General features: G+C 38.8%; 2 long non-coding RNA genes across 2 annotated transcripts; both read left to right on the top strand.

Moving 5' to 3' along the window:
- The first annotated feature begins 45,235 nt into the window (after positions 1 to 45,235).
- LOC123947313 lies at positions 45,236 to 96,147 on the top strand. Its single transcript, XR_006819739.1, has 3 exons — positions 45,236 to 45,350; positions 94,678 to 94,749; positions 96,088 to 96,147. It is a non-coding gene; the product is annotated as an uncharacterized LOC123947313 (long non-coding RNA).
- Positions 96,148 to 126,944: 30,797 nt separating this feature from the next.
- LOC123947319 lies at positions 126,945 to 143,772 on the top strand. Its single transcript, XR_006819740.1, has 3 exons — positions 126,945 to 126,988; positions 138,218 to 138,362; positions 143,668 to 143,772. It is a non-coding gene; the product is annotated as an uncharacterized LOC123947319 (long non-coding RNA).
- The last annotated feature ends 407 nt before the right edge of the window (positions 143,773 to 144,179 follow it).

Raw genomic sequence — 144,179 nt, 5'->3', positions numbered from 1 at the left:
AAGAAATGAAATCATGCCATTTGCGACGACATGGATAGAACTAGAGCGTATCATGCTTAGTGAAATAAGTCAATCGGAGAAAGACAACTATCATATGATCTCCCTGATATGAGGACATGGAGAAGCAACATGGGGGGGTAGGTGGATAGGAGAAGAATAAATGAAACAAGATGGGATTGGGAGGGAGACAAACCATAAATGACTCTTAATCTCACAAAACAAACTGGGGGTTGCTGGGGGGAGGTGGGATTGGGAGAGGGGGAGGGGGCTATGGACATTGGGGAGGGTAAGTGCTATCGTGAGTGCTGTGAAGTGTGTAAACCTGGCGATTCACAGACCTGTACCCCTGGGGATAAAAATACATTATATGTTTATTAAAAAAAAAAAATTGGAAGGGGAGGCAAACCATTAGAGACTATGGACTCTGAAAAACAACCTGAAGGTTTTGAAGGGTCAGGGGTGGGAGGTTAGGGGAACAGGTGGTGGGTAATGGGGAGGGCACGTTTTGCATGGAGCACTGGGTGTTGTGCAAAAAGAATGAATACTGTTACGCTGAAAAAATAAATGAAATGGAGAAAAAAAAACTAATGATGGGGGGGCGCCTGGGTGGCTCAGTGGATTAAGCCACTGCCTTCGGCTCAGGTCATGATCTCAGGGTCCTGGGATTGAGCCCCACATTTGTCTCTCTGCTCTGCAGGGAGCCTGCTTCCTCCTCTCTCTCTGCCTGCCTCTCTGCCTACTTGTGATCTCTCTCCTGTCAAATAAATAAATAAAATCTTTAAAAACAACAACAACAACAACAACAAAAAACTAATGATGGGGTGCCTGGGTGGCTCAGTGGGTTCAACCTCTGCCTTCGGCTCAGGTCATGATCCCAGGGTCCTGGGTTGGAGCCCCACATCAGGCTCTCTGCTTGGCGGGGAGCCTGCTTCCTCCTCTCTCTCTGCCTGCCTTGTGATCTCTGTCTCTTAAATAAATAAAATCTTTAAAAACAAAAAAACTAATTATGTACTGTATGGTAATTAACATAACATAATAATAAAAAAAGGAAAGTTACATTGTCTTGAAAACAAAATCTGGATGAATGTTGAAACCTTCAACTACCAACCCTTTCTCCCTTGTCCCCTAAAATCTCTCATATATATTGAACTATCCTTGAGAAGTGAGGTAATATTGTCCTGGAATTGGTAGTAAAGATTAATTAGATACTTCCTTGGTTGCTGAGACATGTGTATTAAGACACAAAAAAAATAGAACTACTCATCGTTTATTGTGTAAAGAAATGTCTTGCATTATTTTTAAGTAACAGTGTTGAAACATTGCAGTTTTTGGTGTCTCTCAGATGTGAAGTAAAAGATCTGAGACATTCATTAGTTTTAAAAGTGTCATTTACAGGAGAAGAACATAGAGACTCTGTACTTAAGAGAGTGATAATTCACACATGTATTTTTGGATTGTAATTTGAGGGAATGGGAATAATGTTTTTATTTAGGGCATGTATTTCTAAGAATAAGTACAATATGTTAACAAGGCAAGAGAGACCCAGAACACTACTTTCTCTTCCCTTTCTCCAGAATAGGCTAATGACATCATTTAGGGCTTACTCCTTTGCATTATCCCCTCTTTGATAATCAGAGCCCCTCTTTGGTAGAGTAGTATAGATGTTACTTGAGTGCACCCACTCCTGAGATACTGGCTCACATTCCCTATATAGTGTTCAGACAGTGCTGTTGACCCCTGAGCTCTGATGTGTGCCAGGCTTCTGTCCTCAGGTGTGCCCTGTGTCCCCAGGTGGAGGGCACAGAGATCTCATTTAGCTTGAGACTTTTGAGCTTCTTCAAGAGTAGGACTGTTGATGAGGTCATTGAACAGTCTTGGAAGGGTCCTTGGCTGAAAATTTTGTGGTATGCTTTCTTTCTGTATGTTCTCTAGACCAAGGAACAATGCTTTGACATGGACTTCCCTCTCAAATATTTCTAACAGAGTGCCTGGCATGTAATAAAGCTCTTTTTCCTGCATGAAACTTATTAAAAGAAAAAAAAAAAGAACTACAGGGAATTTTTAGGAAAGGGAGAGTCCATGTCTACCTGAGGTGAGGATGAGAAATGTTTTGTGGATGAGGCTGATTTGAACCAAGAACTGAAGAACAGGTTCACTTATTCATTTGACAGATGTGAGAGCCTACTTAGTACATTTCAGGTACTGCCGCAAATGAGAATATGATGGTAACCAAAAACAAACACAAAAGGTCATAGTCTGAGGAGGCAAATAAACATTCATCAAATCAGCACATAGATAAACATAAATTTTTATGGCAAGTGACCTAAATGTCCAAACTAATGCTGCAACTTAAATGTCAATGTAAATGGTGAAATAAGTTATGTTCAACTTCATCTATGAAACTGCGGAAAATGCTTTAAATGATGTAAAATGATTACAATACAATGGATATTTAAAAATAGGTCACAAGGGGGCACCATGGTGACTCAGTCAGTTAAGCATCTGCCTTTGGCTCAGGTCATGATCCTGGTGTCCTTGGATCAAGTCCCAAGTTGGGCTCCCTGCTCATCAGGAAGCCTGCTTCACTCTCCCTGCTCTTGCGTCTTGCTCTCTCTCTCTCAAATAAAATCTTTAAAAATTAAAAGTGGGACATAAAAGTATAGGATATAATCCCTATTTTATAAAACAAATGCATGTTTGCCCATGCATAGGAAAGTTGATTATATACCACATTGAGATTTTGAAGCATAGAGGATGTTCTCATTGAAGAGTAATGTTTTGGAGTCCTTGGGTGGCTCAGTCAGTTAAGCAGCTACCTTTGGCTCAGGTCATGATCTCAGGGTCCTGGGATTGAGCTCCACATCAGACTCTCTGCTGAGCAGGAGCCTGCTTTTCCCTCTGTTTGCTGCTGCCCCTGCTTGTACTTTCTCTCTCTGTGTGTCAAATGAATAAATTAAATCTTTAAAAACAAGTAAAGAGAGAGGGATGTTTTTGCCAGGAGACAAGTAGACTTGTTTTACCATTGTTTGAATTTGCATTTAGAGCCTTTGCATGCTTCAATGAGGAACTAAAGTTTTAACATATATTCTTTCTCTTTTCATTGCTTCTTTTTGGTTTTGATGGGGTAAGGAGTAAGGTGAAGATCCTTGAGAGAACAAACATTAAAGTTGTGAATACAAATTCAAAGGGGTACATGCACCCCAATGTTTATAGCATTATCAACAATAGCCAAGTTATGGAAAGAAACCAAATGTCAATCTACTGATAAGTGGATAAAGGAGATGCAGTATGGAATATGACTCAGCCATCAAAAAGAATGAAATCTTGCCATTTGCAATGATGTGGATGGAGCTAGAGTGTATTACACTAAGTGAAATCAGTCAGTCAGAAAAAGACAAATACCACATGATCTCACTCACTTGTGGAATTTAAGAAAGAAAACAGATAAATACATGGGAAGGGGGAGAAGAAAAAATGGAGAGGGGCACCTGGGTGGCTCAGTCATTTAAGCGTCTGCTTTGGCTCAGGTCATGGTCCCAGGGTCCTGGGATTGAGCTCCGCATCAGGCTCCCTGCTTGGTGGGAGTCTGCTTCTCCCTCTTCTCCCCACTCATGCACTCTCTCACTATCTCTGTCTGTCTCTCTCTCTCAAGTAAATAAATAAAATCTTTTTTTAAAAAAGAAAGAAAAATGGAGAGAGGAAAACAAGCCATAAATGACTCATAAGGACAGAAAACAAACAGGGTTGCTGGAGGGATATGGGTAGGAGATGGGATAAATGGGTGATGAGTATTAAGGAGGGCACTTGTTGTGATGAACACTGGGTGTTCTATATGAGTGATGAATCACTGAATTCTCCTCCAGAAACCAATATTGCACTGCATGTTTACTAACAAAATTTATATTAAAATAAATAAATAAAAAGAATTAATGAACAGGGGCACCTGAGTGGCTCAGTGGGTTGGAGCATCTGCCTTCGGCCCGGGTCATGGTCCCAGGGTCCTGGGATCGAGCCCTGCATCAGGCTCTCTGCTCAGCAGGGAGCCTGCTTCCCCTCCTCTATCTCTCTGGCTGCCTCTCTGCCTACCTGTGATCTCTGTCTGTCAAATAAATAAATAAAATCTTAAAAAAAAAAGAATTAATGAACAAATTTAATAAACTTACAGGATACAAAATCAACATTCAGACAAAAATTAAAAAAATTTTTTTAAATGAATTGTAAATAAAACATTCTTTCAGTGGTCTTATTTGTGTAATAATGAATTAATACATTATTACCTGGAATTTTGTCTGAGAAAACAAAGGAATGTCAGATTTTACCTTTGGAAGAAATCCAGCTTCAAGAAAATTATGTTTTGGTGAATTTTTCCTTTGAAACTTGAATGGATATGACAGATACTACAATGTTCTGTTTCCATTCTTCTTCTGGAGCACACTCAGGGGAACTGTTCTTTCCTGACTGCTTATAGTTAGGTGTGTCCCTGGACCTAGTTCTGCCCAATGCTGAGGATCCTTTCTGATTTGGATTGTACAAAATGCCAGTAAGAGACCCACCTGCTCTGCTCATCCTTGTGAGGCAAATGTAGAAATACGTGTTAACATAAGACTCCTTCAACTCAGGTCCCTGAGTGACTACTGAGCAGAGACTCTTCAACCCTTCCTACCGCCCCCACCTAATACCACCCCAGGCCCATGTTGGACTTGTTAACATAAGTGAAAGATACACATTTGTTGTTTAAGCCACTGAGATTTGGAGCATTCAGTGTTTCCACAGTTAGCCTATCCTGAATGACAGGGACAGCAACTTGAGCTCCTTACTGACACTGGCTCGTCCAAAGATCAAAAGAGCCTTCTAAATATCCAAGTTTTCTATTATGACAGATTTCCATGATGTGGCCATTTTCAGTGGACAGTGGAACTTTCTTTTAGAACAGTACACAACATTGTAGTAGGGAAGATTACATGAAAATGCCTGGAGAATTATTTCCTTCTGTGATTTCTAAAGACCATGTGTATTTAGTGCCAAATGAAAAATTGCCAGATGACAAATGAAAAACTCAATCAAACATCTATGTGTTTTCAAATAGTATCTGGATCCTTCATATCAGACAAAACATCTGGTTGACTGCTGAACTGGAATGTTTTGCAGTGGATATTTAGCATTGTCCATAAATAGGACTAAAGTCAATAATGCAGTCCAAGTTTGGGCATAGAAATCCTCTGTTTGGTGAAGTGAACAAGAAATAGACATAAGCAGAAGCAGAAGCATTAGATGTTTTGTTAAATGCTTTGTAGCTCTAGAAGTTGGGAGATTTGTTCTCCTGATAAAAGATATCTCTTAAAAGTCCACTGTCAATAATAGACTAGTTCCTTTTTTAAAAATAGAAATTTTCTCTCTCTTAAAATGCAAATATGACAGAGGTAGTCACAACAATTTGTCAAATACATGAGCAAATAGGGGCACCTGGGTGACCCAATCATTTGAGCCCCTGCATTTGGCCTCAGGTCATGATCCCAGGGTCTGGGATCAAACCCCACACTGGGCTCTCAGCTCAGCAGGGAGCCTGCTTCTCCCTCTCCCTCTAGCTGCTGCTTCCCCTGCTTGTGCTCTCTCTCCTCCATTCTCTGTGTCAAATAAATCAATAAAATCTTTAAAATACATACATGCAAATCATGGAAGGAAAGTTGTCTGGGTGTTTAGGCTAGAGTAAGCTATAAACTAGGAAATGGGTAATTAGAGAAAAATATGAAGAGGGAAAAGCAATTTCAGGAAGTAAGCAAGACCTCTTCAAATTAAGTAACACAGAGATTTCTCAAAGTTCTATTCTTCCTACACAGACAAACACTTTATCTTTTTTCTCCTAAAATGAGATTTTCATATAAAACGTGCAAATGGATTCTGGAATTCCTGAGAGAGGCACACACACACATAGATGCACAAAGACAGAGACAGAGACAAAGAGAGGTGAACTTTTTTCATAATCAAAGACACAGCAAGTATGCTATGAACAAGAAAACTGATAAACGGTACTTTTGAGGGGGGAAAAAAGCATTGATGTTCACATGTTTATTTGGGCCACTTTCCCACAGTTAACTGTGTTTTAGTGCTAGCCAATGATTTCTACTTTTTAATGTACTGTTTTCCATAAATTGATACAGTTTAGAGAGGCAAGGAGTCCTGGTCTGCTTCATAACTGTGAGCCTTGTGTCTGCCTGATGTCAGCTACATTTGTTCTGGGAAATTTGCTGCTTCATTGCTGTTGGCCTCACAACAGGATCACAAAATACTTCAAGGTCATGTACAGTGTCCTCTGGAATGAAGTAGAGGAAACCCGATTTCCTGCTAGAATCAGTTGAGCTTCTTGTACAAAACGTCACTATTGGCTACAACCTCTCGTGTGGCTCTGGAACTCTCTGAGGGAACTGGTCCAACGAGACATGGGTATGGAGCAGGAATTGGCCTGTTGTTAATTTACTTGGCCTCATGCTGATGAATAATAATGAATTATATGTCATAGATTCTTATCTGATGGGAGCATAAAAGGTTTTAAATCCCCATACTCCCATCAACTCCTTTGCAACTAACTGAAACTTAAAAAACCGGCATTTTTCCCCCCTATTGTTGCTTAGGATGGCTATTTAATAGAAAATATGTAGAAATGTCTGGATGGAGATAATACTTCAACTGACTTGATAATAATCAGATTCCTGCATCCCTTCCTTCAAATCACTGAGGACAATTGTTCAGATTGATAGTTTTACATTGTATGTCTCAGTGTAGTTAACCCAATCTCATCATCGTTATTAAGTATTAAAACTCCTGAAGACCCATTTCTCCACCTCCTCCTCTTCTCGCTTTGTTTTTCCTTGTGAGAAACCCACTGCTCCTATAGACTTAAGCTGGTAATAAATATGTTATTATAGCCAGCAATCATTTTTTTTCCTTTTTTGTTTTTTTTAATAGCCAGTGTCAGTATCAATTCCCCACCTTAGGTCACCTATTACTTCTGATCTCCAAACTTCAGTGTGCTATCACCTATATTGATCATTTGGCTTTCTGCCCATGGGAGATAGTCTTATTTGAGCTACTCGAGTTTCTACACGTCTTGCTGGGTGAGCCAAGACTGCAAGTCCCTATTACCCAGGCCCTTTCTGATGTTTGTTTATGCATCTGGGAGCCTTCGAGATGAGTAATATTTGGGCATAGAGCAGAATAGCTTGTTTCTTGCTAAAAAATAAATGGATTCCTCAAGCTCCACTGATGTTTGCCGTGTTGTGAATAATAAAGCCCTTTGTTTCTGACCCAAGATCTTGTGTCTTCTGCTAAGCACCTGGGAAACCGTTATAAGCTAACTTTATAGCCTCTAAGTGGAATAAAACCAAATCCATATCCACAGTCTATACCACCTGGATTGCGTTTATGTATGTGCTTTTGCCCCCAAATAGTAAGCCCTTCAAGATCAAGAGTCCTCTTTGCACTGCCTTTCATAAACTTCAATAAACACTCAGAAAGTGTTCAGTGGCTATGGTGATATCAACTTATATCAGGAGGGGATGGAATTTTGATATCAACACAACAAGGATATCATTGTGGCAACTTGTAATGCCATAAGAGGATGCCACTTCTTTCTTTCCCCTTACTCATCCTAACTCATGAAGTAGATGATGCCATGTTGTGGAGAGATTTTTCTGTAGGAAACAGATGTGAGGAACTAGACTGTAATGGAAAGATGCTGGGAATATCACAGACATGGTTACTCCACACTTCTGTCCCCGCCCTAGTAACAAAAAGCTTCAGCAGAACAGCCATTTGCCATGAAGAAGAAAAGCTCATGTCAGGAAAAAACAAGGCACAAAAAGAAAACAAAAAAGAAGAAGGAGGAGGAGGACAGGGAATGGAGCTGCTTCTTCTCTATATTAGTACAATAGCAAATCTTTGTCTCTCTCTTTACCGTTTACTGAGGAGGAACTGACAGCTTTCTTTGAACTGAAAACCATCATATGGCTTCCAAAGGAGTCCAGTAGGTGCAAAGATTCTCTGAGTAATAAGTTCCTTTATTTTTTTGAGGTAGGAAAGTCATTTCCCTGTCAAGTAAATATATGAACTAATTTCCTTCTCATTTAACCAGACATATTTGTTTATTTTTTAAAGATTGTATTTACTTCTTTGACAAAGAGAAACAAGAAGAGAGGGAATATAAGCAGGGGCAGTGGGAGAGGGAGAAGCAGGCTTCCCATTGAGCAGGGAGCCCCATGCAAGGCTTCATCTCAGAACCCTGGGATCACAGCCTGAGCCAAAGGCAGACATGTAATGACTGAGCCACTCAGGTGCCCCTGAACTGACATATTTGTAAGGCTAAATGATGCACCAGTAAATGTGTTGTACTGATTCTATGCCTGGGAAGGTGTTCCCAGGAGAGCAGACTCATTGGTGTGACCACCATAAGAATTCATGTTTCATATCTCCCATGGCAGGAAGCATCACTGACCTAAAGCCCAGCCACCTTCCTTTGACATCCATTTCTCCGTTTGGACAAAGCTCATGCTTCTCAGGCCTTGTTCTTGGACACTGAGTGTGGCAGGAATATTATAGCAGGTCCATTCCTTGGATGTGTGCTACTGTTCTGATGGGTGACTTTGGTTCAAGATGTCCCAGCAGCGTGTGGAACTCCCCTTACAAGTGAACTTCTACATGACTGTCTTTCCTTGTTTCTGTTCTTCTCTTGAGGTCAGACTTGCACCACAGTCTAATAGCTCTCCTACCTTCCCCCAACTCCCTCCCTATTTTCTCCTTAGGGACATTAGCCCTAATAAATTTCTAGCATGTTCAACCCTGTCTTAGTATTGGCCTCTTGAAAGATGGACTAACTAATGTGCCTTAGAAATTAACAATGCTATTTGTTGAAAGCATGGAGATTCTTAGAGCGGTTTGAGATGAACATAGTGTAATCTGAAATTATGAATATTCAGCTCATTTATAACAATAAAACTGAGAGTTCTAGGAATTTTGGAGGAAATTATAATAAAATGGCATTTATGCTGTGTACTTAGTATTTCAGCAGCTTTAAATTGTTTATTCTAACGCTGGTTATTTTTGTCAGGATAATGGTCTCCCAAATGCATCCTCGGTTTCTCAGACCATTCTTTTGGTTACAGAGGTGGTGTGCCCCTAATCCACTTGCTTTGTCTTCCTACAGTCTTCAATCCTTATTGTCTTATTCATCCTTTAAGATTGGTTCCCATTGTCTGTGAAGCCTTTGCAGCAGCCTCTTCCCAAGCAGAGTATTTCTCTGTGTTTTCCTTGCTTACAAAGGACTTTTATTTAATGTTACTGATTTTACTCACTTCCTGTCATATTTGTTATATTACCATGAGATTCTTGTGCTATCTCTTGTGGTGGAAGTGTCTTTTGGGTGGGTTGCATTTTATGAATATGTGGGTCCCTCTCCTTTCAAGGAGAAAGATCAGTGCCCACCTCACAGGACACATTCTGTGCACACTTACAGATCTGAGTGTAACTACTTTCTCAGTCATGGCTATTTAATAGGGAAGCACTTGAAAGTTTTGCAAGTTAGATCCCACCACTGGGGACTATTTTCGCCTTTTTTGCCTGACTCTTGACTGCTGAAAAATAATGTTAATTATAAAGTTACATGATGTTCTGTACTGATACTTTTTAAAAAGACAATAATGATTTAAGACCAGTCAATCGAATCTCTGAATGTGAAATTATAACTTCTTTCTAAGAGCCGGACAAATCTCACCTTTGACTTTTCGCTCTAATTGCTTCCAATGTGAATGCTCAACTCCATATTCTGTTATCCTCTTCAATATGTTACAGCATTTTTTTTGGGTCACTTGAGTGACTCAGTAAAGTGTCATGATCTCAGGGTCCTGAAATCAAGCTCTGAGTCCGACTCCCCAGCTCAGTGGGGAGTTTGCTTCAGGACTCTGTTTCTCTGTTCCTCTGCCTCTTTCTCTATATCAAATAAATAAATACATCTTTTTAAAAAATGGTACAGCATTTTCCATATTATCTCAATATACTGCCCCTCATACTGGAGTTGTTAGGAGCCATCAGAATGATTTGTGTTTCTGTGGAGAAAATCACCTTTCTTCCCCTGGGATTCTCATCAGTTTTCATGAGCCTTCTGCTAAAGGCCCGAGACTGTTAAAGATTTAATATCTGGACCCCTTTAAAGTCAGAACGAGATCAGGTCCCGTCCTTTCATCTGGGCACCTATAAAGCTGGGATGTGAAGAGAGAGACTTCTGACTTTTGCCAAATTTTTGTTATTCTCCAGTCTCTTCCCTCTTGCCTACATCTGCCTGTCAAATTGCACTGGAGATAGAGAAGATTAGAGAATTTATTTGCATATAACAGTCTCAAATGACCATTTTGTTTTATGGCTTTGTAAAAACATCACATGAAAATATTGGTGTTCTTTTAAAATATCATGATCTAACCCCCAGTGAGTGCATTCAACTGTATTTGGTTGGCAACCATTGTAGAAAAGTTCAAATTGGGCTAATCTTCCAAATTAGAGAATGGTGAAATTTGGTAAGAAATTTTCAGCCATAAAAGTTTGCTTTGAAGCAAAGCAAAAAGAAACTTCACCTGTGTCTTCTCTATTCCCCCAAAATGCAATAGCTCCCTATTGAATGTATAAAATTTTATTAGACATAATTGAATATGTTTTGAACTTGATTTTAAATTCATTCATTGTAATAGAAACTCTGTATTTTTAGGGTGATTTACAATGTTTCATGTAAGTAGTTCAACAGTAATCTAGGCACTGTGTAAGGGAGGCTCAGCGAATATTTCTGAAGTTCTTCTCTGGCCCATATGCCTGTATATATATGATACCCTATATAGTCACCTACTCTACTATTTTTCAGGGTGAGAATGCATGAAAATTTCAGTGGGTTCTGTAGTTACCATGAGTAGAGAGGTAGCAAGCATAATACTCGTCCCTCTGATTTCAGACCCCCAAAATATGGAATTCTATCTCACTCTTGCTGGAAATTAGCCTGGAGGTGAGCATAGATTTCCTTTTTCTGAGACCCTCCCTGATCTAAAATCTCATTAATCTCCCTACTCTATTGAACTAGAAGCATTTTATCAAGTATGGGGAAATGGTGTGTTATAGATGACAGGGAATGTAATCTTTACCCAACTGAAACTTGCAATATTTTTTTTCTTCTTTTTCATCTGAAATTAGTCTTCTGCACTAAATAGCCAGAATTATTGCTTTCTTCCCTGTTTCCTTTATTGCTCTTCCCAATTTAGAGTAATTATTGGTAGCTCACTGAGAAAAGATGACTTTGTGTGTCTTGGGGGAGTTCCTATAATAATCCACATGTCACCTTGCTTATGTCAAGATATAATCTTCAAAAATAAACAGGTAACTCATACCATATTCAATTAATTCAAAATGAATCAACTACATAAATATAAGGGCTAAAACCATAAAAGTCTTAGAAGAAAAGACAGTGTTAAATCTTCATGACCTTAGATTTTGGCAATGGATTCTGAGATCTGACACCAAAAGCAATAAGAGAACAGTAAGAGGAAAAAATAGATAAACTGGATTTCGGTGAAATTTTAAAAATTGTGCATGAAAAGATATTATCAAAAAAAGTGAAAAGATAACCTACAGAATGGGAGAAAATATTTATAAATCATTTATGTGGTAAGAGTTTAATATAGAGTGTATATAAAGAACTCCCAAAACTCCAGAGAAAAGACAAAAACCAATTTAAAAATGGGCAAAGACTTGAATAGACATTTTTCCAAAGAATATTTACAAATGGGTCATAAACACATGAACAGATACTCAACATCACTAATCATTAGGGAAATACAAATCTTAATGAGATACTTACTAAGATATACTACCATAACTTCAAGAAAATGGAAAAATAACAAGTGTTGGGGAAATTGAAACTCTCCTCCATTGCTGATGACAATGTAAAATGGTGCAGCTTTCCGTGAAAGAGTCTGATAGCTCCTCCAAAAGCTAGATGCAGAATTATAAGACCCAGGAGTTATGCTCCTATGTATATACCTCACATCATTAAAACAGGGATTCAAACAGATATTTGTATGCCAATGTCCGTTGGAACATTATTCATGATAACTGAGTGGTGGAAACTACCCAAGTGTCTATTAACAGATGAAAGGATAAACAAAATACAGTACATACCTCTGATGAAATACTATTAAGCCATAAAAAGGAATGAAGTTCTGATACATGCTACAGCCTGGATGAACCTTAAAAATATTATGCTTAGTGACAGAAAGCAGATGGAGAAGGACAACTATTGTATGACTCCACTTAACATGAAATATCGAGAATAAGCAAATTCATATACAGAAAGTGGTCTAGGGTTTACCAGGATGTAGAAGGACAGGACAATGGGGAGTTATAACCTGATTATATAATCTCTATTTGGGGTGATGAAAAGGTTTTGGAAATAGATGGTGGTGATAGTTGCATAATATTGTAGATGAACTAACACTGCTACATCATACACTTAAAAATGACTAAAATGGCAGTAAATAAATAAATACGTGGCTTTGTTCCCCTATACCAAATAGACAAACCAAATTTGGAAGATGGGTTTAAACATTAGTTTAAGCCTACTGAAAATTGATATTTATTCCCAGAAAAATAATTTAGAGTAGAAACATCAGTGTTTCATAAGAACCATGAGAAAAAATAAGTATTTAACCCTTTGTTCAGTAGGTTTCCTGTTTGTAGAAGAGAATTCTCTGAAAGAGGGACAGAAGTTTCCTTAAGCCTTGTTGTCATTGACATCTGATTAAGACAACCCACATTATTTGGGTTGGTGGAGTTTTCCATTAACTTCGTGTGAGTTTTTCTACAGGAATTTTAAATAAAAATTTTCCTTTAAAATTCTTATATATGCTTGTCTTAGTTACTAAATCTTGTAGTCTGTCACTATCAACAAAACATAAGAGCTCTCACTAAGGCAAGTCTCTAGTCAACTTTTCTTTCTTCTTATTTTTTTCCTGTATGAAATTAGTAATAGGATCTACTAATACTTTTAAATAATTACTTTATTTCTGCTTGGATGACCACCTGGATTAGGACTAAACCTTTCTAACTGCATAACACCTTTCTTCAGGGAAATCTTAAATCCTTGGACTTATTTCCATTCTAATTTGTTTTGTAATCTTAACCTTTTTGGAGGGTAAGGAAGATGACAAGAAGTGAAGAGAAATAGTAAGAAGCAGCCAATACCTAACTTTTTATCTTCTTACATGGCAACTGACAACACATTTAAAAAATTTCCAAAATTGTGCTTCTTGATGCCAACATACCCTTAGTTTGGATTTGCAATAAAATCTTTGCTGGAAGTAAAAAATTATTTGTAAGCTCAAGTTTGTGTAATCATATAAAAGTTTCATAATATAAAGTGGTATCTAGAGATAAAAATACACACAGAGAAACAAATATAGGCACATCACAATCCCAGATTTTCTGGGACATGATAAGGGCCTGAGGGAGAGAGGGGGGTGTATTTTTTTTCCCCTTTTTATTTATTTATTTATTTTTTTCAGCGTAACAGTATTCATTCTTTTTGCACAACACCCAGTGCTCCATGCAAAACGTGCCCTCCCCATCACCCACCACCTGTTCCCCCAACCTCCCACCCCTGACCCTTCAAAACCCTCAGGTTGTTTTTCAGAGTCCATAGTCTCTTATGGTTCGCCTCCCCTCCCCAATGTCCATAGCCCGCTCCCCATCTCCTAATCCCACCTCCCCCCAGCAACCCCCAGTTTGTTTTGTGAGATTAAGAGTCATTTATGGTTTGTCTCCCTCCCAATCCCATCTTGTTTCATTTATTCTTCTCCTATCCCCCTACCCCCCCCATGTTGCTTCTCCATGTCCTCATATCAGGGAGATCATATGATAGTTGTCTTTCTCCGATTGACTTATTTCACTAAGCATGATACGCTCTAGTTCCATCCACGTCGTCGCAAATGGCAAGATTTCATTTCTTTTGACGGCTGCATAGTATTCCATTGTGTATATATACCACATCTTCTTGATCCATTCATCTGTTGATGGACATCTAGGTTCTTTCCATAGTCTGGCTATTGTAGACATTGCTGCTATAAACATTTGGGTACACGTGCCCCTTCGGATCACTATGTTTGTATCTTTAGGGTAAATACCCAGTAGTGCAATTGTTGGGTCATAGGGTAGTTCTATTTTCAACATTTTGAGGAACCTCCATGCTGTTTTCCAGAGTGGTTGGACCAGCTTGCATTCCCACCAACAGTGGAGGAGGGTTCGAGGGGGGTGTATTTTTAAACATAAAGTATACTTAAGTAACTTAAGGATAAAGTATTTATGATGTCAGAACCTGGGTAGGATAAGTAGAATTCAGTGACATGATAAGGGGATAAGATAAGGGTCTGAGAGGAAGTCGGGGAGAGATATATGTTAAACATAAAGGATACTTAAGTAACTTAAGGATAAAGTATTTATGATGTCAGAAATTGGGTAGGATAAACAGAGTTCAGTGACTTTGATTAGTCCTAGAAAGAAAACAGCTATAGTGAGCAGAAAAGAAGGATGGATAAAGAAAGATGAGTCCAAAAAAATGGGATTCTTGGAAGAACTACATAAAATAAGTGGGAGTGGGGACACTGGTGACTTACTCATTCACTTTCAAGTGGCCAGGATGTTGCAGTGTTAGATTACCCGGGTCTTTTGCTTTTCAAGACTGTTTCTTCACTTTCTTACCCCCACATATTCAGGGGGTATAGGTGTTCATGTTCGTGTCCCTCTAGTTTCTGCTATAAAGTTGTTGAAAGCCAGAATGAGGACTCCATCGTATTCTAAGTGAAAAACTCCTCAGATACCTAGCCTCTGTAGCAACTTAAGCATTTCAGAAGAGATTTTAACTGTTACAATCAAAACAACTTCTCCTTCAGAAGCAAATGACCAATTTGACCATTGCTTTATATGATCTTCTAATAAGACTGTTATGGGAATAGTGTTTTGTCATTGACTCATTCCTTGATTGATGCTACCATGCTGCTATACCTCACCTTATGAGTTCTTAACTAGTGACTTTTTTTTAAAGTAGGCTCCACATTGAGTATGGAGTCCAATATGGGGCCCAAAGTCACAACCCTAAGATCAAAACCCAAGCTGAGATCAAGAGGCAGATGCTTGACTTACTGAGCCACCCAAGTGCAACTACTTAGTGGTTTTTTGACATAACATATCTGGGGAAATTATACTACTTTTCAAACAATGACCTTTTCTCCCCAGAATAGCACAATTTTCACCATGAAGCACACTGGATAATCATGCTCTTAAGAAATGGTATTTTGGGGCACCTGGGTGGCTCAGTGGGTAAAGCCTCTGCCTTCGGCTCAGGTCACAATCCCAGAGTCCTGGGATTGAGCCCCGCATTGGATTCTTTGCTGGATGGGGAGCCTGCTTTCCCCTCTCTCTCTGCCTGCCTCTCTGCCTACTTGTGATCTCTGTCTGTCAAATAAATAAAATCTTTAAAAAAAGTGGTATTTTAACATTATGATTTCAGACAAAGACATGCTTATCAATTCATTCAAAACAAGTTTTTAGACAGAGTACAACATGTGGAACAAATTTAAATTGCATACTGTGAAGGATGCACCCAAAATATTTTCCTCTGTGTATGCAGGACAAGCGAAAGAGATGAGAACACAGCATCTTCAGCTAGTTATTCACATGGGTTATTTTGAAGTGTTCTGAAGTATTCTCATGGTTATTTAGTCTTTATTTCACCCTAAAAATATATTTCTGGGCTATAACTTTGAGTGTAGATTTGTGTACTAGACAATGATGTACCTAAGAATGGTTGAAAAATTGTCAAAGAGAAAGATGGAGAACAAACCCTCCAAAGAATATATTTCCTACACCCCTCCTCTAAAACCCACCATCCACTATAGTCTTTTATTACATTTTAAGTATAAACTATATTTACTTTAAACTAGTTATTAATTACAAGAAATTATTTTCTTACAATTCAATTCATGTATTTTTCTAAGAAGATTATTTGGGTATCTTTCCTTTGGTATTGATATAAAACATCATAAATTTCCTTGTTAAATTTAATAGATTTTTAATTGAATTGTCAAGTTGCTTCACTTCTCTGAGACTTCCTTTCTTCATCAAAAAGAGGGTTAATAAAACTGGTGCTGAAAGTGCTGTGGGGTTTTTAAATAATTAATTAATTAATTAAAAAAATAAATGTCATGAGTAAATAGTTTCAAGCACTTTCACAGCATTTATTTATTTACTGATAAATGTTTTGTTACTAATGAATCGCTCCTGGGCATCTGGGTGGCTCAGTCAGTTAAGCATCTGACTCTTGGTTTCAGCTCAGGTCATGATCTCATGGGTCATGATCTCACGGGTCATGGGATCAAGCCCCACATGGGGCTCTGTGACCAGTGGGGAGTCTGCTTGAGGATACTCTCCCTCTTCCCCTCCCCCCTAAAATAAATACATAAATCTTAAGTAACAGTAATAATAAAATCACACTTATGAGATATTCAAACTGCATTCTTTGAAAATTAAAAAAGATAAATTTAATGGTTTTCTTTTTCCTTTAATGACTCTTCACATGGTGGCAGAATTTCACAAATGAAGTAAAATCAGTAAGCAAAGGAAGACATTGATGGAATAAAAGAGCTGAGTAAGTTATAGCCTCAGCCTTGAAGGAAATTGTACATAAGAATGTGCAGAATGTAAAAGTTTATGTACATTATAAAGAAATAGGACCACACTTTAAAAAACAAATAAGCATATCTGAGTTTATACACCAAAACTACAGTTATCTCCTTTAAAAATTTCCCCTGGAAAGTATACACTGTCATTCCTCAAAAACTTATTTGATTGAAAGATAAGTTATGATGATAAAGTAATGGGAATGGTATCACAGAGAAGCACTAGGATATAAAATGCCCAGAACATAGATAAGCGATTTTTCTAAAGGGGTGACTATTCTTAAGGATCTTTCCATGATCTATTCTCCTTTCAACATTTTCTTTATCTATCTATCATCTATCTATCATCTATCTATCTATCTATCTATCTATCATCTCTATACATATATATATATATATATATATATATTTCTTACTTTTAATTCTAAGTAGACTCCATGCCCAACATGGGGCTTGAACTCATGACCCTGAGATCAAGAGTCACATGCTCTGCAGACTAAGCCAGCCAGGTGCCCCTCAACATTTTCTACATAAGACTATAACAAGGTTCAGAAATGCTGATCCAAAGGAGCATTCAATTGTTAAAGTCCCATTCAGGAAAGTAGGTCAAGCTTGGATCCAACAGTGTGGACATTTTTGCAATGGGAAACAACCAACCACAAAAAGAACTGACTTTGAATACCAAGTGAATAGACTCATTCTAGAAGATACTCTTTTTCTTGCTTAAAACTGTTGTCAGGAGGCAATGGTGGGAGTAAGGCGTAGTCTCATACCTTCCTATACAGCAGAAACAAGAATTTTCAGAGGATATTCGTGGACATACAAGAATATTCAAAAGGAGTTTATATGGCAAGAGAAATAAGGCTAGGGGGATGTGGCAGGCTCAGTCAGTTAAGTCGCTGTCTTAGCTCAGATCATGATCTCAGGGTCCTGAGATCAAGCCCTACGTCAGGCTCCCTCCTCAGTGGGAAGTCTGCTTCTCTCTCTCCCTCTGCTGCTCCCCCTGCTTATGTTCTCTCACTCTCATGCTCTCTCTCTCTCAAATAAATAAATAAAATCTTAAGGAAAAAAAAGAAGTAAGGTTAATGAACTTTGTGTGTCTGGAGGGGTCTACAATCAACCATAAGCATGGTACATGTAAATGGTCACCATATGAAACAGGTCAAGATCCTAATTCAGTGAGAGCAAGAATAACAGTGAATCAGGACACAAAGGAGTTCCTGAAAGTCATTCTAAAAGCTTCTGACCAGGTTCTTCAGTGTGCCCTATGATAATGTTTTGGTAATAGCGTCATTGCCATCAAACCCACTCATATATGACTTGGTATGTTTATTCCATAATGTGGGTTCATTTGTGTTCAACCAATTCTTTTTTGTCCCAAGTTAAAAAAAAAAAAAACCCAAAAGGTTTTATTAAGGGGGATTCTGAAACTGAAAGGACATTGTGTTTCTGATCCAAATGGACACTGTATACTCTTAACACCCTGATTTGTTCACAGGTAGATAGAGTATCAGTCCCATTATAGAGTAAGCAGGGCCATTTGGTAAACATCCTTACATTAACCAAGGATTGTACGTGGTTAGTGCTTAAATTTGATTCCTTCAAAATAGACATACAGAGGTTTCTTTAGTACTATACTGACATATACCTCTATGTCAACATTATCATCATTCCTAAATGGGTCACAGTGGGGGAACTCAGACTTTTTAAGGTCCCCACTGAGGCTGGTTATTCTGTGTGTGGGCCTCTTGTGACATAGTTTTTGCTCTTCCCCATCCTGCTTCATGCCCCAAGAAGCAAACCTGGAAGTCTGCGTTATCCAAATTCGTCTGCCCTCTGTCATTTGGTTGGGTTTGACAAATGCAATGCAAGAGATTAGAGAGTGAGAGGAGGAAGAGGTCAGGGATTTATTCTTGCTGCTCTCTGCCTGGTTCAGGAGCACCCATGTTCCTTTACAGATGGCCTCAGCACTTGGTCAGGTGGCTTCTCTCCAAGGGATACAGCCCTTACCATGCTCCAGTAGAGCTCTCCTTTGGGACTTCCTGCTGTCTCCTCAACATCCTCTGTTGGTTCCTTATCCTTGACAATCAGTCCCTACATCAAATCCTCTTTGATTTCCCCATTGGAATGGCTTCCTGCCTGAAACATATATCTTCCATGTATTATTTTCTTATATATTATTTTTTTCTCATTAACACAAATATTTATTAACACTATTTATACACCAAAATAAGTTGAGTGTGAAGTTTGGATAACTTGAAGTCACCATTTGCTTCTGCACAAAGGGATTTTCTTATTTATTAATGAACATTTTTCTTTGTCATCCTTTAGTTTTTGTCCAGATATTGGCCACTGTCAAATATTTAAAATTTAGCTTAGTTTCTATTAAACAAAACTAAAAGTGATTCTGTGACAGTGACTGTATGGTAACCAAATACATCTGATGTCAAATGTCATTTAGAATGTTTCTTGGGACGCCTGGAGGGCTCAGTCTGTTAAGCATCTGCCTTTGGCTCAGGTCATGATCCCAGGGTCTTGGGATCCAGTCTTGCATCAGGCTCCCTGGAGCCTGCTTTTCCCTCTGCCTGCCACTCCCCCTGCTTGTGCTTTCTCTTTCTGAAAGATAAATAAATAAAATCTAAAAAACAAAAAACAAAACAAAGCAAAAAACCAACTTAAAAAAACCCCACCAAAATTTAGTAAACAAAAAACAAACAAACAAAAACCAAAAACACCCCTGATTCTTGATCATCTCTGTCAGTTTGTGCTACTTATGACAGAGAGGGCTGGGATTTTATAAATTCCAAGCCTTATCTGAACAGTGTGCATATAAAAGTGGTCTTTTAGTTTATTAAAGGGGTATCCATGAAGCTGTGGACCTCTGCATTCTTGTCTCTACTCATCAATAACAGCCATCCTTCCAACTATCCTCTTTCAGGCAACCACAGGTTTTAGGAGCTGGAAAGGATCCACAAATAGGTTGTGCAAGTTTACTGTGAGGCACTGGTATACCCCCAGAAGAAGGGGAAGTGGGTCTCAGCAAGCCACTTCTCACAGTGGTTGTTCCTGCAGATCTGGTCGAAGGAGGGCTGTTGATATTGTTGGGAAGATTTGCTGGGACTGTGTACTCTGAGCCATGGGAGGGCCTGGCTGGGGAGGGGGTTGGTATGAGCTATTGTTTCTTTGGTACCTGGAGAACTAGAGCCATGGTTTCTTTTGGTTCCTGGAGAACTAGAGCCATGGTCACTAAATGCTTTTACTGGTTGCTGGCAAGCCAGAGGAGAAGATACTGTAGGGAAGCAGAATTTGCCTGGAGAGATATGGCTGAAGCCTGAGGTTGTGTATGAGGTATTTCTCCATTTGACACTTGAAAATTTAAGTCACTTCTGCTGCTTTTCACTGAGTCAACTTGCATATTCGATGTTTGGGACTCTCATTCATTATTTAATATAATTCCCACAATGCGCTTGTTAGAAGTATCACTCTAAAGATCACCAAAACAGAATCATACTTACCACAAAGTTGTAACTTAGAAATAAATCTATATTTGACCATCTCTGAGCCTTTCTCCCCCATTTCATAAAGTTTCCTTCTAGAAGGTTTGTTAATACTTACTTAGCAAATCATCCATAAATATGCTATTATTATTCCCATTTTGCAAATGGAAACTAAAAATCAAAACCATCTACTCACTCCACCTCACATACTTGACTATTCACATTATCGTGATTTTACTCTGCCACTGTCTTTATCACAATGTCTTAACTAATGCAGGAAATTTTTGTCCAGAGAGCTAAAAGTTAAAAATAACTTCAATGTTCCTTTCAGGAACTTCCTGAAAAAGTCCATTTTTAATGAACATAAGATTGTTTGGCTTTTCAATAGATAGCATCCAATAATTCTTTGCTTTCCGATTTTTCCATGCCTTTACCTCAAAGCCCTTATTTTTCTGTACCCACAAATCCTAAAGCATTCTGCTTTGATCTTTATCCCTTCCTAATTAAAAGTCACCCCTTGCCTTGAAAGACTTGCCTTAAACCAAATACCGAAACTTCATATCACAACTTTGCTCTCTTCCTTCCAAGATGCTACTAATTTCATGGTCAAAGCAGTGTTCTCCCTTACTGAGGTAAGCAATAAATTCAGATTTACCTTTTCAACAGGTTATTTTGGTGGAATTTTTGAGGATCCAGCACTTGCCAACACTAACACTTAGGGACTTAAATAATCACCCAAGTTTAGCTAGATAGGAAGACGTGGAGCTGAGATTCAAACTGAGGCCTTCTGACCCTGGAGCCCTCCCATAAAGAGCACACATTTTTGCCTCTAATAAGCTATACTATTAAAAGAAAATGTGACAAATCACGTAGCATAAATGTTACTAATTGGTCACTAGAGTGTTTAACACAGTCCCTGATGGCTTTGTATAACAGTACTATCTTTTCAGGTATTCAGAAAAAAATTATTAAAAATTAGTCTTTTTCTTTTATCATTCCCCAAAGCTTAAATTTTTAAGACTTGTGTTACTTAGACTCACAAATATATCAAGGTAATTAGCAAAAGTAATAGTATTTCTTTATATATCAACTTGTCATATGAAAATATTGAGCTGTGTTTTATCACTACATATAAGTAAAAATGGGTCTTGCCTTTACATGGCATTATGCATCAAAGTACTGATATCCAATTTGTCTTCACTGTGCAGCACTGATTATTTTATCATCTGAATGAAATAGAGCAGAATTTTACTTGTTCTAAAAAAGTAGTTGTCATAATAAAAGTGGGCATTTCAATAAAACAGCATATGATTTTCCTCTTGAGATACCAAAGGCAATAACTCAGAGAGACTTGAGTAAGAATTATCATTTTTAAATTACATATTTGAAGGCAATTATGAAAATAGGAACTGATGAATAAACCAAAGGAGTCAAGAAAGTTACTAGAAAATTCTGGAAATAGATTCTCTTCCTCTTGTTTATTTTATTTTTCATGGTGACCTTTGGAAACTCTCAAATAAATCGGATGCAAACGGATGTTAATGTTTAATGTCTTTTAAGCCTGATAATATGGGAAGCAACTCACTAAGGCTTCCACTGAGGGGACTCTCAGGATTAACAGACTCTCTACCCTCTCTCTGTGAATCATACTGGCTGATTCCCACAGCAAAATGACCCTCAGCACTGCCATACTAGCCCCATTCTATCCTTGTACCTGTGCTCCCATCAGCTGAGTTGTATGCTTCCCTAGACGCAATTGTGTTTGATTTGAAACCTTGTCATTGTAATACTATAACAACTACATGTTAATACAACTTGACAACTACATATTACCCAAGATGACAGGTTGTAAAAGAAAAATCTTGCTGCTGTGAAAACTAAATTAAATACTTCAGAAAGCAAACTGCTTTTTAAAATGAGATCAAATCAAATAATTATAAAGAATTAGGGGGAAAACCCCTTTTAAGGCCTAGAAAAATTTTGCTGTTAGCTTTAAGATTTTTTTATCACTTGAAACACACTAGGAAATGTAGATGAATTAAGAGTATAGTTTTGTGAAAAAGACTATCTGGAACTCCAGTCACCAGATTCTTATTAAAAAAAAAAAAAAAAAAAAAGCTTTGGGTCTACTACAAAAGGAAGGTAAGCAAATATGTATTTATATGTTTGATGTAAAATTCAAAGTTCCAATTTAATATGTATCTCTTTTATGACTGTCTAATATGACTGATATTTCTTGATTAACCACTTGTGATGGTTAATTTTTTTAAATTTATTTATTTTCAGCATAACAGTACTCATTGTTTTTGCACCACACCCAGTGCTCCATGCAATATGTGCCCTCTCTATTACCTTCCACCTAGTTCCCCAACCTCCCATTCCCCGCCCCTTCAAAACTTTCAGGTTGTATTGCAGAGTCCATAGTCTCTCATGGTTCATCTCCCCTTCCAATTTCCCTCAACTCCCTTCCCCTCTCCATCTCCCCATGTCCTCCATGTTCTTTGTTATGCTCCACAAATAAGTGAAACCATATGATACTTGACTCTCTGTGCTTGACTTATTTTGCTCAGCATAATCTCTTCCAGTCCCATCCATGTTGCTACAAAAGTTGGTATTCATCCTTTCTGATGGAGGCATAATACTCCATCGTGTTATATGTACCACATCTTCCTTATCCATTCGTCCATTGAAGGGCATCTTGGTTCTTTCCATAGTTTGGCGACTGTGGTAATTGCTGCTATTAACATTGGGGTATAGATGACTCTTCTTTTCACTACATCTGTATCTTTGGGGTAAATACCCAGCAGTGCAATTGCAGGGTCATAGGGAAGCTCTATTTTTAATTTCTTGTGGAATCTCCACACTGTTCTCCAGAGTGGCTGCACCAACTTGCATTCCCACCAACAGTGTAAGAGGGTTCCCCTTTCTCCACAACCTCTCCAACACACGTTGTTTCCTGTCTTGCTAATTTGGGCCATTCTAACTGGGATAAGGTGATATCTCAATGTGGTTTTCATTTGAATCTCCCTGATGGCTAGTGATGATGGGCATTTTTTCATGTGTCTGATAGCCATTTGTATGTCTTCATCGGAGAAGTGTCTGTTCATATCTTCTGCCCATTTTTTGATATGATTATCTGTTTTGTGTGTGTTGAGTTTTATAGATCCTGGATATCAACCTTTTGTCTGTACTGTCATTTGCAAATATCTTCTCCCATTCCGTGGGTTGCCTTTCTGTTTTGTTGACTGTTTCCTTTGCTGTGCAGAAGCTTTTGATCTTGATGAAGTCCCAAAAGTTCATTTTCGCTTTTGTTTCCTTGCCCTTTGGAGACATATCTTGAAAGAAGTTGCCGTGGCTGATATCGAAGGGATTACTGCCTATGTTCTCCTCTAGGATTCTGATGGATTCCTGTCTCACGTTTTTTTTTTTTTAAGATTTTTATTTATTTATTTGACAGAGAGAGATCACAAGTAGGCAGAGAGGTAGGCAGAGAGAGAGAGAGGGAAGCAGGCTCCCTGCTGAGCAGAGAGCCCTATGTGGGGCTCAATCCCAGGACCCTGAGATCATGACCTGAGCCAAAAGCAGTGGCTTAACTCACTGAGCCACCCAGGCACCCCGCACGTTGAGGTTTTTTATCCATTTCGAGTTTATCTTTGTGTATGGTGTAAGAGAATGGTCGAGTTCCTTTCCTCTACATATAGCTGTCCAGTTTTCCCACCACCATTTATTGAAGAGACTGTCTTTTTTTCCATTGTATATTTTTTCCTGTTTTGTGGAAGATTATTTGACCATAGAGTTGAGGGTCCATATCTGGGCTCTCCACTCTGTTCCACTGGTCAATGTGTCTGTTTTTATGCCAGTACCACACTGTCTTGGTGATCACAGCTTTGTAGTAAAGCTTGAATGTGATGGTTAATTTTATATGTCAATCTGACTAGGCATTGACATGCTCAGATATCTGGTCAAACACTATTCTGACTTTGTGAGGGTGTTTTTGGATGAGATTAACATCTGATTAGGTAGAATGAGTAAAGAGACTGCCCTTCTTAATATGGGTGGACCTTATCAAATTAGTTGAAGGCCTAAACAGAACAAAAAGGCTGACTCTCCCATGAGTAAGAGGAAATTCCCCCTGCCTACTTGAGCTGGAATATCAGTCTTTTCCAACCTTCGCACTCAAACTAAACCATCAAACTTCATTTTGTCTCAGGACTATCACATTTCAGACTAGAAGTTACACCATCAGCTCTTCTGGACTCACACTGGAACTGTACCATAGATTCTTCTGGGTCTCCATCTTGTTGACTACTGATCTGGTGACTTGTACTTGAACATTTAAAGGTGATGGCAAAAAGAGGAAGAGCAAACAAGAAAGACTGAGGACCAGATGATGAAGTAAAAGAAAACCAGGAGAATGTGGGATCATTCAACCCCTAAAAGGAGAATTTCAATTAGCAACCAGTTGTATTAAATGCCAAAATATCAAGGAATATGAGGTCAAGGCAATCCCCAATGTATATAGCAATATAGTATAGTTTGTTGTGACCTTTATGGAAGTAATTTCACTGAAATGATAAGAATGAAGTCAGATTATAAGAACTGAAGAGAAAATTATATCTCTAGTTAATGAGGTCTATCAGACACAAGTGGTTACTTCTGTCCATTTTATAACACCATTGAAAAGATGGCAAAAGAAGTTTTTTCTAAAAAGTGATAAACCCAGAAAAATAATGATGAAATTCTAACAAGCTTTTGAAAGATGAGAAATGAATGAACTGTGGTTGTTGACTTAGCAATCTAGAAAAGGCAAACTGAAAGTGTGAGGGGCAAGCAGACAAAGAACAAGATGATTCATGTCTCAGAACCCTGGAAGAACTTGGTAACTTTAAGTCTTAGGGATCTCTGAAAAATCAGTTGGCAATTCGTTTATGAAACAGCTTTTCACATCTTCTCCAGTCTTAGGTAATCGGTACCCTGTCCTAATACTACAGAAGACTGGAAATTCCCTATCTAGGAATGTTGAAATCTTTCACCAAACAATATGAAAATTCTCCCAACTTCACATGTACATAATCAGGTGGGAGAATAGAGAATCACTGTCAGGGAAAAATCTGCCAGTGGTGAAAAAAAAAACTGGAGAAATACTGATATTTGTGTGCCCTTCAATGAAAAAGCCAGCTTATTGTTAAGTGATGTCCACCAGAGACTTATTCTGCTCATGCAAATTGAACTCTGAACACGAAATACAACAAGAAAATTTTTTAAAAAAAGCAAACAAACTATTTAAAAAAACAACAACAGAAAATGTAGGGGTACATGGGTGGCTCAGTTGATTCTCTCTTTGGCTCAGGTCATGATCCCAGGGTCCTGTGATCAAGAGCCCTCTGCTTCTTCCCATGCTTGTGCTCTCTCTCTGTCAAATAAATAAATAAAATCTTTAAAATAAAATAGAAAATTCCAGGAGGATCAAGAAACTTCAAAAGATATTTTAATAGGATCTTCACAGAGGTGCAAGATGATATTGCATCCACAAAACAAAAATGGAATGTTATTTAAAAAATTACCAAGCCTAAGAATGGGCTTTTGGACACCAAAAATACATGAGAAGTAGGAGGCGTGAAAGGTTAAGTCAGGAAAATCTTTCTGAAAATGGATAAAAAGGAAATGGACAATAGATGAAATTTAAATGGACAATAGATGAAAATTAAAACAAATTTAAAGATCTGTGTAGGAGGTCCAATATTTGAATGCTATGAGTTCCAGAAAGAAATACAGAGGAAAGTATGAAAATGCCTTAAAACAAAAAAATTCCTAGAACTGAGGAACACAGGTTTCCAGATTAAAATGACTCACTGGGGGTGCCTAGGTGACTCAGTCAGTTACACACCTGACTCCTGATTTCAGCACAAGTCATGATCTCAGGGTTGTGAGATTGAGCCCACATCAGGCTCTGCGCTGGCCATCGAGTCTGCTTGAGATTCTCTCTCTTCCTGTCCCTCTGGCCCTCCCTTTCTCTCCCCCCCCAAAAAAAAGAAGAGGAAAGGGAAAAAAAAAGACCCATTGAATGTGCAGCCATACGAATAAAGAAAGGCAAATAAGGACAAAAAAATCTTAAAAATTTGAGAAAGAAAAAAAAAATCAGGTACTATACAAAAGATAGATTCCACATGTCATTCATAGGAATTCTGAGCAGCACTGAGAAGCCCTGTGATTTAAGGAAGAGCACATCCAATATAGAATTTCTAGATGACAGGGAAATCCCTTCATGGAGGCCATATAGTAAGGAAAGAAAGGACGTGAAATGTGTCAGGAGTCTTGATTGCTGTGATACCTGAGGTAAGCAGTATTAAAAGGCATGATGAACTCATGACTGGCAATAGAATGGGCAATCAGCCTGGTCCTGATATAGCCCTTTGTATGGCGGGGCCTTGGCCAGCTGTTGTTTGTTCCTGTATCTCTGCTGAGGCAGACAAAGGTGGATTCTGTGCTAATGAAACTAAGCTCCAGCTATCCAGTGGAAATTACCCCCACTGGGATATAGTCCTCTCAAGTCTTATTTTTGACAGCTTTCTAATATGTGATCGCCAATGCCACCAAGAATTTCCTAAGGTGGAAACATTCCCTCATAGGAACTACCTATTCCACAACTGCCTTTAGTCTCCATAATTACAGGTTACATGGAATATTATACCTTATATGACATGGGATTTTCAAGCAATTGGTTGTTTTCCTTTGTGACAAAGGCACACATTCAAAGTCCTAATGGAATTTATGTATTGGGCTTATTTTCTTAACAACCGGCACCAGAGAGAGGAGTCAAGATGGTAGAGAAGTAGCAGACTGAGACTACATCAGGTAGCAGGAGATCAGCTCGATAACTTATCTAAACATTGCAAACACCTACAAATCCAACGGGAGATCGAAGAGAAGAAGAACAGCAATTCTAGAAACAGAAAATCAACCACTTTCTGAAAGGTAGGACTGGCGGAGAAGTGAATCCAAAACAACGGGAAGATAGACTGCGGGGGGAGAGGCCGGCTCCCGACAAGCGGTGGAGCAAGGGAGCACAAAATCAGGACTTTTAAAAGTCTGTTCCATGGAGGGACATTGCTCCAGAGGCTAAACCGGGGTGAAGCCTGCGCAGGGTCAGCATAGCCCCAGGTCCCGCAGGGTCACAGAAGGATCGGGGGTGTTGGAGTGTCGCAGAGCTTGCAGGCATTACAACAGGGAAGCCAGCTACAGAGACAGAGCTGAGGAGTGAGCTCTCAGTTCGGGGTTACCTTGAACAGGTCGCAGGCTGGGTGAGCTCAGAGCATGGCTGGAGGCCGGGGATATGGGAGTGATTGGGCGCTGTTCTCTGGGGGCGCACTCAGGAGTGGGGGCCTGGCTCTCGGCTCCTCCGGGCCAGAGACTGGGAGACCACCATTTTCATTCCTGTCCTCCAGAACTCTACAGAAAGTGTTCAGGGAACAAAAGTTCCCGAAAGCAAAGCCAAGTGGATTACTCAGCCGGCGCCTGGTGAGGGCGGTGCAATTCCGCCTCGGGCAAAGACACTTGAGAATCACTACAACAGGCCCCTCCCCCAGAAGATCAAGAGGAAATCCAGCCAGGACCAAGTTCACCTACCAAGGAGAGCAGGTTCAATACCAAGGACAGCAGCGGAATTCCAGAGGAAGAAAAAGCAAAGTACGGAGCTCATGGCTTTCTCCCCATGATTCTTTAGTCTTGCAGTTAATTTAAATTTTTTTTTCAATTTTTTTCTTCTTCTGCTAAATTTTTTTTAACTTTTACCCTTTTCTTTTTTAAAGTTTTTAACTAATTTTCTAATATATATATATATATATATATATATATATTCTTTTTTATATTTTTTCTTTTTTAAATTTTTCTTTTTTTTTATGAACCTCTTTTTATCCCCTTTCTCCCCCGCAGGATTTGGGGTCTCTTCTTATTTGGTTAAAGCGCATTTTTCTGGGGTCTTTGCCACCCTTTTAGTATTTTACTTGCTCCTTCATATACTCTTATCTGGACAAAATGACAAGGCGGAAAATTCACCACAAAAAAAAAAAAAAAAAAAGAATCAATGCACAGAAATCAGTTGCATTTCTCTACACCAACAACAAGACAGAAGAAAGATAAAATAAGGAGTCAATCCCATTTACAATTGCACACAAAACTATAAGATACCTCGGAATAAACCTAACCAAGGAGGCTAAAAATCTATATGCAGAAAAATATAAAGTACTCATGAAAGAAATTGAGGAAGACACAAAGAAATGGAAAAATGTTCCATGCTTCTGGATTGGAAGAATAAATATTGTGAAAACGTCTATGCTACCTAAAGCAATCTACACATTTAATGCAATCCCTATCAAAATCCCATCCGTTTTTTTCAAAGAAATGGAACAAATAATCCTGAAATTTATATGGAACCAGAAAAGACCTCGAATAACCAAAGGAATATAGAAAAAGAAAGCCAAAGTTGGTGGCATCACAATTCCGGACTTCAAGCTCTACATCAAGACAGCATGGTACTGGCACAAAAACAGACACATAGATCAATGGAACAGAATAGAGAGCCCAGAAATAGACCCTCAACTCTATGGTCAACTGATCTTTGACAGAGCAGGAAAGAATGTCCAGTGGAAAAAAGGTATCCTCTTCAATAAATGGTGCTGGGAAAATTGGACAGCCACATGCAGAAAAATGAAATTGGACCACTTCCTTATGCCACACATGAAAATAGACTCAAAGTGGATGAAGGACCTCAATGTGAGAAAGGAATCCATCAAAATCCTTGAGGAGAACACAGGCAGCAACCTCTTCGACCTCAGCTGCAGCAACATCTTCCTAGGAACAATGGCAAAGGCAAGGGAAGCAAGGGCAAAAATGAACTATTGCGATTTCATCAAGATCAAAAGCTTTTGCACAGCAAAGGAAACAGTTAACAAAACCAAAAGACAACTGACAGAATGGGAGAAGATATTTGCAAACGACATATCAGATAAAGGGTTAGTGTCCAAAATCTATAAGGAACTTAGCAAACTCAACACCCAAAGAACAAACAATCCAATCAAGAAATGGGTAGAGGACATGAACAGACATTTCTGCAAAGAAGACATCCAGATGGCCAACAGACACATGAAAAAGTGTTCCACATCACTCGGCATCAGGGAAATACAAATCAAAACCACAATGAGATATCACCTCACACCAGTCAGAATGGCTAAAATTAACAAGTCAGGAAATGACAGATGCTGGCGAGGATGCAGAGAAAGGGGAACCCTCCTCCACTGTTGGTGGGAATGCAAGCTGGTGCAGCCACTCTGGAAAACAGCAAGGAGGTTCCTCAAAATGTTGAAAATAGAACTACCCTATGACCCAACAATTGCACTACTGGGTATTTACCCTAAGATACAAACATAGTGATCCGAAGGGGCACGTGCACATGAATGTTTATAGCAGCAATGTCTACAATAGCCAAATTATGGAAAGAACCTAGATGTCCATCAACAGATGAATGGATAAAGAAGGTGTGGTATATATACACAATGGAATACTATGCAGCCATCAAAAGAAATGAAATCTTGCCATTTGCGATGACATGGATGGAACTAGAGGGTATCATGCTTAGTGAAATAAGTCAATCGGAGAAAGACAACTGTCATATGATCTCCCTGATATGAGGACATGGAGATGCAACATGGGTTGTTAGGGGATAGGAGAAGAATAAGTGAATCGAGATGGGATTGGGAGGGAGACAAACCATAAGTGACTCTTAATCTCACAAAACAGAGGGTTGCTGGGGGGAGGAGGGGTTGGGAGAGGGGGAGGGGGGTTATGTACATTGGGGAGGGTATGTGCTATGGTGAGTGCTGTGAAGTGTGTAAACCTGGTGATTCACAGACCTGTACCCCTGGGGATAAAAATCCATTATATGTTTATTAAAAAATAAGAAATAAATAAAAAATTTAATAAAAAAATTTCTCATAATCGAATATAAATAGATGTTGCAAGTTAGGTTAATCACTACTATTTAAATAGGGACTACTATTGGATGGGTTATCTTACAACTGCCTTCCAGCTCACATGTTTAATCCAGATAATTTCAATGTTATTAAACTATTCCAGATCACAGATTTTTTTAGATGATTTCTCATTTATGGTAAGAGTTCAGGTTAACTTTAATAATAAAATTTGTTAAGGAGAGCACAAAAAAGGAAAACTAGGGATCCAATGCTTTTATGAATATGGATGCACACTCAAATAGAAAATATAATCAAGTAGAACCCACTAATTTGGTACCACATTTTAAAAAATAAAATATGACAGAAATGCATACAAATGTGAGAGAACAGAATGTAAGAGCTGAGAGAATTCTGCCTGGGATATGCATATCCCCTTCCAGCTTTTTCTTTTTCACTCTCCCCACATCCCACAGACTACACATGTCAACCTGACCTGGGGTGCAACTGTAGAGCACTTTCAAAGCAGCAGCCAAACATAAGAAGTGGAAATACACAGAACCTCCTAGGGCTTCACAGTTGTTAAAGTGAGAAAATCCTCTCTGGCAGCTACTTAGGGAATGTATGAATGAGATCCTGGAGGCAATGGGACACTCTTCAGGGATCCAGATGTTTGACTTCCAAGGCAGGCCCACAGATCATTCTGGGTGGCAGGTATGGCGAGTGTCAGAACTCAGAGTACTTCCTAAAATTCTGGCTCCTCCACTGGACATTGACTTTTCTCTCTTTTATAGATGATTTTGCAGTCAGAGCTGTTCTTGTTACCCCCAAAACTACTGTGCTTCTAATGGCAGGGACACACAGTCTTTTCCAGATCACCTGTGAATTCTGTGCCTTTGCCACCAAGGTGGGGCCACATACTCTCCTCTTCTTCCCCGTTTGTCCTTTATTTCTGCCTCATGTCTTCTGTCTTTCCAACTTTACCTTTCGGTTAGACCTTCCCTATACCCTGTTCTCAGTTCAGTTTAGGTTGGAACGCAGTCCAGCACTTTGGCAGTAGCTGCAGCTCACGCTGAAAGTCATGATTACTGAAGCTATGGAGTAGTTTCATAATGTTGGCAGCAATGGCTTGAAGTAATGGCAGCAGCGATTAGGTAGACTCAAAGGTGACAATTCTAATAGTTGCAAGTTGGGCAAAGGTGCCAGCATTTCCATAGTGATAATGTTGGGTTCAAGAGAAGCAACAATGGATAATGGTCATGAACAGAAACTTTTCCAAGGTGAGTTACTAGCCTCCTCCCTCCTGTCCTAGACATTGTAATTGCCTCTGTAGCATCCCCTTTACTCCTACTCCACTGGTTTCCATGAGATTGAACCCACCCTCAGTGCTAGGGATGACCTGGTTTGACCTAAGCCACTCATGACAACTTCTTGCTACACTAACTAGTTCAAGGAAAAGCAAAAATTCAGCCCTAAGCCAATCAGCATACATAATTCCTTCAGTCACATTGATTGCTGAAGGAATGAATCTGTACCATTAAAATGGTCCAATAAGAGGGTCACCTTGGTAGCTCAGTTGGTGAAGCATTGAACTCTTGATTTTGGCTCACGTCATTTTCTCAGGGTTGTAAAACAGAGCCCCATGTCATGCTGGGCGTGAGCCTGCTTAAGATTCTTTCTCTCCCTTTCCCTCTGCCCCTCCCCCACCTCTAAAATATGTTCAATTAGACACAAAGTTCAGAACTTCTCTTAGAGGTTGCTTTTAAAAATCCATTGCTCAGGGCGTGTGGGTGGCTCAGTGGGTTAAAGCCCTTGCCTTTGGCTCAGGTCATGATCTCAGGGTTGTGGGATCAAGTCCCACATTGGGCTCTCTGCTCAGTGGGGAGCCTGCTTCCTCCTCCCTCTCTGCCTGCTTCTCTGCCTACTTGTGATCTCTGTCTGTCAAATAAATAAATACAATCTTTAAAAAAAAAATCCATTGCTCAAGAAAAAAAAATACATTCCAAAACTTAGTGACTTAAAACATCAAAATTTATTATTTTCTTAATTTTGTGAGTAGACCACGTGAGTGTTTCTTCTTCTTGTCTTGCCTGAGCTCTTTCATATGGTTGCAGTCATGTGACAGCTCACTTGGAACTAGAGTCCCAGATGTTATCACTCTCATGTCTGACAACTGATGATGACTGTTGGTTAAGGTACTTTGACTCTTCTCCACGTGGCTTCCAATCCTACAGTAGGTTACTCTGGGCTTTTGTCTAGATGATGATCTCAGGTTTTCAAGAGGGCAAAAATGGAAGTTATTCTTTCTAAGGGCTTAATCTCTGGAACTTATAGATCATCACTTCTATCACACTCTTTTGGAAAAGGCAATTCACAAGGTCAGTTAAGACTTAAGTAAGTGGGGAAAAAAGACTCTATGCCTTAGTGGGAGCAACCAAATTGTGAAATTATTAAATGGTGTGGATATAGGGAATTCATCAAGGGGCATTAGCTACCTACAATCGTTGAATGAGATCAGTTATGCTGTAAAATACCACATGTTGTGTAACCCACTATCTAGTATTATCTTTAAAAACTTATGTAGGGGCGCCTGGGTGTCTCAGTGAGTTAATGCTGCTGCCCTTGGCTCAGGTCATGATCTTAGGGTCCTAGGATTGAGCCCTACATCGGGCTTTCTGCTCAGCAGGGAGCCTGTTTCCCCCTTTCTCTCTGCCTGCCTCTCTGCCTACTTGTGATGTCTCTCTCTGTCAAACAAATAAACAAAATCTTTTAAAAAAAGAGCCATTTACTATTTTTTAAAAATTATGTAAACTCTTCCATCTAGTGTATTTCAGTTCCATAACTTTCCTCTTAGAACTGGCTATTTGTTCTACCACATCTTGTGTGTATACACTTATTTAAGTGTATGTATACATGTCGTTAATCAAGATATGAAGTCACCACTAGTTTTCTCTTTTTGGTAATACAGACTTTTTTTATTTAAATGTTCCACTGGCATCAGTGTTACATTGAATTTGAAATTTGTATTTATAGATGGTACAAGATAACGGGCAGAGGGTATGTGTTTTTCCTTAATCCCTTCAAACCCCCTGCCAACGTTAGGTAAGAGTAAAAGAAAACACCCATTTCTGCAAAGGGAATGAAATAGAAACATGAGCAGGGGAGAGATTTCCACACATTTATGAAAGATAAAAAGAGGATGGAAGATTTTCAACAAGGAAAAGAGAGTGAGGCAGGTGTAGAGCAGAAAACGGGAGAAGGTCGACCTAGAGGAAAGTTGAAAGGTGTAAAGCCAACAAGAGTGAGAAGAGTGGCATATCTGAGAAGGCTATTTGCACAGCAGCCTAATGTTTTCCTCCTGACATGCTCATTTCTTTGCTTCCCTTCTCTGTGTTTTCTGATGCTTAGTGTAAAAATCAAGCATCAGTCTCAGACTAAAAACACCTAAGGATTCTTCTCTAATAAGATGGAAGCATTGATATAGGCAGAATTGGAACTTTTGGTGCCAGCACCCCAGAGTAAAGTTCTCCCATTTTGGCAGTTGGAACCTCCACAGCTAAAGACCTGTTACCTGCCTGTACCCATTAAATAATTCATTTCATTTAGACAAGTCCTAGACACCTACATAAAGGTCTCAGTAAATGTCTATTAATGAGAGAAACCAAGTAGAAAAACAAACCCACATAAATAGAGGAAACACATCCCTGCTACAGAGAGAAACAATCCCATTCCCTTTTCTTAATTGGAATGAATATACTGTCAACATCACAAAAGGACTGGATAAAAGAAAGACAAGACAAAAGAAAAAAAAAGAAGAAAAAGAAAAAACCCAAAAAACCAACAACAACAGAAAAATTGTTGCTAGAAGAAACAAAGAAATTTCAGAGAAAGATTTGAGAAGGTAGTACCCCCGAGTACAAGAGCAGAATGCTACAAGAAAGAACAGTCAAGGTACAAAGTGGAACATTTATTATATATTTAATTATATGCCAAATGAAATATTTAAAGAAGGGTTAGAATATAATGTGAGTAGTTCTCGTACAACATAAAGAAAAAAACAAAGAGATTGAATGAGACAGAGGCAACAACAACAAAACGAGGAGATTGAACACTTGAAATAGATAAGATATTCAGAGTATAATTCTAAGAGATCCAACTCAACTAACAGGATTTCCAGAAAAATGGGCATACATTAACAAAGGTAAAGAAATTTTAATAATTTTAATTAAAAAAATTTCTATGCCTAGCATGGAGTTCAATGGGCTTGAACTCACAACCCTGAGATCAAGATCTGAGTTGACATTAAGAGTCAGACATTTAACCAACTGAGCCACCCAGGTGCCCCACTAAGAGAAAGAAATTTTAAAGAAATACTACAAAAAAACTTTCGCAGAAGTCAGAAAACACTATTCTGTTTGAGTCTATCAAGTTCCTAGTAAATTAAGAGAAAATTCACATGTAAACATATGCCTGAAATCTTTCTGTCAGAACACAAAAGAAAGAGAATTCCAAAAAACTTTCACATCGATAAAACAGGTCATTTACAAAGGATAGAGAGTCAAAGTCGCACTGGACTTCTAATCGCCAACACAACTGGTAAGAGAAAAATGAGCAATGGTATTTCCAGTTCTAATGGATAATAATTCTGAAGCAAATGCATCATGGCAAAATAACTACATTTTAGAGATCCCAGGACTCGGAAAATTTATATCTCATGCACTCTTCTAAAGGAAGTCATTTGAGATATAATCCAGTAAAATAGGTGTAGATATCAAGTGTTGTCAGTTGAATTGTATGCCCCCAAAAGATTTTGTCATTCTAGTCCCCAGTACCTATGAATGTGGCCTTCTTTGGACCAAAGTTTTTCAGATCAATTTAAGATGAGGTCATTAGAAGAGACCATAATCCAATATGACTGTGTCCTTCTAAAAAGGGAACACAGACATGCACAGAAGAAAAACAATGTGAAGACATGGGGAGAACACATCTACAAGCTAAGGAATATCTGAGGATATCCAGCAATAGGAGAGAGGGATGACCAGATTATCCCTCACCGACCTTAGAAGAAATCAACCTTTTTAACCTCTTGATCTTATACTTTCAGCTTCCAGTACTGTGAGATGTTAAAACTTAGTTATGGCAGCCCTAGAAAATGAGTATACCAAGAGAAAAGACTCTGAAAAGAGAGATGGTGGAATTCACCTGAAGGCTTTGGAAAAACAATCCCAGGATGACAGTTTTTGATCAGGTACTTAATCAATCAGTCCAGTGTGGGAATGCAATCAAGGGCTCCAAGAAGAATGAACAGAATAAAGACAAAACAGAGCAACAGATAGTACCTAAGGGGCTGGAGAATATTAGTGATTTTCCAAAGAAAGGATATAGTTCTTCTTTTCACAGAAAATTAGAATCTCTACCAAAAGTAGAAAATAAAACCAAAACCTAAGAGACTGTGTAATAAAGTCATGGTTCAGATATGAAAGAAACCCAATGTCATGCAGGTCTTTCAGCAATTGATGGTGTGTTATGAAACAGAACCCATTTAACCTAGAAGAGGTCCCTGAGTGTCCTGAGTGTTATGAATTTGGACCTAAGGAGAAGGAAGTACAATTTTATTGTATTACTTATTTATGCAATGAGCATTATTTAAGTAGTCATATCATAAATACACTGTTAATTGATTTTAAACTTTTAAAAAGAAACGTGGATGTCTTAAATGTAGTTACAGAATACAAGATAAATATTATCAATCCTGACAGTACAGAACTAAAGATACCAATTAAAAGGTAAAGGTGGAAGGTGGTGAGTCAGAGAAAGAAAGGCAGAATTGTTAATAGTCTCATGTAATAATACAGTAGGTAGTCAGGAGACATTGCATAACTTTTCTGTAACAGGAAGGAGTATTTTAAGTGTGCTGCTTATTTACAGATGTCGCCAATATAAGAATTAAAACAACTATCAAAAATGGGCATACCTGGGCGCCTGGGTGGCTCAGTTGGTAAAGCAACTGCCTTCGGCTCAGGTCATAGTCTCAGAGTCCTGGGATCAAGTCCCACATCGGGCTCCCAGCTCTATGAGGAGTCTGCTTCTCCCTCTGACCTCCCCTCTCATGCTCTCTCTCACTCTGTCTCTTTCTCTCTCTCAAAATAAATAAATAAAAATCTTTAAAAATAAAAAAAAGGGCATACCCTCTCTCAACTTGATAAAGAACATCCTTGAAAACCTACAGCTAATATCATACTTAATGGTAGCAACTAGATGCTTTCCCACTAAGATCAAGAATAAGGCAAAGATATGTGCTCTCACCACTTCTATTTTATATTGTATTAAATCCTAGCTAATGCAATAAAATAAGAAAAGGAAATAAAAAGTATACAGATAAGGAAGGAAGGAATAAAACTGTCCTTGCTGTAGGATGACATGATTGTCTATGTGGAAATCCAAAACAATAACAATAAAAACCTCCTGTTACTAGTAAGTGATTAAAACAAGCTAGAAGGATACGAGGCAAATATAAAAAGCCAATTGCTTTCTTCTATACTAGAGATGAATAATTAAAATTTGAAATAAAAAACACAAGACCATTTACTTGGTAAACCTCATGTCCACACAAAAACCTTCACACTAAAGTTTATAGCAGCTTCATTCTTATTTTTAGTACCAAAAAATTATACTTAGGTATATTGTTAACAATGTATATGTAATAGCTATATGAGAAATATAATGAAACTCTGATGAAAGAAATCAATGAAGATCCAAATAAATGAAGAGATATTCTATGTTCATGGATAGAAATATTTCATATTGTAAGTACGTCAGTTCTTTCTAACTTGATATATAGATTCAACATAATTCCAAACAAAATTTCAGCAAGCTAACTTGCAAATATTGAAAAAACTATTCTAAAGTTGATATGGAGAGGCAAAAGACCCAGAAAAGCCAATCCGATATGGCGAAGAATAAAGTCAGAGGAGTAACTTTAAGACATGGTATAAATCTAGAGTAATCAATACAGTGCGGTACTGGGGAAAGAATAGACAAATAGATCAAGGAAAGAGAATAAAGAGTTCAGAAAAAGACCCACACTAACATAATCAATTGATCTTTGAAAAAGGAGCAAAGGCAATTTAATGGAGAAAGGATAGTCTTTTCATCAAATCATGCAGGAACAACTGGACAACCAATGCAAAAAACAAACCAAAAAAACCCCACAAATCCAGGCAAAGACCTTACACTTCTCAAAAATATTAACTCATGGATCATGGGCCTGAATGTAAAATGCAAAGCTAAACATCTGAGAAGACAACCTAAGAGAAAATATGGGTGACTTTGGGTGTGACAATGATAAAGCCAAACATTTTTTGGATAGAGTGCCAAAAATGTGATCTATGAAAGAAAATCTTGATAAGTTGGACTTCATTAAAATCAAGATCTTCTCTGCCAAAAGACAACGTCAAAAGAATAAAAAGATGAGCCACAGACTGGGAGAAAATATTTGCAAAAGACACATCTGATAAAAGGACCATTGTACAAGATATACAAATAGCTCTTATAGCTCAGTAATAATAAAAAAAACCTAATTAAAAATGGACCAAAGACCTTAACAGACAGATTATGAAAGAGGATATACAGATGACAAGTATGCATATGAAAAGATATTCAGTCTTGTATGGCACTAGGGAATTATAAAATAAAACAACAATAGGATGTAACTACATACCAATTAGAATGGCCGAAATCCAAAATCCTGATACTGCCAAAGGCTGGTGAGGATGTGGAACAACAAGAATGTTCATTCACTGCTGATGGGAATGAAAAATGATACAGTCTCTTCAGAACAGTTTGGCAGAAATACACTCTCATCTTGTGATCCAGCAGTCATACTCCTTGGTATTTACTCGAAGGAGCTGAAATGTTCTATCTGTATAAAACCTGCCCAATAATGTTCATAGTAGCTTTCTTCCTAATTGCCCAAACTTGGAAACATTCAAGATGTCCTTCAACAGGTAAGTTGATAAGCTGGTACATCCTGATAATGGAATTTTATTTAGTGATAAAAAGAAATGAGCTATCAAGCCATGAAAAGACATGGAGGAAACTTAAATGCAGATTTCTAAGTGGAAGAAGCCTGTCTGAAAATGTACATAATGTATGATTCCAATTATATGTCACTCTGTAAAAGACAAAACTACAGAGACAGTAAAAAGATCAGTAATTGCCAGGATGGGGAATGGAGAGAGGAGTAAATACATAGAGAGCAGGGCACTTTTAGAAATTGTTTTCTGACCTGTAATGGTAGATATATGTCATCCATTTTTAAAAAGATTTACTTTTTATTGAAGAGAAAGAGAGCAAAAGAGCAAGGTGGAAGGGGCAGAGAGAGAGAGAGGCAGAGAAGCAGACTCCCCTCTTAGCACAGAGCCTGATGCAGGGCTCAATCTCTGCACCCTGAGATCATGACCTGAGCCAAAATCAAGAGTTAGACATTTAACAGACTAAGTCACCCAGGCACCCATATATCATACATCTGTTAAAATACACAGAATGTGCAACACAAGGAGTGGATTCTAATGTAAACTATAGATTTTCATTAAAAATAATTTATACACATTGGCTGATTAATTGTAACAAGTGTGTCACACTAATGCAAGATGTTCACAATAAGAAAATCTATGTTGGGAAGGTGGAATATAAGGGGGTTTATAGGAACTCTCTAGCCTAATACATTATATATCTGTTTTCAGTAAACTTGCTTTTCTGCTTTGGTAATGTGATTTTTTTTCCTGGATTTATTATCATATATTTCGTTCAGTTTTCCATGATTGGTTTAGGAATAGTGTATATGGATTTTAATTATGTGATTGCCACATTTCAGGTGAGATGAATGGTACTTCTTTGAGAATACAAGAAATGTAATATTTGTAGTTTCTTCTGGTCCCCTAAACAGGCTCATAATTCACAGACACAGTCATTTACATATACACCATTTTTCTCTGAGAAAATAAAAGGGTATCTATCTTGCCTTCCCCTGAAGAAATGATAGAGGAGAAGCAAAAGGCCACCTCTAAACAAAGACCATTTTTGTTTAGAGATAGAATGATTAAAGAGTTCCAGTGCAATTCATTCATTCATTTGATCAATAAATATATATTTAACAAGACTGTATGCCAGATTCTGGAGAAGCTGTGGTGACACTGTCTTTTCCTTCAAGATACTGTGGTCCTGTAAAGAATTCCGTCAATTGATCTGGCAATTAAAATGAACATAACGGATGCTATGATAAGGAAGAAGGACTGTGCTATGGATCTTGGCACTTAAGAATTCTGAAAGTACTCCTGCATGGCTGGGGTTCGTTTGCCAAGGTGGGAGTGGCATGAAATAAACCCTGAGAGGCTGGGTCATAAATGACATTTGCCTTTATCCTGAGGGATTTGAAGTAGATTCAAACCCTTCTTGTATTCCAGGAAAAACTCTCTTGACCTCTTCTCTTACTCTTGATGACCATGGATGCAGTTCCTCAAATGCCCTCACCAACTTCATACAGGAACAATCTAAGAGTGCCTCACCCTTCTTGCTTCCTGACTCCAGTTTTATCTGTGCAAACCTCTAAGCATTCATGCAAGGGCACCATGCAAGTACAAGGTCCTATGAATGCCTTATGGAGCAATCCTTGACCACCTGGGGATAGGAAATAATGATTAAATGCTTCCCTCTTTCTTCCCCCAGGATAGTTCTGAGCTGTATTTCAAAAGACTACACAGAAGGTCCTGTAGAAGAGAGCATCTAGTTTCCCACTGGAATGGTCAACTCTATTTTGTATTCTTGTATTGTTTCACTCTGTTTCTCTCCTTTCTCTGTTTCACTCCTTCTTCCCTCACTCTCCCCCCCCCCCAGGATCACATTACCTATATATTATCTTCACGTTAGCTATTGTCTCCTCTCTGCTTTCTAAGGAATCCAGGATAAGACACACAGGCAATGACATGAAAGACATATAATTTTTATAAATTTCATATATTATATATAGATATTGATAATAATAAGATACTATTATATATAATATATTATATATCTCATGTACATTTATATATATTAGAATGAAAACCTTGGAGGACACAAGAGAGGGTGTTCATAGAGGCAACAAGACAACCGGGTAGAAGTTTTTACGGGGATGAGAGAAATAAGGTATAGCTTGAGGTTTATGAGGTTGGAGAGGATTTTTAAAGGGAGCTAAGCAGGCAGATGGTATGATGTAAGAATGATATTCTTCTGAGATTAACCATAGACAAAAACTGGCTGCTTATTTTGCAGGCATGGCTGTGTAAGGGCATATTTAGCCAGAGTGGCTCCACTTTGGTTGAACAGCCATTTTGTTGTTTATGCAGTAAAACTTAAACTGACCCTGCCCCCGCCCCCTCCCCCCCCATGGGAACTTACTTAAAAGCAAGTCCAGGAAACCAGTAAAATATGGTTGACCAGTTCCTGCTAACAGAGCCCAAATACAAGGGTGGGTCAGATCAGGTGGCAATAACAGAGCCCGAATTTAGGGATGAGTCGGTCAAGTGGAGACATCCAATCAGTGGAGTATGCATATTGTCTCCCTAGCTACCAAGGAGTGTGGGCCCTGCCTTTTGGGCAACTTTTGGGCGCCAATTCTGACTAAGGAGATAGACTAGTTCAAATAGCTACTATGGGGTGAACTGTAATTCAATTGGCCACCCATGTGTGACCTACCATGACTGTGCAGCTTTCTCTGTGTGTTGCAATCTCATTGGCCACCTGTGTGTGGCCATGCTCAACCACATGGCCTTTGCTTTATAAAAGTTAGTCTGTGAGGCTGGGGGTGGCCGCCCTCTCTGTAAGAGGTGGCCCTGAACGGTTGGTTTGATTCTCAATGCTCGGCGCGAAATAAAGCTTTGCTTGACTTCCGCTTTGTATCAGTCTCGCTCCTTTGATTACGGACCTAACAGCTGTAGGTCAAGTTTCCATAATGAGGAAAGTGATTATCCATTACATGTTAGATTACGGCTGTGAGGATGATTTGGGTTTGATCAAGCTAGTGTAGAAAGGACCACACTTTTAAGAACTTGAGAGTCTTCCCAAAGGAATCCTATTCAAACATTTATTTAGTTTGCTATGCCATGAACATTGTATCTAAAATTAAAATATGGCTGTGAAACTAAATTTTGTCCTTTTAGGTAATACACATTCTAAAATCCTAAAGTAATAAGTATTTTTAGAATTATTTCTTGTCCAAGACTCCTAATTATGCTTTATACAGCTCCAACATACCTATATCTTTATACTAGTATAGTCTAGAATCATCTATTATAGGCTAGAGTAGTAAAGGAAATGCCAGAATCAATTTTACTTATAAATAAAAAAGTTTGACTCCTAGAATTCTCTGTTTAACAAGATGGCTGTGCAATGAAGTGATCTTTCTTTTTTTTTTAGCCAGTGCTATTGTCTTTTGATGACTTCCACATCAAATCTGATTTATTACTTCACCTGGGCAAACACTAGTACCGGAATGGCAGGCAAGCTAAAATGATCTCTATCAGAAATACAAGCTGGGAACTCTTTTTTTTAGAGAGACATCTTGGGTTCTTCTGTCCAGGAGTTGTTCTTCTCTAATTCTGACCAAGGAAAACCTACTGTGCATTGTACTTTGGCTCTTTGAACTGTATAATAATAGATTCTAACCCGAACAAGTTCATGCATATGAAATAAACTTAATGGCTGGGCTAGTTTACCACTTAGCCTTTTCTCACTATCTTCTTTTTTTCCCATCCCCTTTTTATTGGATGCTCCAACCTCATTACTATTTCAGGAAAAAACTGGGTCTTGTCCATCATTTTTGTTGTCGCTTTCTTTTTCCTGGCAGACAGAGCTTAAAGTTTCAATAGAGGAAGTGGGGAGGGATACAACACGTTCAGAGTTTATGAAAGACCTTATTTACCATCAAAGTGAAGGTTTCCAGATATGAGGGCCCTGTTTTCTTATGCTCTCAAGTCTTTGATAAGGAATTAAGAACTCCTGCCAGGGCTACAGAAGACACTGAGAGGCGCCTGGCAGAGGGCTCTACATGGTGTTCTGAAGCTGTTTATTAATTACAAATGGTATTGAGGAATAATACACCGAGGAACAGAAGAATGGGGAGAAACTGTTACTATCATAATAATTTCTATGGGCACTTTTGAGAGACAATTGGATGTGCACACTTGAATATTTTTCTGTTAACGTCCTTGCACTTTTTTATTTTTTCAAAGCATGCCTTGCAGCTTCCTTTTAACAGAATTACTTATATTTATAACACTCTCCTACTCAATTATAATTTCTTAGAATGGTGGCTCTCAAATATTAGCAGGGCTAAGAATAATATGAAAACCCGTCAAAAGAGTTTAGGGCTTGCATCTCTGAGATTCTCCTTCAATACATCTAGGATGAGGCCCAGAAATGTTTAACAAGACCTTCGTGTAATGGTCTGTGAAATACCTTCAGAAATATTTGCCTAGAGATCAAGTCTCTGTGGTCCTCAGGCCATAGGTCCATGCAATGCACGTAGAGTTACTCAATACACACGTTTGTAGATTCAAGGCAAATGGTTTGGGTAGGTAAAACCCCACTGGAGATTCAAGCTCAATATATTACTCTCAGAGATAAGGCTGAAGCTCTAGTGGGTTGTATATAAACTAATTATTTTTGATAGAAGGATAATGGCATAAACAGCTCTCAAACTTGGGGGGGGGCAATTGGTTAGAAATATATATAGATATGTATATATTTATCTATAAGAGTGCCTGAATGGAAAGCGTGATTTATTTACTCACTTTTTACATTGGAGAAGGGTGGATGTAAGGAGGAAATGCATTCATTCCTTGTGGTACATTGCGTAAAGGCTAAACCATGTTTGATTTTCCCATTCATTGCTGGATGTGTGTTTCCTTTGTCCTCCCTTGTTTCTTTTGTTTATTGTTTACTAGGGGTTATGAGATCTGCTCTTTAATGCCCCTCCTCCTTTGTTCTTCTGCCACAAGGTGTGACGCCATTTGCTTATTTGTCCTTTGCTCAGAGCTACCTGTAGATAGGCATGCACAAAACAAAGGAAAATCATATCTTGTCCATCAGCTCCTCACACATTCAAAAGCTGTGCCCTTAATAAAAGAAGAATATTTCACTCCCTCTTTGCTCTTTGAGGGATGTAGGGATTCATCATGCTCTGAAAAGATATCTCTGATAATTATTTTAATGTAAGTAATGTGGAAAATATCTTTTATTTTTAGAGTTTTGCTAATGCTTTCAACTATTGGAAAAAATTAACATGCTACTTTCTTTCATCAAAACCATTCACTCTTCAGTATATTTAAATGTCATTAGTGTGGAGTGCTTCAAGTTCTAAGTAGGAATAAAATGACACTGAAAAATCAATGTGGATAATATAAAGACAAAAATATATATGGATTATTCTGCTTGGAATTGTAAATGTTCAGTGCTCATTAGCTTCTGATTCTGTTTCCAAGTGAGAAAAGGCAATAAATATACACATTACAATCAGGCCATGCTCTGTGTTTCTCTCCTTTTTCAAATCCTAAGAATATATCTGTATCTCTATACCTTTACGTGTATCTACATATCTTTTGATAACCACTCAATAACAGCTTTAGACAAAGCTGCTCATTTAGTGACACTGTGTTAAATCATAGCACCTCTTAGAAACAAAATTGGCACGAGTATTTTTGCCTGTGATTAAATTCACATACCATCTTGCTATTGAAAAAAAGTCATAGGCATGCAAAGCACCCCTCCAAAACAGCACAGTGCAAAGGGGGATGCTTATTCTATCTGGAGTCTGTTTGTTTGGGCCAGGGCTGTCATTTTCCCATAGTGTCTTCATTTATTATGCTAACTGACTTTCCAAGGGCAGGCAGGAGGGTATCTGCTCTGTGAATTATTCTCGGTTGGGGGGCTTTTAAAAGCAAACCTATTTTGTGCCCAAACAAAACCAAAAATCAATGTGTTTCTTTTCAAAGATGGGAGGGTTAATACCATGGTTGTTTTGTTCCCATCCAGTTATGTAACCTTGGGAACTTGTTTCTTTGCTTTCAGGATTTGTACAAAACACATTAAAGCTAAACAATAGGCGGGAGTCATAGAAGCAACCCTGGAGCTGTGTCTTGGAGTTCCTCCTCTGGGTTTGGGAATCTCCAATTAGTTTTATCTCAAGTGCTGACTCTGTGTGTGTGTGTGTGTGTGTGTGTGTGTGTGTGTGTGTGTGTGTGTTTAGTTAGCTCCAATTAGTTTTATCTCAAGTGCTGACTCCGTGTGTGTGTGTGTGTGTGTGTGTGTGCTTAGTTAGCTCCAATTAGTTTTATCTCAAGTGCTGACTCCGTGTGTGTGTGTGTGTGTGTGTGCTTAGTTAGCTCCAATTAGTTTTATCTCAAGTGCTGACTCCGTGTGTGTGTGTGTGTGTGTGTGTGTGTGTGTGCTTAGTTAGCTCCAATTAGTTTTATCTCAAGTGCTGACTCCGTGTGTGTGTGTGTGTGTGTGTGTGTGTGTGTGTGCTTAGTTAGCTGGCATGCAACACACTTCCCCAGGGTTGTTTCCTTTTTCCTGAGATTTGGCGAAGGGTAAAGTGTCGGAGTCACATGGATACAAAGCATTTGATGAATGTCCAAGTCACCGCTGTGGCTGTCGGAGCTGCCTCTCCTCCAGCCCCGGCCGCGTGAGGCCAGAGCCATGGGGCTCAGCCTACAGGTCCCGGGCAGGAGCCCTCTCCTTGTCTGCTCAGAGCCTCGCGCCTCCCGCGCCGGAGTTCCAGCTAGCGCACTCTATTCTCCCAACACCCCAGCCTCTCCCCAGCATGTAAAGTCGCCCATACCTCCTCGGACTTCTCAGAGGCAGCAACTTTCCCCTCTGGCCGGCGCGGGGCGGGGCACCAGTCGGCACCGGCATAGCGCGCAGGACTGCAGCCTTGCGTCCCGCCGCCCACCTCGTGACCGACGAGAGCCGCGGGGATGCCAGCGCCGAGAGCGCCCAAGACCTGGAGAAACAGCTTCGCCTGCGCCTGTTGCATGCTCAGCGAGCTCCAGAAGACCGAGCGGGACTATGTGGGCACGCTGGAGTTCCTGGTGTTGGTGAGTGTGTCCCCGCGCGGCAAGGCAGGGGGTGGCGGGCGGCGCGGGGCGCGGATCCCGGAGAGGCCGCTGGAAGCGCGCGCGGCATTGTCTACTGGGGACGGGGTACCGCTCCCAGCGTCGCGGGACCATGAACCCGCGCACGGACACTATGCTCGCCCGCACGTGGACCCCGGGCGGGGCTGTTTCACGCCTGGACACGCAATGAGTTTGCCAGGGCCTTGGAGATAGGCGGGCTTGAAAAGTTAGCTCCAATGGGAGAAGGCTCTTGTCCCCGGAATCCCTGCTTACCCCATCTTTCCTCACTCTTTACCCCGTCCCCGGCTGCCTTATGTAATTTTTTTACCCTCTTCTCTTCCTCCCCTGGGATTTTAAGACTTTGGCTTGGTGATTAAAGTCAGTTTACCACATTCAGGCACATTTAGTTAAAAGAAAAAAAAATCCTTGATTGCTTTAGAGCTTGAGTTCATTATTCAGATTAGATGGCAGCGAAGTCCCTTGGTTATAATAATCTTTGAAACATAGGATTCTGGCGGGGGCTAGAGAACTAGCAGCGGGGTTATGATCTCTAGCGGCTGTTGGCTATTAAAGCCACCTGTGGTGCTTACCCTGTTCTAGCTCTGCAGTCTCCTACTCCCATCCTCCATCCCGGGTTTAAATTTATTCCCCGCTCAGCTTCTGGATTCTCTGTTCACACTGAGCCCAGGAGAGTAGTATAATAAAACTAGTGTCAAAAAACTTCAAGATTTCATAGAAAGAACTGGCAGGAACTTTGTTTCAAAGTTTCAGCTTGACGTATTGGAAGGCTGCTCTGGAAACGTTTCATTCATTTTAGAGCCAGAAGGGGCAAAACTGAGTGAAAGAAACTTCTGAGACATCACTCAGAAATTGAATTTTTTCTATTCATTGTTGCAAAGACAAAAGAGCATTGGCTCCTTTCCACGCAGATGCCTGGGAGAGCATAGGACTGAGGAGCTCTTAGCCTTTGCAATCTAACTCACATCTTCAAACCTTCTGCTCCTTCCACCTCCGTGTTGCGTGCCCTCGTGGTCCAAAGGGAAATGTTTCAAAGGCCAAAACTTTCCGCTCAGTGTTCTGTAAGATGTAAACTTTCTGCTTATAATTATGGTAGAGGAATTCACTTCTTTGCTATGTCAAGAAGGAGAGAACAATGTTTCAACACAGGTTGACTTCTGGTTGACTTCTCAAATTAAAATCAGTATACCTGAGCCCCTGGGGCCACATTCTTTGGAAATATTTAGATATTTGAGAATATATGGGTAATTGGTGATAAATTGGATTGTTGTACACTTCCATGCAGCAATGTTCTAAAAAGCATGTTTTTAAGATTTGACTTTTTTACAAAGTTATTACAATTTTATTGTAAATATTGTAAATATTGTAAATATTGTAAATATTATTGACTATATTCCCTATGTTGTATGTTTCTATGACATTTTATAATCAGAAGTGTGTACTTCTTAATCCTCTTCATCTATTTCACTTATCCTCCCACCCCTCTCCCTGCTGGCAACTGCTTGTTTGTTCTCTGTATTTATGAATCTGTTTTTCTTTGTTGTTGTTTGCTTGTTTTGTTTTTTAGATTCCACTGTAAATTAAATTATATGGTGTCTTTCTGTCTGACTTACTTCACTTGGCATAATACTATCTGTGTTGTCACAAATGACCAGATTTAATGCTTTTTAATGGCTGAGTAATATTCCATTGTGAATTTCATATTCTATTCCATACCACATCTTCTAGATCAATTCATCTATAGATGGATGCATAAGTTGCTTACATACTGTAAATAATGTTGCAACAAACATAGGTGTACATATATCTTTTTGAGTTGGTGTTTTCATTTTCCTCAGGCAAATGCCCAGAACTGGAGTTACGAATCATATGATACTTCTATTTTTAATTACTTGAGGAACTTCCATACTGTTTTCCAAAAGGGCCCCACAAATTTACATTACCACCAACAGTGCATGAGGGTTTCCTTTCCTCCATGTCTTTACCAACACTTGTTATTTCTTGTTTTTTTGATACTAGCCATTCTGACTGATGTGAGGTGGAGATTTGACTTTTAATAGCTTCAGATTTGCCTTTCATGAAACTTCATTGGTGACAAAGTTCTTTGACTTTTGAAAAATCTGAGCCACTTCTTAAACTGTATTAGTTACTTCTTTCTAGAGGTATATGAAAAAAGTACTGTGCAGAGTCCTGAATTGTAGAAATAGAGATCTAACCTAATCTACATCAAAAACTAATTTGTTGATCTTTATTTAATATATGCGTTTTTCCTCTAACCTTAGCACTTGATTATTAAAATTGAAAACTTATTGCTAGATAGAGTTGGGTAAGAAATTGTGGGAGGGGATACATGGGTGGCTCAGTTTGGTTAAGCATCTGTCTTTGGCTCTGGTCATGATCCCAGGGTTCTGGGATGAAGCCCCACATTGGAGTCTTTGCTCAGCAGGGAGCCTGCTTCTCTCTCTGCCTGCTGCTTCCCCTGCTTATGATCTCTCTCTGACAAATAAATAAATAAAATCTTAAAAAAAAGGAAAAAAAAGAAATTGTGGGAGGTATAAAGTAAATTAATTATATGTACCTATTTACAAGTAGTTCATTTAATGATTTCATTCTTCTTATTTCATTCAGAAATTATGGACTCTTCCACTTTTATTTTTCTTTGTCCATTATTTTGTGCACGTACATCCAGTACTTATGCACAAACATGTTCACACACACACACAAACACACTAATTGGCCTGTCATCCTAAACAAAAGTTTACCCTGACTTATTTTTAATCATAATCATTGAAAGCCTCAGATCTACTTGTAGTACACTTTTAGATTTTCTTTTCTGAGTATTTATTTTTTCATTATTATTTATAGTAACACTGAATATGCATGTATTATTACTTGTTCACCTTCTGTTGATGTAGTCAATCTAGTTCTAACTTTAACGTAAGCTAATAATATACCAAGCTTTAAAAATATTCAAACTCTTTGGCCTGGCGATTCTTTTTCTAGGAGTCCATCTTGAAGGACTGATCAGAAATGTAGACAAACCATAAAAGTGATTTTTAAAAAAAGTTAGCACTAGTATTAAATAAGGGATACATTTGTTGTAAAAAATCTGGTAGTGCATTTCTAAGTCAAATGTAAATATTTGTTAGATTAGTCATTGTTTTAGATTTCTGTCCTTGTTTCAGCCATTAACATGCAGGAAGGGTAACTCTTATTTTTATTATGAAGAGATAGAAAATGTATTTTTAGTTTTATCGAGAACACATTTTTGACTTACAAGCCCATAAATAATCAAACAAAATGGTATTTTTTCTCTTGATGAAATGATCATATGACCTGAAGGGGAAAACTTTTCATACTAAGATCTTTTATACTTCTTTTTCTTTTAAAGATTTTTAAAAATTTTATTTGAGAGAGAAAGAAAAAGAGCATGTGATCATGAACCAGGGGAGAGGTAGAGGGAGAAGGAAAAGGAGAAGCAGAGTCCCTGCTAAGGGGAGCCTGACTGGGGTTCTATTCTAGGACTCTGGGATTAAGACCTGAGCATTTAAGTCAGATGCTTAACTGACAGAGTCACCCAGGTACCCCTAAGATCTTTTATACTTCTAATTCCTTTCTGTTCTCATTTCCAACCCTTTCATTTTTTAAAGCGAGAACAACTTTCCCACCCCACAGATAGCTGGTATATAGAGTGATTCTCGCTTCCCATGGGATCTCTGGCTTCTTTTGTTTCTTACTAGCCCTTCTATCCTTTTGTATTCCCACTGGGCTTTCAGGGCTCCATTCCTTGAGGAAACTTCATAATCCTGTCCTCTCTGCTGTCCCCCCTACCCCATGCCAGGCTACAGTGCTCACTGCTTTGTAGTTTCTTCTTCCCTGCACCAAAGGAGACTTATACATGTATGTGTTTACTTTGGTCTCATTCTATTAGAATGTAAGCTTCTTGAGGACAGGCCCATATTTTACTTGTGTGTTTTTCCACAGAATTTTGTGCAGTGCTTGTGAAATCATAGGCCATACCAAGATCAGGATGTCTTCCCAGACCCATCTGAGTGAACAGAAGAAGGGCAGAGCAGGACCAGCTTCATGGGTGTGCATGCTGTGCGCTTTGCTCTGGGCTTCGTACTCAGAAGGACCTGGAACTTGGTTTAGAACTCTGCTAACACTGTCTTGAAATTTGTGCTAGTTTTATCTTTGAACTTGTGTTTTACAAGTGAAGTCCACTGGGATAGTAGAGTGTGAGTAGAGCTAATATATGAAAGAAAGAGAAAAGCTTTATATTTTAATACCTCTTTTTTTTAAAGACTTTATTTGACAGAGAGAGAGAATGAGAGAGGGAACACAAGCACGGGGAGAGGGAGAGGGAGAAGCAGGCTTCCTGCTGAGCAGGGAGCCCAATGCAGGGCTCAATCCCCTGACCCTGGGATCATGACCTGAGCTGAAGGCAGAGGCTTAACCAACTGAGCCACCCAGGTGCCCCTATTTCAGTATCTTTAATAACACATTTCCCCCTGCTTTTTGAGCAAAAGGCCTCACATTTTTATTTTGCACTGGGCCTGGAAAATCTTGTCGACACATTTCACTCTGGCATTGTGGCCGGTTGGCTATGACCATTTTTGTCTAAAATGGGACACTTCTGAGGGTGAAAGGGAGTGTTATTAATAATTACACTGGGAAACAGATGTAACCCTGGAGTGTTCCTGGTAAATCAGAATGTGCTGTTCTTCCACATTGCGGGCACATGAGTTACATGTCTTGTCATAAACAAAAGATTTTGAAGTTTGTTACCTGTCTAGGCGCTGACCTCAGATAGCCCAGAATCTGAGTCCTGTCTCTAATTTACTAGTTAACTTTGGACACATTCCTAAACCTTTCAAGCCCCATTTTCTTCATCTGTAAAATGGGGAACCAATAGCATTTCTCAAGGTTGCTGTAAGGATGAGATGATGGATGCTTTGGGCTCTGCCCAGTCCCTGACTTACAGGAGTGCCCTATATATGGTTACTGTTATTTCTTCTGATGCTACAGTTGCTACACAGAGGTACCCATACTGGTCAGCCTTAGTGTCTAATTTTTGCATGGGTGATATTCCTCTTTACACTTTCTGTCTCTGAGTCTCTTCTTTACTTCTTCCCCCAGTGTTTCCCCTTCTTTTCATGCAGTCCTTCTTCCCATGATATTCTTATTTTTTAAAAGATTTTATTTATTTACTTGTCAGAGAGAGAGAGCGAGTGAGCGCACACACAAGCAGGGGGAGTGGTAGGCAGAGGGAGAAGCAGACTCCCTGCCGAGCAGGGAGCCCAGTGTGGGACTTGAACCCTGGAATCATGACCTGAGCCAAAGGCAGACACTTAACCAACTGAGCCACCCAGGTGTGCCCCATGATATTCTTATACATACTCTGTTGACTTAAGACTGCAAGAACACTTTGCAGTCTATAAAACAACAACCATAATTAGTATGCCATTTTACAGTTTATAGTAAATAATTGCATATTTATTATCTGATTTGGGTTGATATATATGCCTCTTACTCTTTCAAATGGTGCTCCGTAGAGTTCCAGGGTTCTGTGGTTTGGCTTCAGGGTTCTGTGGTTTGGCCCTCATAGAGGGTGAGCAGGAACTGAGTTGGATGGTTTCAGGCTTTCCACTCAACCTCTCCTAGCACAGCCCCATCTTCTTCTGATTTGTGCCTTTGCTAAAGCAGTTAGAAAAGCCTCTTACCTAGATAGTAAACTCCAAGAGAACAGGAGTGGTGCATTTTTCTCTTAGGTACAGTTTTCTTGGCCTAAATATAGTGGTGTGTAAATAGGTACACAGGGAAACAAACAAATCAAACAAAAGCAAACACACAGTTTGAATGAGTCCAAAAACAACTTCCTTCAGTCACGATCTAACTTTTTCCAGGCAAGGATAAACGAATTTAACACATTACCTTTAGGTTTGTGCTATCCCGGCTGAATTATGTGATCGTCAAATTCATATGCTGCCATCCTAACCCTCAGTATACAAATAATTACAATGCCATGTGGGCGAGGCAATGATAGAGTAATAAGCAAAGTTGCATGGAGGCATTAAGGGGCCCCTTCAGTCCGGGGTCAAGGGAAGTTTTGGGAAAGAGGTGACGGATAGCTTCTGAGGGATGAGGAGAATATGCCAGACTGGGAAGACAGCTAACTATCCATCCGGAAAGAGCAGCGTGTTCCGTGTGACCTTCATATGACATTTTGGGGCTGCTGGCATGACGGTGCATAGGCGATGCTGACAACTCTTTGTTGACGGAGACTGATAAGTTCTACATGCTTTTTGGATACTTTTGGGTATTGGTAGGAGGTGAAGTAAGTTCAGTCCAGTTTGAGAAGGATTGTGTGTTTAAGAATTCTTTCTCCCTTTCTTTCTTTCTCTCTATTTTTATTATTTATTTGAGAGAGAGAATGAGAGAGGAAGAGAGAGAGAGAGTATGAGGAGGGGAGAAGCAGACTCCCTGTTGAGCAGGAAGCCCGATGCTGGACTCGATCCTGGGACTCCATGATCATGACCTGAGCTGAAGACAGTCTCTTAACAAGCTGAGCCACCCAGATGCCCCAAGAATTCTTTTTTTATTTTTATTTTTTAAGATTTTATTAATCTATGTAAAAGAGAGAGTGGGGGAGAGAACATGAGCAGGGGGAGGGACAGAGGGAGAAACAGACTCTCCACTGAGCATGACCTGAGCCAAAGGCAGACACAACTGAGTCACCCAGGCACCCCTAATTGAAGAATCCTGACTTTAACTAAAAGTAGTAGGAAATCAATTGTGAGGGGACACCTACTGTCCTGTTAGTAGTAAACAAATTTGAGAGCTCCAAAGTTGGCACCGGAAAGGGATGTCTTGTGGGATAAAGTTACTAGGCCAAGATTTCCTGAATCACCGTCTCTGAATTTCACCTTGGGATTCCTTCTCTCTGTTCCCTATGTCTACGACCTCTCTGGTCCTCAGCAATCCACTTAAGCATACAGCGAAGACCTTTCCTTGCTTCTCTTAATCTGGGACATGTTATAATCTTCAAAACATTATTCTTGAGTAGGGAAGAACAGAGGCCAGTAATCCTAGAAACAACGTGAAACACAAACATAGTCCAACTTGTATAATAGAGATTCCTTCTCCTAACCAAGTGGCCTTTCAGGGCCGGAGACTCGGACCTATTTTTATCTTAAGCCCCAATGTAGTTCCTAACTGACCCCCTGGCTGGGCACACTCCTGGGCTGACTTGGGGGAGTGCTTTGTTTTCTAAACATTAACTTGAACATGTATGTATGAGGATGGCCTCAGGACACTGCCCTTAGGATGTCTTGAGTCTCGTAGTGAATACACCTTAGTTCATTCATAATTCAGATATTTGGAATATTAATCATTATGGCCAGAGCCTACTCCCTATACAGAGGAATGTATTTTTAGTCTTATGGTTTCATCTGCATAGTTGTACCTTATTATAATGCCATTAATATAAGAATAGTATCTACTGAGATTAGCTTTGTTTCTCAGCAAGAGAATTCTGTCAGTAGGATTGAGGAATGAAGACTGGAGTCTGGTTCCCATTGGGAGCTTCTGCCATTGCATTGGTCCAGGTAAGAAATGTGGAATGTCTGATTTAAGACAGAATCAATGAAGAAGATAAACAAACCAAAACAGAATAAAACCCAAAACAAACCACAAACAGGAAAACAAGCACCCACCAACTAGGAGACATCCTTGGTTGGAACTTTTGGTAGGTGTGTTCATTCAGAAGTGGAGGTTTCTGTAGAAGGGAGAACATTGTGTGGAACTTAAGCCTGTAGTTTGAAAACAAGATGAATACAAGGGACAGAAGAGCATTGGGAGGAGGAAAAAGGTGAATTTGGTTTTGGACTCGCTGGGCTGCAAATTCTGCTGTTTTTGAAGATATGAATATGAAAGTTAAGAAAGAATTTGGGGGGCGCCTGGGTGGCTCAGTGGTTTAAGTGTCTGCCTTCGGCTCAAGTCATGATCCCAGGGTCCTGGGATAGAGCCCCATGTCGGGCTCTCTGCCCAGCAGGGAGCCTGCTTCCTTTCCTCTCTCTCTGCCTGCCTCTCTGCATACTTGTGATCTCTGTCTGTCAAATAAATAAATAAAATCTTTAAAAAAAAAGAAAAAAAGAGAAAGAAATTGGGGCAAAAATTAGAGTTCTAGAAATTAACTTATCATATTTTTTTGAAGTCATCAGGTGGATGAGATGCCCTAAGGGGATGAACTTGAGGAAAAAAGTCATATAGACACAGGGTAGGTTGTTGGAAAGCCAGCATTTGAAGGATGGAGGAAGAAGTAGATTGCATTGGTGACCCAGACTGAGCCATCAAAGGTTGAAACAAAGAACCAGGGAAGAGTGATCTCTTGAAATCCAAGGAAGGACCTAGTAGTACCCAGGAGAAAGTCTTCCTTAGAACTTTTGAGAAGTAGGTGGTGGGAAGACTGAAAAGGCCCCTGGATTTGGCAATTAAATGCCTATCATTGGGCTTTAGTTCAGGAGTGTGTGAGCAGAAGACTGACAGACAATGAGCTGAGACCCCAGTGGAAGCTGAGGGATGAAGACCAGTGGAAAAACTATACTGAGACTTTGTCAGTAAATGCAAGGGGAGAAGTAGGTTAGTAACAGAAGCAGGTGATTTTGTCGAGGGATATTTGAGGAACTGCCATGTCACTAGGAGATAAAGAAGATCCTTGGCAAGATTCACTGCCACGAAACACCCACAACAACACATCGTTGCATGTGTTGCACTGTAATGCCAAGAGTGGGCCGGCTGTCTTGGATACTTTTAAATTTCTGCTGCTTCTCTAGTGTAGCATGTGAGGAACTGCTGGGATGGCCTTTGTGCCTCCTTTTGCACACTCACCAGCATCCTGCTGGGACAGTAGGGTGCGGTGCATGGTACAGAGCATGGGTTTAGGGAATCTGATGACCTGGGTTAAAGTTCTGGCACTGAAACTTACAAACTGTGTGTAACTTTGGGCAAATTACGTAGCCTCTTTATGCTTGGTTTCATATTTGGAAAATACATTTAATAATATCTCACAGGCTGGCCTCAAGTTCAAATCAGCTTCTGTAGGTATAGTGCTGATAGGTAGTAAGGGTTTCCTCTTTTTCCTTTCTCTTCCTGCCTCACAGACAGAGTCTGGTGGTTGTTGAGGCTACCTAGCCTGCTTCTGGGCCCTTTCTCTTCCAGCCTGGAAGCATACTGGAGGTTTTAATAGATAAGTTTTAATAGAAAGGTCCTGAGGAGGCTGGAGGGGCCTTCAGGATTGCTGGTGAGGTGTGGTCTTCGAGGAGGAGAGGGAGTGGTAAGGGTGTTGGAGATGCGGGTTGGGAGTGTGTGGAAGGTGCAGAGTAGTTTGCCTCTGGGAGGAACAAAGGAGGCAATGCCTAGAGTTATTTTAGAGGAGAGGGGAGTTGGAGGTTTCTGCCTGGTGACCTTTACTTTTATATGAAATTGAACTATTGTTTTCTTTGTGTTCTGTTTTGTTTGTTTTTGCTGAGAGTAAGGCCTATGAAGACAGTGGTAAAGATTTGAAACATACACTTTCAAGAACAGTAAGGGGAACTGAACTCAGGTATCTGAGGTTGGATGTCTGACTGTCTTTGTGTAATCATTCTTTTATTTATTTATTTATTTTAAAGATTTTATTTATTTGACAGAGAGAGATCACAAGTAGGCAGAGAGGCAGGCAGAGAGAGAGAGATAGAGAGGAAACAGGCTCCCTGCTGAGCAGAGAGCCCAATGTGGGACTCGATCCCAGGACCCTGAGATCATGACCTGAGCCGAAGGCAGCGGCTTAACCCACTGAGCCACTCAGGCACCCTCTTTTATTTATTGTTGCTATGATTTTTAACAATTTTATTTATTTATTTGAAAGTGAGGGGGAGAGAGAGCATGAGCAGTGGGGGGAGAGATAGAGGGAGAGGGAGAAGTAGATTCTTCTGCTAAGCAGGGAGCTCAACGAGGGTAGAGGGGGGAATGACTCAATCCTAGGACCCTAGGATCATGGGATCATGACTGAGCCAGAGCCAAAGGCAGAAGCTGTTTAACTGAATGAACCACCCAAGCACCCCATGCGTATTCTTTTAAAAGTGACTTTCTTAATGCAACATATAAATTTAGAAGTCAAAATAGAGAAGTAGCTTCACCTGATTTCTTATATTATGACTAGGTTCAAATCTTGGAAATAATGACATAATCATTTTTTTAAACCATGACACAAATTGTGTAGAACTTCTGTATTATTACATTTAATGCACACAGCAATTACTATGCACATTCTTTTGAAAAGGAACATTGATTTATCTGACAACATTTTGATAACATTACATTTTTTTCTCAGTACTGTCTTTTAGCATTGTTCTGTTGAGTGTTCTCTTATTATATACCTGGTTTATACTTTAATTCCAAATAAAATTGTTATATTTGAGTTTTGAGTACAATTAGTTTAACCTAAAAATAGTTGTTTCTGTTTACATGAATTCTTTAAAATTATTATCTATAATATTTACTTTTCATAATAGATGAATTTTTATTCTCAATGTATTGTAATTGCATTAGCTATATTAAAATCAAGATTTCTTTGACTTATTATATTATTGCCTCAAACAATAACAAATTCAAAATCACCCCTTAATAAATGTTTCTTTGCTTAAAACTATGGTTGGGCCAATTTTCAAATGGTGTTCAGTATATTCATTCAAATCCTGAGACATCTTATAAAAACTTTTTTCAATTTTTTCCCATTCTCTGAATAATCATTGAATTTTATCCAAGAATTCAATGATTGTAATTTTAAGAAAATTGATATGTTAAGTTGAGGTTATGGTTTTTAAACATCTCTAGTTAGTATAGATAACTTCAGACTTTGATTCCATGTATAAATTTGTAGTATTCTAGCCTTACCATATAGCTAAGCATACTGTACAAAAAAGGACCTGTGTTGTTGGAGAGTAGCTAAGCCAAGGACATTATGTTCTGTCATCAATGTGAAATGAGTATTTTCCATTAAAAGACAACCCTTTCACTTGGAAAGGTTAAATGGTATAATACTTAAGAAATGATGGCATCGGGTTAAATTTAGAATACTGACATAAAAATATTCTCTGGGTTAATAGCAAAAATACAGTAATATAGAATATGAATGAGTAAACATTTTTATTTATTTTAAAACTTTGTTTCTCTGGGAGAGTCCCCTAAGAGTTGATGTCTGTGTTTGACTTTGCTTTGCTACTTTTGTTATTTTAATTATCTATTGAAGTTGTCTTCTTGACAGTAGAAGAGGCTTTATAGATGGTGACACATTTTCAGTGATTGTGCAGGAAATGTGGATGTTTTCCTTTGCTGCCTGGTAATGCTTCACCTTGGCCTCGCTTTCATGCTCCTTTGGTTTCTAGTTTTTTTCTTGTTTGAGACTATTGTCCCAAAGAAACAAATCTTAGGATTCCAGAAATAACATCTCCCATTCCAAAGTTTTTTTTTTTTTTTTTTTTCTGTCAGTAGCACTTGGGGGAGAGCTATGGAAAGACATTTTATCATCTAGATGTTAGTCCCATACTTGCATATTCCAAGATTGCTTTAATAGTTCGTTATTTCCCCAGAACTAAAATTATGGAAGCAAAGGGAATTTTCATTTTCTACACTGTGTATCTGTGTGTTGGATTTTGTGTGACTTTAATATATTTTTATATGTTATGTAGGAATATTTTTGTATTCATATATTTATTCTACTAAAAATTTTTGAATATTTTAAACACTTTATGCCAGGTTTTCTAGTATCTCTTGAATAATGAGATGTCTGGCAGAGATTTCTAATCGCTCCCAATGTCCAATATTCTTTTCTTCCATAGTGATAAAAGTTTTAGCTCAGGCCATGATTATCTAACTTAAGATTGCATGTCTCGGCCTCCCTTGCTGTTAAGTGTGGCCCTATGAATAGGGTCTGGGCAGTGGGTTGTGAGCAGAAGTGGCATGGGTAACTTCCAAGGTGTACCTTGATAATGGAGGAGTATGCACTCTCTCCCTTGTCCCTGGGTGGTGTGAGGATGTGATGGTAGGAAATGAGGCAGCCATTTTCGACAATGATTTCATTGAAATGGAGTCACATGTTGAGGATAACAGAACAACAAAACAGAAAGAACTGGTATCCTGTCAAAAATGGTCCTGTAAAAATAAGTCAGTATTTACTTAACTCTGGCCTAACATCATCTTTTTTGACATTTTTACATTGTGCTTCCAATTTTTCACTGATTTATGCAAATTATTAATGAATTGGCAAACTTTAATCGATTTTTCTGCCTTTGTCTTAACTGAGTAATCCTAACGTTTTAAATTTATTTCTAGCTTTTCTTTAATGAAAGTTCACCAGTGATTTCCCTGGATTACACTAAAACTACACTCTCTTTTGCTCTTGGTAAACTTTCTTTTTTTGTTGTTAGAAAAAGAACAGTATATTTATTTATTTTTTTAAAAGATTTTATTTTTTTATTTGACAGATGGAGATCACAAGTAGGCAGAGAGAGAGGAGGAAGCAGGCTCCCTGCTGAGCAGAGAGCCCGATGCGGGGCTCTATCCCAGGACCTTGATATCATGACCTGAGCCGAAGGCAGGGGCCTAACCCACTGAGCCACCCAGGCGCCCCAAGAACAGTATTATTTTTAACCTATGTTTCTATATTTTTTTTCCCTGAAGGCCAGGTTTTGTGTGTTTGTTGTGTATATTTATAAGAACATTTGTTCAGCTGCTTTGACTGAGGTTAAACAACAGTAGTTTAAACGACAAGGATTGTTTGTGACTATGAAAGCCGAATGTAATCAACATGGCTTTTTGTGTGTGCGTTCTGTCTTGGAGCTCTGCTTATTTAATTTTTCAATTCGATTGCCTAACAGTATTTCAGAGGAGTAAGCAGCTTGGCTCTATCAGGTCACTGAGTATCCCATTCCTTCTATCTTATTGCTCCACCATCCCCTAGGACCCATTAAATCAAAGTCTATAGGAGAGAAAGCCAGGCATCAGTATTTTATATAGTTTCTCCAGGTGGTTCCAATGTGCAGAAGGTTGGAGAACCAATACACGAGGGTCTTCTTGCCCATAGGGGTCGAAGCTGGCTTACAGATCCCTTTCTCATTCCAGCTCTAAGGGGACAGAGGCAAATTCCACACATCACTTTCAATCTCATCCCCTTGGCCAGAACGTCATTACATGGCTGAACCAGCTGCAGGGGAGACTGGAATAGTGCTATCTAGTTGGGTAGCCATGTATACGGCTGAAATTTGGGAAGTTCTGCACTAATATAAAGAAGTAGAAAATAAATATTGAGGAGCAAGGTGTAAAACTTAGGCTCCAGTGAAACATTAGGATTGGTTCTTTTTTTTTTTTTAAGACTTTATTTATTTATTTGACAGAGACACAGGGAGAGGGAACACAAGCAGGAGGGACGGGAGAGGGAGAAGCAGGCTTCCAGCTGAGCAGGGAGCCTGATGTGGGGCTCAATCCTAGGACCCTGGGATCATGACCTGAGCTGAAGGCAGATGCTTAATGACTGAGCCACCCAGGTGCCCCTAGGCTTGGATCTCAGAAAATCATAAAAATTAATTCTTGGGTTCCTTTACTATAAGAATCTGTTCTACTTAACATATAATTTGGATTATTTCCCCCTAAACTAATATATTCTTGTCCACATAGAAATCTATCTAATATTTTATCTATCTCTTCACATGTTTGTAAGAGCAATGTAAAGGGTTTTTTTTTTTTGTTTGTTTTTGTTTGGTTTTCATGCTTTTTATTTTTGTTTTTGTTGTTTTATTTTCCCATTGGTTTTCACTACAGGAAGAATGAAGAGAGGGTTTGGAAATTTTGTAATTTACATGTTTATAATTAAACATGTTTTTTTTTTCCTGAAGTCTCAAACAAATGATAAAACTGTCCCAGGAAAATCTGGAGATCATTTAATATGTCTTTGTTGTATGTCAGGCACTGGATATTCATGTATAACTCACAACTCCTTTCAAGGCTTGTATCATTTTAACAAATACCTAAGTATAGTCTGGTTAGTTCCTCAGTGAGAGAGGGGGGATTCTGAGCCAATCCATTGTGCAGCTATTCCAAGAGGTTCTGCTGGTATTTACTGGCCCAGGCATTTCTAGATTGTGGGAGCACTGTGATTAATCAGGACTCAGAAAACCAAGGCAGATGTTGGGATCAGGGCGCAGAACTTGTTGACTCTGGAAGTACACAGAAGCTAGAAGTCAGGGAGAGACAGTAGTTCATTTCAGGCAAAGGAACAAGAGCAAAGGAGCAACAAGAATCGCCTGGTCAATCCAAGACAGGGGTCAGAGCCAGGCAAGCACTCAGGAGCCAACAATTACCCAGAAGTCAAGAGTTTCCAGGACAGAAATGAGGAAATGCAATGAATCATTTAAAAATAGACAACCTTAGTTCTACTGTTGGATATCTGTTAGTGTGTATCATTGCTAAGGGTGATTTCAGTGTGGATCATTTTGGATCTCCATGTGCTTAATTACTTACTACTTACTCTTGGTTTTATGTGTTGAAAGTGGCTCATGGGTGTCCTCTATATGATTAAATCATATGCTATTTGAAACAGGGATTAAGTACACACACGCACACGCACACACAGACACACATCCTCACTCTTCAAAATGTATGTATTGTTCTGCATTCAGTGGATAGTGTATAATTGGCGTTGGTAGAAAGCATTAATGTAATTAAAACACAGAGAAAGTGAACTATAATTCAAATGATTGTTATTCCTGGAAGTGCTCTATTTGCCAGGACTACTTCTTTTGATGGGATAGACGAGGGAGAGGAACAGGCATTGTGGTAATCCCAGAATGACGTTTGATAAATAAGCCATGGTCTATAGGTGGGGCCATTTTTCTTAGCTTCTAGCAAGGACAGTTAGCACAGCTGTGTAATCTTAGAGTCCAGAAGGGAATCATGCTATGGATAGATGAATATAGCTTTCAAATAAAATATGAGAAGTTGATGTTTCTCATGTATATTTTGAAATAATAATTCTCACATATAAATTGTACCTTCTCTGTATGGTGAAATTTTCTGAGGATAGCAAATATTCTTTGGGCTTTAGGGCTGTTTTTTTTTTAAAAAATTATTTCATATTTAAAATTGACTTAATTATAAGGAATTTAATGAGTTATATTATCAGAAAAAATTTTTTTTATTTGTTTATTTTTAGCGTAACAGTGTTCATTGTTTTTGCACCACACCCAGTGCTCCATGCAGAACGTGCCCTCCCTATTACCCACCACCTGGTTCCTCAACCTCTTACACCCCCCGCCCCTTCAAAACCCTCTGGTTGTTTTTCAGAGTCCATAGTCTCTCATGGTTCATCTCCCCTTCCAGTTTCCCTCAACTCCCTCTCCTCTCCATCTCCCCATGTCCTCCGTGTTCTTTGTTATGCTCCACAAATAAGTGAGACCATATGATACTTGACTCTCTCTGCTTGACTTATTTCGTTCAGCATATCTCTTCCATTCCCGTCCATGTTGCTACAAAAGTTGGGTATTCATCCTTTCTGATGGAGGCATAATACTCCATTGTGTATAGGTACCACATCTTCCTTATCCATTCATCCGTTGAAGGGCATCTTGGTTCTTTCCACAGTTTGGCGACCATGGCCATTGCTGCAATAAACATTGGGGTACAGATGGCTCTTCTTTTCACTACATCTGTATCTTTGGGGTAAATACCCAGCAGTGCAATTGCAGGGTCATAGGGAAGCTCTATTCTTAATTTCTTGAGATTATCAGAAAATTTGAAAGTTTAGTTGATAACTTCAATAGATTCTTAATTTTAAACATTCACATTTCTATAGTTGAGTATTTGGTTCAGATTCAACTTTAATGGCATCAGAAAAATATATGCAAACTTAAATGAGGGGTCCAGGAAGTCAGCCAGGATATTTGAATAAAATCTTAAAAAAGAAAAAGTCTGCTAACTAGACTTAAAGAGAAAATTATAGCTTTACTATATTGTATTATATATTCTTTCTACAAACCATTTCTTTTCCAGCTTGTCAGTATTAAAGTTCCAATTATTCTGTGATATTCTAGAATTTTCTTTTCTAGAATTTAATTTTTGCCAAGTGAAATCTGTAGTAATTTTGTAATAAGTAAAGAGAGAACTAAGCAATCAGTAAAAAAAAAAAAAAAGGAATGGAATTGGAGTGATTTTTAAATTTATTTCAAAACCAACTTACATGTGAAAAACCTTTTAACAGTGCAATTTATGTCTCAGGTCAATTTAAAAAATACCTCTTTTAGGGGCGCCTGGGTGGCTCAGTGGGTTAAAGCCTCTGCCTTCAGCTCAGATCATGATCCCAGGGTCCTGGGATCCAGCCCCGCATCGGGCTCTCTGCTCAGCAGGAAGCCTGCTTCCTTCTCTCTCTGCCTGCCTCTCTGCCTGCTTGTGATCTCTGTCTCTGTCAAAAAATAAATAAATAAATAAATAATCTTTAAAAAAAAACAAAACCTTTTTTATACTAGGCCTTATGATTTAGTCTCTTCAATAATTGTTTTAAAAGCATAAGGTTCAGGTATTTTGATTTTTTTTTTTAAGATTTTATTTATTTATTTGACAGAGAGAGACACAGCAAGAGAGGGAAGAGAAGCCTGGGGAGTGGGAGAGGGAGAAGCAGGCTTCCCGCTGAGCAGGGAACCTGATGCGATGCGGGGCTTGATTCCAGGACCCTGGGATTATGACCTGAGCTGAAGGCAGATGCTTAACGACTGAGCCACCCAGGCACCCTTGATTCCTTTTTTAAAGACTTATTTATTTATTTGAGAGAGGGAAAGAGAGAATCTTAAGCAGACTCCCCACTGAGCACAGAGCCTGATTCCAGGATCAGTGGAGACCACCCCTGCCGAAATGAAGAGTCAGATGCCTAAGTGACAGAGCCACCCAGGCACCCCCAGATATATTTTTTTAAGATTTTATTTATCCATCTGAGAGCAAGAGAAAGCGAGAGAGGGAGAGAACATGAGTGGGGTGAGGAGCAGAGAGAGAAGCAGATTCCTAGCTGAGCAGGTAGCCCCATGTGGGGCTTGATCCGGGGACTCCAGAATCATGACCTGAGCCGAAGGCAGACACTTAACCAACTGAGCCACACAGGCCCACCAATTTTGATTCTTAATATTCCAGGGCATATTCATTAAGCACGTATTGCATGCCAATCACTGTTCTAGGCTGGGAGGAGGAGTTAAAAATCCCCTGTTTCATGGAGCTCCCTTTTTAAAACAGTAGATACAAGATAAATGAGTGAACTATTTGGTATATTAGCTAGTTTAAATGGCAATGAGAATGAGTGAAGCAGATGGAGAATAAAAATCTGTGTATGTTTTTACATTTTATATAGGTTGGAAAGGCAGAAAGTCACTCCTCTCTGCAAGGCTCTAAGAATATTTAAAAATAACTTTTTTATTTTTGTTTTTTGACACTCTTAACTCAGGCAGTACCTAAGAGGAAAGTGCTACTCAGGTCTCTTGTTCAGCTCTTCAGTATGATTATAATTTAATGATGAAATTAATTTTTTTAAATTTTTTTTTTAAGATTTTATGTATTTATTTGACAGAGAGAGATCACAAGTAGGCAGAGAGGCAGGCAGAGAGAGTGAGAGGGAAGCATGCTCCCCGCTGAGCAGAGAGCCCGATGTGGGACTCGATCCCAGGACCCTGAGATCATGACCTGAGCCGAAGGCAGCGGCTTAAACCACTGAGCCACCCAGGCGCCCCTAATGATGAAATTAAACCCAGATATACATTGCTAATAAATTTAATGGAACAGATTAGCAATAGCTTAGTGAGTGTAAGACTTAAGGCTTTAACTAGTTAATTCTTTAGCTGTCATTTCTCAGTACACTGACTTTAATAGAGTAGGCACATGGTTTTTTGGAGGTTCAGCAAACTAACAATATATCTACCTCACCCTGTCACTGTTACATGTTTATGCCATTGAGAAGCTTATTTTGTAGAGTGTTTGTCAATACGGTTTCACATCCTGGCAGCTTTGTGTCTAGTGGGAATTGTAGCCCGGGTTAGAATCCATCACTGGTGGGAACCAGCCAGCTGAGCAGTGCACCACCTCGGGGAAGCTTCTGCTGGAAATGAAGTGTCCTTCAGCCGTGAGTGGACGAGGTGTGGGGGTGACAGGTTGGGGATCCTGAAGGTGCAGCAGGATCTCAAGCCAGTTTTATAACTGTTACCTTAGATAATCCCAGATGAGTTAAAGCTAAGGTATGGAATGCTTTTTTCCGTTTTATCCATTAAGGTCTTCCCCTGAGAGGAAAAAGGAAGGGTAAGGAGTGTACCTTGTAACCCCTCCCCATTCCTTGTTCGGATAGTATTAGCTCCCTTGTGGCCCTATAGAAGTGACTCCCTGGAGAAGTGTGGACAGCTGGAGGCAACCCTGTGGCCTATAAAGTGTCATTGGGAGCCACAGCCAGAGACTGCGGGGGAGGGAAAGGGTCACTTCAGGACTGTGGAAAACGCTCCCTTTCCCCTCAGCATCCTAAGGCCTTGTTTCTTGTGTTATTGTCAGTAGAGTCTGGGAGCTTGGATTCTGGTGCTGAAATTTTTTTCCGGGTTAGTTCTATAAATGATATTTTTTAAGCAACCTTTTTGTGGAGTTTCGTTCTTTAGTTCACTGAATTTGTAGCACAAAGGAACGGAAAGAGATTTATTGCTATCGTCATTACCAACTTCAGAATAGAAATTGGTGAGTAATTATACTTACATTAGACTTTTAAAAAGTATAACTGAGGGAAAGGGATGCAGCTGGCTGTATTTTTTGATAAGGTTCTGTGCTTTCCTCTTCCGTTTCTCTTTAGAGACCGTTCTATGGCTAATACATCATAAATGTGAAAAGGAAGTGCAAACACAATTACCACAGAAAGTCAAAATCTCTTCCATTCACTTCTTTATGCTGTTTGTGACTTGTCTGCCTGATTGTTTCAAAGTAAGAAAAAGCTTGGGATTCTTATCTATCATTATCAGTGGCACTGGCTTTGAGTGTGTGGTGTGGTTCTGACAAAACTGGGACAAAATCAACCTTCATGCTAGCAGCCATTGTACCAAACTAATCACAAGAATGTGTGCAGAATATACACAGTGAGCTTTAAAGGCAAGTACATTTGTCTAATGAGATAATGCAAGATACAATGCAAGGAGGGAGATCAGATATAGAATGAACATTCCGTTAACTCTGTAACAAAATATTCAGTGCCATCAGTAGCTCTTCCGTGGGGGCTTTGAGATTTTCTGTTCCACTCTGCTCTGTTTCTTAGTCCTCATCCAGTCCTGAAGCCCCCAGAGGAGGAGCTGAGAGCTGATGGGGCTCCTTAATCAAGAATACAGTGAATGTGGATGAAATGATCCCTGGGAAACAAGGCTGGGTTTAGAATTTGGTCTAGGATAACATCTGGACATTTCAGAGGTCACAAAAGGAGCTGGGGTCAAGGATTAACACAGCTGAGGTCTGCAGTCTGTGACACAGAGCCAAGGAGCAGCTTCGGGGGATTTCCGCCATCTTTTACACTTGAGAAATATAGCTCCTACTCCTTAGCTCCTTCCCGTGCCCTCTGGTCTAGCCATACCCTCTCCCCTTTCACTTTCAGGTTCCTCTAGCAGACAGTTTTCCTGGACTGACCAGGTAGCTTTGAGTATGAGCTTCAGGCTTATGGTAACTTCTGAGGGGTGGATAATTCCATAATGATAAAGATTAGTATCAGTATTTGTAATCCAAGATGAGGTAGATTTTGACTGCTTTCATTAAACTTATTTCATTAGATGATTAGAATAATCATTTAAGCCATTTGGTTCATAGTTACTCCCTTAATGCATTTTTTTTCACCTAGAAAGGTTTACTAATGTTTTATGATTCTTGTATAATTTGAAGAATATTTATCAGACTCAAAGAACTTCCCTGATAACTCGAGTCTGGTCTTAGCGACAAACTGTGCCATTTGGAAATGCTTGAAAACTTTCCTGACCACTTGTTTGAAGTTTGCTGTTTATTTTGATCAGCAGGTTCACTTGGCTACCCCTGTGGAAATGTTACAAGGGTCTTCTTTCAGTTCATTTCTGGTCCCAGGTTGACACAGATGAAGTGAGTTGCTCCAAACAGAAGCAACAGAGTTAGAGAATCTTCTGCCTATCATCTGAGCCAGCCTTGCTTAGCATCTTACAATTCCAGTTTCTATGGCTTGATTTGTTCTAATTCCCAGGACCTGGACTATTTCTTTTCCTTTTGATTTATACCTTTGCTATAATTTGTTTAGAAATTCAGGAAGTATGGAAGAAAAGTTAAGAGAGAAATCAGTTATCTCCATTTTGGGAAACCAAAGAGCAAAGTGGTTTTGTTTATTAATTTGATGTTGTATGTTTGAATAACAGTTGTTGAGAGGTTAAGGTCTTTTTCACAGAGTCATAATCTCTGAATTTCACATAAAACAGTATAAGGTCCAGAGAGAACTTAGTTTTCAAACTGCCACCCCAAACTGAAAACAAAAATGAGTAAAAAAAAAAAAACCCCAAACCCCAAAACCTCAATGAGAGCTATTCCTATTGACATGAAGAAATACTGTAATGATCATCAGCCTTTCAACAACATGGGATTAATTATCCCAGTAAAAAGAACAATACCCCTAATCTATTTTCACGCTTCTATGTCTCTGATGGAACCAAGTCTTAAGAGGATTCCCATAGGGGGCTGATGTATTTTCCAAAGTCCTTTGTTGTGATGAAATATGGAAGGTTATTTTCTAAGTACCAATTTGTGAACATAAGCATATGTATGCCAAGGGAGATTTGAAATTCAAGAAACTGATTTATATGAAACCACTTGTTTGATGTGATGTCCTTAATGATTTGGTTTTATTTTCATCCCATCCCTATGTCTAAACACATAATTAAAGTTCACCATTGTGAGAGGCTCAGATGTCCTTGCTTTTGGCTGTAATAGTAGAATTTTGATTTCCAGTACCAGTAATTCTTATAAATGAAGTCTACTGGTGATCTCCACAGAATGTAGGCTATTACTATATATGAAGAGGCAGAAAAAGTGTCATTTTAGTTTATATTTTTCTATGGAAATACCTTACACTATGAGATTAGGCAGGTCTTTTAGTGTTGAAAAATATGAATGAAACCTCCTGTGGATTCCATTGCTTCTTGTAGCTGCTGTGGAAATTCTGTCGCAATGCTTTCAGACCCCTTGACCACACTGTTGTACATATTTACTGTTGCACTGACTGCCTTCTTGCCTTCTTTGAAGCCTTTCCCAACCTGGCTTCTTGACCCTTCTTTTCAGAAGAAAGACTCCTAACCTTTTCCCATGACCATCTTTTAACCATATAGTTTAACTCTGCCCCAGTAGGATCTCCTTTTGCTTCCCTGTGGCATTTGACATTGCTCATCAGTGTTACTTTTTTGAAATTTCCTCCTTGGGTAGCATCCGTTGGGTTCACTGATGAAAGTCTATAATATCCCCTTTGCTTTCAACTCTCATTCTTGGCTTTTCATTCCCCTTTTTATATAAATTTTATCTGTCTTTTTAATAAACTTATCAACTCATCATGACCTCTACAATTACCTTTACATAAAGTCAAATACATCATTCCAGTTAAGATGTCAAGTTCCAAAGTCATGTCTTCTATATACGGGACATTGCACCGTATGTTTCACTTTTTTTTTTAATATTTTATTTATTTGACAGAGAAATCACAACTAGGGAGAGAGGCAGGCAGAGAGAGAGGAGGAAGCAGGCTCCCTGCAGAGCAGAGAGCCCGATGCGGGGCTCGATCCCAGGACTTTGGGATCATGACCTGAGCCGAAGGCAGAGGCTTAACTCACTGAGCCACCCAGGCGCCCCATATGTTTCACTTTTGCCTCCAATTCTGTCATTATTTTTCCTCTCTTGGGCCCTACTACCTTCTTATAATTGGCATTTTCCAATTTCCCTAGACTGGAAAGCTCGGTGTCTTTTTGGTCTTCTTGTTTTTTATCCCCTATCAAACCAGTTTCAATGCCCTATTGATTCCCTCTTCTGATTGTCTTTAGACATTTCTAAATGTCTCCAGGATGCTGCTACTTAGGTAATGAATTGATCTTCCTTTGTTCAGGAAAGATGTAACAATGACAGAACAGGCAGAGTGATAACCATGCAACAAACATGCCCAGATTAGTTTTGCTAAAATACTATTTTCATCTTTTTATTTATTTATTTATTTTGCCAAAGACAGACCTTACCTCCTTGAGGCTCACACGTCCTAATTGCCCCAGCTGACATTCTAGAACCTTCATAAAAATCTCCTTACCATATCTGTTCACACTTACCATGGTAACAAATCTCTCCTGTAGGGTTAGTTTGTTTCTCAAGTAATCCAGTCAGTTATCTTGCTGACTTATCTGATTGCCTCTGCTTATGCTCTTCTTTCTGCCGGAATAAACTCTCCTCTCTTCTTGGACACCCATAGTTTACTTGCCTTGTAAGACTCGATTCAAATATCACATTTCTATAAAGACATCTCATACCTCTCTTACCGTTCATCACCTCCCAATGTTTTGTTATTCATATCACAAATTTCATCATTTTAATGCTACTTGTCTTGCATCATCATTTATTTGGTTTCTGATATTGCTATCAGCTTAGGTCATGATCCCAGGGTCCTGGGATTGAGCCCCACATCAGGCTCCCTGCTCAACGGGAAGCCTGCTTCTCCCTCTCTCACTCTCCCTGCTGTGTTCCCTCTCTTGTTATATCTCCCTCTGTCAAATAAATAAATAAAATCCTTAAAAAATAACAACAACAAATGAACTGATAGATCTGGTCAATGTTACGAGTGTATAGCCTGTGCTTTTCTGTCTCTATGTCCTTTTCATTGTGTTTTCTCTACGTATCTTTAAGCAGAAACTGTGCCTTTCTCCTATTTTTATTTTCTATAACTAGTTTATAATGCACTGCCAATCCTATAGTGAACCTAGAGAATGAATGAATGACCAAATGCATTGAAAGTGAAACAAATAAATGTTAGTATACATCTTTTTAAAAAATCTCTTACATTTCCAAGTACATAAGAGTCTGAATAAACTATAGGAAAAGATGAGGGCAATGGAATTGAACAAAGTGTTGGATGGATATTATTATCAATAAGTAGGGCAAGGAAGTAGTGCCTAAGTAAGTATTATATTTTAGCATGTAATTATATCTTTTCAACCATATCTTATTCATTTAATGTTCCCAGTATTTATCAGGAATTCAGTAACTGGTTTTTGTGAAATGAATACATGAATTGTGTCTCATATATTTTTAAGTATTTGCTTAAATAATAATGCACTGCCGCAGCTGGTTTCCAAAGTTGTCTCCCCAAGGACCTTTACCTCCCAGTGGTCACACCTTTTTGGCATCCTTTCTTTGACTCTGAGCTGGCCCTGCAAGTTGCTGTTGACCAAAGACTCCTAGGTCTAGGTCATAAGAAGCTGTGCAGCTTGAAGAAAGTTTTGCTTTTGTGATGCTTTGCTTTGAAGCCAGTCACCTTGTAGGAAGTGGACCTATTCTGAGACCACTGTGCCATGAGAAGCTTGAGCCATGTTAAGAAAATCACACGAAAGTGAAAACACAGTCACTGTACTATAGTGTAAAAATGTACCTGTAAGGAGAGCCATGCACTTAAACTCATGTTAAAGGTCAGCTGTTTTGTGTGTCCTATTTTTCGCATACCACTGTTTGTGCAATTTACCTGTAGTTTTTAAATTGCTATACTGTATCCCATTCTGTGAGTGTATCACAATTTATCCATTCTACTCTTGATGGAGGTTGGAGTAGTTTCCTCTTGTTGACTAATATGGCTAGTTTTGCGGTTAGCAGTCTTATAAATGTCTTTGATAAAAGTAGGTACCCCTTTCTGTTGGGTGGTTTTGAATTGTTTTATGGCTATTTTGCATTGCATTAGTTTTGTGTCTACAAGTAGCCTATATGCCATTTTAGAGTGTAATGACTAGGGTGTATGTGTTTCTCTTTCTTATCATAATGCCTACCAAGCAGAGTTTATAGTTTAATTATTCAAGAAATATACATTGATTGTTCATTTAGAAATTTTAAAGCACATCTGCTTGGCTTCTCAAAAAAAGTTCTAAATTAATCATGGAGTTTGTACTCCAGTCATTAAGGACAAAAAATAGGGAATATCTTTTTAATTAGACATTCCTGTTGAATAAATAGCAGTTTGTTGGAAAATATTTCATCTCCCCAGAGCTATTGTTTATTGCTTTACAAATAACATGAGAAAGAAAATCACTTTTCTCATTATGATAAAAGAAAGGGTAGTAATAAACAACTGAAGTTTCTGTGTACTATTATCATACCTTAGGGTTCTAAGCTTCAATAAATCACTTGTTAGGATAGAGCTTATAAATTATCAGTGTGTGTAACTTGAGAAGAGCGTTAGAGTACATATTTTCTATTTGATGAGCTATGTTTTAGAGCTGCATCATATCATTTATTATAGTATAAATTAATGGGTACTAAAAGTACAACATTTTTTCCTTCACAGCTAATCAACTTGAGGAATTTTCTTGTTTTTTGCCTCTTTGTCATAACACCTGGATTATTTATTTTAAAAATTACAATGATAAAACTATTCCAAATAGGCCAGGTCTGATTACTTTCCATTCCAGCAAATTTACTTTAAGTGCCAATACCATATGGAAAAGTTTGACTCTGATATACCAGACTTTTTTTTTTCTTTTTTGGTAAAGTGTAACTCTTGAACAAAAAAAAATGAGTGACATGGAGGTTTAAATTAGTTTCAGATGGTTTATAGTTTGTGGTTTGTTGTTGTTAACTCTAAAGAATCTGAAGGATATATAAAAAGATTAAAGAATCTTTTCAACTACCAAGCTTAAAATATCCGTGTTTATGAACAAATGCCATGCATTTTCTATCTTGGTTTATCCTTGTTCCTTTAATTCCTAGTATTTTTTTTTTTTTGAATACCGTGATGTCTTTTGCATCTTCCCATTCATCTATTTATTCAAACATTTACTGAGTGTTTTTTGTGAGGTAAACATTACTGTGGGCCTCCCATTTTCAGAGACTTGGCTCTTCCCTGGAGGAGATCAAGTGTACTGGGAATACCAGCTATATAGACGGATACAATATAATATCAGTAAACCTGAGGAAAGTAGGATCAGAGCAACTCGTTCTGCTTAAGGGAGTCCAGGAAGTTGTACACAGCAGATAACATTGGAAGGGAGACATGAAGAATGTATAGTAATTTGAGCAAAAAAGTGGAAGGAAAGATCTTCTGTGCAAAGAGAGTAGTGTAATACAGAGGCACAGATATGAGAGAGGTTTGGCATATTCAAGAAACAATGATAAGTGCGGTTTTCTTAGAGCTTAAAGCACACTGGGATAAAGAAGAGGGGGAAGACTTGAGATGAAGAAGGTTACCTTTTCCACTGCCAGACATGAAAAGCACAGCCTTCCCCCAGAATGACCTCCTCTTTTTTATCTTGGAACAGAACAGTAATATGGGAACTGGTAACCCTTGGTACAATTGGCAGGAATTGAATAAAAAGTAGGCTTTTTGATCAGCAAAGAAAATAGGATTGAGTTTTCTAAAAAAGTGTAAAAAGGACAAATGGGAGTAAAACCCCAGCATAGTCTCAGAGCAGTAAGTAATCAGTGGTCATTCCCAAAGTAGAGATGCTACAGATAAGAAGGAAGGAAGCCTCCATTAGAGTGCCTTTGAGCACCGGGCATGGTTTTCTTTATTTCTTCATCTTCCTTCATCAACCTGGGTGAAACCCCAGAGGGCAACTGGATGGAATTAGGTAGACACTAATGTGGTTGATAGCAGAAATAGGCAACAGAGTGATTATGATAGGGAGATGGGCTGGCCTGAGAGTGAGAAAGTAAAGTTTAAAGGCATAAATCCAAATTTCTGCACTTCTACAATTACTGGGAAAGAGATGTTCTGTGTTTTAAACAAGCCCCTAAAAGAGGGGAACAGTATTATTAGAAGACTGTTGGGAAAGTAAATGTGGTCTTACCAGGACGATGTTGGTGAAGACAGGTGACACTGGATGGAGGCATCACCTCCATTTCCCTTTGTCCTGGAGGCCATATTTTTAGAGATAATTACAGAGAAGAGAATGGCTGGGGAGGTAACCAGGGTGGTGAACGGTCTGGGAAGAATATTGCAGGCAAAAGAGACAACGGACCTGAAGCTGATCAATCCTCCCATGGAATAAAGGAGACAAGACAGTCAAAAGCAAGAATTGTCTACAGTGAAGGCAACAACCACTAACTGGAAGTCCGAGGAGTAGATTTAGTTCTATGAAGAATTTAGTTCTATGATCTTTCTTATGACTTTCATTGACAATAGGGAAATAAACAACTTTGGAAGAAATACCTCCAAGATAATGGGTTCTCTGTGTATTGGAAGTGTTCAAGCTGTGATGGGTGCCAACTTGTCAGTATTGCTGTGATTTGTAGGCATTTTGACTAATGACCTTGAGTGTCATTGGAAGATGTCTGAAAATGTAAAATATGACACTCTTGATAGCCTTAAGATGTATGTAAACCAGATGGCCTCAGCTGGATGCATTTAGGAGCCCTGATGCCAGCGAGCCCTGGGCATGTGGTAGGGCTGTGTGCGAGCTTTCATTGGAGATCTGACTGGTGGGAAATGACCTAGTTGCTAAATTGAGATGAAATAACAATTATAGCCATTAGGAAATGAATGCTTGCTAGTGCCCAATTCTCAGCTGGGTACTTTATACACACTGTCTGACTTAGTCATCACAACAGACTTGGGTGGTGGAGTTTATTAAATATCCCTTCTTTTATCAATGAACAAAGAAAGGATTGACTAGATTGATTCCAACTCCAACATTTGCCAGCTGTGTCACTTTGGAGACTTACGTTGTCTCCATGCCTCCGTTCCCCCATCGAAAAGTGTGGATAGTAAGAGTGGCTGCCACATAGATGAGAGTTAAATATGCTTAGTACATAGTAGATGCTTAATACAAGTTTGCTATCATACTTTAATTTTTACTATGGCTCCAAAGCTCATGTTGTTTTCCCTGAGTTGCAGTGGGTTGGGGGAATGTCACAGCTAAAGAAATATGAAAAAATATTAGAATCTTCATTCTTTACGGGGGGGAATATATATATTAAATATAATATTACCATATTATATTTTATATATATATATAAAATAAAAATATATTGTTCCACTTGGGAGTTTGGGAGAGAGCCAGGTAGCAGTTGATGATTACATGAGTAGTCTCGTATATTTATGTATAAGAACGGTGTACAGTATTGGAGTTATATATTCTTAAGGTTAACAACCTCTCAACACCAATCCAAAATGCTACTTACTTTATAAAATTTTTCCAGTCCTCAAACTGGAATGGGATTATGTTTTCCTTTAACTGCCCACCCCTGCACACACCCCCCACCCCCGACCCTGAATGTTCTTACTTGCTTATTATTTCCTGATTTATATCATGGTTACTTGTGTACTCTCCAAAGAACCTGAAGCTCAGTTTTGGCCTGGCCTTTAGCATCTCCTCTGTGGTATTTCTTGGAATACCTCAGTTCTGGTATGCAGGTACTCCAGTCTTTATTTGAATTGAGCCGCATTATTAAGTTTTCATTTTTATCCTTTTTTTTTTTTTTACTGACCCCTTTAGACAATACTGAAAGGCATCCACAGAACATTTGCTTTCTGTAGACCATAGAGTTTGTTTTTTTAAAGCAGATAGGCTAATTCCTAAAATTTTAAGTTTGTGTACTTCTTTAAAAACAAACATTACTTTAATGAAAATAGATCCTGAATCTGGTATCTGCATACCAATGATTATGAATCAGTGGGGGAGGAAAGAAACTTTATTTCACTCTGGCTTCAAATGGCTTTCATGCAAAAAGACTAAATGCTCCCTTTAACTGACTCAGTTGCACAGATGTGTGGATGTGTATGCCCCCCTTCATCACCCAGCCATGCTGGTGCAGTGATGCTCGAATGTGCACACGCATTGCAATACCTTCCACCTCTCCATCTTCACTGTCACTTCGTTTAAATTCTTATACCTGAGTTATTGTACTAGGTTCCTCATCGAGGTGCCTGCCACCATTCTGGACTCAGGTAAGCCCCCACCCTTCGTGATCATGAACGTTCTATGCACAGAGCTGACCATGTTCATGGACCTAGAATGCCACAGGAGTTTCAAGCAGTGAAGTTGGCCTCAGGGTCCTTCTGAGATCTCCCCCTCCCCCCAACAGATTTCTAGCAGCAGTCTTTCCCTGTCCTTTCCCTTCTGCCAGACCCCTTGGATTTTATGCTCAGAAATATAGGTCGTTTTTTGTTGTGTTATTCACTCTTTGATAACCCCTTAAATGTTATTGTAGTTATTAGGGATGTGGGCTCTACATCCAAATTTTATTTCCTTCAACTTCCACAACTGTAAGATGGGGATTATGTTAGTGCCTAAGTCATAGGATTGTTATGAGGATTGAGTTAATATTTGTGAAGTAGTACATCAGTGTACCTCTGTGCTCTGTCCTGCTTTGGGAATGTGTGTCATCATGCCTTTATTCCTGTTCCTGCTGTTCTCCCTATTTTTAAAAAAGATTTTATTTATTTATTTGACAGAAAGCATACACATGAATGGGGGGAGGAGGGGCAGAGAGAAGGGGAGAAGCAGGCTTTCAGCTAAGCAGGGAGCCCAATGCAGGACTTGATCCCAGGACCCTGAGATCATGGCCTGAGCTGAAGGCAGATGCTTAACTAGCTGAGCCACTCAAGCACCCCTGCTGTTCCACTGTCTTAAGAGTTCTTCTTCTCTATCCATTGCTTTAGAACCCTCCTCTAAAACATCAGTCTCTTAGTAAAGCCTTTCCATGTTACCCTTTACATGCTCAGAAAGATCTGATACTCCATCTACTTCTGAACCTTGAAAACAAATTTATATGGAACACACTGTGATGCAAATATTTTTATATATATCAGTGTCCTCTACTGAATCATCAACCCATGAAGTCATTATTGACTTATCATTGGTTCCTCAGAAGCTAGCTCAGTGTCAGGCACATCATTTTTAATAAAATCATTGGACAATTTTTTTTTTTTGACTGAACAGCAAAGCATTTTACAACAGTATGTGGTGGTAGTATTGAATTTCAAGATTTCGTTTGGACTTTGGTCCAGAGCATGGTGTTCTTGTGTGATTCTGATAGATATAGATACATATCTGCATATGTGTAGTTTTATTAGTGTATGCCTGATTGAATACAATCATTCCTGCCAGTTTGCATTTATTTAACTACTTCTGGTAGTTTATAAGAAATTAATCTTCTGACTTCCCATGTAAAAATGCAAGCCGAGAGTTGTGGTGATTCCGTGCCAAAGATCTGTTGCTGTTCACCTGGAAGACTGACGCGTCCTCTGGTTCAAGCTGTGCTTTAATAAACAGGAGCTCAAACACTTTGTGATGGGAAGTACAGCTAAGGACTCTTTGAAGTACACAAGCGGATCATGCTGAATGCTTTTCTAGGTCATGTTCATTTCATAAAAACAGTCAATTCCCAGCCATCCCAGAAGAGGAAATGCTGAAGGTCCCTCGCTGCACTGCGGGGCAAGGAGGAAACCAAGGGCTGCGAGCGGGAGGGGCCCCACCGCCTAGCCTTTCCTTGACTAGTAACTGGTGGGCATGGAGCCCAGTCACACAGGTCCCCACACACAGCAGCTTTCAGGCTAAATTTGTGCCGCTGCTTCAATGCAGAAGTTTTTTTGTTTGGTTTTGTTTGGTTCCCATGTTGATTTCCTAATCATGACTTGTTTTCAAAGCCAAACACGATAGCATCCTGAACACTCATCAGCATTTGGTCAGCTTTGCTGCCAAGCTAATTAACAGATTTTTATTTAAAGGGATGAGAATAAAGGGGATGATTTTGGTAAAGAAGTACCATCGTGGGAAATTTGATTTTTCTCTTCTGTTTAAGGATTGTTATTTCTAATTTTTGGACATTATGTTGTAAATATTAATTCCACTGGCCATGTTTGCTTTAATTTGAACACACACAGTTTTCAGATTCTGCTGACCATTGATGCTGACACATTTGTGATGGATATTACCAAGTTATCTTTTTTTTTAAAGGTATTTATTTATTTGAGAGAGAGACAGTGAGAGAGAGCATGAGAGAGGAGAATGTTAGAGGGAGAAGTAGACTCCCTATGGAGCTGAGAGCCAGATGCTGGACTCGACCCAGGATTCTGGGATCATGACCTGAGCCAAAGGCAGTTGCTTAACCAACTGAGCCATCCAGGCACCACCCCCAAGTTATATTTTTAAAAACCTGATGAGTTATTGAGAAGGTACCACTTTGGATCTAAATGCCAAGATCAGAGCAGCTACTTGTGCGCTGACAAAACTTATTTTTCTTTCTTTTCAAGGATGGGAAAACAACTTTTTAGTCTGGAATAGCAGGCCTCTCACTGCTAAGCCATGAAGCCTGAGAGTCCCGAAACCAGAGGCAGAGAATCCTGGGGAGGGTGCTTAGTGTAGGGGGTTAAAGGGGAATCGGGAAGGAATCTCTCTTCCCTGGCATGACCAAACATTTGGAAGGGAGAGGAGCAGCTAGGCCATTAGAGGCAATTTGAGTGCCATGTCCGGACAGGGCATTTGGGCTTGGCTAAGGTCCACAAATTATCTGGGGTGTGGAGCTGCTCCAACCTTGCATACAACCAGTGCTTCCCACCAGAAATATCCAGAATGATGTCTCTTTAATTCTGTTATCAGGACCATGAGGTTTCTAGCAGGGAACAGCTCTGCTGGAGGCTTTCAGGAAGCTTGATGAGTAAGAAGACTCATGTAGTGGTGGAAAGATCTCAGGCAGCTGTCACTTGGGAGATGGAAGTTCAAGGTTAATTTCACTTAGTTGGCAAATGTGTATTGAGAAAAAAGTTCATTTTCATAATGCTTCTTTTGGCTGGAGACAGGAGAAATGCAGGAAAGATTAACATTTTTCTAGGCTCTCTTTTGGGCTAATCAGGTTATACTAATGAAAATATTTTAGTGTGCAACGCACAGTATTAAGTGCACCATGTGTGTAAATTCTTTTAATTCTCACAGTAATCCCATGAGGTAAGTGCTCTTATTCTGCCTTTTTTACGGTTGGGATATTGAGGCACAGAGAGATGAAGTGATTGCCCCGGAATCACCCAGCTAAGTGGCATAGCTGGGATTTGAACCTCGTCTTAGAGTTGAGCTTCTGCTCTTTGTCAGGACACTGTACTGCCTGAGCATGCGGGGAGCATGTAGATGCAATAGTTGGCTTGGTCTCTGAACTCTCTGTAACACTTCATGGAGCATTGATTTATCTCACTGGGTTTAAGCTATTGATTTCCATTTATATTACTTCTCTCCTTCTGTAACCTTCCAAAGGCAGGGGTTTGACTTTGCATCCCTGGCACCAGCTTGCGTTCCTGGCACCTTAGGAAATTCTGGAACACGGTGCCAGCAATCTGGGGTCCAAGAAGAACAGCAAGGCTGGGAAATTCAAGTGACCCTGTGACCTTTCTAGCTCTGGTCAGGGGAATAGAGATAATGTGTCAGAGTTTAGAAGTCACTGAAACCAAAGTTAAAGATGAATAGAATCACTCATTTCTGATGTGTTTTTGTTTGCTCTCCTTTTATTATCAATATCTTCATCTTTCTAGAACTATGTAAAGCTGGTCAACATTTCCCAGAACATAAGCTAGAGAGACCGTTAGCTAGCAATGCTAAATAGATCAATTCAGAGCCTCTATTGACATCATAAAGCCGGATTCTTTTTCTCTGACCTGGCTGGGCACCTTTAAGATATTTATTATTTCTTTCCAACCTGCCATACTTCTGCAGGGATTCTGAGGTTATCTCTGAGGCAAGCTGTGTGCATTGGGAGCAAAGGTTCAGTTACTGAATGTGTCCAGAATGAAGTCGCAGACTGAGAGTTCCTCTCCAGGTATATTTCAAGTTCATCTCCTGCCTTGTTCCCCCAAGCCCCCATCTCGTGCACTGGACTGACTGTTCCCACATAGATCTGGTAGCTGCTAACCTTGGGTCTGGCCTTTTCGATCATTGCCTTTTCGAGATACCCGATACCCCATTTCTTCCTCGTTTTGGAAACCCTTCTCAGTCTGTGATGTTCAGACTCCACCTTTTCTAAGCATCTGTCTAGGATCTCCCCACCTGCATTTGACTTCTTCCTTCCCTACTCTGATCATCCTTCTTTCTAGACTGTTCTTACTAAGGCAAGCCTCATATTAGGTATTTGAATGTGTCTGTCTTTTTCATTGGGAATTTTGGAGGACCAGAAATTGTGTGTGTGTGTGTGTGTGTGTGTGTGTGTGTGTGTGTGTGTATACATGTGGCTACTCCCACGTACATAAATATACCCAATGTCTTTGCTGTCCCATAAGGCAGAATAGCAGGTACTCAAAGATACTTTTTCCATTTGAATGACCACCCTCCATCTTCCTGTTCACCTTTTGCCTCCACACATCATGGATGCCTCATTCTGATACCACAGAAAATATTTGAACACTTCTGCCTTCTAGTCATACAGTTTTTGGATTGTCTCTCTTCCCATTCTTTTCATTTATGAAATGCTACAGAGTGCACAGCCACCTAGCATCTGCCTGGCCTCAGTTCTAGCCAGCACTCCTCCACTTGCCCCTGCAGTGGGACGAGGACTAGAATCAAAGCAGTAGGGCTGCTGATGATAGAGGTTTGGTGAAAGTCAATCCACTCCATAGCAGACATTCTCCTGGCAACCCTTCTGTCATTACTCCAGGAATGTTGCCTCCAAGGAGGAAACTGAAGCTCATGGAGATGACGGAGTGCAGCTGGGATTCAAAGCCAGATTTTGCTACCAAATCCCATGTTCTTTCGCCTACCACTCCTTAAGCCTCCTAAGCCCTGAATGTGCGTGACACGGTGCACTCCTCATCACCCTAGGGACTCTTTACTGAGAGAGAAATTGGTAGCCCCATTATCCACAGAGAACGAGCTCCACCCAAGGTCCCACCAGTGATAGTGGGAGAGCCCATGATTCAAGCACAGGTGTTCCCCCCTCTTCTCTTTCCATTGAACCACACCATTTCCTGACTCCCCAAAATATATATATATATATAGGAGACTTTGCGTGTCTTCTTTCTTTCCCAGGGTTGTTGCCCGCCACTCATTTTTTTTGTCTTCTAGTCCCCCCCCACTTAGTTGTGGAGCCTTGGGCCCAAGTTAGGGGTCTCTTACTTGATTAGTTTATCCTTTTGTTGGAAACTCAGAAGCTTCCCAAGGTAAAGCAAGCAATGCATACATAACAAGCAGGTGGTGATAACTGGTCAGGTGGAGGGAGCCTGTGCCCCATCCAAAGGGGCAGCGATACTCACGTCCAGTCAACTGCTGCTGAAGACTGGGACCCCAATGTTCCAGAAGCTCCTGCTTTTCCAGAGTAAGCTGGGATTCTGGATTTTTATCTGAGTTTTCCAAATTTTTGAAATGCAGAACAAGCAAACCAATCATGTGTATGGACCGGATTTCCGGACTGCTGTTTTGTGGCCTCTGCCTGGGGACCTGACTCGTCGCCCATACTTTGCTGTTTGCTGTGATTTCCCTATCCTGTAGAGATCTGGGTTTGTGACCTTGTTTGGGGGAAAGGAGAAGGAAATTAGTACATGAGATACAGAAAAAGAAATTCAAAAGTGTTAATATTTGATTTAAAAGATTCATGCTAAAATAAGTGGGGCACATCTAAATTTACATTTAAATATACATGGCATCCTAATTTAGCGACCACAAAGAATATCAGATTTCCTCAAAATAGAGTTTTCCCCAAATTAGTTATCCCTCTACCTAAATTTTGCCTAAGAATGATCTTTAAATGTATTTTAAAAACATCTAAATCTTAGATATTTTAATAATTAAAAATTTCCAGATCTAATTAAAGACTTCTAAAGAATAATACTAATATTTTATTTTCTATACATGTAGTTTGATAAGCATTTAAACTGTTTAGCCAAATTAGCATAGAACTTACACATATATTAGCAACATTTTAATAATGTTGCTCTATATTTCCTGCAAAATTATTGATGATTTTGTTATTTTTAAGTAGAAAGCTATGACTTCATTATAAAAATTTAAGTTGTCTCACTATTAAGTAAAACTAGCTTTATATGTCAACCTTTAATTAATTACTGTGGTATTGCTAAATTCAGTCACCTTCCAAAGACTCAAAATTATTGTCCCTCAGTCTGTGGAATGCACTTAAAACAGGCATTTAAAATCACTTGTGTGGGGATACACTTGAAGAAATACCACATTTGTAAACAGTGATCTTCCTATTTTTAAAAAAATGTAAATCACTTAATCCATAATGCAGACATGTTTACAAAATGAATATTGTCTGCCAGATGAATCAGTAATTTCTGTATTTTAATGCTTCTTAAGCTGCTCATTTTTAAAAATGCGAACCCCTTTGTTGGATCTTTCGAGAGTCCTAGACATGGCTGGGGAGGGCTGGTGCTCTCTGTGTCATGGAACAGTGGTTCTCAAGCCTGTCTGTACGTTAGAATCACCTAGGAGCTTTAAAGATACATATAGATCTACTTCAATAGATCTGACTTGCTTGGTTTGGTGTAGGGCTTGGGCATTGTTTTCTTTAGTTTTGAAACTCTCCCCAGGTGGCTGTAAAGTGTAGCTAGGTATAAGAACAGTCCTAGGACTTCGAGGAGAATGGCAGCCATAACTGATACAATGCACTGAGTTTCAGCCTGGGTCCACCTCACTCAAGGTCCCCAGCAGCCTACCCAGATTGTGCTACTGGGGCTGTGGCCCGTGTTCCCTTGGCCTAAGGCTGAAAGCCTCCGAGGTTAAGCTCTATACACCTAATGCAGTGGGGCAGAGGGGGTTTAATCTAGCCCCACTCGTGTGTCTGTGTGTTTTCCTTAATAATAAGTGCATTTATGGATTCATTGGGCTCTGTACTTGATGTCCAAGTTATTTTTAATTTCCCCAACAACTCTAAAAGTAGTGAAAATTATTATAACTTTACAAGGAGAAAACAAAAGAGCAGGGAGAGGGAAGAAAGTAATATGCCCAGGGTCATACAAGAAGGAAGTGTTGGGATTTAAATCCAGGTATTCTAACTGCAGAGTTCACACGCTTAAACCAAAGGGTTTAAATAAAATGCTCATGAAGTAAGGCAAGGAACAAAAATGGCCAAAGCTGCTCAGGGGCAAACACTAGGGAGTGGTGAGGACTGGGGAGCGCAAGGAGGGCAGCACCCCTCTGCTCTACCAATTGCTGCCAGGCAGCAAGTATAGTTAGCTCATCTAATGTTTTAAGAGGTACTCTAAAAAGTCTGGAATATTAATTTTTAAAATTATTTATTTATTTAAAGATTTTATTTATTTATCAGATAGAGATCCCAAGTAGGCAGAGAAGCAGGCAGAGAGAGAGGGGGAAGCAGGCTCCAGGCTGAGTAGAGAGCCCGATGCAGGGCTCAATCCCAGGACCCTGAGATCATGACCTGAGCCGAGGGCAGAGGCTTTAACCCACCCAGGCGCCCCCCAAATCTGGAATTTTTAATATGAATCTTCCTCAACTTTTAAACTAGCAAACCTCTGTTACAAATTATGCAATCTTCACTGTTCTTCGTTCTCATTAAGGGAAGCCCTGGTCAAGGACAGAGATACTGAAAAGACAATATGAGCAATGCATTAAGTTCTGTGAAAAGAAAGCATGTAGATTCTTTTGGGGAGGGACTTGGCTTTCCACAGACAGGACCTGCATTGATCTACACAAGCTCTTTGTGTTACTCTTCTGAAACTGGTATATACTGTTCTTTGTGACACTAAACTAAGCTGCAGGTACGGGAATGTCTTATTGATCTGAAGGTCATAGCAAGGATATCTCTCCAGTTTCTTTGTCATCTCTGTGGTCTGTGGTTCAGCACAGATGAGGGTATCATGATATCATAAACACAAGTGTTAAGATATAACCTGCCCCCATCAACTTAATATCCTGGTTTTGCTTAATTTTCATGTATAAATTTCTCATTTTTCTGCATGTGCATTAATGAGTCTCAGCTGGGAAGTATGATGAACATTGTCTTAGTATTTATTCATTCAACAAAGATACAGTCTGAGAAGTATTTAAGAACTTGGAAAAATAAAGTGTTTTATAATTTAAGGAACATTGCTTCAAATCTGATTTGGTCAGATATTGAGCCTTTCTAAATAATACCTAAGGTTAAGGAACATTAGTTATAAGCAACTTTTTTTTTTTTTCATTTTATTTTTTCAGTGTAACAGTATTCATTCTTTTTGCACAACACCCAGTGCTCCATGCAAAACGTGCCCTCCCCATTACCCACCACCTGTTCCCCCAACCTCCCACCCCTGACCCTTCAAAACCCTCAGGTTGCCCCAACCTCCCACCCCTGACCCTTCAAAACCCTCAGGTTGTTTTTCAGAGTACATAGTCTCTTATGGTTCGCCTCCCCTCCCCAATTTTTGAGACATAGATTTCTCCCTTAGTGTTCTAATACAGCACAATAGTTTAGAAATTCTTAAAACAGTGCAGTGTTTTGCAAAAAATGTCATTGTTAAGGGCAGTATAACCATGGGACCTGAATTATAGCACTTTGATTTAGAAACAGTCAAAAGCTTATTTTTCATAGCCTCTATAGCAACGGTTCAGATTCCATGAGTTTGAGTTATTCATCTGAACGTAATAGGAACTGTCTTCTTGTTAGAGGAATCAAACTGAGTTCTTTTAGGAGATGTAGGGGGTCATAACTGGTACCTTAGAAAAACAGGGGCAATGTAATTAGATATTCTTAAGGAAAAACTTCAGATGAATACATTTCTCTAGCAAAACCTAAGGTTATGAATAAAATTGCAATGTTTATTTTAAAAAATAAGTTTTGAAGATGATGGATTGTTTATTTCAGAACTTGAACTGTTCAAAATTATCCTTGGCTTAAGTTTGTAAACAGATTTCAATATATTCTGTATTTTTTTCTTTTAATGATGAGGAAATAATTATTAAAATTTGTTCTAAATTTATAAGTATTTAGAGATAGGTGTTCTCCTGTTTAAGAATTCTGTTTCTTTTAAATACAGGTAGGTCCTGAAATTAATGCCATGCTTCAACTCGACTTTCTAACCGTACAGCACATTTTATTGGACTGTGTTCTTTTTCCAGATAGTAACATCCATTTGTAATCATATGATTGAAGATGAAATGTTCAATTTGTACATAAAATTCTAGTTTCTTTGAAAGAATACTAATGTCTAACTTTTTGAAAATTTAGAATTACTACTTCAGTTTGGTAGCTACGTATTGAGTATTTTATCTAGTAATTCTATTGGTTATCTAATTAAGAAATAAAAAATATGGGCCAAAGGATTGGAGGAAATCTTCTGGAAGGAAGTGGGCTTTGATCTAGGCCCTGGAGGATGGATTGAAACCTTCCTTCACCACTGCAATGGTGGCTGCAGTTCTTATCAATGACACTGGTGATTGAAGGGAAATGACTGGAATTAGAGTATGACTTTGAGACGAGGAATGGCTGAGCGATAATATTTAAAAAGGCAGATGAAGTTCTGTAGGAATGATTTATATAATTTTAAACTGATTATTGCTCATCTACTATCATCTGGTCCTGGGTGATTCCACTGGTTAAAGCATACATCTGGTGCAAGCCAGATCATGCTTGCTGCTTCCTCTTCTTTTTTTTTTTTTTTCTAAGGTTTTATTTATTTGACAGAGATCCCAAGCAGGCAGAGAGGCAGGCAGAGAGAGAGGGGGAAGCAGGCTCTCCCCTGAGCAGAGAGCCCGATGTGGGGCTCTAACCCAGGACCCCTGGATCAAGACCTGAACTGAAGGCAGAGGCTTTAACCCAATGAGCCACCCAGGTGCCCCTCATGCTTGCTTCTGTCCCAAGGCTGTAGACTACACTTACTATCTCAGAAACCTGCAGCATGGGTCATCAAGCAGGTGGCTATTGACAGGCAACAGGAAAAAACCTGCATTAGCCAGCCCAGGAAACTTCTCTTTTGCCTTTGACAATTATTCGACATGGCATACATACCAGAACAAAAATTCAGTAGGAGTTGCCTTAATATTGTCACTGAATGTATTATTCTAAGTTTTCTGGTAGAGAAGAGAGAAGATTCTTTCACTGATTACAGCCTTTTGATGTCGACTAATTGTTTCTCTTAAATCTTGAACGAAATATCTTCCTGTACTTGCAGAAGATAATACAGATGACTCTGAGTTATTTACATATAATCATATATTAAGCAGTTGTTGGAAAATTGGAATTCAAAAAAGAACACTGGAGAAATGAAATCGTTATACCCAATAAATTTAACATGTTTTCATTACGCATCTGTTATGCGTGAGATTCTGGGCTAGATTCTGCGAGAAAACCAGGGAAACAGATTTAATCCTGGTCTTTAAGAATTTTATCAGTAACTACCATTGCTGACTCAGTATTCAGGAGAACTGCTTCACCATGAAGTCCAGATAATGAGTATGTGATAATGACATGTGTATGGAGCTTGTGCTATGTGTCAGACCGTATAAAATCCAGGATACATTAAGAGTAAGAGCTGTGCCTGGAGAGGACACAGGGGTTAGACCCTAGAGGACAGTATATGCAAAGGAGATCTATACAATTTGAATATAATTTGATAGGTATATAATTCTATCCTAAAACTAAATTTTAAATATTTTGAGGGGAAGAATTGTTTCATCTTTTTTCTTTTCTTCCCTTCTTCCTGCTCCATAGTTTTCTCCTCTTCTTTTAGACAGTTTACTTAGTACACTCTTTATGTTGATTGCCCTCCATACATAATGATATATAATAAAGTTTTACAGATAATGGGAAGTATAAGGTTTAGAGTTATTGTAAAGCTACCGAATAGAATTACATGGCCTTTCATGCTTAGATTCCTTAAAATTAGTATAATGCATAACATTTTCTTAATAAGCCTTTTATTATGGGTTTTAATTTTTTTATTTTCACTGCTTATGTATCACAGACAGACTGTGATATAAATTGCTCACCTGAAGATGATTGAGAATTGGCACTTTAACTTATTTTTAGAGTGTCATTTGTAGTCCTAGATAAAACCACATTCTCCCCAACACTTGGTATCGTTAGTCTTTATTATTTTAGTTCCTGGTATTAGTGTATCTTATTTTCATTTTAATTTGATTGTTCCTGAAAACGGATGACCCAAGCTGCTCTTTTAAGCGTTTATTAGCATTTTTGTATCTTCTTTCTGTTCAAATGTTTACCCGTTAAAAAATTGTAAAGTATTTCTTTTTTTTTATTATTGATTTAAATATTTGTATATTCTACATAAGGAACCTTTGTCATACTTATGTATTACAGATATTTTTCCCCAGTCTGTGGTTTGCCTATTAATTACCCTAATTAATGGTGTCTGGGTGCGGGCAAAACTTAGATTTAACATCATAAAAGCAACAGTTAGCTTTATGGAGAATGAATGCTTAGGATAATTATTATCATTATTAACTCCATTGGTCATCTTCAAAGGAGATTTTATGCTGTTTTGAATTCATTAGTACATTGTTTTGGATGTCTGAAGACTGATTCAGGGTTTCAGGGTTTGGGATGTATCCTATGTCCTAAACCCTTATAAGCTCCTGTATTTCTCTCTGTAGTAGTAATACAATAATTTTGGATGAAAACAAGGTAACTCTAAGTATTTAAATTCCTCAAATGGTGACAGGCCATTTCCTATATTTTGTAGGTGAAACTAGTGGGTAGTATGCTAACCAGGCAGACTTTGGTCTGCCCCTGGCAACTGATGGAATTCGTTAGCTGAAAGTAGGTACTCAATTGTATTGTGCTCTTTAATGTGGTCTTAACTTACATGCTATAATTAGGTTAAGAGGACAGGATTTTCAGAAAATTGTCTTCTGTAGCAATATTCTGTTACAGATACAAGAGCTTACTCAAATTCTGTGCTTTTTATTCATTTCAGGAAAAAGTCCCTACAATCAAATCAAGTAGCCTTAAGTGGAAGATTTCTGTGCTCAAAGATATGAGGGAGTGCCATCCTTTTCCAAAGCAGGGCTAGGAACTTTGGAAATCATATTTAGAAACTGAACTTTATTTGGTTTCTGTTTCAGCCTCTGCATGAGGTCTCCTGACCTGACTATTTTAATTTCCCTGTGGGGGAGTGTGGGTCTCATAATCCAGTGAGCCATGGGAGAGTTGGTGCTGAGTCAAGCAGGAATTTATTCCAGGCTCCCTCATATCCTGGCTGCTTGACCTTGGAGACGTTACTTCACTTCTTTGAGACTTAGTTTCTCCATTGCTAAAATTCAGCTAAGATTATACCCAAACTTAGAGGATTATGGAAACATTAATTGAATTAATTTATATAACTGGTGAAAAAAATGGACACTTTATTTATTATATAATTAATAAATTAAATATTATTTCTCTATCTGTGGTAGAAATAGTATGTTTGAACAGTAACCTTAATTTTTCTGTAACCTTAATTTTTCAGTAACCTTTCTTTTTCTGGTCATGTGGCAATGGCTAATTATTTCATGTCCCTTTATTCATATGTGTTCTTATTAATTAATTCTTTAGTGAATAGGCATCAAAGCAGTTATGTCTGTCTTTACTTAGCCAACTGAGAATTCAGAGTTGTTTATATTTCTTGCCACTGAGAAAAGGGCAATGCCAATTTATATGAAATACTCTTATTTTAGCTTTTTTAGTTTAGTATTTGGGCAATTTTCTTGATTCAAATAATGTTTAATATTTTTCTTAAACAGTCACCATCCATATATGAAAATGTATAAAACATTTCCCATTTCTGAACAAATATTCCAGCGAGTGTGGACTTTTGACCCAGGGAGTTCATCATTCATTTCTATCACTTTGGAATGAGAAAGAACCCAGTATGGCCACATCCCATTTATTCTTCACTTAATGAAGTGATACATAAGAAAGCAATTGTTGACAGAGTTTATAAGTCGTAATTTTTGATGGCTTCCTTAGTTCAGTCTACAGAACAGAAGGGAATATTTAAATGAAAAAGAAACAGAGAACAGAAGAAATAGCCATGCATCTATTCCTTAACTGGCATTTTAAATGATTTTGAGAAATAAAAAATGGGATTACTTGGATCGGTGTTTATTAATTGAAATGGGGTGTACTTATGTGTGTGTGTGTGTGTGTGTGTGTGTGTGTGCATATGGATATGTGAAAAACATTTATATTTATGGAGGTACTAACAAAATTCATTTCACCGAATGAGAGATGCCGTAGCTTCATCACTCATCTTCCTGCTTCTGAGCTTGCATCTCATTTTTTGTTATCAGAAAGGTACCAGAGTCCATCTAAAACATAGGCCAAGCCCTGTCACTACTCAGTTGGAAACCTTCCCCATTGCACTATGAGTAAACGTCGACGTTCTCATTATGGTCAACAAGGTCCTATACTCTGCCGTCTCCTTACCTCCTTACTCTCTGCTCTCATCCTCTACCTCTTTTCCTTCTCTATAAGGTGATACTATTTTTGGCCCCTGCTTACACATGAAGAAACAGAGTCTCAGAGATTTCTTAATCTAGCTTGCATTCAGTCCATTGTTCATTTATGAAACATTGAATTTCTACTTTGTGCACAGCACTGGCCTGTTGTTCTGGGTATAAAGGCGGTTAAAATACTGTGTTTATTCCCATCAGCTTCAAGCTAGTGGGGGAGAAGGGTGCATACATTTAATACAATCAAGTAGTACATGAGGTACAATCATGAGAAAGTGCACAGGGCATTCTGGAAACCAGAAGAGCAGAACCAACCCCAACCTAGAGAATTAGAGCAAGGCTACCTACAGAAGAGGACCCTGAACCACTGTTAGGGAGGAGTAGAAGTTGACTAAATTTGGAGTGGAGGAGGGCATTCCAGGGAGAGGGCATGGTGAGGACACAGGCACAGAGTACGAAACAAGGTGATAAATGGACACTGGGAGATGGCGGGTGTTTCAGGACCATAAACTTAACACAAGGCAATAAGCGATAAACAGACCGTATCGCCTCTTCCACCCTGGGAAGCAGGGTCTGGAATGAGTTTTACTGTCTTAGGTCCAGGGAACTGGGATGAGCAAAGACACCAATTCCTGAGTATCAAGCTGATAACCCACCTCTACAGTGTGACTCGGCACTATAAAGTCACGTGCTACTTCATTTCTGAATTTTATTCCAATTCTTTATCAGCTCTAGTGTCCAAATCTAAATCCTATTGCATTTGGAAGAGGCCATGACAATAAAAATTATTCCCCGGTAGGTGCCCTTTTCCCTTCCTCCCGCCTCCTCTTCTCCCCACTCCACGTCAAAGAGCATCTGTATATACGTGTAACTTTCAGACCAATGATAGCAGGACACATGCTCCCGTCTCCCTGAATAATATCATTGCTGCCTGACGTCTTCTTGCTGGGGGCACTTAGGACTTCCAGACAAACCCCCAAATATTGGGTGTAGTTCTGATTAGATTTTAGTTTACTGTTTAGTTTGTTCTTTATATTGTTTGCATTTTCAAGCTCTAAGCTCTGCAAATAATTGCCCTAAACCATGTTAGTAATGTGCACTCAGCCTAGGGACAATTTCATGTACATCCCACTAAGGCTGCTTCTTGAGGATCTAGGATGATTTAAGTGTTCTGAAACACAGAAAGTACTGGTATTAGAGGGTGTTTGCTGTTTTGGAGCAGTAAGCAAATCTCTTGCATCTTTGTGGTTATATAACAAAATTCATAAAGTTTTGAATGGACATTACCTTTTTTTGTTATTTTACATAACCAAGGTCAGAAAAAAATGCATAAATTTTTGTTGTTATAATTGCTGTTTTCGTGTAAGGGAAGTTTTCTCGTTTACCTGCATCCAACTTGCTTCATGAATATTCAGCTGTTGATGGAGCTGCAAGCTAATATCTATGGAAATGAACTCATTAATAGTATTTTCCTGGCTCCTACTTGGTTCATGAAGTATACAGACTATTTATGATATTTCCTATTTCATTTTCCTCTTGTCTTTTGAAACATAGTGGGATTATTGATAATAATTGTTATCTCAGATTTTCAGTTATTTTTTCTCATATTTCTTGAGTGCATAAGCAAAATCTTTCAGATATTTGCCTTTTTAAAGATTGTTAATGTATTTTTACAAAGCAAATTATGAATAAAAATTATAAGTGGCTTAAAGACAAAATAAAGATATTTTACATATTTATACATATATGATGCTAATCCTGCTGTTAGTGCATTGATTATCACATGTTGTATAAAAAACTGATTCTTCTTGAACCTTCAAGAAGAATTAATTAGAGATTAAATGTACTGTTATTTAGAGATTAATTTAGAGATTAATTAATCTAATTTAATTAATCTAATCTAATTAATCTAAATTAATTTAGAGATTAATTAATCAGAGATTAAATGTACTGTATTTAATGAGAATAATATCTGGCAAGTATATTTGGTGATATAAAATAGGAAAAATTAGTAGTTCTAGCTAACAGTGATATATTGGTTTTTGATGTAATAGTTGCTTCACAAATATTAATTTATTTAACCTTTGCATGAAGGTTATAAGAATAAATACCATATTATTCTCATTTTACAGATATTGGGACTGCATCAGGGAGGTAAATGTACTGGTGAGATGTCTTGTATCTAGCATTTGGTAGACCTGGGGTTTGAATCCAGGCAGACTGGCTCCAGAATTCAAACTTTAAACCGCTTCACATTCTTTTTTTTTTTTTTTAAGTTGACAAAGTCTACAAACTGGACTGTCTGTTGTCTCAACACCTGTGCATTCCTTCCCCACTGATTGAAAGTACCACGTGCTTCATGGGGCATCTGGGGGGTCAGTTGGTTAAGCCTCAGGCTCTTGATTTCGGCTCAGGTCATGATCTTAAGGTTGTAAGACTGGGCTCCAGTGGGGCTGTGGGCCAGCATGGAGTCAACTTGAGGATTCTCTCTCTCCTCCTCCCTCTGCTCCTCTCTCCTCTCCCCTGTGCATGCTCGCAAGTGTGCTTTTTCTCTATAATGAGTAAATTAATTTAAAAAAAAAAGCACCACTGGTTTCAGATACAGAATTCCCTCCTACTCAGAGTGTTTTCTGGGCTCTTTTCTGTTCCACTGGAGTGTACTAGCCCCAAACTAACTGTTAACATTACTATACTTTAGTTCCTTTTAGAAGTAGAGTTCAAATAGAATGAAAATGGAAAGGAAACAGAACTACAGACTGATAATTGGATGGTATGTTGAATATCTAGACATGAAGAAAGGAGAGAAGGGCGTATGGTAAGTCAGAAGGGGCAAAAGGATGTTGGTAGAAAAGTCATATGTATCTTAAGGATAGGAATGAACAATTTTAGGAGTTCTGAAGAAAAGGTAAAATAGATACAGAAATTTCTAAATAACAAATTTAAATTTAAATTTAAAATTAGTTCAAGCATATATGTATCATGAAGCAAATTTAAAAAACCTTTCTTCTCTACCTTGTGGGATTTTTATAGTGAGCTAGAACAGAGTGTGAAAAAAAAAAAAAAGAGGTCTGGATACCAGGCAGAGATGAATCCTTGTGTTGGGATCCTCAAGTCATTTCTCTGGGTTGTTTTCCAGCATTAAATACTTTTCCTTCCATCGCTGCTACATTTCCTTTTCTTTTCTTTCTTTTTTTTTAAATATTTTATTTATTTGATAGATATCACAAGTAGGCAGAGAGGCAGGCAGAGAGAGAGGGAAGAAGCAGGCTCCCTGCTGAGCAGAGAGCCCAACGTGGGGCTCAATCCTAGGACCCTGAGATCATGACCTGAGCTGAAGGCAGAGGCTTTAACCTACTGAGCCACCCAGGCGCCCCAGCTACATTTCCTTTTCATGGGAACTGAATTCTCAAATAACGACTTAAACAGGAATAGTGTTCTGCACTTTAAATTTGGGAAATGACCAGTTTCCTGTGCCAGAGAAAAATTTGTGCTTGAGAATATAATCTATATAGTGTGCTTTGTACTTCCTGCTTAGCCTTTTCTTTCATTGTGCTATGTTTTTTAAGTTATCTGATATCACTGTGAATTCCTGAGCAGCACAATGTGAAGTATTATATTAGAACCACAATAGTCTCCTGGCATCTCTGACTAAATATTTGTGCAATATTAAAAATAAGTTAATTGAGCCGACATTTTATTGAGGAAACATTTTCACAAGTATGTTCGTATAAGCTTATGAATGGCCCTTGGAAATTCATTTTATCCCATATCGATCACCAACACCGGAAACATACTTTTATCTTATTAAATGGCACCCAAAATTCTGAGATATTGGAAATACCCTTTTTTGTTATTAATTCAGAATGTAATGAAAGGTTCATTATTTTCATCTGACTTTGAGCTCTTTTACAAATATTATGACTTGTAATACATAAAGGAATAGATTTTAATTTTTGTTCTATAATCTCGCCTAATGCACCACATTTGTTTAATGGTTCTCTTGGTGCTATAAAGAGTTGATAGCATTCAGAAGAGCTAAGGCAGCTCCAAGGATATTAGTCTTCTTTTCTGTACCTGACTTTTCTGTAGAACTTTTTTCAGATTGGCCTGTCATTTTACTTTATTTTAAACTATTAAATATTTTTTTAATAAAGTGACTTTTGGCAATAAATTTCTCTTGGCTTATATATTCCAAGTATCATTTGATTCATGATGATCTTGTGTTCCTTATATTGTTTTGGGTGATGTCTTTTTCCGGAATGGTCAGTGATACACCAAACTTCAGGAAAAAACCAACTAAATAAATAAGATTAAGAAGTGCCCAATGTTTATAGTCTGCTTTTTTGAAACCCCTCAGAGCTAATCCTCCTCAACACACCTATAAACACCTACCACACACCTATGCAGATACAGGATGTCTCATAGGCAGGGAATGCAGCCAAGGCTCTGAGCCTTGGTTTCCTCACACATTAAATTAGGTTAATAATAATAGTACTTTGGGATGTTTGGGTGGCTTAGTTGGCCGAGTCTCTTCAGTCATATTTTCTACACATTTCAGAAATTTAAAAACTAACAAATGCAAAGAAGGTAGAAAAAATTAATTCAAGACCAAACTGTAAGGTGTTTATAGAGACTGCAGCCCATCTATCATCCTTGAGAGGACTTAGAGCACAAAGTACTAAGAAAAGTTGAACAATGTATGTGGAGTAAGGCCACACTATGGCTTTGATTTCAGTGATGTGCTTCATGATCTTGGTATGGACAGAACTCACACAGGCTGATAAAGTAAAATGACAGGCCCATCTGAAAAAAAAATGTAAACTTTATGTTAGAATTAACATCTAATATAATTGTTAATGCTTTGGAAAAACAGACGTTAAGTCAATAGGCTCCAGTTTACTTCGTGCTTTTTCTTCAAGCTTTTTCTCTTCTCATTGGGGGAATTTTTCACTCTTAATACTTTAAGACCAAGTACCATTTTAAAACTTAGAACTCTAGGGCTCAGTCAGGGGACCATGCGACTTGATCTCAGGATGCTGAGTTCAAGCCCCATGTTGGGTGTAGTGATTACTAAAAATAAGCAAACTTTGAAAATAAAATCAAATAGAAGTGCGGAATTGTAAGGGCCTGGTTGGCCAGAGAGCGCCATTTCCTTGTGGGCTTGGGTTGACCCTGCCCCTCCCAGAGGAACTTGCTTGCAGGCCCCGGATATGGGGGCGGGCCAGGTTGGATGGAGACATCCAATCAGTGTGGTGCACATATATTTGCTGTGGTGAATTGGGATTCAATTGGCCACCCCTATTGCTGACCCAGGGTGACTGTGCAGTTTTCCTTGTGTGTTGCATTCTCATTGGCCACCTGTGTGTAGGCCGGGCTCAAGCACCTCTATAAAGGTTAGTCTGTGAGGCGGGGGAGTAGTAATAGTCTTTGGGGTAGTAGTGGTAGTGCGCTAGTCCTCGGGAGCATGGGGTCCTTGGGACCAGCATCATCGGGAGCATTGTAATCCTCAGGAGCGGAGCGTCATGAACCTCGCCTGGGAGAGGCCTCGCCGCCTCCTTTGCTGGGGAGAGGCCTAGCTGCCTCGCTTCCCCGCCTCCCTCGCTGCCTCGCCGCCTCACCGGGGAGCGGCCTGGCCTGGCCTAGCCTTGCCTCATAAGAGGAGCAGCCTGGCCTCGGCTCGCCTAGCCTTGCCAGGTAAGGGGAGCGGCCTGGCCTCACCTCGCCTTGCCTCGCCTGGTAAGGGGAGCGGTTGGGCCTCGCCTCGCCTCGCCGCCTCGCTGGGTAAGGGGAGAGGCCTGGCCTGGCCTCGCTTCACCTCGCCTGGTAATGGGAACCGCCTCGCCCTGTAAGGGGAACCTCCGGAGTCGGTGTCCTTGTTGTGGTCGCCTCTTTGTAAGTAGGGCCCCCACTGGTTGGTTTGATTTTCGATGCTTGGTGGAAGTAAAGCTTTGCTTGACTTTCACTTTGTGTTGGTTTTTGTCCTTTGATCCCGGACCCTAACAGAATGATTACTATTAAAGAAAGCTTTATAAAAGGTAACAGGGCCTTGACAAAACCTCAAGATTATGTGCTGAAAATTTAAAGGGCTACAGAGATTTCTAAGTCACAAAAATCAGTAAAATGAATTTTATATAAATTAGATGACAATATTAGTGTTGAGAATAAAAAATAATTGCCGTTCAGTTTTGGTCTGGGGCTAACAGGGAATAGTGATGACTGCAGTGGGTGAAGGGAACTAACTTGTGGTTGCTTTTGCTCCAGGCTATTGCTACCATTCAGGAATGTGGAACCTGGGTTGATTTTTTTTTTCCCTAGCATTTGAAGAGGGACTGTAATGATTGATTTTTATGTAAATGTTTTTATTTCCTTAAAGGGTAGCAGTTGAAACAATATTTTAACCAATTGTGTTACGTTCAAAATACCTCTACTGCTTTCTATCTCCGCTTTAGACTTAACTCACTGCCTTAAGTCAATGGAAGTTAAATATCCAAGAAAGATGGCTATTATTAATCTACTTTCATGGGCTGAGCGGTGAGGATGAGATGTAGGAATTGAAATCACAAAAACACACAAGAGAAAACCAAAAACTTAACAAAATAACAAAAATTGGCAAAAAACACACTTCAGAAAAGCTTGGTATGCTTTGAAATCACTTAATAAGTATTCTGATTCTTACTCTCCTTTCCATTTTATGCATCTCCGAGATTCCATTGATCATGGTTTTGGTTTTTCCTTCATCCTCTGTCCATTTTCACTAGTGGCTCTCTAACCACCTATTAACCATCCTTGAAATCTTGTGCCTTGTATGTGGTTAGATTACTGATTACATGCTGATCCTTCATGAATTCTTGCCCCTGAGAAGTCCTGAAGAGCACAATTCTGTCATGCTGCCTTTTAACACATTGAGGTCAAACAGAAGACACTAAATAATGTTTTAATTATCCTCAAATCCTGAAGAAATTTCAGCCAAGGAAGTTTAAAAAGTATCATTGTATGGTGAAAAATGATCTTCGTCTAGATGTTGGTGATGTTAATTTTGAAATAATAGTTGTTTTGAGAAAGAATAAAACATCTTTTCGTGGGAAATTGAGTACATATTGACAGGCTCTCAACAAATAGGACGTAATAAATCCTTTTGGTTCTGAATCATGAAAAAACACCAACATTCCAAGATTTTTTCCTCTGGATATTGTCTGGATATTGACATACTGTTTGGTATCCCTGTGATCTTTTTAGGCATCTATCTGAGTAACCCAGAGTGACATGTATTTTCCTTTAATGGTTTGTAGAGAGATAGATGCCCAAGAGAGAGAGAAGCAGACTCGCCGCTGAGCATTGAGCCCGATGCGGGACTCGATCCCAGGACCCTGAGATCATGACCTGAGCCGAAGGCAGCGGCTTAACCCACTGAGCCACCCAGGCGCCCCTTGTCCCCAAATTCTGAAGGATATATTCCCAGGGAGAAACTACTGTGAACCAGGGTTTCACCTTTTACAACTAAGCTATTATTCTCAGGAGTTACTGGGTTTTAAAATTCTGGTTTCCTATAAAAAATTTAGTTCTAATCAACACCTTGTTATTTTATTAACCTAATGTTGCCTTCACAATATCTTTTTTTTTGTTTTTTTTTTTTCATGCAGGTATTCTTACACTGAATGAACCAGTGTGCTGCATCAAAAATTGATCAAAATGTAACAGAAGAAACAGTGAAGGTGAGAAGAGGCACAGTCTGCCCTCAACCCAAGCACACATTCCCTTTTAGTTAAAATTTCTTCTGTGGGATGTTACTCTAGGCTCTTGAGCTTCTCCTCAGTTCCACTATAAGTTCTGTGCCAGTCACTTGTGTGGACGACCCTGAGATAAAGGGAAAGAGGGTTTGGGAAAAGAAACAGAGTGATGAGGACGTAGAGGCGTAGAAGACATGGAACAATTTTTTGCTGAGGCCTTTGGGCAGTTGGAAAAGAGGAAGAAAAACAAACACATGACCAAGAACCTCAGTGTCTGTGAGCAGGGGGGAACAGAGCCCTAAGTGGGAGCATTGCCTGAGGTGGCTTAGGAAGCAAGATGTGGACAAATGTGACTTCAATCTTTGATCACCAAAGAGTAAATGATTTGGGTGGTTCCGTGGTGCAGAAAATGTCTGCATAATGTCTTCAACTCAGAAACACATGTATAAGCCTTTCCTTTTAGGCTGCAGGAAAGGAAAATAATGAAGAGTTTTGTAAAGGGGGAGGAGGTAAATGAAAATTAATTGCACTACTGTTATTATTCATTTAAGCTGCCTAAATTATTATTGATGTTTATTTTTGGTGCTGATTTGCTGTTTTATTTACAAAAAAAAAAAATTCCCAAGGATTTTTATAGGCTCTTCTATTTTTTTATAAATTAAAAATGAACTTTTAAATTCTCTTACCATGGGAGCATTTTAGTTTGTGTGCTTTTGGTCCCGAGCAATAGACACTTATTATTCAAACAAGTTGAAGACACATCAGCTCTCATTTGGGGACTCCAGACAGAAGAGAAGGTTCAGGACTTGTGACTCAGGGAGGTCGATAAGATTGCCAGGTTCTGTCTAGCTCTTCACTTTCATCCAGGTTATCTGCTTTGCCCCAGGGCTGGCTCTTCTCATCCCTGCAAAATGACCTTGTAGCTGTCCAAGCTATCACTTCCAGACACAGCACCTTTCCAGAGGGGAAGCTGTCCATTCCAGGATACTGTTCCAGAGACCAAAGAAGCCTTTGCCCCCAAAAGCCTGCCAGCAAATCTGCCTGCACTATGTTACCTGCTGCCCATTCTCACTAATGGGTTGGGGACTGTCACGCTTGGATTTAGTTATTCAGGCTTTTCCTGAGAGCCAGGAATGGGTTCCTGGTTCCCAGAGCTGTGTAGGAGTAGAAAGGATGTCCAGACAAAATTGGTCCTCTGCCCTCTGCGTGGGTAGAAAGGATAAGCATGCCCTGAAATTTTCAGCTTGCAAAGAGAATACTATCCTCTCATGGACTTTTTTTGTTGACCTGCTTCACTATTGCACTTATTATATTTATTTGTAGATGCTGTTCTCAAATATTGAAGGTATCCTTGCTGTACCTAAGGAATTTTTAAAAGGCGTGGAAGAATGCCTGCATCCAGAACCTAACACTCAACAAGAAGTGGGAACCCGCTTTCTTCACTTTGTAAGATCAATTTCTGTTTATTTTAGAAGCTCTGCCCCATCCCCCAGATTTTAAGGTTCAGCTTTTGGCACAGTAGCGTGTGAGAACTCAGTGTAGAAGTAAAATGTGACACCGAAAGTTTGGGGTCTTTTAAGGCCAATGAAATCTTCCACTGAGAGCCAGGAAAGGGGTGAGGTCCTCACATCATCCATTTTATTCAGTGAAGAACAAACAGCCTTTTCTTTTTTCCAGCAAGTTAGTTCTTGGCATCCTCTGTAGCTTTGAATCCTAATGAATATTCAGGCTGTTCATAATGAATGGATTTTTATGTTTCCCCCAAACATAGAGCATTTCCCTTTTGAGGCAGAAAATCCTTACTCTTACAATGGCTTGATGAGCCTTTTGTGAGTCAGAATGTTGCCTTGTTCATGGGCTGGTAACAAGCCTGCAGGTGAAGGAGCCCTGTCACTCTAGGTACACAGATGCAGGAGTCTCTTGTTTTTCAAGGGTAATTTCTCAGAAGGTCTTACTGAGTGGTGCAGAAGAATAACCAGTCAGTCCTCTGTTGCTTCAAATTACACATCATGCTCGTGTAATCATTTTCGTCTCTTTGGACAGGATAGTTGAAATTATTTGTGCAATTGATTTATAAAGAAGTCACCTATAAAATGAAAATTATTTTCAGAACTGAAGGGCATTCATAGCAAAAAAAAAAAAATAGTGCTGCTATTTATAGCATTCCACTGATGCTAATTTTCACCCACCTGAATTCCTCTCTGTACCAAAATGCCATAAAATTGATGTTTTATTTAAAAATGCAAAAGAGTATTTTGTCACAGAAGTCAATTTTTGTTTATGTTTATTTCTATTTAGCCTTTAGAAAGTTAACGGTATGTAATTTTTAGGTCTGTAATTCTGTCTGGAGTGGGCAAAGCTGCATATGTTCTTTTTATAATCAGGAAATATTTCATAAAGGTACTTAATATTAAATGGAGAGAGGCTCCTTGGCGCAGGAAGATCAAGCCGTACTTTCCTTGGGTATGACTGGAAACCACGCATGTTTGTGTGCACTTACTGCAGACTGTTCCTCTTCATGAAGGAATTCACATCTTCAGCCAGCTGGAGCATCAGCTGCCTTAGTCCAGGGCCTCATAGGGGAATCTTGCACTCTGACATCCATTTCCTCAGTAACACACTATGAATCTGTCATCCATGTATTTAGCTAAACTATTTCTGAAGCGTATTTCCTTCTGGGTCATACCATCTCTTGAAATAAGTAACTCAATGTATTTTTTGCTGGCTATATAAAATAGCACTCAGTGTTGCTTTCCAAATGTATGTCATGGAAATTCCAGAGGGTGTACTTTGGTTCTAATATTTGATCAATACATTTTCTGTGTCTTCCTCTTATTGGAGTTGCTTTGGTAGATACTCATCCTAGCCGCTGAGAGAAAAATCTAATGACAGAAGGAAGCTTAGAGGTCATGATGGTGAAATTACTCCCTTTTTGAATGTACCCCTTCTGTGGCAAATACGAAGGTTATTTATCTTGTTCCTACTTGATCTCTTTTAATGAAAGCTATAAACACTAGAAGATCTTTATGTTAATCCTGAATCTGCCTACCACTGCCCATTATGGATTGCCCTTGCAATGTCCACCAAGTGGTCTTAGTTTTGTGTTTTGGAGCTACACAGTGTTGTAAGTCCCATTACACTATGACAGCTGTCTGAAAGTAGCTACCATTTCTTTACTTTATTATACTAACAAATGATTCTACTTGAAATGACCTCTCATACTTTGTCACAGAGAGTCTCATATTTGGAGACTCTAAGTCCATCATTATCTTAGTCACTTGTTGCTGACTATTCTCTTGTTTGTCCATGTCCCTCCTAAACACAGCTGTCCAGATTGGTGCATGTGAACTGCAGGGTATTAGGTCCCTCTATTCCTGCATGATCAGGCACATGCTTTTCCCTGTTCCTAAAATGCTTTCTTCCCTCACCCTGCCTGGGAATGATGCATTCATCTCTCTGAACCTTGCTCAGATACTACTTTTTTTTTTTAAAGCTGTATCTGAACCGTCTCAGGAAAGCTAAGTACTCTCTTCTCTGTAATTTGCTACCATTTGACTCATTTACTTAGTATTGCATACCTCATATTGGACTCTAGTTCATATAACCTTTTTTCCTAGATGATTCTTCTTGAATCAGAGAAAATTGGTAAATGAAGTGTGCTTAGATACATACACGGAGTAGAGCTCCCAAAATATAGTAAACGCTTTGGACACATAAAATATGTTCACAAACATCACACAGGTTGATCTTTCCAAATAGGTATTACCATGACTCTAACTTATCCTTATTCAAATTCACAGAAAGACAAGTTTGGTATCTATGATGAATATTGTAGTAACCATGAGAAGGCACAGAAATTGCTTCTCGAACTTAACAAAATAAGAACAATCCGCACATTTCTTTTGGTAAGTATATATATGAGTGTTACTATACGCTGTGATTTGTTGCTAGGCTCTCTAAGGAACCAAGAACTAGTGTCAATGTGGTGCAAAAATTACTCATGGGACAATGCTTTAAATGTGTCTGGGCTAGGAGACTAGAGTCCCAAAGGACTCTAATCGTAAGAAGGGAGAGTTGGCAGAAGCTCATGGATGGGAAATCACTGATAATGGCCTCTCCTGGCTGACTATGAATTGTTTGTGAGAACCTCAGATTCTTAGTGAGAGAAGATATTTATGCCAGAGTTCATCATTGCTTGTATATCCCTCAGCTCCCTAGGTTTCATTTGCTTTTGCTAAGAGAGCTGTAAGTGGGGCCATCACAGGAAGGAAGCGATTTGTGGGTATAGTAGAAAAGAAATTTAAAGATTGAACTTTCTCCTGCATAAGTTCCTTACTCACTTTCCACAGAAAGAATAAGAATATATGTTTTTTTTAAAGATTTTATTTATTTATTTGACAGACAGAGATCACAAGTAGGGAGAGAGGTAGGCAGAGAGAGAGGGAGAAGCAGGCTCCCTGCTAAGCAGAGAGCCGGATACGGGGCTTGATCCCAGAACCCTGGGATCATGACCTGAGCCGAAGGCAGAGGCTTTAACCCACTGAGCCACCCAGGTCCCAAGAATATATGTTTTATTTCTTTAGGATAGCACAGAGAAATGCATATTTTGGTAGTAATTTGGACAATTTAATTGCCCGTGAGGACCACATTGTAAGTGTACAATTCAATACTATTTAGCCAATTGTGGAGTGGAGGAACCATCCCCACTATCCAGTTATAGAGATTTCTAGCACCCTGAAAAGTCCCTCATGCCTGCTCATGGCCCATCTCTACAACCCCTGTAAACTCTAGGCTATCAATTGATTTACTTTCAATCTCTGTAGTTTGCCTTTTCTGGATAGTTCTTAAAAATGGAATGGTTCGGGGCACCTGGGTGGCTCAGTGGATTAAGCCACTGCCTTCAGCTCAGGTCATGATCTCAGGGTCCTGGGATCGAGCCCCGCATCAGGCTCTCCGCTCTGCAGGGAGCCTGCTTCCTCCTCTCTCTCTGCCTGCCTCTCTGCCTACTTGTGATCTCTTTCTCTGTCAAATAAATAAATAAAATCTTTAAAAAAAAAATGGAATGGTTCAATGTAATATTTTACACCTGGTTTCTTCTACTGAGTAAATGTTTTGAGGTTCATCTCCATTGTAACATGTATCCATATGCCATTCATTTTTATTGCCGGATAGTATTCGTTGTATGGCTATACCATATTTTATTTATCCATTTGCCGGTGTATGGACTTTGGGTCAGCAAGCAAGTATGATTAATGATGGGCCTTGAAGATCTTTTCAGAGAGAGGTATTAGTATAGAAAAAGTCAGGAAATGTCCAGTTTGAACTGTTTTATCAACGATGGTGAGATGAACATTCATGTACAAGTCTTTGGATATTTTCATTCTCTTGGATGGATGCTAAGAGTGGAATTGCTAGGTCATAGTAATTGTATATTTAAGAAACTGCCAAAATGACTGTGCCATATACACCAGCAATGTACGTTTGCAGTTTCTTTATATTTTTGCAAACACATGGTATTACCAGTTGCAATTGTAGCTGGGTTAGTGGATGTGTAGTTTATCTCAAGATGATATTTATTTGCATTTCTCTCATGACCACTGATACCAGGCATGCTTTCAATGTTCTTATTAGACATTCATATATCCTGTTGGTGAAATGCTTATTCAAATCTTTTGTTCCATTTTTAAATTGAGATGTTTATCTTATATTGAGCTATAAGTGTTCTTTATTTTGGAACACATCTTCTGTATCTGACATATAATTTGTGAATATTTCCACTCAGTGTGGTTTGTTTAAAAATGTTATCTTTTGGACATCAAAATTCTTACATTTTGTTGAAGTAGGATTTATTAAATTTTTTCCATATGAACATATTTTCATTTTATTTAAGAAGTCTGTATTCAGGTTTTATACTTACTTTGTTAATTTTTTTCCCAAGTATTTTGCTCTTTTTGATGCTGCTGTGATTGGAATGATTTTTTCTTTTCTTTTTTTAAATTTTTTATTTATTTCTTATTTTTTTTAATAAACATATAATGTATTTTTATCCCCAGGGGTACAGGTCTGTAAATCGCCAGGTTCATACACTTCACAGCACTCACCATAGCAGATACCCTCCCCAATGTCCCATAAGCCCACTCCCCCTCCCCCAAGCCCCCTCCCCCAGCAAACCTCAGGTTTTTTTTGTGAGATTAAGAGTCACTTATGGTTTGTCTCCCTCCCAATCCCATCTCATTTCATTTATTCTTCTCCTATCCCCTAACCCCCCATGTTGCATCTCCACGTCCTCATATCAGGGAGATCATATGATAGTTGTCTTTCTCTGATTGACTTATTTCACTAAGCGGAATGATCTTAATATCATTTTTTGGACTGTTCATTGCTACCATATAAGCATTTGACTTTTATTTATTTTTGTTTATTGTATATTCTTGTATCGTGTACTTTAAATTCATGTATTAGTTCTAGTAGTTTTTTTGGTAGACTCTTTAGGACACTTTACATATAGAATGAAGTCATCTGAGAGTAAAGACAGTTATATTACTTCCTTTTCAATATAGATGTCTTTTTTCCCCCCTGGGTTTTGCGCTGGTTAAAACCAGTTTACTATTGAATAGAAGTGATAAGAACAGACATGCCTGCCTTGTTTCTGATCTTGGGGGAAATCAATCAGTTTTTCATCATGAAGTGTGAAGTTTACTGTTGTCACAGATGTCCTCTTCCAGTTGAAGAAGTTCCACTATATTCATAGTTTGTCAAGAGTTTTTATTGGGACCTTTTTGCTTTTTCCAACATAGGTGTTTAAAGCTATGATTTTGTCCTACACACTGCATTAGTTTTATTCATAAAATTTTACATGTGTTTTCAGTTTCATTCAGTTATTGAAAAGGTCTCGTTTCTTTTGTAATATCTGTCGTCTATTCTTTATTTAGAGTTTGTCTTGGAAGGCAGTTCTGCATGGGACTGTGTCCCTGCACATTTTCTGAGCGGAGGAACTGACTGCTTTTGTTCTGGCTGATCTTTAAAGGATGTTTATATCACGATATAAAGGATGTTTATATCAGAAGGTAGAGATATTCTTTTCCTCCTAAGTGGCGGGCAGTCACGCCTGCTGCCCTCATGAAAGATGCATGGTTCTTAGCTTCAGGTCTCCTTTCCTGGTATCCATGTGCATGGGCCACCTGGTCTTTCTTATGTTGCTATTTGGGAACTGAGCCTTGGCAAACTGGCCCCAAAATAATGATACTCTGGCTACTGCTATTGCTTTCAGGGAAAAAAAAAAGTCCTGTAGCTCTGGCCTAGGAGTTTCATGTGTTCTTCCAGCATCCAGAAATCTCTGGCCGGTTGACTTTTGAGCTTGTCAGTAGGGTAAAATCTTAGAATGATGAGTTTTAACATTCCGTTACTTTATTTCCCAAGGTTGGAATTTTCCAGATTTCTTCCTGTAGTTGACTTTTTAAATTTAATTCTATTTTGGTCAGAGAACATAATTAAATCATTTAAATCTTTTTAAATTCATTAAGACATTTTTATGGTTTAGCATAGGGTCTGTCCTGGAGTTTTTTGTTTTTTGTTTGTTTTTTTCCCCCTCTCTGTATGCTCCATGTGTGCTTAAAAACTATGCATATTCTGTAACTGTTGGGTGGAATGTTCTATAAATGTTAGGTCAGTTTTGTTCATAGTGTTGTTCTTCTCTTCTTTCTCTTTTCCTCTAGGTGTTCTGTCAGTTATTGAGGGTAGGATATTGAAATCTATAGGTATAATTGTTAAATTGTCTGTCTTGCCTTTCAATTATGTCAGTTTTGTTTTATATGTTTTGGGGCTCTGTTGTTAAATATATATTCATTGAAAGTGCTTGTATTTGTATTTCTATTGATCATAAAATGTTTTTCTTTGTCCCTAGGGATATTTCTTTTCTTAAAGTCTGTTTTGGCTGATATTATTATAGCCATGACACTTCTTGTACTGTTTGTGTATCTTTTTCCAGTATTTTCCTTACAAACTATTTAGGTCTTTGAATCTAAAACATGTCTCTAGGAGACAGTATATAGTTGGATCTTGCCTTTTTTTTAAAATTTTACTTTATTTAAATTCAATTAGCCAACTACAGTACATCATTATGGATCTTGATTTTTTTATCCAGCCTGATCATCTCTGACTTTTGATTGGAGTGTTCCATTCATTGATCTTTAACTGAATTATTGGTATTGTTGTATTGACAGGTACCATTTTATTGTTTTTTCTGTATGTGTTTTTGTTGTTGCCCCTCTGTTCCTCCTTTACCTTCCTTAGTGTACTGTTTTATTTCCTCTTTTGATTTTTTTGAACTATTTTTTGGGGGGGTGATTGCTCTAAGAACAATATTCATCTTAATTTATCAAGTCTTATTTCCTGAAGTTGGTTGTTGTTTTTTGTTTGTGTTGTTCTGTTTTGTCTTTTTGTAACTTTCCTGGACTTGATTTAAGAACCTTGACTCTTGTATGTACAACTGCTCTCTCTACTCAATTTTTTGTTCTTTAATTTAGCCTCTCTTTTTAGGGGTCACTCCAGTAACTGCTTAACTTAGTTCTGCCGGTGGTTTGTCAGAGGTGACCAAACATCGTTAATCATCTTGTCTATGGATCTATGTGTTACTTTAGGGGGGGTGGGGGAGACATTCAGAGAGTAGGCAGTTTTCAAGTCAGATCTAGGTTTTTCTTTCCATGGGGACACCGCTTCCCCCTTGGGTCTTTTCTACAGATGCACAGCCTGATATCTGCTCCAAAGAGGGCTATAATCTCAGGCCAACGGAATTGTAGGTATTCTCCATTTTTCTTATATAGTGTGCTAACTTTATTGACAACGCCCTCAGGAGTGAGATATTTACTTTCTGCAGCCCCACCTGAAAGCAGGTTTTCAGGGTCTATCACTATGTCAGGGCCCCTGTGATGCGGCCACTGCAGGAGAGCCACTGTGGAAGCACCATTTTGATAGGGCCACTGTGCAGGGCGAGCTGAGGAGGGCGGAAGCATGAGGAGGCAGGGGGAAGGTGGGAGAAGCTCTTGTGAGAATGCTATAGACTCCCACCTTTCTTACCAGAAATTTCCGCAGTTTTTCATGGAAAAAACACTTCTCTGTTTTTTTGTTTGACTTTAGTTGATTTCCAGAGCCCTGAAGTTGATATTTTCGACAATTTTGCTGAGGTTACAGTTGTTTTTTTAGGAAGAGGATTTACTGATCTCTTTTCTCTGCCACAGCCAGAAGAGGCTTCTATGCCACTAAAATTTTAGAGCTTTTTAGGAGGTGTTAAAGCTTCATTGTCTTAGTGAATCCAGTCTGTTCTCAGCACAGTTGACTCTTTGATCCCCTTGATCTAGTTTATTGACTGAATTGTGTCAAGCCATGCCAGTCAAGTCCGAAGAGTGTTGGTTTTTAGATGATCCTGCAGCATAGTCTGGTAGGAAACCTGGCTTTTATAATACCTGCTCTGGTACTAAGTGATCTCTAATTACCTGAATGACTTTAAGAAATTGATTTTATCGCTGGTGTCATTTTCCATCTCCATAAAATGGGGGATAATAACAGTCACCCTTGGGAAGACAGGTAAGAGTTTACAGATTTGGTGGTGGTATTATTTGGGTACTTGGGTATGCTGGCACAGTTTTCATCATCAGGGAGATCTGTGGGAGCTCATTTAGAAGATATTCTTTGTAGACGCATGGAGAGAGAGTTGGCTTTCATAAGCCAGTCTAAAGTGACAACCCACCTCTGCTATTATGAAGACAGTTCATGATCTGTACAGTCCTCTTAGACAAGGAAATAACAGTGTGTTAAGCAGTCATGAATTTCTTAGGGTACCTCAACACGGGGCTAGGGAAAGGGGTGGCTGTGTTTATAAGGGGCGCTAACATATGTAAGGATGCTGAAACATCACTGGAAATACAGTGAGATGTACATAGTTGTGTTTCATACGGTTCCTCTGGGGACAACACCATGTGGGGTTGGAAAAAAATATTTTGATAAACTGATTGCAATGGGGGGATGAAGCCCTCAAAGAGCATGCTTGAGTCAGAACACTTCTTTGCTCCCCTGTCTTCTAAAGTGTCTGGGTGAAGTTAAAGTCATGATGTTAGTTTTCCTGACTCAAATACACTTGGCTAAAGCCAAGTTGCTCACAACAGTCTTTTCTTTTTCATCCTTTCCTGCTCAGCTCTTGGTCTCTCTTCTCAATGAATGTAGGACAGTAGTCTCATCCCTTGTAAAATGCTGGTATAAAGGTTGCTAAATTATCAGTATGATATCTGAGGAGCCCTTTTCTCCGTTTATTACATATTTATCGACTACTTTCTTTTTGCCAGTCCCTCTGATAGGCATTGTAGGAAAAGGATTTGGCACAAGTTTCTAATCTTTTTCTTTTTTAAATTGATACTTAAATTATAAAATAAAGACCAGATGCTTCAGAGGATATAGGCTTTTTTTTTTAATCAGAGTTGATTTTCCTTCTATTTCATGATATTCTGATTGCTGCTTTTGAGATTTCTCCATTCATCTTGCCTCTCTGGTGATCATACCTGACCTCCTTCTCAGAGACTGACTGGCCATTGTCACTGGTGGGGTATTATAGCTAAAAGTGACTGAGTAATCACTTGGTTAAAACATGACAGTTTTACAGGCAGGAAAACTAGCATTCTGAAATCAACCCAAAGTTACATCACTAGTCAGTGGTGAGGATGTATAGAACCTGGTTGTCTTCAGGCCCTGCTCTTTACAACACAGCACAACACCACAATTCAGCTACAACACAACTCCTTTTATAAGCAGGATTGATCTGTGTATCTTTGTGTCTGTTATTTATTTATCCATCAGTCCATTCATCCACCCATCTGTCCATCCATCCATCCATCCACCTACCCATCATTTATTCCTCCATCTCTATCCTATTTCTTTTTCCTCAGACTTTAGAGGATAGTACATAAAAATTAATTTTAAAGGTATGTATTTAAAACTTATTTTGGTTTCTATAACTAACGTGATACGAAAATACTTCTCTTTGTCTTCTGTCAATGTTCTTTGTGATTTCACAGGCTCATCTCAGAGAAAGAAGGTATAAAGACAGGCTTTCAAAAGATTTTAGCAGAAAGTTTTATGATAGAAGAAAATTTCATGGCTCCAGCTTTAAAAAATTGCGATTAATTATTTTTATTTCCACTGCAGAACTGCATGCTACTTGGAGGACGGAAGAATACAGATGTTCCCCTGGAAGGATATTTAGTAACACCAATACAAAGAATTTGCAAATACCCTCTCCTTTTGAAGGTATTTTATGTGTTTATTTCACGGTAGTATTTTCTTGTATCTGCATATTTTGCTGCATATTTTGCTTTAAAATGTTTTTCTTTTAAATAATCTGATTTTCTAAAGAAATGGCAGATTATACTTACTAGGGAAAATAGCTATTTCATCACATATATATGGATTAGGAAACAAATCTTTTAGGAAAAGAGACTTTTTAGTGCTCTTTGTAGAAAACTTATCCGTTTGAGTTTCATTTAGAGTAAATGCATTAGTTTCAAGATAGATCCCATTAAATACCTTATGACAAGTTTATATTGCATATTGTCTACAGGGTTCGTTATCTTAAGTAAATCTACTATTGTTTATTTTTTGACTTCCCCTTACACTGGTCTCCTCTTGATGCTAATGAACTTAAAGTGAAAGTTACCTAATTTCACAGTTTGGTTTTTGAATCAGTATTACAGGGAATGTTGTGGGTCACATGGGACAATAAATGGTAGGATGTAGAACGACGGTGCTAAGCAAATACTGCCTGTGGACGCATTAATGGTCGTAGGCCATTGTCTCATTACAATGACTAAAAGTGTTACTGTGAAATACACATTTTAATGTGCTAATTATGCTTGTACTGTAAGAATATGTGAATAGATTAGAATAGCAATTCTGGAAATGGTGCTTCTTGGAACTAGAACAGCAGTTTGGGTTGGCGGTTGAGCACAGGAACTCTGAGTTCAGATCCTAAGTATTCTGCTTACTATGACTGAACACATAACCTAACTTCTTTTTTTTTTAAAGATTTTATTTTTATTTATTTGACAGACAGAGATCACAAGTAGGCAGAGAGGCTGGCAGAGAGAGAGAGAGAGGGAAGCAGGCTCCCCGCTGAGCAGAGAGCAGGATGTGGGGCTGGATCCCAGGCCTCTGGGATCATGATCCGAGCCAAAGGCAGAGGCTTTAACCCACTGAGCCACACAGGTGCCCCCACATAATCTAACTTCTTAAAGCCTTGGGTTTTTATTAATGAAGCAGAAAAAATGATGATGAAATTGTAGCGTATGTCTGCAAGGATGTGTATAATGGATGTGTATGTCTGTGTATGTGTGTATATACATATATACATACACACATATGGAAAATGTATTACATAAAAATAGTAATTCAACTTTTATGCAAATCATTTAGCACAGTATGTACTCCGTATATGTTAGTTATTATGTACTCCGTATATGTTAGCTGCTATTATTCATATATATTTGATTCTGATTTATCTTAATAGATGAACTACTGCTTGCTCTCTAAATTTTTAAAATATTTCAATATGTTTTGCACATATTAACTGGTGTTCTTATTGATTTACTTTTTGAGAAACAAATGTAAGGAATTTGAACTTAAAATACATTTTTTTAACTACAACTTCCATGAGTTGCATAATTGGGTTTTTGTGTAAAATTTCTTTGAAAACAATTTCTCCTTATTAAAAAAACAAGTCAAAATTGCTTGCTTAAGCCACAGAGGGAAGCTAACATGGGGATCTTCAGTTCTGCAGAACTTTAATATGGTCTTCAGTTCAGGAAGATTGGGGCAAACGTGACTCCTATCTTTCTTTTTTTTTTTTTTTAATTTATCAGAGAGAGAGCGAGAGTGAGCACAGGCAGACAGAGTGGCAGGCAGAGACAGAGAGAGAAGCAGGCTCCCTGCTAAGCATGGAGCCCAATGTGGGACTCGATCCCAGGACGCTGGGATCATGACCTGAGCGAAGGCAGCCGCTTAACCAACTGAGCCACACAGGCGTCCCGACTCCTATCTTTCTGAGAGTCCTTTCAGACTCTTGACTTGGTGACTCAGATCACGTCAGCTGTTCCTGGACCTGATTTTGGAATCCCAGGCATTTTTTTGTTGTAAGAGTCAGAAGGGATAGTGCTATTAAGAGAAGGATATCATGCTAAGTAATTGTTCTAAATCACTTCTGGATGGGGATGACCACCAGATAGGGTTGGCTGATCTGACCTCTACAAAGATAGAATAATGGACCCATCCTTGCTTAGGAAGAAAAAGATCAACTCAGAGCTCCTTCGAGAAGTGGAAAGATGACATCTTTCCCCTTCTTTGGATGATTATCTTCACAAAGAAACATGAAGAAACTATTTATTTGTGTAGTAGATATGTTGGTGTTGATAATTTTTTTGTTGTTGTACCATTGTGCCTATAGTCTCTTTGATTTTGGTTGGTTTTATTTATTCAGAGAAAAGCATTAGGAGTTAGGCTGTGTGTTATACAATCTATCAGTCATCGTTGTGGAACTTGAAATTATTGGCGTGGCCAACCAGTTAATGTTGATAGAAAGTAACTGACAAAATATTAGTACTACTCATTTTTCTTGCTGTTTCACATTGTCTACATTCATATCTCAACTTCACAGATATGCACTGGCACAATTCCATAGGACCTCAAATCACAGTCTGCAGACTGACTTGACCACTTCACATAATTTACAAATACTTCTGCACTTTAGAATTTTTAGAGAAGCCAGCATATCTCTTTTATGGATTTGTGATCCAACATAAGTTTTTAAATCTTGTCTTGGGAGTGATGTAATGTGCACTCTTCTGGTGCTAGCCCTGCAGAACGGAATGTGAACATACTGAATGCAGGGTCAAAGTTTATGGCAGAAGTTTCAACAGTAACAGACCTCAAGAGAGTATAACAACTGCATAGTTTCCCACTGGATGTTAAGAATGAAGAAACTTATTTTAAAGACTTGCCCCAGGATTTCTGTAATTGTGTTAGTTAATGTGATGATGGCAACTGTAGTAAAGAGAAAATGACTAATTAAAAAGCAATGTGGTCACAACTGTCTAGACAGTGGGTGAAGATGTTTATTTCGTGCTTCTAAACACCAAACAAAACCTTTTAATATATTTAAAAGATTAAAGATCACGCTTGCTCTGATATCCTGAATGGACAAAACCATAAAATGCCAAAAAAAAAAAAAAAACCCAAATCAAAACAACAACAAAAAAAGCTTTGGACGGGCCTATGGCAATTCATTCACTGTAGAAAGTGAAACCGAGTTATTGGTGTAAATAGCATAAATTGCTCCGTTATTGATGGAGTATCATGGAACTTGTAAGTTACTTATTTTGCTAGCGTATAAGACATCATTTAAAAATTTTGCTTTACTCATGGCATGTTTTTGTAGTTTCTCAAAAGTGTTTTAGGAAATAAGGCATTGAAATTATTTTTGAAATTATGGGACATATTTATTTAAAGACTTACTGTTCCGCTAAGACTCTAGGAAGACATACAGAGTTCTATTTCTGTTGGAGCAGAGGTCAATCTTATAAACAAATTACATGCTGGAGGTGAGATACTTGAGAATTCAAAAGGAGAAATCTAATTTAGTTTTTAAAACAAAATAATTTTAAGGCCAAAAAATTAAAGGAGCTGCAAAATGTGTGTCAGGGTAACGTACATTCATTGATCTGAATTTCAGTGGAGTTTGTGATGTCCCTTCTGAAGGTGGCTCTCACGATCTCTGCAGTTCTCATTTCCTGGTCATTCTGAACCTGCTATACCAGAAAGCTGATCAAAGGGCGATTTGTTTTTTTTTTTTTGTGTATAAACAGGAGTTGCTGAAGCGGACTCCAAGGAAACACAGTGTCTACGCAGCAGTAATGGAAGCCCTCCAAGCCATGAAAGCTGTCTACCCCAACATAAACGAGGCCAAGAGGCAGATGGAGAAGTTAGAAGTTTTAGAGGAATGGCAGTCTCACATTGAAGGCTGGGAGGTACATTTACTCTACTCAACAGTGGAGCTTAAAATAGTTGTGTTATGTCTTATGCTGCATGTAGAATTGTTGACATTGGATGGAGCCATAAATGGTCATTTTCCCAGATAATGGCAGAGGGCTATAACCATTTCTGCAAAGTGCTGTCATTATTATTTTTAAATCTCTTTAGAGTGGCAAGTTAATTGACTTAACGTCAACCTGAAAGCTTTGTCATAGAGCCTTCTAATGTTGTGTGGGTTATAAGCTTTGGTGTTTCAGTATTTGTGCATCTTGATTATCCTTTTCCCTGCCTTCCTTTGGTCAATAAGTACATAGCCTGAAACCTGGAGAGAGTAAGGAAGGGGAGTAACGCCCGGTATGTGTTCTATGATACTGTTATTTTCAGATTCTAAATTAGGTGTTTGATGATGAATTTCATGTTAAGGTCACTTAATCTCTTAAACTGCATTTCTTTGCAATTATTTCATCATTTCTAAATGAAGAAACTGTCTTATGATGTGATTTTCAAGGTCCATTCAAGATGAAAAGTCTTACGGATTTATGACTCATTAAAGAAAGATTTTTTTTAAATGATAAAAGAAGCAAACAAAAAGTGATATTCAGACTCTGTTATATGTTTTCATCCATGGTAACTTTGAATCCTTGTTATTTCATGGGGTTGGAGCCCTATGTTATTTTAGTGCTATATAAAGCATAAACTGAAATTTTGTCTTTAAATTGACTTAATTGAGATGAGATGAGCTTTCAGCTGGTATCATTTAGTTTTATAAAGTAAAGCAATTAAGACATTTTTTAAAGGGATAGAGAAGATTTAAAATGTTTCCAACCAAATAATGTTTTCACACAAATTCGAGTGAATTGCTTTGTATCTTTAGGACCTTATAATTGATTTGTTTCATATCTTCAATATGTTGGTTTCCATTTAGATCTAAAATTAAATCCATTCAAAAATTATATCCATTCAGATTTGCAAAGAAACCTCAAACGTTGACCTCCGGGAATTCCCCAGTTTATCCACCCTTCACCATGAAATTTTCAAATCCAGCTGGGATGGAAGTTTTCTCTTCATCTATATTCTTTCATTTCAAGTGTCCAGGGGGACCTCCCATTTCAGCATGAATGCTAATTATTTCAGTCAGTTAAAATGGTTGTGTGTTTTGCAGTTGATTCATGATGATAATTCCTTTCTTGGGGAGCGCTTGTCCTGCTGGGTTGAGGAAAATGGACTGAAGTTTGCTTTTGTCGTTCTGTTGTCACGCGAGCATTGGAAGAAAAACTGAACATGCTTTAAACTGCAGGGTTTCTCATTGATATTTGCCAGGCCTTTTCCCAAAACAAAACCTCACAGGTTCTTCTCGGTACTCTAGGGGAATGGAATCTGTCATAATTTTGTTCCTCCTCATGTATATTCCAAAAAAAAAATTGTATCTACTGCAGAATTAAGAGATTCTTTAAAAAGTTGATATTTCTTGCTCTGGGCATGGCAGTTACTCAGAGGAAGAATGTGTGTGGATCATGTTCCGTTACTTACAGCCCCTAACAGGGGGTGCCTCAATCTCACCAGCGCTCTCTGTTTACAACAAACAGTTGAAGTGCAAGAGAAAAATGCAGCATCGGGACAGAGGAAACTGGCTGCAGGAAATCAGATTTAACTACAGTCCCAGCAGGCACAGAGGAGATCATATGAGTTCAGGTCCCCAAAAAGGGCAGTGACGCAGATTCTATTGGAGTAGGATTTGAATATAATTGCGTAAGACACAGCCAGGCTACTTTGGGGGGTTTTGGGACATTGAGGGAACGGAGCTTGGAGGAAGGCCCAGCTAACTGGTTGGCAACTTTTGATAAGAACATGATTCCTCATCTCAGTCCACCAGCTTGGAGAGAGGGGGAAAGCTCTTATAATACTCACACCTGGTCTGTTCCTGGAAGCTTTGGAGAAATTGCTGATAGGACTCCCGATTTGTCCAGGAGAGAGGGGTAGTCTTACAGGATGAATGCAGGCCCTGGGAGGGAAGGAGGATAGTTACAGAGCTTTCTCTGAATTGCAAACAAAGATTACTGCTCAGCTTGCAGAGAGCTTTGTGTATGTTTAGAGTTAGCTCTAGTGGGGTTAGGACACGACCAAGGGCAGATGTCAGGTGGCATGCTGGCCAAGAACGGAGAGTTCCTTAAAAAGCCTTTGAGGTGAGAAGTCTTGAGCTAAGAAGGCTGCAAAACAACTCCCTGTCTAGTTCCTTCCCCAAGCTCCTGCAGACCCTTGAGGACCACCTGAGGGATGACACCCTCGCTCCAGTAACTATAAAATTTCTTGAATGGTATCTGAATCTGATACAGCATGAATCAGCATTGTTTTCACCTTAGGTGGATTATTTATTTCATGTAAGTCAATTATCCAGTCTTATTTTCTCATTAATCAAAAGAAGGCTTTTTATAGTAAAAACTGTCTGGTATCTTGCCTGTCTAATATTTTGTGCTATAAATTATCGTTACATTCCTTTATGTTGAATTTAGGTAAACAAGTGATTGAAATCTATGGTCCCAAATTAGATAACACAGAGTTGAAACATGATTTTCTCTAGTCCGGACTCTAACCCTTACTTTGGGGATGATGCATCAGACCTCTCCCACATAGTATGTGGATTATTACAGGAGTCAAATGAAATAAGTGGAAGTGCTTTGAATACTATAAAATCCTACGCAAATGGGAAGTATTTTAAAGCTCGGGTTCAATGGTAGGATTTTTACCGTTGAGAAATTCCTATTTGTCTAATACAAGCTCCTGACTACTGAAGGTATTATATCACTTCACTTAAGGTTAGATAGCTCCAAGTCACAGAAACTAAAAGAAAAATTAATTTAAAAAGATACGGAGTAGCTCACAGAATCAGTAGAAAAGCTATACTCTCAAGGGTGTCTAGGCAGCCAAAACTGGTAGGTAGGTTCATCAGTGCCCTGAGTAAAATGGATAGACTCTAATAATGTTTTCTACCGTTCTATTACATCACTCAAGATTCAAGATCAAAATCTAAGATTCCTGTAGTCTTGCCTAGGGGAGGACAGAGGTCCTTGTTGGCCAGTCAGCCACTTTCCTTTTGAGGAAAGGCTAATCTTCCATTGTATGCAATCTTGGTGAGCCCTTAACAGTTCGCTGAGGTTTTATAATCCCCATTACACAGATTTAAAAAGTGAGGGCCCATATGATTTACCCCAAGTGCTTATAGCTAATGGATGGCAGAGTTTAAACCTATATTCCTTGTCACCGTGTAATATTGTATCTACTCAGAAAAAAATTAAGCTAATTCTTTAGATTACGTTGATTGCTTGCCATTTAGAAGTAAATTGACTATAGAAATTAGGTGTTTGTCATCATTTACATAGTGACTGTCATTACAGAAGATCTGTAGTTTAATTGCTCAGATTTGAAGTTCTGCCTTTTATTAGTATAATTTATGATATCTCAGTTTTATGTCTTCTCCAACATTCAGAGCATTGCACAGGATATTCTGCCAAAGGTAATTGTAGGGCAGTGATCAGTGTGCTTGGAAAGGAAGTTCATTAGTTGTTTAATCAGAGTCACTGATTCATTTCATAGAGCAGGACCAGTCGCCGTCTTGGTCTGCTTTTTGGCTGATTGATAGTATTGTAATGGTAACTCTAATCTTTGGAGTCCTAATGAACTCTGTCAACAAGGGAGTATCAAAAAGCATTATATCACTTGGTAATTCAGCTTTATATCCGTGATAGCCTTGTTTGGAATAGATCTCTCAAATCTGAAAACAATCATATTAAAAGATAAGAGGGAGAATTATTAAAATATGAAGGTGCTGGAAAAAATAAGATCAAAATAGTTACTGCATTTTATGAAATAGAAACAGAATAGAAATTTGACACCTCTTGGCTTTCTGCGTGGAGAAATATAATGGCACAAACCTGTTTTAACATCCATTTCCTGCTTTTTATATATGATTGTGTCTGACAGTATATTGACTTCAAGTCATGTTCTCTTACTTTATGAGTATGAGTCTAACAGAGGTTGTGATGAGAATTTTTTTTTCTTTTCTACAAGGTGATTTGGTAGATACAAATTTGTCTACTGCCTTGAGACAGAATTGATTTATAGATGGCCCTTGTTACTTAAGGATAGTTGGTTTGGGAAGAAGGCCATTGAAAGTCAATCTATGTAGAAAGGGAGCAGAATTTCCTAAGTGGGAGGGGGGAAGCTTGATTGGGACTTCATTTCGATAAAACGAACATTTATGTTATTAGTTTTATCTAATAGATGACAGAATCTAGGTTAAAACATCATTTAATAAATTGAATCTCAAAAAGAGTGAACCAAATGCTAAATCTTGCTGTGGGACATACATTTTATGACATTCTATGATAAAATGATGTGATATTCTTCATTTCATGTTTAACTTTTCTAGTAGATTTAAAAGGTTTTTTGAAAGAATATTCAAATGCTTCATTCATTTTCTTGAGACACTCCTTTGATACTGAAATCATTCTCTTATGAGACGCCCACCTAGTTGTCATTCTTGTCAATTTTCTTTTCTTCCACCGTGAGTGGGTCTAGCTCTTGTTAGATCTTCATCTGTCAGTGCTTTGTATATGATTGGGGGAAGTTTCAGGGCCTCCTGTCATCCTCCTCCTTTGCCAAGATTATGCCTTCTCTCTGCAGTCTGCGTTTTTCCAGTATTGACATTCAACATTGAGTTGACAAGATGAATGGGGTAGACTCTGGTGTTAAGCAGGGAGCGCTGACAGTGGGGTCAGATAATTAGTGACTAGTTTCCTATTATAGTGATTTTTTGCCTCCTCATAGCTGCAAAGAATCAGTAATGAACCCTTCCATAACATATTAAGAGAACTTAACATAAAAAGATTTACCTTTCAAATAATCCAGATGTGGTTTAGCAATAGTATTTTCATTGGGTCTTTTTCAGAGGTGGGGCTTTGTTCTATTGTTGCAGTGCTTCATAAATCATTTTAATGTTTGAAGACACACTGGAAATTAGAAAAGGGGCCATAAAATAAATCCACACGCTCCTGACTGTCTTTTCTGGGTGTTGTCATTTTCTGAAAGCATACTTTGTCACCTAACTTGTGTCCACCTATGGAAATTCATCATATTCCACATTAAATTAAATTACATTAAATTCTGTAATGGCACTTTGAATTTACTAGTCTTTCATGTATACTGACTATATAATTCACACCTGATTATACCTCCAATTCATAGAATCAAAATTATTCAGCTTCTTAACAAATTAGATTCTGAATTATCACCATTTTCTGGCTGGATCTTGACCATGAGACACCCACAGTGGGAAGAGGAGCCATTGGTGAGGAGGGTTGCCAACATGGACTGCCGCTGGGTCCTGGCTTTAGTGACTGAAGTCATGGTTTGCTCCATCCATTTCAGACTGATCTTTTCACCCTATCAGAAGGTGATACTGAAATGGTGTACTTTGTAAGTCTGACAAAGAAAACCCCTAAAGAGTGATTGAAACCTGAAACCACGACATGGAATGAACTATATAGTTAATGATAAACAAATAATCATACACACACAGCTATCTCTAAGAGTGTTAATTCAGGCCAGCTCTCATTTTGTTGCTACTCTGTTACTGCAGTGATCACACTGCATTTAATTCTATGCTTTCATATCTGTTTCTTCCACTAGAATCTGGAACAGGGGTCATGTCCCAAGCCTTTGCACCTTCTGGGACCAAGGAGGAGGGATGAGATAGGTTTCCACAGACTGGATTAGAAAGAGAAGCTTTTGGAAGGAGAGGCACTGGATGAGTAGATTGCCACCCATAGTGCAGTTATTAATGGGTGGTTACTTCTCCCCTTGAACGGCCACTCAGCCTCCCTTTCCTGATTTAATAAAAGTGGTCAGGATTAAAACCATCCATGGAACGTCCTTGCTGGGGCTTTGCTGTATTTAGTTCTATATATATATATAATTCATCACAGGTGTGATTTTACATGATAAATGTTGCTTCTTAAAGGGAAATGCATGTTAAAAAGGATAAATCATCTAGATGAAAAAAGTACATTATTTTGGTTATTTTTTAAGGGATTGCTGAGACAGCAAAAGTCTGAATCATATGGGCAAACACATTATTTAAAAATATCTGTACTGGGGCGCATAGGTGGCTCAGTGGGTTAAAGCCTCTGCCATCGGCTCAGGTCATGGTCTCAGGGTTGTGGGATCGAGCCCCACACCGGGCTCTGCTCAGCAGGGAGCCTGCTTGCCCCCTCTCTCTCTGCTTGCCTCTCTGCCAGCTTGTGATCTCTCTCTGTCTATGTCAAATAAATAAGTAAAATCTTTAAAAAAATTCTGTATTGAATATGTACATATACATATTACATTATGGGCAATAGCTTTCAGATAGTCCAAAATTAATGATTTATACAAGCCCTCTTACTTTTTTTTTTTAATATTTTATTTATTTGACAGAGAGAAATCACAACTAGGCAGGCAGAGAGAGAGGAGGAAGCAGGCTCCCTGCTGAGCAAAGAGCCTGATGCGGCGCTGGATCCCAGGACCCTGGGATCATGACCTGAGCCGAAGGCAGAGGCTTTAACCCACTGAGCCACCCAGGCGCCCCCTCTTACTTTTTAAAATAATTCTTTATACCTTGCCTTCAAATGTTCGTTTATGACTCTATGATATATCACTGTACTGTTAAAATAGCTTATTTTAATGGGCAATATTTTTTTCACAGACACATGAAGTTCCATCTTTGTAAAAGTATTTCTATAGGGTATTTTTTTTTCCCATAGTGAAATAATCTGCCGCCTTCAATATCTACTTGGTGACCCATGAAAGACTGTACAAAACTGATCTAACCAAACATCTTTCCCTTTCTTTTATTTTCCTTCCTCCTGTCCTCCCACCATATTTCTTTCCTCCTTCCTTCCTTCCTTCCTCCCTTCCTCCTTTTCTTCCTCCCTCCCGTCTCCCTCTCTCCCTCTTGCTTCCTAAAACTTTACAGAGAAGCCAACTTGCTAGAGATTTATACAAGGAAAAAATGTTTAACACATTGTTTGGCATGTTATAGAAATGTTAAAACCCTGACTTTAGTATTCATCTAGAGAAAAGTGTTTATCATACATGATTGTTCAATGACTAAATATGGAATTGCCAAAGAAAAGATTTCTAGATTTAAAAATTAGCATCAATTTTCAAAATGAAGATAAAACACTACCTAGGTTATGTAACATTATTTAGGTATAAGTGAATATTCACCAGTGATGAAATATACCAGAGATGACCATGTGGTATATTTGCGACCATGGTAACACGATCAATGCCTATCTGCCCTGGGACTAGGAAGCAGTCAGGACTACCTCAGGCAGAGACCTGTGCTCACCTCTATCTCCCTGTCAGCAGGGTTGCCATAGGATGCACTTGAGCACCTGGAATCAGGTACTCAAAGCCTCCAAGGCAATTTTACTTAGAGTGTTCCACATGCATCAGCATTTACTGGAATGACGTGGGACCTACCCCAGCTTTACTCAGTTTCAATCTCCGAAGGCAGGACCAGGGAACCTGGGAATTTCAAGAAGCATATCAGGTGTGTCTCCCAAACTCTAAACTTTGAGACCCATTGCCCTAGAGGCTTTGCTGTCTTCTGATGATCTGCCTGGCTTGTTTTACTGCTTCGACATTTTTTATATTCTAGTTCACTTGCCTGACGTTGTCATTTTGATAGACTTTAGTGCTCCTGACTCTTACCTAGTAATCTGATGTTCATCGCCATACTATATTTCAATTCCTTCCGTGAATTTTGTAGCTTGACTTCTTTATTTCTAACCCCAGAAGCTCTCCTGGGATTTCTAGGTAAATGAAAAAAAAATTGCATGTAATTTCGAAATATCATACATTTCATTTACTTTAAAGATAAAGTCGTGAGGGTTTTGTTTTCTTTTGTTTTAGCTACAGAGAAAGGTAGATTTATCATGTAAGCAAGGGGAAAATAACACAACATTATTTAAAAAGAGACGCTTATTAAGTGTCTACTTGTACATGGGATGGATTTGAAGTGAGAGGCATATCATGACTATACAGAAGACGGTATATACACTTGGTCAAATTTTTGATATTTCTAACATTGTATGTCTCTGTAGTTAAGAGATTCTTACTGATTTCTAGTTGCCATTGTCCTAGTAATAATGCACAGATTCAATCATGGTAAATCAAGGGCACAATGGTTCTTCTTGACCATTTACAGCTTATACACATGGTATAAAGAGAAATGCTATAGGCCATTCATTTAGAAGGAGATTTTTTAGACAAATGTGTATGTTCAACACAGATTCCTTCTAAGTGCGTAAGCAATCCTCCTGGATTTATTTAATGGACATTTCATGTGATAGTAGTAGTTCACTATTATCTAATACTATTACTATTCTACTCTGGTAGAAGATAGTAAAGGTACCTAATGTACTGATTCTTAAAGCTTGCTGTTAAATATTAAAGACATATCATTACAGGGATAGAAACGTCTTGGTAGGATTTAGTAAAATATAATAGGAGTGATGTTATGTTTATATTGTGAGATATACTTTAAAAGATAACAAGATTGTTGGGCTCTATGTCATTACCCCACAAAGTTTCATTAATAGATTATTAAACAGATGCTTTGGGCTGTTTTTGAAAAGAAGTGTTTTACCTCACAGAGGTCAATTAATATTATTCTGGTTTTTGATCAGGAGCTAGGAGCTAATGGGAACTTATGGTAATGACTTAAACATAATGTAGTTTTTAAAGATTTTTTAAAAATTGTATTTATTTGAAAGAGAAAGAGAGCACAAGTGGAGGGACAGGGACAGGGAGAGGCAGGCTGAGCCTGACCCAGGGCTCCATTCCAGGACCTTGGGATCATGTCCTGAGCTGAAAAGAGACAGTTAACCAACTGAGCCATTCAGGTGCCCCCAACCATAATGTATTTGTAATATTAGTAAGGGGTTTTATAGTTTGCTATGCTACCAATCTAGATTAAATCAAAAGTCAAACTAAGCATACAATAGAGGAAAATGATCCAGAGGCGTTGTTGACTAATGGAGCACTTGGAATTACCTGTAAGATGGAATTGCCATAAATGTGTTAATCCAATCTTATAGAATCAAGATATATATTGTAGGGGTCTGGAGAAATACTGATATCACTATATGATTTATTTGCCAGCTTGCATCTGGGTGGTCGTGTTCACTTCTGAAGATGTTCCGTATTGAGGGAGACCCTCACAAACTGGAGAAGGTTCAGAAGAGATCTTCAGGGATCTTGCAGATCTTTCCATAGTTTGGCTATTGTGGACATTACTGCTGTAGACATTTGGGTGCATGTACCCCTTCAGATTACTACATTTGTATCGTTAGGGTAAATAGCCAGGAGTGAGAGTGCTAAGTCATAGGGTAGCTCTATTTTAAACCTTTTGAGGAACCTCTATACTGTTTTCCAGAGTGGCTGCACCAACTTGCATTCCCACCAACAGTGTAGGAGGGTTCCCCTTTCTCCCCATCCTCTTCAACATCTATTGTTTCCTGACTTGTTAATTTTAGCCATTCTCATTGGTATGGTATGGTATCTTACTGTGGTTTTGATTTGTATGTCCCTGATGCCGAGCGATGTTGAGTTCTTTTTCATGTGTCTGATGGCCATCTGGATGTCTTCTTTGCAGAAATGTCTGTTCATGTCTTCTGCCCATTTCTTGATTGGATTATTTGTTCTTTGGGTGTTGAGTTGGGTAAGTTCTTTATAGATTTTAGGTACTAGTCCTTTATCAGATATGTCATTTTCAGATATCTTCTCCCATTCTGTCAGTTGTCTTCTGGTTTTGTTGACTGTTTCCTTTGCTGTGCAAAAGCTTTTGATCTTGATGGAATCCCAATAGTTCATTTTTGCCCTCAATTGCCTTGCCTTTGCTGATGTTTCTAGGAAGAAGTTGCTGCAGCTGAGGTTGAAGAGGTTTTGCTACCTGTGTTCTTCTCAAAGATTTTGATGGATTTCTGTCTCACAATGAGGTATTCCATCCATTTTGAGTCTATTTTTATGTGTGGTGTAAGTAAATGGTCCAGCTTCATCCCTCTGCATGTGGCAGTCCAATTTCCCCAACACCATTTGTTGAAGAGACTGTCTTTTTTCCTTTAGACGTTGTTTCCTGCCTTGTCAAAGATTAGTTGACCATAGAGTTGAGGATCCATTTCTGGGCTCTCTATTTTGTTCCATTGACCTATGTGTCTGTTTTTCTGCCAGTCCCATACTGTCTTGATGATTATAGGTTTGTAATAGAGCTTGAAGTCCAGAATTGTGATTCTGCCAACTTTAGTTTTCTTTTCAACATTCCTCTAGCTATTTGGGGTCTTTTCTGGTTCCATATAAATCTTAAGATTATTTATTCCATTTCTTTGAAAAAAAATTGATGGTATTTTGATAGAAATTGCATTAAATGTGTAGATTGCTATAGGTAGGTAGCATAGACATATTCACAATATTTGTTTTTCCAACCCATGAGCATGGAACACTTTTCCATTTCTTTTTGTCTTCCTCAATTTCTTTCATGAATACATTATAGTTTTCTGAGCACAGATTCCTTGCCTCTTTGGTTAGGTTTATTCCTAGGTGTCTTATGATTTTCGGTGCAATTGTAAATGGGATTGACTCTTTAATTTCTCTTTCTTCTGTCTTGTTGTTGGTGTATAGAAATGCAACTGATTTCTGTGCACTGATTTTTTTTTTAAATATTATTTATTTATTTGACAGAGAGAGATCACAAGTAGGCAGAGAGGCAGGCAGAGAGAGAGGAGGAAGCGGGCTCCCTGCGGAGCAGAGAGCCCGATGTGGGGCTCGATCCCAGGACCCTGGGATCATGACCTGAGCCGAAGGCAGAGGCTTTAACCCACTGAGCCACCCAGGCGCCCCCTGTGCACTGATTTTATATCCTGACACTTTACTGAATTCCTGTGTGAGTTCTAGCAGTTTTGGAGTGGAGTCTTTTGGGTTTTCCACATAAAGTATCCTATCTGCAAAGACTCAAGAGTTTCACTTCTTCTTTACCTATTAGGATGCCTTTAATTTCTTTTTCCTGTCTGATTATTGAGGTTAGTACTTCTGGTATTATGTTTAATAGCAGTGGTGATAGTGGACATCCCTTCTGTGTTCTTGACCTTAGAGAAAAAGTTCTGTTTTTCTCTGAGAACGGATATTGAGAATGGATATTTGCTGTGAGTTTTTCATAGATGGCTTTGATGATATTGAGGTATGTACCCTCTATCCCTACACTGTGGAGAGTTATGATCAAGAAAGGATGCTGTACTTTGTCAGACGCTTTTTCAGCATCTATTAAAAGTATCATATGGTTCATGTTCTTTCTTTTATTAATGTATCACATTGATTGATTTGCAGATGTTGAACCAACCTTGCAGCCGAAGAATAAATCCCACGTGGTTGTGGTGAATAATCCTTTTAATGTACTGTTGGATCCTATTGGCTAGTATTTTGGTGAGATATTTTGCATCCATGTTCATCAAGGATATTGGTCTATAATTCTTTTTGATGGGGTCTCTGTCTGGTTTTGGGATCAAGGTAATGCTGGTTTCATAAAATGAGTTTGGAAGTTTTCCTTCCATTTCTGTTTTTTGGAATAGTTTCAGGAAATGAAATTCTTCTTTAAATGCTTGGTAGACATCCTTAGAAGCCATCTGGCCCTGGGCTCTTGTTAGCTGGGAGATTTTTTTTTTTTAAATGACTGCTTCAGTCTCCTTACTGATTATGGGTATGTTCAGGTTTTCTGTTTCTTCCTGGTTTAGTTGTGGTAGTTTATATGTCTCTAGAAATTCATCCATTTCTTCCAAATTGTCAAATTTGCTGGTGAATAGTTGCTCATAATATGTTCTTATAATTGTTTGTATTTCTTTGGTGTTGGTTGTGATCTCTCCTCTTTCATTCGTGTTTTTATTTATTTGGGTCCTTTCTCTTTTCTTTTTAATAAGTCTGGCCAGGAGTTTATCAATCTTACTAGTTCTTTTAAAGAACCAGCTCCTAGTTTCATTGACTTGTTCTACTGGTTTTTTTTTTTTTTTTTTTTTTTAGTTTCCATTTCATTGATTTCTGCTCAGATCTTTATGATTTCTCTTCTCCTGCTGGGTTTAGGCTTTCTTTACTGTTCTTTCTCTAGCTTCTTTAGGTGTAGGGTTAGGTTGTGTCCTTGAGACCTTTCTTTTTTCTTGAGAAGGGTTGTATTGCTATATACTTTCCTATCAGGACTCCCTTTGTTGTTTCCCAAGGATTTAGAACAGTTGTGTTTTCATTTTCATTTGTTTCCATGATTTTTTTTATTTCTTTAATTTCCTGGTTGACCCATTCATTCTTTAGCATTATTCTCTTTAGCCTCTATGTATTTGAGTTTTTTTTCCAACTTTCCTCTTGTAGTTGAGTTCTAGTTTCAAAGAATTGTGGCCTGAAAATATGTGGGGAATGATCCCAATCTTTTGATGCCAGTTGAGACCTGATTTGTGGCCCAGGATGTGATCTATTCTGTAGAATGTTCCATGTGCACTAGAGAAGTATGTGTAATCTGTTATTCTGGGATGCAATGTTCTAAATATAACTGTGATTTCCATATGGTCCAGTGTGTCATTTAAAGGCTTCATTTCCTTGTTGATCTTTTCCTTAGATGATCTGTCTATTTCAGTGAGGGGTTGTTAAAGTTGCCTACTATTATTGTATTATTATCGATATGTTTCTTTGATTTTGTTATTAATTGGTGTATATAATTGGCTGCTCCCATGTTAGGGGCATAGATAATTAAAATTGTTAGATCTTTTTGGACAGACCTTGTAAGTATGATATAGTGTCCTTCCTCATCTCTTACTATAGTCTTTGGCTTAAAATCTAATTTATCTGATGTAGGGATTGCTATGCCAGCTTTCTTTTGATGTCCATTAGCATGGTAACTTGTTTTACACCCCCTGACTTTAAATCTGGAGGTGTCTTTAGGTCTCAAATGAGTTTCTTGCAGACAGCATATCGATGGGTCTTTTCATTCTTGTTCTTTTCTTTTTTTTTAAATCCATTCTGATACCCTGTGTCTTTTTACTGGGGCATTTAGCCTACTTACATTCAGAGTAACTATTGAAAGCTATACATTTAGTGCCCTACTATTGCCTGTAAGGTTACGGTTACTGTATGTTGTCTTTGTTCCTTTCTGGTCTGTTACTTTTAGGCTCTGTCTTTGATTAGAGGACCCCTTTCAATATTTCCTGTAGGGCTGGTTTGGTGATTGCAAATTCTTTTAGTCTTTGTCCTGGAAGCTTTTTATCTCTCCTTCTATTTTCAGTGACAGCCTAACTGGATATAGTATTCTTGATTGCATATTTTCCTCATTATATTGCTCTGATTATATCATGCCAGTCCTTTTGGCATGATCTCTGTAGCTTGGTCTGCTTCCAATCTAATATTTTTACTGTTGGAGTTTACCGACCTCTTGTCCTGGGCTGCTTTCAGGATTTTCTCTTTGTCACTGGGAATTGTAAGTTTTACTATTAGATGATAGGGTGTGGGCCTATTTTTATTGATTTTTTAATTTTTTTTTATTTTTTTATAAACATATATTTTTATCCCCAGGGGTACGGGTCTGTGAATCACCAGGTTTACACACTTCACAGCACTCACCATAGCACATACCCTCCCCAATGTCCATAACCCCACCCCCCTCTCCCGACTCCCTTCCCCCCTATTTTTATTGATTTTGAGGGAGCTTCTCTGTGCCTCCTGGATTTTGGTGCTTCTTCCCTTTGCCCAATTAGGGAAATTAATTCTCTGCTATAATTTGTTCCAAAATATCTTCTGCCTCTCTCTTTCTTTCTTCTTCTGGGATCTCAATTATCCCAATATTATTTTGTCTTACGGTATCATTTATCTCTCAAATTCTGCCCTTGTGGTTCAGTAGTTGTTTGTCTTTTTCTCAGCTTCTTTATTCTCCATCATTTGGTCTTCTAAATCACTTAATTCTCTCTTCTGCCTCATTTATCCTAGAAGTAAGAGCCTCCAATTTTTTATTACACCTCATTAAAATCTTTTTCGATTTCAACTTAGTTAGATTTTCATTCTTGTATTCCTCCAGAAAGGGATTTTTTTCTCCAGAAAGGGATTATCTAGGGTCTTCCATGCTTTTTTCAAGCCAAGCTAGCACCTTGATAATCATCATTCTGAACTGTAGTTCTGAGATATTATTAATGTTTGTATCGATTAGATCCCTAGGCACCGGTACTGCCTCTTGTTCTCTCTCTCTCTCTCTCTCTCTCTCTCTTTTTGTGGTGAGTTTTTCCACCTTGTCATTTTTTTCCAGATAAAAAAGATGTTCTCTCGAACAAAGGGTGGCAGTGATCCCAGAAAATTATATACTAACCAAGTCAGAAGAGACCCAAAACTGGGAGGAAAACAAAGGAGGAAAAAAGGAAAATAGAAAAAAATTATATATATTAGACTGGTGAATAGAACAGACAAAATAACGGTAAACATGATGAAGGGATGGAATATGACTGTAAAGCTGAAAATTTAAAATGATTCTAAAACAGGAAATGATAAATTCTTTGAAAAAGGAGGAACAAAAAGAGGAAAGAATGTGATCAGGCTGGAGACTAGAACAAAGACATGTGCTAGATTTAGGGTATATTTTGATCTATTAGAAGAATCTGTGTTCCAAAATTTTAAAGAAAAAAAACCTGTATATATCCAAAAAATAAAGTTAAATACAATGAAGGGATAGAATATGAGTACAACAATGAAAATTTAAAAAGATTTTTAAAAAGGTATTGATAAGATAAAATAGTTAAAAAACGTTAAAATAAGATGGAGGAAATTTTTACAAATAGAATAAGGAAAAAACAAAATTTAAAAAGTTAACTTTCAAAGACTAAAGAATCATGGTAAAAAAGTCATGAATTCTATGTGTTGCTTTCCCCTAGTTCTGGAGTTCTGCAGTTCTTATTGAGTAGGGGACTTGTTCTTGGTTAGATGTTCTTGCTTATCTACTGGGGGAGGGGCCTGTTGCCGTGATTCTCAGATGTCCTTGCCTGAGGTGGAACTGCACCAACCTTGCCAGGGGCCAGGTTAAGTAATCTGCTCATAACATTGTATAGGTCCTTGTGCAAGAATCAATGTGATGTTTCCTTATTTCCATTTTTAATAGTATTCTATTGTAATTTTTTTCTGAGGTAGGGATAGTACTTAAGTAAGAAATCATTGCCACTGAAATTGGGATTTATATTCGAATTTGATGACAGTTTTTACTTAATTATCACATGAGGAAGGATATGAAATTGTATAAATTTTTGATAGATCTCTAGTTATATGTCCACCTTTATGATGAAAGACGAGAAAAAGGGAAATGTCTTAAATCTAAAATATTTTGTAATGGGTGGTCACCAGAGGGGAGGTGAGTCCGGGGGAAGCGTGAAAGAGATGAGGGGGATTAAGAATACATTTATCGTGATGGGCACTGAATAAGGTATGGACTTGCTGAGTCACTATATTATACACCTGAAACTACTATAACACTGTTTGGTAACTCTCCTGGAATTAAAATTAATTTTTTAAAAAAAAAATTAAGTTAAATACAAAAACAAAAAATAAAATATGTGTGTAGGGATGCCTGGGTGTCTCACTCATTTGAGCACCTGCCTTCAGCTCAGGTCATGATCCCAGGGTCCTGGGATTGAGCCTCCTTCTCCCTCTGCCTGTTGCTCCCCCTGTTTGTGCTCTCTCTGTCTCTCTCTCTCTCTCTGACAAATAAATAAGATCTTTAATAGAATAAAGTTAGTAAAAAATAAAAAATAAATAAAATGTGTTTGTAATGCAGATACTCAGCACAATCACATTCTCTTAACTTCCCATTTGGGAAATTTCTTACTGACATGTATGAGTTATCACTGTAATTTAAATTTTTATAATCAGATAAACCATATCAATGATTACTGTGGAAATATGAAATTTACAATTCGTGGTCTGATTTTTAAATATCAAAAACAAAAATAAAAGCATTGAGTTGAAAAAGAATCAGAAATTTATCCCTAGATTTAAGGACCAGACATATTGAAAACAGAGCATGCTTACCAGCTATCTACTGAAAACTTTTTTGTTTTTTTTGTTTGTTTGTTTTTTGTTTTGTCTAACTCAGTGCATTAGTTGTGATAGTTTAGGATGTAGAAACAAATACACTTCCACTTTTATAATGGCTCAAAGGACAGACTTTTAATCAGCTCACACAACAGTCCAATGCTTGTACTCTGCTTCATTGGGCAGCTTTCCTCTGTTCATGATTCAGGTTCTTTCCATCTGTGTCTCCTCTCAGTGGTTAGTTCTTGTGTGTAGACTTAGTTTTGTCACTAGTCATCTGAGCTTAGCATGCACTCAGTGAAGGCTTATTTAAGGAACAAGTGTGCCTATGCTAAATTTTACCTTGGGTTGAAGCTGTATGGAAGGTTGCTCTCTTTAAATAGTTTTTTTTTTCTTTAATTTCTTCTTTTTTCTTCTCCCCATCCAAGGAGTGGATAAATAAGTTGAGACCCGTTAAAAATTTAGAGAATTTAATGTACTTTGTGATATATCCGTGGAGCTCTTTTCCCATACCAGGGGAAGAGAGGAGGGGGAGAGAAGTGTTAGAGACATGAATTTTATGCATCAGTTTGAAATCATCTCCTTATAAAAGAGCATCGGTAACATGTATCATCCATGCTTATATATGCCTACATGTGTAAGAAAGCTAAAAGAAGACCCAGAGTCTCCTAACCACAGTTGTATCTGCTGAGACTGATGAGGAGGAGTCTGGGAGGAAAAGAGACCTCCATCCAGTGTATAAATATTTATGGTGTTTCAACTTTTATTCTGTCCATATATTGTATCTTGAAATAAAAACAGACTTTTAATGAGAAAAAGAATTACACACAAAAGTTTCTGTTAAGTAATCAGACATTATCTCTCTCTCTCTCTTTTTCTTTTTTTTAACCTAGGGATCCAAGATCACCGACACCTGCACTGAGATGCTAATGTGTGGCATCTTGCTGAAAATTTCTTCTGGAAATATTCAAGAACAGGTGTTTTTTCTTTTTGATAATCTTCTGGTATATTGCAAAAGGAAACACAGGTAAGGTGATAAACAGGTACTACTTCAGAAATAACTTATTAACCTTGGAAAATATTTTTTAAGAAAAAAGAAATTATCAATCTCACAGTTTCAACCTTTTCCTCTGTGCTCCCGGGAACTCAGGATCTCCTCAGTAAAATTCACATACTCTTAGCCTGTTTTCTGATTCTTCTCGTTACCTTCTTGTAAAACCTGACTGAAATGTGATGGTCGTTCAATAACACTACCTTCCCAGGAAGCTTTTGGAGGAAAAAAATTTTTTCTGTTGCTACCCAACATGCCTCAGGCTCTGTAGGAAAGGTGAATATGTCTTCCGTGTTTCCCAGTGCTGTTTCCCAGTCATTTCCTCCCCTTCCTTGGAAATATTTTCCTTGATTGCCCCATCTAGTATAGCCTCCCGGCAATTTTATATCGATACCTAGAAAATTCTTGCTAATAGTTTCTTCATTATTTATTTATTTGTTGCCACCTTTGCTGGATTAGATGGTAAAGTCAATGAGAATACTGGTCTTGCTACTTATTCTGTGCTATTTCCCTAGAGACTGGACCTGCCATGTACCCTGTAATAGACACTCAAGAGGTATTTGTTGAATAAGTGAATAAATGAATGAATAAGTGAATGAATGAAACCCATGCAAGTTCCTGGTATAGCTTAGTTATCATTAGTTTAAGTAATTTAATGTAGCAGTGTTACTGATGTATGTTATTTTTTTTAAAGTAGAGATATAATTTTTTCTTCAGGAGGTACTTAATATATAGGATGTTTCCTTGAACTCCTGGTGAAACGTTTTACAGATTATTTAAGCAAAATAATAAAGCTGAACTTAATTGGGAAATTTCCTGAGCCTTTCTTTACTTCTTCCTAACCATATCTAGGATACTTTATTTTCAGTTGAAAGGTACTAAAAGGCTTCCTGAAATTTAAAGGTGAAACAGATGGGTTGAGGATGCTGGGTTTGCATGAGTGTTTATTCTAGGTTCAGAAATGAGGACAGTGTAACCAAAGATTTTTGGTAACATGAAAATGAGAAACTCAAAAACTGCCTGATTTCTGAGGCAAGATTAAGGGAACGTCATTCTTCATCTTTTGAAATGGGATTTCCTAAGTCAATGAACAAGATGTCAAGAGCAAGTTCTCTGAGCTGGCAGCTGTATTGATGACATGGGAGTTCTGCCTCTTGGATTATAGTATCAGAATGCCCTAGCAGGAGACATGAGTGCAAAAATACAGTGATACTGAGAAAGCATAGAACTACCCATGTGTCTTGCTGAAAGGGAACAGGTTAGGGTTAAAGTCAAAAGACAGTTATGGGGTGCCTGGGTGGTGCAGTTGGTTAAGTGTCTAACTCCTGGTTTCGACTCCGGTTATGATCTCAGGTTTGTGAGATTGAGCCCCATATCAGGCTCTGCATCAAATTGGTGTCAGCTTGAGTTTCTCTCTCTCTCACTCTGCCCTTTCCCAATCTTACACATGCTCTCTCTCTTTAAAATAAATAAAGGAGTAATGAATCTTTCAAAAAAAGATAGTTGTTGTTAATCCCTGCCTTAATGAGCTTTTTTTTTTTTAAAGATGCTTTTTACCACATATGAAAATGAATTGACTATTTTTTTTACTATGCTCTTCTAAATTCTTTGTATTTTGCAGCAAGATTGGGACTCATAGAAATACGTTTCAGGAAGATGTAGAAAAGGCTGTTAATTTTAGTTGTATATAACTCATTAAGATATTATAACGTGCTTCAAGTTGTTTAGGTACAATTGTTTTTATCCAGCTTTATGGAGGACTAGTTGACAAGTAACATTGTAATATATTTTAATTGTACTACATGATGATTTGATATACATCATGAAAGGATTTTACCTATGAAGTCAATTAAGACATCCATCTAGGTGCAGTTATTAAAGGCATCCATTTGAGAATGAGTTTTTTTTTATTACAATTGATCTCATACATGCCTGCTTTCAAGTGCAAAGCTTTTGCAAGATTAGCCATGTACAGTGATGATATCATTTATGGTCTTATGACTTTCCTTTTTAAATTGGTAAACAACAGAAAAGATTTTGTAAAATTAAAATCCTGAAGGTTTTTTTTTTTTTTTTTTTTTTTTTTTGAGAGAGAGAGAGATAGTGAGCAGCAGGAGGGGCAAAGGGAGAGGGAGAGAAGCAGACTCTCCCCGTTGAAGTGCAGAGCCTGACATGGGGCTTAGTCCCAGGACCCTGAGATCATGACCTGAGCCAACATCAAGAGTTGGACGCTTAACTGACTGAACCATCCAGGTGCCCCTAAAATCCTAGTTTTTGAGCAAATATCCTTAATGGGTATATAATATGGACAAAATGCATAGTGACTAGAAATGGAAATACTGCATAAAAATGATTGTCTATTCACTTCCCGAATTGAAGTAGTAAGAAGATACCATCTAGTCCCTTCATTTTAGGATACTTCATCCCCTTAACCAAGTACTATTGAAGCTCTAAAGATTATTTAGTGAGTATGAGTAAACTGAACCTTTTCCACATTTCCACAATATTTTAACTGCAAAACCTGGGGACTTGATGAATTGAATTCTAGATTTACATTCACAAAAGACAAGAGTGCTGATTCGGAATCTCAGCTCTGGAATTTACTAATGCTATTAATCTCAGGAGAAACTAGTATTAAAAAAAAATAATGTATAATAGTTAATACATAAAGCATGATACGGCTTAGTTTGGCTTGTTAATGAGCTCTATAAGTATGATAATGTATTTTGCTTTCTGCAATTTATATTTTGTATACAATATAGTTTGTAAATTATTTATCCATATGTATAGGAATAGTTTATTCATTTAACTGTTGCATAATACTCCATTGGTTGAATATTATCACAATTATATTGATAACAACTTAATTACTCACTCTCCCATCAGTGGACTTTAGGTTTTTATTTGTTTTAGTTTTTCTGCCATTATGAATGTTCCTGCAGTGTGTATCTGATGACCACTAAAACAATTAATTAGAAGGGAAATCAGAAAATTGGGATATCAAATATTCTCCATTAAAACATAGAGCAAAATTATTTTCAAAGCAGAAGCTTTTCAGTTGATACACTTTAATAGAACCACCTTCTTTTTTTTTTTTTTAAATATTTTTTTTAAAGTTTTTTTTTTTTTTTTTTATTTACTTATTTGACAGAGAGAGATCACAAGTAGGCAGAGAGGCAGGCAGAGAGAGAGGGAAGCAGGCTTGCTGCTGAGCAGAGAGCCCGATGCGGGACTCGATCCCAGGACCCTGAGATCATGACCTGAGCCGAAGGCAGCGGCTTTAACCACTGAGCCACCCAGGCGCCCCAAATAGAACCACCTTCTGAAGGGAACGAAGATCTCTCTTTTTAAGCCAAGTGTTAACAATATTGATCAGACACTTAGTGGAATTTCATACTGAGTGTTACTATCTATGGGTCAAGAGAAATTTAAAAGCCTATACAGAACTCACAAGATCACAAAGCAAATTAATGCTTTGGAAAATAGGACCCAGTGTTAGATTCCACACCATGATTCTTTGCCTGTGAATAAAACTTTTTTAAAAATGATTGAAGTATGATGTATCAACTTACAAGAAACTCTCTTTTGCAAGAGACCACAATAATATGTCCTACCTGGGAGAATAAGCAATTATCTACATACTAAACTTCTCGGCATTCTTCTCTATCCTGGCTTTCTATGATGCCAACTTGCATACTATATGGACTGAATCCCTAATTGGTAGCATTTATTTAGGGTTATTAGCAAAGGACATTTAGAGGTGACTTTCATAATGAACATAGGAGTGCAAGATGGTGAAGGCCTGGGCCGACAAACCCTAATCAGGTTAACTAATCTATTTAATTAGTTTCTTTTAGTAGGGATGAAGGACTAAGTTCTGATGAGGCTTTAGACAGATGACCTAGGAACATAGATTCTCTTTCAAGGAAGCAACTCAGACTGGGACAGCACCTTGTGACCCCTCCTTGCACCTACTCCTCCTGCTTCAGGGCTGATATCTAACTGCAAGGGTGGGGAGGAGAGGGACACTGAAGTTGGTGAATATTTATGCCTTCACTTTTGTCAGATGTGTCTGTACAACAAATGGAACAAATGAGTAATTATTTCAGTATATTAAATTATTAGGCAGACTTTTGTCAATGAGTCAAATGGAATAGTTCAAGTTAATTGAAATCTTTTGAGTGACTAGGTATTCTGAAATCCTGAATCATTTCTTAGAATCTTTCCTCTTTAATGAAAAATCCTGTTGTTAAAATAATCTTTCCTGAATGTTCAGTGATTCAACTACAAACACATTTAGCCACATAATTCATTATTATAAATGTTCCTCTATAAACCTGGATATTTTAACTTCGTGTTACATTTAAAGATTAAAGACCAGTCTTAGACACACTATACCAAAGTTCTGGAATGTTTGAGAGAGGAGGAAGCAGGCTCCCTGCCGAGCAGAGAGCCTAACACGGGGCTCCATCCCAGGACCCTGGGATCATGACCTGAGCTGAAGGCAGAGGCTTTAACCCACTGAACCCCCAGGCGCCCCCATGCTTAAAACTTTTGATGACAAGTTTAAATGTTCCCCCGCCTATTTGAATATATTATAAAAATACTAGGTATTTTTGCATACTCTAGGTATAAGTAAAATACTTTTCTAAGTAAAGGACTCCATCAGACACTGATCACAATGATTTAGCTCAAAACTTGCAGAAGAGGGCGCCTGGGTGGCTCAGTGGGTTAAGCCGCTGCCTTCGGCTCAGGTCATGATCTCAGGGTCCTGGGATCGAGTCCCACATCGGGCTCTCTGCTCAGCAGCGAGCCTGCTTCCCTCTCTCTCTGCCTGCCTCTCTGTCTACTTGTGATCTCTCTCTGTCAAATAAATAAATAAAAAATCTTTAAAAAAAAAAAAAAAAAAAAAAAAAAAAAATTAAAAAAAAAAAAAAAAAACTTGCAGAAGAAATAATTGCGTTTGGAATGAGACTAAGCTTTTAGCTAGTGTGTAACTATTTAAATCTTTTGAAAAATAAACTTGATTACACTCTTACTTATAATGTTTTATAAATTGAATTATATCAGTTATACCTTAGAATACAAAAAAATAATGCAATAATGATATGACATGTAGAAATGTGAAAATTTGTTTGTTTTAATATATCCATGTTATCCATTACTGCTTATGTTGAAGGAAGATGGTAGCCATTGAGTTTGTCTCCAAATTTCTATTCCTCCATTGTCTAGACCCAACTCTCATTTTGGTTAATTCTAATTTAATTATTCTTTGAAGATTCTTTCTGAGATATTAGTTTGAACATGATGCATAAAAAGTATCCAACTTAAGACCTACCTAGGAAAGCTGTTGTACTTTCTGCAGTTAATTTCCTTGGTAATTTTCATAGTATACGCTTAGACATTCATTCAGAAAGTAACAACAGTTCATTTATATTCTTTCTTAAGAACTAATTTATTTGTGTAGTTGGAGAGAGGGCAAAATGGTAACCTTTAGAAAATGTGATCTGTAGTGGTGTTAGGCAAACCACAAATTTCAATACAATGGTCAAATTTGAATTGAATAAGATGGAAATTTTTTATTTTTAAGGTGTTCTTTTTTTAAATTAATTTATTTATTTTTATTTTCTTATTTACAGCATAACAGTGTTCATTGTTTTGGCATCACACCCAGTGCTCCATGCAGTACGTGCCCTCCCCACTACCCACAACCTGGTTCCTCAACCTCCCACCCCACGCCCACCACCCACCCACCCCCCCCCGCCGCCCCTTCATAACCCTCTGGTTGTTTTTCAGAGTCCATAGTCTCTCATGGTTCATCTCCCCTTCCAGTTTCCCTCAACTCCCTCTCCTCTCCATCTCCCCATGTCCTCCATGTTATTTGTTATGCTCCACAAATAAGTGAGACCATATGATACTTGACTCTCTCTGCTTGACTTATTTCGCTCAGCATAATTTCTTCCAGTCCCGTCCATGTTGCTACAAAAGTTGGGTATTCGTCCTTTCTGATGGAGGCATAATACTCCATTGTGTATATGGACCACATCTTCCTTATCCATTCATCCATTGAAGGGCATCTTGGTTCTTTCCACAGTTTGGCGACCGTAGCCATTGCTGCAATAAACATTGGGGTACAGATGGCCCTTCTTTTCACTACATCTGTATCTTTGGGGTAAATACCCAGCAGTGCAATTGCAGGGTCATAGGGAAGCTCTATTTTTAATTTCTTCAGGAATCTCCACACTGTTCTCCAAAGTGGCTGCACTAACTTGCATTCCCACCAACAGTGTAAGAGGGTTCCCCTTTCTCCACATCCTCTCCAGCACACGTTGTTTCCTGTCTTGCTAATTTTGGCCATTCTTACTGGTGTTAGGTGGTATCTCAATGTTGTTTTCATTTGAATCTCCCTGATGGCTAGTGATGATGAACATTTTTTCATGTGTCTGATAGCCATTTGTATGTCTTCATTGGAGAAGTGTCTGTTCATATCTTCTGCCCATTTTTTGATATGATTATCTGTTTTTTGTGTGTTGAGTTTGAGAAGTTCTTTGTAGATCCTGGATATCAACCTTTTGTCTGTACTGTCATTTGCAAATATCTTCTCCCATTCCGTGGGTTGCCTCTTTGTTTTGTTGACTGTTTCCTTTGCTGTGCAGAAGCTTTTGATCTGGATGAAGTCCCAAAAGTTCATTTTTGCTTTTGTTTCCTTGGCCTTTGGAGACATATCTTGAAAGAAGTTGCTGTGGCTGATATCGAAGAAGTTACTGCCTATGTTCTCCTCTAGGATTCTGATAGATTCCTGTCTCACGTTGAGGTCTTTTATCCATTTCAAGTTTATCTTTGTGAACGGTGTAAGAGAATGGTCCAGTTTCATTCTTCTACATATCGCTGTCCAGTTTTCCCAGCACCATTTATTGAAGAGACTGTCTTTTTTCCATTGAATATTTTTTCCTGTTTTGTCGAAGATTATTTGACCATAGAGTTGAGGGTCCATATCTGGGCTCTCCACTCTGTTCCACTGGTCTATGTGTCTGTTTTTATGCGAGTACCACGCTGTCTTCGTGATCACAGCTTTGTAGTAAAGCTTGAAATCGGGTAACGTGTTGCCGCCAGTTTGTTTTTGTTTTTCAACATTTCCTTAGCAATTTGGGGTCTCTTCTAACTCCATACAAATTTTAGCATTATTTGCTCCAGCTCTTTGAAAAATATCGGTGGAATTTCGATCGGAATGGCATTAAAAGTATAGAATGCTCTAGGCAGTATAGACATTTTAACAATGTTTTTTCTTCCAATCCAAGAGCATTTAACGGTCTTCCATCTTTTTGTGTCTTCTTCAATTTCTTTCATGAGTGTTCTGTAGTTCCTCAAGTACAGGTCCTTTACTTCTTTGGTTCGGTTTATGCCCAGGTATCTTATGGTTCTTGGTGCTATAGTAAATGGAATCGATTCTCTAATTTCCCTTTCTGTATTTTCATTGTTAGTGTATAAGAAAGCCACTGATTTCTGTACATTGACTTTGTATCCTGCCATGTTACTGAATTGCTGTATGAGTTCTAGTAGTTTGGGGGTGGAGTCTTTGGGGTTTTCCATATAAAGAATCATGTCATCTGCGAAGAGAGGGAGTTTGACTTCTTCCTTGCCAATTTGGATACCTTTTATTTCTCTTTGTTGTCTGATTGCCGTTGCTAGAACTTCTAATACTATGTTGAACAAGAGTGGTGAGAGTGGGCATCCTTGTCGTGTTCCTGATCTCAACGGGAAGGCTGCGAGCTTTTTCCCATTGAGGATGATATTTGCTGTGGGTCTTTCATAGATAGATTTTATGAAGTTCAGGAATGTTCCCTCTATCCCTATACTTTGAAGCGTTTTCATCAGGAACGGATGCTGGATTTTGTCAAATGCTTTTTCTGCATCAATTGAGAGGACCATGTGGTTCTTCTCTCTTCTCTTATTGATGTGTTCTATCACACTGATTGATTTGCGAATGTTGAACCAACCTTGCAACCCAGGGATGAATCCCACCTGGTCATGGTGGATAATCTTTTGAATGTGCTGCTGGATCCTGTTTGCTAGGATCTTGTTGAGAATCTTTGCATCCATATTCATCAGTGACATTGGTCTGAAATTCTCCTTTTTGGTAGGGTCTTTGCCTGGTTTGGGGATCAGGGTAATGCTGGCTTCATAAAAAGAGTCTGGAAGTTTTCCTTCTGCTTCAATTTTTTGGAACAGCTTCAGGAGAATTGGTGTTATTTCTTCTTTGAAAGTTTGGTAGAATTCCCTAGGGAATCCGTCAGGTCCTGGGCTCTTGTTTTTTGGGAGGTTTTTGATCACTGCTTCAATCTCATTACTAGATATCGGTCTATTCAGGTTGTCAATTTCTTCCTGGTTCAGTTTTGGGAGTTTGTAGCTTTCCAGGAATGCATCCATTTCATCTAGGTTGCTTAGCTTATTGGCATATACCTGTTGGTAATAATTTCTGATGATTGTTTCTATTTCCTTGGTGTTAGTTGTGATCTCTCCTTTTTCATTCATAATTTTATTAATTTGGGCTTTCTCTCTTTTCTTTTGGATTAGTGTGGCCATTGGTTTATCGATCTTATTGATTCTTTCAAAAAACCAGCTTCTATTTTCATTGATATGTTCTACTGTATCTCTCGTTTCTACCTCATTGATCTCTGCTCTAATCTTGATTATTTCCCTTCTTGCATGTGGAGTTGGTTTGATTTGTTGTTGGTTCTCCAGTTCTTTAAGGTATAGAGACAGCTGGTGTATTCTGGATTTTTCAATGTTTTTGAGGGAGGCTTGGATGGCTATGTATTTCCCCCTTAGAACCGCCTTTGCTGTATCCCATAGGTTTTGGACCGAGGTGTCTTCATTCTCATTGGTTTCCATGAATTGTTTAAGTTCATCTTTGATCTGTAACATACAATGGTAAAAATATTAGATTGGCAACCGACTTATCCCCAGAGACATGGCAGGCCAGAAAGAGCTGGCGTGATATATTCAGAACAGTAAACGAGAAAAACATGCAGCCAAGAATACTCTATCCAGCTAAGCTATCATTGAAAATAGAAGGAGAGATAAAAAGCTTCCAGGAGGGACAGGGTCAAGATGGCCGGGAAGTAGGAGGAGGTGCCATTTCAACCTGTACCCTAAAGTGAGCTGATTACCTACCAAAGAACTCCGACCACCCATGAAATCAGCCTGAGATCAGAATTATACACGTCTGGATCTCTACTGGAGCAGAAGACGCCAGTGGCAGGTAAAGCAGACTGGGAGCATCGGACTGATATCGGAAGATAAACAAAAGGGGGAGGGAGCCACCAGAGGTGACCCATTGGAAAGTAACACCCCAACACGAGAGTGCTCTGCGTCTGGGGACCAGCATTAACTTGGAGTCTGGTTGAAAGCACTCAAAAAACAAACAGCAAAGGATCGCGGTGGGGGGGGGGGGTAATAGTGGGAACCTGGGCGGTTAGGGTCAGGGACCTAAGTCCCGGACCCAGGACAGCCTCCCCTGGCGCGGAGCCAGGGAGAGTGCGGCGGAGAAATCAGGTCTCCGTCCCTGAGCCGCCAGTGCGCCTGAATGCCAGCGCGCCTGAGAACGAGTGGGGTCTGGCTCCCGTGAGGGGCTGGGAGCCTGGCCAGACGGCAATCCTGAAACGCTCGAGTCCCACACCCTCCCTTGGGATAGGTGCTCATAGGCGCTAGCCTGGAGCTCTGGCATCCGGAAAAACCAGACATTCCCAGCCCGGGACAGCGGGAAAATCTCAGTGCACGATCTCTGCTCGGAACCTCTCTGGCGGTCTGGAGCTGCCTAGACAGCCACTGCTGCCCTGGGTTTGGGCACAAGGAGGAGCTCTTTAAGGTGTTCTTTAGTGTGAATTGATTTTCTTAAGGAAATATTTCAGCTGTCATTTTCAATATAAATATTTTAGACCATTTAAAGGTATTAAACTCGTTGTTTTTTAAATTAAATTTTGCTTATACTTTCAATGCCATTCCAATCAAAATTCCACCGATATTTTTCAAAGAGCTAGAGCAAATAATGCTAAAATTTGTATGGAGTCAGAAGAGACCCCGAATTGCTAAGGAAATGTTGAAAAACAAAAACAAACTGGCGGCATCACGTTACCCGATTTCAAGCTTTACTACAAAGCTGTGATCACCAAGACAGCGTGGTACTGGCATAAAAACAGACACATAGACCAGTGGAACAGAGTGGAGAGCCCAGATATGGACCCTCAACTCTATGGTCAAATAATCTTCGACAAAACAGGAAAAAATATTCAATGGAAAAAAGACAGTCTCTTCAATAAATGGTGCTGGGAAAACTGGACAGCGATATGTAGAAGAATGAAACTCGACCATTCTCTTACACCGTACACAAAGATAAACTCGAAATGGATAAAAGACCTCAACGTGAGACAGGAATCTATCAGAATTCTTTAAGTTTTGTTGAATTTAGCAGTCAATTCAGATAGCTTAGCAAATCATTTCAAAGGTAAAATAAATGTTTCATCAAGTTGAACCTTTATTTTTTCAGAATAGCTATGCGTATAGATAAATCTGAAGTGAAAAAGGAAGGAGGGAAAGAAGGAAGGAAAAAACGAAGAAAGCAAAGCAAGCAGACAAGCATGTTCTGTTAATTTGTTTATGTTAACAGGCTCTATTCTTAATAAAAATTATTCTGTTACTGACAAATGGTAATTCCTCCTCCATTGTAAAAAATAAAAATTCTAGTAAAAAATTTTGTAGTTAGAAGACTGAAAATAAAAATCACACAAATCTTGTGATTTATGTAGGTCCCATGATAAAGCCACCCATTAACTTCCTTTTGACCCCTTCTCTTTCTTTCCCCTATGCTCCAAATTCAGGGTTTTTTTTATGGTTTTATTTATTTATGTGTGTGTGAGAGAGAGAGAGAGAACTAATGCACATGGGGAGGGGCAGAGGGAGAGAGAGAAGCAGACTCCCTGCTAAGCAGGGAGCTCAATTCAGGACTCCATCCCAGGACACTGAGACCATGACCTGAGCCGAAGGCAGGCACTTAACTGACTGAGCTACCCAGGTGCCCTGTGGTAGAGAGCTCTGTATCTGCAACCCCCTGCCCATGCTTGATGTGCAATAAATTTTGGTCTCATGCAGGCAAGAGTGAGTGAGGAGACTTTTTCAGTTACCTGTCCTTGGTTTCCTTCTCGATAGGTTTAAAATTAGGAATGGAGCAAGACACCTGGGTAATGATCTCGGAACAGGGCGAGAAACTCTACAAGATGATGTGCAAACAAGGAAATCTGACCAAAGACAGAAAAAGAAAACTGACCACATTCCTTAAATGCTTCCTTGAAAGGTAAGGTCTATAGTCTGGGTACATGGATTTCTTTCATATTTTCACTATGTCATGTATCAACTACCCTTCCTTCAATGATTTGCTTTTCTTCTATAAAAAAAATATTCCGGGGCATCTGGGTGGCTCAGTGGGTTAAAGCCTCTGCCTTCAGCTCAGGTCATGATCTCAGGGTCCTGGGATCGAGCCCCGCATCGGGCTCTCTGCTCGGCGGGGAGCCTGCTTCCGTCTCTCTCTCTGCGTACTTATCATCTCTGTCTGTCAAATGGATAAATAAATCTTAAAAACATTCCTCTGGGCATTTTTTAATATCTTTTTACTGTCAACATTTCCTGGATGATAGTGAGGTGAAGGAATGGACCTAGTGCCTGCAATCATGGAAGATTTTAGACATCTATCCATCCATCCCTGACGTCAACCATTTCAGATGTATGGTGTTCTGAGGGGGAAGCAGACACTGGGGTCAGGCAGGGCTGGCAGGAAGCAGGTTCACTGAAGGGGGAGGAAGTCTAGCAAGGATGTGAGTACAGGGCCTACAAGTCAGAGAACCAAAGAATGTAAGACACAGAGTCCAAACCCGAGATTCATCAGCACTTTGACAACTGGGCTCATGTTGAAGGACCATCGATGAGGAATCTGAAAAAGAGGGTCCTGCAAGGGGCCTGGCACAGAGCAACAGGCAGAGAGGTTGCCTGGGTATTGAGCATAGACCCACTGTCAGTCCTCTGGGGTCTGCGGCAGCAGCACGTGGGAGTCCCTGCCCGGTGAAGGGTGCAGAACCAAAGGGAAGGGCGGCTGCCTTAAGCCATGCCCCGTGTTGGCTGTTTCCATATATTTCTAATCCTCAGATGCATACTCTGCATTTATAATCTTTATATTTTTTAAAGATTCAGAAACCAGCTCTCAGGGAGTTTACCAGGCCCGCCTTCATACAACCAGTGAATGCCAATGTCAACTCTGTAGAAGCAGACTGGAGTGGTAGTTCAAAGCCCACACTTCGCAGTCAGACTGTCTCCATGCAAATCTGGTCCTACCTCTGGCTAGTTGAGCGATGTGGGAAGTTTAAATGTCTTTTTCCTCTCTAAACTTGAAGATGATCATAGTGCTTACCTGTAATGCCTACCAGAATGTCTTCTCGATAAGTTATGCAGATACCATAAAATAACCATAGGCCACACCGGCTGCCAACCCAGGTAGAAGAATATAAGCCAGGAAACCCTGGCCTGCAGGGCAGCATGGGGCCCCTCCTTCAGGGGCTGGGGTCCTCACAACAGAGCACTCAGCTGCCAGCAAGCTGCTGTTGCTGTCCTTGGTAGGCCCCCAGCCGACAGCTCTTGTGGGAGAGAAACCCACCTCTGGGGCATAACTTCCGGGGTTGTCAGAGGAACATGCCTGTTTATAGGAGTCACTTCAAGCTATAGCTTCTCACCAAGAATGTATTCATATTCCATATAGCCATCAGGAGTCATTTTGGCCATGATCAATGCTGCCTGGTAACCCAGCAGATGCCCTGCCTCCATCAGGTTCCAGGGAAACAGAGCTCCAAGGCTGACCCAGGGTCAAGTTTTCCTAATTAAAGGAGCTGGAGTCTTGTTAACTAAAGAGTTAACACGTGGGTGGAGTGTGGAGAGGGTGGCTGGGTGATGGACATTGGGGAGGGTTTGTGCTCTAATGAGCGCTGTGAAATGTGTAAGCCTGATGATTCACAGACCTGTACCCCTGGGGCAAATGATACATTATATGGTAATAAAAATAATAATAATACTTAAAAAAAAAAAGAGTTAACATGATCTTACACGGCCAAAGTGCTAGTTAGTTACAATGATATGTGAGCATTCTCCACAGTGCCTGATACACAGGAGAGACTTGGTAAATTTTAGTTTGTTCATTGTGGCTTTTTCCATAACAGCACACTAGCTTAGTTACTAGTTACTAATTATAGACCAAGTTTGAGATTGTTTTTGACTGGATCAGGATCCTTTCGCAGATTGTTGATGGGATCTTGTGATTTCTGTAGGTCCCATGATAAAGCCAGCCAGTAACTTCCTTTCTTACCCCTTCTCTTTCCTTCCCCTATGCTCTTAATTAATAGAAGTTCTTACAGTGTGTTCTTTTCCTCATTTTAATTTGGCATATTCAGGAATCTGCTGACATCAGAACAGAGAATGATGCTTTCGCTACATACCAACCAGCTCAACCCATTTGTCAACCACTGACGTTTCATAAGTGCTCAAAATGTGCCATACACTGTGCTGAGCTCCTGACATACATCAGCTCATTTAATCCTGTGACGGCACTGTGGAGTTGATACGCTTTTTTTTCCCCAAGATTTTACTTAATTATTTGCGAGGTGGGGGGAGCAGAGGGAAAGGGACAAGCAGACTCCATGCTGAGTGCAGAGCCCGATTTGGTGCTTGATACCAGGACCCTGAGATCATGACCTGAGCCAAAGGGAGATGCTTAACTGACAGAGCTACCCAGACATCCCTGGAATTGGTATTATTATTTTTGTGCTATTGAAGAAAAAACTGAAGTTTTACTTCTTTTAAAAATTTTCTTTCTTTTGGATGGCTTTAACAACTTCTTCTGCCTTAAAATGTACTTTTTAGACTAGATATCCATTTTTAGAATTCCATGCCCCTCGGTTATTTGACTTTAGCCATAGGTGTTGCCTTTGGTTTTGAAGTAAATGGAAAAGTAATTTCCTGACACCTTGTATAGCTTGGCTTCTCTGACCTCTGTGCAAAGTTGAAACCATTCTAAAATGTATCCATTACTTTATGTAAAATTCAAATGTTATATTTTTATAACATGAGCACAATAAAATATTTTATTATAAAATGTTTCTCTATTTAGTGTTCTTTTACTGATACCACATGGCCCAAAAAACAGTACCAAGCTGGTGCTTTCCTGTGTTATAAAATATCATCCTACTTATCTGTGATGTAGGGCTCCACCCCACACGCCAAAATGGTAAAAGATGTGGTTTGTTCATCCTCCCTGGCCTTTCACAGCCACAGCAGATGGATGTGGTAGACAGTTCTGATGGGTGGTTTTGTGCTGGAATATTCCTTTTTTTAAGATTTTATTTATTTATTTGAGAGAGAGGGAGAATCAGAGAGAGAGAGCACAACAGGCGGGAGGGTCAAAGGGAGAAACAGATGTCTCAGTGAGCAGGGAACCCAATGTGGGGCTCGATTCCCAGACTCCAGGAACATGACCTGAGCCAAAGGCAGATGCTTAAGCGACTAGGCCACCCAGGTCCCTCCACCCCCACCCCCCAGATGACATTTAAATTCAAGAATGAATTTATTAAAAACCGTATTTATTAAAAAAAACAAAAAACGTATTTATTTATTTGTTTATGTATTTTTAAAGGTTTTATTTATTATCTGAGAGGAGAGAGAGAGCACAAGCATCGGGAGGGGCAGAGGGAGTGGGAGCAACAGACTCCCTGCTGAGCAGAGAGCAGGAGGTGTGACTGATCCCAGGACCCCGAGATCATGACCTGAGCCAAAACAACCAACTGAGCTACCCATGTGCCCCACTAAATAACTTCAAAATTTGAAAACAGTATAGTAAAACTATTGGTGTGTACTAATTTTATATTGCTGCAGAATAAATAAATAACAACACACCTAGTGCCTTGAAACAACACCTATTCATTAGCTCATAATTCTTTTTTTTTTCCATTTTATTTATTTTTTCAGCGTAACAGTATTCATTGTTTTTGCACAACACCCAGTGCTCCATGCAAAACGTGCCCTCCCCATTACCCACCACCTGTTCCCCCAACCTCCCACCCCTGACCCTTCAAAACCCTCAGGTTGTTTTTCAGAGTCCATAGTCTCTTATGGTTCGCCTCCCCTTCCAAAAAATTTTTTTTTAATAAACATATAATGTATTTTTATCCCCAGGGGTACAGGTCTGTGAATCGCCAGGTTTACACACTTCACAGCACTCACAATAGCACATACCCTCCCCAGTGTCCATAGCCCCCTCCCCCTCTCCCAATCCCACCTCCCCCCAGCAACCCCCAGTTTGTTTTGTAAGATTAAGAGTCATTTATGGTTTGTCTCCCGTATAGCTCATAATTCTATATGTCAGAAAGAAGTTGAGGGGTAGCAATGCTGGGCTGTCTGCTTAGGGTCTCACAAGGTCGAAATCAAGGTCAACATCGAGTGCTGAACTGCGGCTGGGCCTTATCTTAAGGGTCTGAAGAAAAATTCACTTGCAAGCACATTCAGGTTGTTGACAGAATTCAGTACCCCGTGATTGTAAGAATAAGCCCTACTTCTGTGCTGGCTGTTGGCCAGGACCACTCTCAGAAGCTGCCTGTGTTCCTTGGTACATGGCCCCTCTATCTTCTAAGGCAGCAGTGAGCAGTGGCTCACTGAATCTTTCTTGTGCTTTTAATTTGTCTCTTACTCTTGTGCCACCAGCCTGAGAAAACTCTCTGCTTCAAAGTGCTCAACTGACTGGGTCAAGCTCACTTGAATAATTTACATCTTTTGAGGTCAACTGACTTGGAATTTTAGTTTCCTATACAAAATTCATCCATACCACTACCCAGATTAAGATTTGGTTACAAAACCAAGGGGTGGGATTCTTGATAGTGGGGTAAGAGAACACGTTTAGAATTCCTTCTACCATATGGGGTGTGCAGTTTTTTGGGGTTTGCCTTCTTAGAGTTCAAACACACTGGTTTTCTGTGCCTAGAAAGCCATATTCCAGTCTATCTCTTATATTCAGTCATTATTATTCTGTTTATTTTGTCTGTTTGCTATCTTTAGGATCTTGTTGTATTCTCTTTACAGTTAAAACTACTCTAAGGGCGCCTGGGTGGCTCAGTGGGTTAAGCCGCTGCCTTCAGCTCAGGTCATGATCCTGGGATCGAGTCCCACATCGGGCTCTCTGCTCAGCAGAGAGACTGCTTCCCTTCCTCTCTCTCTGCCTGCCTCTCTTGTGATTTCTCTCTGTCAAAGAAATAAATAAAATCTTTAAAAAAAAACTACTCTAAAAATATCCCTTTGTGTTTATTAGAGGTCTCAGTAAGTTGAATAGGTGTTATATAATAGGGTTTAGGTAAGCATGAATGAATGGACATGAGTTTTCTAGGATAGAGTAAAATTTAAATAATTTGGGGCTTTGCATATGTGAAAAAATGTAAGCTTAAATGCACTGCAAATATTTCTTTATATCTGAGGCTCCTTCCAATGCTGCTTGATGAAAGCATGGTAGAAATAGACTTCTTGGGGAGGAAGGTGTGGGAAAACTCTTTAACTATTTCACTGGATTTCTATTGCAGTGAATTTGTGTCATGGCTCTTGGAAATTGGAGAGATTCACAGGCCTGAGGAAGATGTACACTTTGGACAAGCATTATTAGAAAATGGAATCACCCACCATGGTAATTATTTTGTTAATTACTAAGTTATTCTCTTTGGTCACCAGTTGGAAGCATCTTGATTCTGTTAATCAATCTGGCTTATAGTAAATGTCTACATTATAGGATGCTTATGTATTTTTAACATTTCAAGTACCTAATATATATAGAACTGCAGTTCTGGGAATTTTGTGGAGTATGGGTTTATGGTGATATATTTGCTAATTTTAATGTGAATGGCTACGAACAGGCAAAAATTAGAAATACGGGTAAGTATTTACCTGGGATAGTGGAGGAAGACATGGCAAGTTCTTTTTAATTTTTTTTATAGATTTTATTTATTTATTTGATAGACAGAGATCACAAGTAGACAGAGAGGCAGGCAAAGAGAGAGAGAGGGAAGCAGTCTCCCTGCTGAGCAGGGAGCCCGATGTG

The sequence above is a fragment of the Meles meles genome, chromosome 1 (assembly GCF_922984935.1).
Source record: "Meles meles chromosome 1, mMelMel3.1 paternal haplotype, whole genome shotgun sequence".
NCBI lineage: Eukaryota > Metazoa > Chordata > Mammalia > Carnivora > Mustelidae > Meles > Meles meles.
This window is presented reverse-complemented; position numbering and strand designations above follow the sequence as displayed.